Raw genomic sequence first — 144,179 nt, 5'->3', positions numbered from 1 at the left:
ACTCCATATAAGACGCCAGACAGGTCAAACACTTACATGTAGTTTAAATAGAGCAGACAGACAGTCCCAAATAATGATGTGAGGCAATTAGTCATTTATGTGATGATGTGTGTTTAGATTTAAAGAATCACAGATCATATTAGATTTAAATTTTGACTGTAGAGTAAATATATATATATGTGCGTGTGTGTCTGTGTGCGCTTGTGTGTTACATCCACAGAATTTCTCTGAAATTTGCCCCTAGGCTCTGTGCTTTCTCATAAATGAACCTCCGTTTTGAATTTCTGTGGATTCTCCTCTTCGCAGTCCACTTCAGGACAGTCTCTTTAATGTCAGACTGCAGAAAGTTAATACCTATGGTCCTCAGGGTAACATGGTTTCTGCTCTTTGTTGTAACTCAATGACACAGAGAATTGGCAGGGACACAGATTGAATTATTGATTCATCATTGACATGAAGGGCAGCCATGACGTGTGTCATGGCTGCTTTTGCTTATCTGTTGAAAAGCATGCATGCGTGTGCTGTTGTGTCGCTGCTACTGGTACCTCTAGCTCTTGCAGGATACTTTAATGTTGGATTTATCTTGATTATTAATTACATCACCATTTATTTTTTTATAGTTAATATTTCTAAGGTGCTGCTGTCTTCACATGTGTCTGTTAAATGGTTAAAAAGGGTTAGGGTTAGGGTTAGGGTTAGCAATAACAATTATATTTTGTAATTCAGGTTGTTGGTCTGTGTCTGTCTCCATCCAGAGTGAGCTGGGATTGGCTCCAGTTGAAGATGAATGAATGAATGAATGAATGTCAGCCCTGATATTAAATGGAAAGCGTCTTTTGTAATGTTACTGTCAAATGTATTTTTGTTGCAAGATAATTGTCACACATAAGAAAATAATATCTAGATCGATCAAGAGATTTGCATCAACATACTCTGCTGGTGATGTGACGTTCTGGAATGTTTTCTTTCTGTCATTATTGAAGACCACAGTCCATCAGAGTATTGTTGCTGACCATGTGCTCTGTATGGCAAAAATCTTCTGCATCTTCCACTCCATTAATTTATCACCAGGTCAAACAATACAAGGTGGGTTTTTTTTTTTTTCTATTTTCAAATCAAATCAAATGTACTTTTTACCTTACCTATTTGAATTAATTAAAATTGAACTAAATTAACATATTTTATTAAGTCTTAGATTGCCATTGAATTTGCCTTGAGAAATAGCTTTCACCAAATAGACATTCACGTCTGAAAGAAAAAGCAAAGGGGGATGCGGGCGCTGTATTCACCTTTGACTTCACCTGTGTGTGTTCCTATTACCACCCATTACCACCTTTTACAGTTCCAAGAAGAGGTCCCTGATGGCAGCATGTTCCCTGTGAGCGCAGCAAGGCACTGCTCCTCTCCATCCGGCCCTCGTTTCATTCATCCATCATGAGTAGGCTGCTAAATGGAGCAGAGCGCCTCGCCTCTGACCCCTTTCAATGAACCATCGGGTCTTCGAGGGGCGCAACACTCCCGCGGTTCCGGGGGGAGTGATTTGGAGCGACCTGCTCGCATTGATAATGTCCCACAGCATTCAGGGTGCATTAAGCCTGTGGGGATTCATTCCATCTAGCCCGTTCTCTCTCTTTGCCTCAGCCTGTTCACAGCCTTTCTTTCTGCACCCATTCATTTCTCATTCCATTTGGTGTGATATGGTGGGACACGGTAAAAAAAACTAAATAAGTACAAATTAACCTGTGTTCTATGATAAAATAAAAATATTCAGTGGAATGGATTTGATCTTGAATTAATATCGCAAGACGAGTGAAAGGACATAACTTTTGCTTATTTAAATTTAAACAATTTACTTACATGATGATCAATGACCGGTCCTGCTGCAATAATAATCTAAATCAAGAACAGAAGCAAATTAAAGGTTTAAGATTTTGCATCCTATAAGCAACTGAGTGTCTATATGTTAAACTTAAATACCAAACACATATAAAAATATAAATCAATGACTATATGCATTTCCAGTGAAATTTCAGTGACTGACTCTACAGCCACCAAATGTATTTATTTAAGTATTTAAGTGGCAGTGGTGAGGTGACGTTTATAGATATGCAAGTAGAACACAACAGCCAACAGCTCCAGAAACTCAGCTGTGTAGTATACAAGCCCCAAACATATGAACCAGACTATAACACCTTTTCATGACACCAGTAGCAGTAAATCTCTCCCCCCAGGTACTGTCTAATGAGTTTTTGCTGGTTCACTTTCCTGTGCTGAAAATTTCTCTCCTCCATCTTGAGGAGCTGTGCCTGGACTTCTTCACCTTTCCAAAATGACATGTCAAATGTCTAATATAGTTTATATGGTAACAGTGACAATGCCCCACTGACAATGTAGCCCTATATTTTCCTGCATCAGTGTTCTTTGCTGGTTCATGATCAGGATTGTAATTAGAGAGTGCAGGGGTGACAACTTTGCTATAAATTTAGTGATAAAGTCTAAAGACCACACATGTCACATTAATACCATCACTGATAACATCTAGCTGCTCCGGTCACGTCTGTCTTATTCTCTCACTTTCTGCATTGATCACGAGTCTCCACTTTTTGCCACGTATGATATCTTCCTGTGTTCATCAGATGGATAGGAAAATCTCTGAACTTATTATTATTGTTCAATTAAGCCTGAATTACTTGTGCATCTCTGTCTAGCCCAGGTTCATTTATTTAACCTGTCTACTACCTGTCCATTATAACAATGTTGAATTACTCTTGCCAGCCATCCATCCACCTGTCTTGACCATCCATCAGCACATTTATACCTCTCTCCATGCTTTTAGTGCTTCTGCACTGCCCCATTCATTATTTCATCCCTCCTTCCCGAGTTCCCTCAGTCTATTCAACCCCGCCATCCATTTGTAAATCTTCCTTTCATCCCTCATTTCACCCATCTATGCTGTCTTGTTGTCAGTTTTTTCTTGGCTGGCTGAGATGTTATATCTGTCCAGATGTTGAAGTCCCCCGTTTTGGTGAGATGACCAACTCAATTTCCCACAAATCCTAGACTACCACTGGCAAATCATCATTTTTCAAAAAGTACTATGCATAATAATAATCATCATCACAGAAAATGACAGCTTTTAGAGAGATTTTTTTTTTTACTTTTGTTGAAATCACAAAGATCCCAATTCTTTAAGATGTTTTCTATTTATTAATCTATTTCAAACAGTATTAAAATGATTAATCAGTGAACTCTTGCAGAAACAGGCCCAATCCGATGTTAGTGTATTGTTTCTGAAAACAAGTGTACAGACCAATCCTCAAATAAAAATGCTTTATGTGTTTACTAGAAACGATTTCCATTGGAAAACAATCAAGCAAACACAATTATTTGATAAACACACAATCAAGCCATTTTAGATGCAGCACCTGGATTCTTTTCCAAATCCCTTGATGCATGGAGCTGTGAGAATGGATAAGAAGAGTGGTTGCCGTCAGTCTGCAATTGGATCCGCCATTGTAATCCCATAGTTTTTAATCAAGGCATATAATTAGTGCTTATAATACAACATTAGTACTCAGACCCTAAATTATGATTGCACAGAGAAATTGTGATTATTTCCTTTTCTTGGATTTAACCCTTTCTCCGCTGGGTTCATTATAGCTACTTATAGCTCTTAGCAGCAGCATGGCATCAGCCTTCAAGTCGGGCCATTTTGTACCTTGTTCTACAGGTGCCCAAGACAGTTCTTTAAAAATGTACCTCTGCAGCACCTCACAGAGTGAGAATAGTGCCGATGAATGTGGCAATCAGTGCTTGGTGGGAATGAAAGAGTCATAGAGGTTGATTGCACGGTGGGAGCCACAGAGCAATGCTCCTTAGACTCTCTCCATGCTAGGAATAACAAGCTCCATCGCCCACAGTGTGAAACAACAGACTGCTAATTGAAATCAGCACGCCTCTCCCCGAGCTTACTCTAATATCTGCCAGCTGCCTGGTTTGTGATATGGCTAAGGTATGGGGGTGTACTGGTGCAGCTGTTGTCCATGTATGATGTGGATCTCTTCAGCAGCGTATTTATATTGATGCACTGTACTGCAACGCCCTTCATTGGAGGTAACAAGGAGAACCAGTTGCACATGATGCATTTGACAGCATGCCTATATATCTGCATCACATACCTCTATATTATCCACTGCCATTCTTTAAGCAGCAGGTCCTTTACATGCACAGCTACAATAAGTCCCTTTTAACTGCTGATAATGTTGTCCAATAGGCACATGTCTAAACTGAGCTCACACGACTTCACCAAATTTTTACAGTACACTGAGATAGAGTGTGTTGTTCATAGTGGTTGTAAACTCGGTTCATTTTATTCATTCATTCATCTTCAACCGCTTTTATGGACTCTGAGTCACTTACTAAGTTCACTTGAGTCACTTGAGCCCCCCCAACACACACACACACGCACACACACACACACACACACACACACACACACACACACACACACACAGATAGATCTTAGTAGTCTAATATAGTTTGTTGTTTTGCTTACAATAAAATATGCTTCATTACGAGTCTATACAACTGCTACTGATAGTAATAATAATCATCATCATCATCATAGCATGTACATAAACTGTATCGACCACAAAACAAACAAAAGTGTGTTCAATCACTTGCTTATCCCAAACGCATTGTCTCGCCTTGTGTGCTTAAAGCAGCCTACCAGGCAGCTCATGGGATCTGGGTTAATGGAGACCTCGGACTCATGATTCATGATTCATTACGAAGATTCGAATCAAGAACCAACCAGCTCTAGTTGCCCACCAATCACACTGTGGTGGTCGAAGTTACAGTCCAGTGTATACATGTAAATGTATGTAGTTGATTGTTAAGGTTTAATTAAGTTGACCCAAAAGGGCAGATAAACAGGCCAGAGATGTTAAGCAGTTTAAAGGGATTAATTAATGTGTCACTAGAGTCCAACAATGGCGGATGGCAGACAGGGAACTGAGTAACAGGAGTGGGACCTGAGCAAAGGCAGATAGGGAACTGAGAAATCGAAGCAGAGATGAAAAAAATGCTTCAAAGAGATACAGCCTAGTTCTCTCACCACTGAGAGAAACGGACAATGGAGAGAAGAGCTACTAGATGTAATGCTGTAGGTGATGAGTGGATGGAAATCAGCTCTCCTGTCAGTCTCAGAGAGGAGGCAGCTGAGCAAGTAATCAACCTGGAGGTAAATGCACCCAAACACTGACAAACCAGGGACTAAGGGAGGTCGTTGCCTGTCCAGGAGATCATCCTTATCTGCCTGACAAAAATTTGATATTGAACACCTCTGACCGAGATTGTGTTCTACAAATTTTAAATGTTCAGTGCCAGTGTTTATGAAATGGTTTACCCCTGTACCTTCTGCACATGGTGATGGTATGGGTAGGTCTAAGGGATAGTTTATAGCTACGGTGAAGCTGTAATCAAGGTCTGACGTATAAACGCTGAGTTAGTATTCACTTCTCAAAAAAATAACTCAAACTGGAAAAATATTCCAAGTGAGTTTGTTGGCTACGGCCTCTTTAGCTGATTAATACACAATAGGTGCAGTAATAAATGACAATAAGAGAGAGGGCTATAAAATATTTACAGTGGGGGTACTCCACATGACCAGCCACTACCCTGTCCCGGCTCTCTAGCTCACTAAATAGTAAGTAGGTGTTGCGCCCTCTGCATTGGCTGTAGAAGCCGGCACTGAATGCTATATGAGAACTGTCCACCATGATTGTAATTCCTGGGGAAACTCGACTGACCTTCTACAGTAAAATTCAGTAATTGATTTTGGACTCAGAGTTAGCCCATTGGGGAAAGAAATTAATTCATCTTGATTGAGCATCACCCTCAGCACATTTTGATCAATATGTCTGCTGGTACTTCACTCCACCAGTCCACTGTTGCTTCATGAAGGAAAGCACACATTACACATTCTTCTTCTTACTCTTCTTCTAAGGGTTAGCATACAGTTAACATTTCATAGATTTGCTATTCAGAGCCTTGGCTGAGCTTCATTGGCATGATGAACATGGCAGCTTTGAGAATGCACTGTGTTTCTGCGCATCACAAAGACCAACACATTCTCTCTAAGTCCATCACACACATGCATACAACCCCTTATGTTCTTGTGATGGCATATGGCAGTAATGTAGAGTAGTGCATTACCCTGAACGCAATATACTGACTGATACGTAATTCAAAAATTGCATGCATTGCACTCACAGAGATCTTATTGTTGTGGAGATCGTCCTTCAAATGTAACGCTACGCACAGGAACACCACAGGCTCCAGGCATTCCATCTATGTTTTCCCAGCAGCCTAGTGCATATCTACACATCTGCACCTGTGTCGTCGTTATGACTGTGCCACCAATAACACTCAGCCACAAGATTCTTTTTCAATCACAAAACCACAACAGTCTTCTGTAGGTGGAGGCAAGCATGTAATGCAACACTGACTTGAGAAACAAAGGAATTAGGTGACCGTGTCGTTTGTGACACAGAATCTCATATCAAGAAAGAATTTTAATGACCGGCCAGCAGAGAGGCAAACATGAGATGCTGCATGTCCTCCTTAGATCACTGCCTTGCTGCTAGATGCAGTGAATGAGGATGATGAATTACCCGATTTGACAACAGTGGGTGTAACCACTATCATCCATATCTCAATAACTAACAAGGGTTATCATGTCCTGTTGTGGTGAGAATGATTGTAGGGGCGGGGTTGGTGCTGTATAGTGTGTGTCTGTTGTGTGATTTCCTATCTGCATTCATGAGTGTGTCTGTGCTGTTTGTTTTAGCTCCAAAATGTGTGAAATGTGTATTTGTATGTGTGTGTGAGAGTCACACTCCAGCTGCCAATGAAGAGGATCAACAGTGTGTGTGTGTGTGTGTGGAGAGGAGTGAGATAGTAGCTCCCACTAACAAGCCATTACAATCCTATTGATTTCTCATTAAAGCTCTAGTTAAAAATACAGCATGATGTTGCCATGGAGAGAAAAGCAGATAGTTATGTGTCATCCACCTGAGGAGTTACAATGTGAACTATGCACATGTTCAGACCAACAACTGCACAGCTGGAAATATAAATGCACACCACAAACTCGACACACATTCACACACATACACACATGGTCCAACCTTTGTATGATGTGTGGCTGAGCCAGCCGCCCCCCTTCCCCTCCCTCTCTTTTTTTTTTTTTTTTTTTTTAATTAAAGCATGCAGTAAGTGTGAAATTAACTCTCTCCTACACCAGGCCTGACAGCTCTGAGTGGGAGGAGGGAGAATCGAATGCCTTTGTCTCCACACATAATTAGAGATGGAGAGAAAGAGAGGGGTAGGTGAAGAAAGAAAGAAAGACCAGTCCACCACAATGAGAAACCAGCAGTGCGACCAACACGATAAAATAAAGACAGGGTAGAGAGTGAGAGAATGAGAGAGAGAGAGAGAGAGAGGGACCAGGAGAGGAGGACCTCATAGCCGATAAAGTGGAGGGAAAAAGATAAAGTAAGATGAAGAGTCAGATCAAGAAGAGATAGATTTAGTGAGAGGAATGGTTGAGGAGATAGAATGAAGGAATAAACGGAAGACAAAGGGACGGTAAAGAAAGAGAGAAGGAAATGTGGGGTATGTGGAGGGTGTTGTAGTCATTACCACCTGTAAAAAAGGCTCATCCTTTTGTGCCTGGGGATAATTTGATGGCCCACCACTGCACTGCCACATAAGAGAAACCACAGAGCAAGAGACGAACAGAAAGAAAAAAAAGGAGAGGGCAGCGAGACTAGTGGTGCCTTGATAGATGGTACAATTTGGAAAAGGAGAGAGGCAGGGAGTCTTATAAGTTTAAGAATTGATGAAGACAAAATAGGCCTGGGTAGCAGGGGTAATAACTTCTGAGGCTTCATGCTGCTCCTTATGGGCCGTGTCCCGGCTCAGCCTGTCTCTGATGGACGGTTTCCCAAACCTTTCTCTGTCCATCTGCGCCACCTTCTCTGCAGCCGAAATGAGTTTAAAGGGGAGAATTGGCTGGGTTTGGATGTTGTGAAAAGAAAACCAGCTACTGTGCTGTAAGCTGCCGCCATGACAGCTTTGTCATGGAATGCTGATCCTACTGAACTTAATTTGGCATCTCATGCTCCAAACACTGAAGCTGCTGTAGATGATGAGACGTATTCATTGACATTCATTGACAGCGGATCAGCATCCAAATGTCTCAGTTGAGGGGTAACTAAATTTGTAAGAAACTAAAATGTAAGAAAAGATCAACTCTACACGGTTTAAAAAATAAATTAGGATAATTTTCTCATTGACTTCAATACAATCTGACTTTTATTTTACAACCAGTGGAATCTCTCCCTGATGGTCATTAGACAGAATGCAGGTTTAAGGCTCTTCAGCAATGGCTCCACACAAACCTCGAGTCTATGTTAACTTACATAAAAAGTCTTCGGTGTGGTCTCAGCCATTAGTGCTGAGTCATCAGAACATGAGTATTGAACATGAGTAACTGGTGTGATCACGCTGTAAGATGGCCTCTAGTTCCTCTAACTTTCATTGGTGAACACCTTGACAGTGGGTGGGTGTAGTTACAGGTGAGGCTCCAAACCTGCATCCATACGTTGCGTTTCAGGTAATAAGTTCCCCTTTCCATGAACTTTTTGTACTTATTCATCTGTCTCTTGCAGCGCTTTGCGTGATTTCACGAGTGCAACATTTAACCAAGCCAGTGTGTGAACTCCGATGGCAATAAGTTTACATACTTAATATTATTATTATTATTTTTCCTGCAAATGAGTTCTGAAAACCTTGGCTTTCAACCAGACTTTCCAGATCCTGTTTTAACTTATATCGCACTCACACACATATAAATACAGTATTTTGCCAATCACTCTCAAGGTACCTTGTTAGTTGGGAGCATGAAGGATGAAAGCGGCAGGAATGGGTGTCACATGATGACAGGGAGAGAAAGGGGAGACATCAACAGCAATCCCAAGTGGATTTCTCACCCCTGAGTGCAGCCTGCTCGGCAGCTAGAGAGAGACAGAGAGAGACCCTAACACTGCTGCATGAATACAAGGACTATCCTAGTGAGACTATACATCACAACACAACTGTGTTCACCAATGCACAGATTTATAGATCAATGCACACACAACATCTATACACTGAATGGCAGGAAGACAGAGAAAAGCGTATTGCTTCGTATATTTAATGCATTTACTGAAAATACAAAAAAAAAAAAAAAAAAAGCAATTAACAAAAGAAAACGATCTCTCATTTCATCTCATCTGCGGTGGGAAGAAACCGGAGTACTCGGTGGAAATCCACACAAGCATGGCGAGAACAAACTCCGCACAGAAAGGCACCAGGCAATGAATCGAACCCACAACCTTCTTGCTGTGAGGCAACAGCACAAACCACTATTCGATCGTGCTGTCCCTCATTTTGACATTTAGTCATTAGTTATTCTTCATTCATCTCACTAATCAAGAGAATTTGATGAAAGCTTGAATGTAAATCGATCTTGTTGCAGAGTGAGAATGCATCAAAACAATAGTTGTGTAATTTTTTTTCATTTGTCCTCTTTATCTGTCACCAACTTTCTTTGTCGTGGCTTTACTTGATGCAGTTTTGATAGAAAGCACTGTGTGCGAAGCAGTTGTGCCAAGCATCTACAGAAAACTATCACACCATTCATAAACAATGGGTTTCATCGAACAGACCGAAACATGACAACTCATCTTCATTTTCAGTCATTTGAATGTATATAATTACAACCATTTGAGCAACAATTTGGACAGTGTTTGTGAAATATTTTGCTTATTTATTGCTCCATTTTTGGCCTTATTATTTCAGTAGCTGCCAATGTACTGCACTAATGGGACCACTGATAAACAAGAATAATAAGGTGTTTTATGAAGGAGACTGAGTAACTAAAGCCTTCACACAAAATTCAGCCCGGAGAAAAATCATACTGAGTCATTTGCCACACAGTGAATTTTGGTCAACTTGTCAATCCACTCAGCGATCAGCCACTTAAACTGTCGAAAGTGTGAAAGGAGGTCTGTCAGAGTGCTGAGAGGAAAATCAACTGGTGACTCGATGGCACGCTGCACTTTCACCGATCCTGGAGTCTCTGTCCAACCCCACACCGCTCTCTCCGTCATGTTTACAACATCCCAGCTCTTGGCATCAACAGTCGCTTGGCCTTGCCAATAGCGTCCTGTCCAAGTCGTCTATCAAAACGCCTGTCTGACTCCGCCCCCTTTCCCTTCCATTAGCTGCACACAAACCCCAGGCGACTCCACGGGACCAGACAGCCCGCCTCGGCCCCTGGCTCCGGCTATCGATTGGTTCTTACGGTAATGGGCGTCTGTCTCCCTATTGTCTAATTGGCTAAGTGATGGGATTGATCCTCAGATTGTTCACTAAGTTCATTTGCTGTGGCCAAAGTCAAGACCAGCAAGTGGACTGCATGATATGTTCAGAGCTGCTGGGAGCTGTGCAAGACATTCAGTGTAATGGCTCTGTAATTGATCAACTGGTGATGGTGGGTGGGGCTGGATGCATTAGTGCTGGAGGATGTTAAGAGAATGTTGATTAAGGTTCATTATGGCCATCATTATGTGATAATCGATCAAGGTGCACGTGTTGTATGTGGCCTGATGTGTTCTCTTTGGAACAAACCCTTTATGTGACGTCTTGTCTGGAAAATTGCTGTTCTCGAGACTGTTTTCTTTCTTTCTGTCAGGTTGGAATGAAAGATGCTGTCGAAGAGGCCTGGGTAAAGAGCCTGCGTCAGTTCTCTCATGCTGACGATGAAAAAAGTTCCATGTTTCTGGGCAAAAACATCAACCATCTTAACCGAATAAAGACAAATATAAATTATTGAATATCGTGCACCCAGACAGAGTCTTCTCCAGATTCAAATTTCCACTTCATCAAGCAAAAGCCTATTTATAGTCAAGCATACACAGGTATGTTCTCCGCCCAGTGACGAGCAGATCTTCAGTGCTCTCACTTAACTTTTTATCATCTATTTACACAAATATCTGAGCAATACAGCGCCGTCCACAGTGCATTTTATTTTATCTCAAGTCAAAATAGTGATAATAGTGAAATATGTGCTGCCAGCGGCCTGTAGCCTCCAAGTCCTGTCCCAATAGTAATAAGACATATTTAATTTCATATCTGAGTCTCACCTTGCTACTCCCACACTTTTCTTATTGTTCCTCTCTCCACTTACACAGAGTGGGCCGGGAAAGAGCAAAGTAGAGACACTGTGAGAGAAGGAGGGATAGAAACACATCAAACATGTCTGTGAATCCACACCACATCCAGTACCCTCAGCAGCACATGCAGTCACTGATTAAACACGGGATTAACACCTCCGAGCACACACGCACACGCACACACACACACGCACACAAATGCACACACACAAAATCAACACCTATCATCATGCATGCACACTTGCCAGCAGCTTGTATAGCCCTCCACTGCCACCACTATGTGTTATCTTCCTCCCATATGTGTACCTTAGGGCCCTACCCTGTCTCTGTAATAGACTGTTTCGCTCAGTACCACAGAGTCTCTGTGCTGTGCTGGAGGGAATACGCATGTGAATGTGTGCATGGAGGTGTGTGAAGAAGGTCGAGACTGCCTTTTTTTTTTTACACATGCCAGCCACTCTCCCGTAAAACAATTAAATCCAAAAATCCTACCCCACCCTAACCCTACTACAGTGACTTGTAGTGACACCAGCAGATTTGTGCATGTGTTTGAATATGCATAACATTGTATCCACTCTAGGCCAGCTATTGTGTGAATATGTGTGTTTGCATTTGCCTTCATCCTCCGCCATTAGTTTTCTCCACCATCAGCCTCATTATGAGTCATGAGTCATGACTCATCTAGACAATGTTAAACTGCTTCTGAATAAGCTTCATTCATATTCAGGTGAACGCTGCACGTCTACAGTGTGATCCCTCTCTGTCACATGCAGATTGCAGCCATATCAAAAAGAGTTCAGTATTCCCAGCCGCATTAATCCGCTCATATCCTGTGTAGATGACATTACTGGTCCCCTTAACCAGACAGGCAACACTGTGCATGGCTCACTGCTATCAGTCCCATCTGAAATGTTTAGCCTAGAGGATGGTGATTTCCACATGTGGGAGAAAAGGAAGGGCTAAGAACAGGGGAGAAGGGGGTGTGTGGTATGTTGGCAGTGAAAGGAAAGAGAGCTAGGAGAAGAGGTATAGAGGAAAAGAAAAGGGGATTTGTGAAAAGAGGGTGGAAGAAAGAGAGGACCAAGTCAAAAGAGGAAATGGTGATACAGAGATATGTTGTTACGGAGGAAAAAGGTTAATCCATTTAACATGCTGCATATGATCCCATAAGCTGTACAGCAATGACAGCATCTCCACGATCCTGCACACACCCTTCAGGCAACGTTGTTTATTCAACGCAAAATAACCCTTGTGGAGGCACAATACAGGTGCTGCTGAGGTCAGCACATTCAAGATATCATGAGATTGGCACAGTAAGAAAACTGAATTAAAAGCCCTGAAATGGCCATCATTCATGCAGCAATGAGTCCTGTGATGCTGCAGAGCACAAGGAGCCACAGCATAGATTAAAGGGAAAGCAATAGGCAGAGAGCATGGGATTAACCACGACAAGGAGGGATGATGAGCGTTGATGGTGACAGCGTGTGTTCTAGGTAGCCAGGACTCCAATTACAGGCAACAAGAGGAACAGTAGAATCCATAGGTCATTACTGTGATACGGAGCGTGGCTGGTTCCTATGTATTTAATGGACACCACAGTGTCCAGACCATTAGGCTGCTTCTTTGCAGCCATCTGGCCATCTGAAGAATCCCTTGTAACATCCGAACACAGCAATTTATTATGGTCTTGGCTGGTTGGAGAAGAAGTTTGTGTGTCTTAGGGAATGTGTGAAAGGTGGTGCTTTGAGAAAAGGTTAGCGCTTGGTTGGTGATAGGATCTTTGGATGGACACCACCTTTTGCAGCTAGAAGACAAGTCAGTTTAGCAAGCTAATGGAATTTTACAGCATGAGACTACAGCCTATAGAAGGAACGCAAAGGAGATCTCATCTCCTGCAGCAGGAACAGCCGCATCCTGCAATGAATTTTGATATTTCTATTTATTGCCTCATAGTGGAAGACAAAGCTCATTTCCAGTTGAGGTTAGCACAGATGGGACTGCAAGGACCTCAGGCCCAACCCACTGAAGGACTTAACTTAACATGTTCCTCACTAACTGGAAAAGGAAGGAAACGCCCAGCTCCCCAGGTATGGAGCACACTTTATTATTAAAGATAAATTGCAGCTCAGCACACACTTCAGCACGAATGCCAACCTCTCCAGCAGCTAATTTATGATCGCCTTTCACTTCCATGGCTGGCTTTTAATAGGCCAAGCTTGGAGTCGTAAATAACGATGAATTTTACTAAATCATTAGCCATTAGCTTCTATGCATGTGTGTTAACAAAATGTTTGCCAGGTAAGTTTTATGTGTGTTTATAGATGGTATGAATTTTGAAGGAGGTTTTGGGGAGTGCAGGCCTCTTGCGCAGGTAAAGAACAAGTTTCCAAAATGTTTCTGTTGCACTATTTGTTGAACACAATCAAATCCTGACGAGTGGTATCAAATGATCATTTGGGCAGTTTTCCAAAGCTACATAAATATTGGAAAACCAGAAAAATATCCAACTTCACAGCAGAAATAAATGCTTATACTTATACTGAAATATTATAACTGACTGCTTGGAGTGACAGGTTGGTGAGTGTACTCTTCACAAACACATGGATGACATCACAGAGACTTCAGCCATCTTAATTTACACTCTATGGTTTCCACACAGAAAGAAGTGTGTGACAGTCAGGTTAGAGACAAAATAAAAGCAATACTAGTAGTAGCACCTACTACCAAGCAGCGTTAATAAAGATATATGCTGTTTTATTCAATAAGACATGTGGTACAGGAACATAAGAAATGAATGGACAGTGTCCTTGTTCACTGCCTGATATAATTTGTCCGGTATTTCTAATTCTTTCATTCAAAGGGAGGAAAAACATCAGGAAATGAAATGAAAGGGATTTATTTGACTCAGAATTTCGTATCATCACTAACGAGATTGCACACTCTGTATCTTAATAAATGTTGAATCTCCTGTGAAGAAGCGATACACAGCTGTAATGGATGAAGAAAGCCAGGTATCTAAAGAGAATGAGATGATATTCATCCCTGTTCAGTGCTTCATAAGAGTGATGACACAATGCCAAATCCACCAAAGTCTGAAGTGACCAAATAGTGATCCCAGGCCTGGTTCCTGAGGCCAGGAACCACAAGTTTGTATGATCTTAGCAACAAGCACCTTTAAAGAGGCTTCTGAAGGGAGGAAACAGGATTTTAAGAAGCTGTGCATAAAAAGGGAATATTCAGCTGCGGCTAAAGAGGGAAAAAGAGATTTCCCCCTTTTCCTCTTCCCCCCTGAGCTGTGAGGAGATGGTGTTTGGAGCAGAAGGCATTTGCAATAAGCCATGAAAAACACGGCCATCACCATCCACTGCCTAATTGCTATGGTGCCAGCATGACAATGCGATTTGCATAGGAGAGGCGACAAAATGGCTAAATGAGATTTTATTCAAATCTGTTTCCTTTGTAGCTACATTTATCAGTGGCTAAATGGAAGATATGTATACACTACACAGTACATCTGACCTCTATTTTGTGTCCATTTGCATCTTGTTGACACATTGCTGTTAATAACAACACTTCCTGCTTGTCCCCAAAGAGTGTCGTAACATTTGTAGTGCAAACCTTTTTGGTGCTTTGCTCCTCCAATTTTCAGTATTAACCAGATATAGGTAATCTTTTTCTTTCTTTAAGGTGTCAGGTCCTTAAACCCCCCAGGCATGTTGGTAAGGTTTAGAGATTTCCAACCTGATTTCTATGTAAAAATACTGAAATCATAACACATGAATGAAGAGCTCTGTGGCTTGTAAACCTAAATCGAACTGAAACACATACATCATTACTACTCTTTCACAGTAACACTACTGGGAAATTCCCTGTACTCACAACATACAGCAGCCGTCAAAAACAATACTGATGCTGCGGCATATTTTTATTTGATCTTATTTTATTTATTTATTATTTATTTATAAATGTACATTATAAACACAACAATAGTGATTTGGATCCATACTAAAACACAAAAGAATTTACACCAGAAACTTTACACGTTGCACTTTTTCAAGACTTAGGGTCATAAACCCCTCAAATTTTACAACAGTTTGACATTAGACATTGACATTAGAGGAGCTTAACCCCTTAGCTGTGGTGGATATACCTCACATTTTCACTGGCAAATGTCTGTGTACAATGTACAAAATGTACAAATCACCTTGGGGAAATGTAACAATTGAAATAATGTCATACAAATAATTATACTATACAATAAATAAAAATATACAGTATAGTTAGAGTTACTCCTTCCTGACATTTCATAAGTCATGTCTGTTTTTTAATTTTAAAAGGTTTCTTAGTGTTTAGTCGGCCCTTGGCGTCAGCTCAGCTGGAGGGGTCTGTGGAAAAGGAAAGGTCGGGACAGTGTGTCTGTCCTTGAGCCATCTGAACGTCCTGGGAGAGGACAGAACCGTAATGTCCTGACTGAAGCTGCTGACCTGACTCTGCACACAAAGTGGTAACTTTGAAAATGGGATCACAGGATGCCGCTCTGGCTCAGCCAGTGGACAGTTAAGTCCTTTCCACAGCTTTCCAGGTTTGAGTGCAGGTCCAGGAGAAGCAGGAACTCTGGCCCTTTGATCGGGATAGTCACCAGCAGTGTTTATCTCCAGGTACATGTTATCGAGCCTGACTTTCTTCCTGTACATTTGGTGAAGAGTTCTACATTTAACATGTTTGCACAAACTGAAGAGTTGTGATTTTCTCACAGCACTCACACATTACAAGATAAGGTGAAATTTTTAACTGTGTGTTTATGGAAGCATTTCATCAAATTGTTGACTGTTGCTCAAAATGAAATTGTTTTTGCGGGCAGAATTGGGGATGGAGGATTCAAATTATAGGTCAGATAAAGAACAAAAGAAATCGTGATTATTGGAGTGCCAATAGCTAGAACTATTCTGGAATACAGAGGGCAAAGGGATGATTTTACTGTCTGCACATGTGCATGTGGAATAGATTGGCCACCTGTCCATACTTACCCAGTGTTAGCTGAATTGGCCCCAGCACCCCTGACCCTACATGCAGTATTACTAGTGAATGAATGTAGAAATTGAAGAATAGGCATTCTGTTCTGTCATTCTCTTTACATATATCATATTTGAAACAATGCATTACTTTGATCAGGTAATTTAAACTGTTATAATTCTTACATATTAACAGGGTAGGGTTAGTAATAAGCAATTTCCTCTGTGACAGAGGTAACCCTTCCAACACCGCTGAAATGTAACAGCTGTTATTACTCTATATGTTGTGAAACTTCAGAGTCCAGAAGTTGTGTGGGCTTGGGAGCGTGGCAAAACTTATCCCAGTCATCCATCATTGCTGGGGAGACTACCCACCTCTGGTGGCACAGCTGTTTGGGCAGTGACACCAGTGTGCCAACAGTGGCCCTTACATCTGCTGCTGGGTTGGTGTTGACAGGGTCATCTGTGGCTTTGTGGAACACAACAGCCAGCGCAGTGCTGCCTGCAGCAGATGGACTGAGAGACACAAAACACTGGGTCAGAGGGCTGGGTGTGATATTTTAGGTGGAAATGAGCTGAAGATTGGAGTTGATTTCATATCAGCCTGCAGTTTTAACTATCTGCAAAAGAAAAAAAAAAAAAAATATATATATATATATATGATAATAATAATGGCCATCTGCGAAAATGTAAAAGGTAAACCATCCCTGACTAGGCTGATTGGGTCCCAAAGTAAAACCTGAATGCACTTGTATGTTCAAGCTTTCAAGCTGAGTGAGTGAGCGAGGTTGACAGGTAAGATTCACAGTCAGCATCCCTGTAAATTAAAGAGAACTTACACCAATGACAGTGAAAAGAATCTGTGATTGCTTCAGGTTGATTATGAAGCAGCAGTCAAAATGGCCAAAGTACAGATGGGGATTTAATGTCAAAAATCCACTCAGTCATCCAGGTACAGTACCACTTAGAAACAATTTTACTTTTGGACAGCTGAGTGCCATTTCCTTTATATATATATATATATATATATATATATGTAATGTCACAATGGGTCCATACTTTATGGAGGACCAGGGTAGAAATCGAGAAGAAAAATTACAAGTTGGCAAAAACTTCTTCAGTTCACTCTTCAAAGGGCAGAGTAGAAAACAAAAGACAGGACATGCTTATTTGTACATCACATTATCATACGCAGAGGTCACTTCATCATGTTAAAAGAATGAAATGTGTGTAGCAGTGTAGCTGAAGCAACAACCTGGTGAAGGGGGAGGGGCAGGTGAGCAGAATCACGAGTGCGTGAACTGAGACATTCACAACATACCCTGTCTGACACACACACACACAAACAAACAAGATGATGGAAAAACAAAAATGGGAGAGAGAAACTGGAAACGTGATCATAACTGTGACAGCATGTATGGCTGCTTAACAACAACTAACTGATTTTTTTTTTTTTTTTTTTTTTTTCTGTTTTTGTAATGACATATTTTGGTTTGCTGATTTTCCACAGCTGTATATTAAGCTCTCTAACAAAAAGCCACCTTTTTCACTCTTCCTGATGTTTATTATACATCATGTATTTTTCAAATCAGCCCCAAAATGAGGCTGAAAAAGGAAACAAATAATAACGTTAATGTAGGAAGTTAATGCCTGCATGACGTTATAATGTCAAATGATTCAAATTGTTCCATTTTGCAATAGTTGAACTTATGTTTATGTTTATTTATTTACGAAACCTGTTGGATACATGGAAATATACAGTGTGCAGCAGATGCATCGCTGACCTGTTGCAGCTCACAGGTGTGTGTAAGCTGCTGTAAGACACAAACTCTATATAGAGAGTAGAGCTGGGAGGAGAGGTGTGACAGCAGACACACACTGGGCTCTGCATTTTATCTGCAAATTATCTGCATTCTCATATGCATGCATATTTCAGTCAGTTTAATCACAAAACAGGCTTGTCCATGAAGCAGTGCAGTAACAGAGGTGCACTATGTGGGACCCCCTCGAAAATGTTTGGAAGACAAATATTTGACAAAATGCCAACACATATTTAATGTTATACGCTCATTCTAAACAGAAAGACTGGTGTCATAGACAACAAACCTGTTTTGACTTTGCTGTTAAATTAAGTAGAAGTGATCTTTTGAAAGATGGATGGGTGTGAAATGTTTAGATTGAATTGTCCACACTTCCTGAATGTCAATAACACAGTGGCACGAAGAAGGAATTAGGTCATGCTGTACATTGTCAAAATCAGTATACAAATGCCAAAGCGGAATAACTTCCATTTCCATTCATCTCTTCTGAACCATCACATCTCACACATTCATATAAACACGGGCAAAAGAAACCTTGGCAATTTTTTTTTTGCGTGATACAAAAACTAGATGCTGACAATAAATAAAGGAAGAACCTGTAGTTAGCATGATAGGGCGGTGGGAAAAAGAAAAGGATGCTGTAAACACTACCAGGAGGAAGACAGATTAAGTCATCTTTGAGTTCAAACCAACAAACAAGCCTGAAAAGCTGATGGGAGGGAAGCTTGCTGCTGCTCTCCTCCTCAGTTGCTCCACCTCAGCAAGCTTCTCCTCTCACCTCTCCCCTGCTGAGAAGTCAGCTTTCATGTTTTTTTCAAAGTCTCAGGCAGTATTACCCAGGGCAACCTTGACAGAGCCCGGGGCAAAGGCAGCACTCAGCTCTGTACCTGAACAAGCACGTAGAGCGTGCGGCAGGTAGGCTCACTGCAACACATGCACATCATTATTCCACCACACACCACCAGCCTGACACTGTTCCTCTTTCCTACCACCCACACACACACACACACACACACACACACGCACCCTTTGATTGTCTCCACATCGTGGCTGTCATTAAGACTCATTAAGGGGGATGGTTTTATTGAAGGCGGTCGTGTTGAGGCATTCACTGAATTATTCATACACGCCTTCCACTGCACTCTCTCTCTCTCTCTCTCTCTCTCTCTCTCTCTCTCTCTCTCTCTCATGCTCAGACACACACACACACACACACACACACACACACACACATCGCTGAAATGCAGAAAGATGGTGCAGACAAGAGCAAGAGCAAGAGAGAGGGAGAGAAAGAGAGATGCTATATAGGTCACTTCCTCCTCCACTGGCATCGTTCAGAAAGTGGAACTGGAAGGCGGGAGGGAGACAAAGAGCAAGGCTTATTATAGCAGACTCACAGACACACACACACACACACACACACACACACACACACATACACAAAGACCCCAGTAGATAAAGCAGCATACACCTCAGAGAGTAGATTGTCGCAGCTATGAAAGAGCCTCCAAGTGGTTTTTGCCTTAAGGTAATACTAATTCATTGTTGAGACAGCATTTTGTGGGGGTGGGGATGGGGGGTAAAGATGGAAGGAGGCACGAAGGCCATTATTGACAGATGTAAAGGATTTCATTAGATGCCTACATTTTATCATATAGTCTCCCTCTCTCTGCTGAACATATGGCATACAATATGCACAGAAATGGATACACATTTAGATTTAGTTTGATCATATATTCCATCAAATATTCATTACATGCAATCAGGGTTAAATATGCAGTCACGTGGCTTAAGTTAAGTGCTGTGAGTAAATGCACACTGGAGGCTCAAATAATTAGACAGTAATGTTTATTGGGTTTTATTACAAATGGAGACTTTTTTTTACTTGGGTCATTATTTCCATCAGTTATGCAACTCAAGTGTTGGTTAGATTTGGGAATGCAATAATGTGACTTCATCTTTTTGCAGTTGGTCAAGACCGCAGCACTTCCACTGACATCATAGACCACGAAAAAATATCACAAGACACAGCTTTGTGCACATAGTGGTCTGGAGCAGTGGTATGCTGGGGAGAAGAAGGCGATATGAAGACACACTGGACAGGAGCAGCTCAAAATAGAGTGATTTATAAAATTCTGTGAGGCAAGTAACAGAGTTTTGGCAAGTGTAATGACAGTTTGATTCCGTCAAGATGAACAAATAAATAAATACAAACATCTCCATGGCAAGGATGAGTCACCTCTGAAGGCGCACAGACATAAGACACACACAGAAATCCAACAATAATGGGAGCATCAAGGAGCCATTTCACCTACAAGGGATCAATTTTGGGCCATCATAAGAATGCATGATACAAAAGGGTAGAGATGGATAGAATTTAACTTGGGTTCAAAACAAGAGGCCAATGAATGCAATTAAAGAGATGTTACCATGCAGTGAGGGCTGGAGTTTGTGGAAGGCAAGACAAGAGATACAGATGTTAACATGCAGCAAAAGGTAGGCAGCCAGAGGAAAGAATATTCTTTCATTCATCCATTCATTTTCTATCGCATATCTGTTTCCGGGTCATGGGGGGTGCTGGAGCCAATCCCAGCTCACATTGGATGAGGGCGGGGTCACCCTGGACAGGTCACCAACCACTATGCTGCCATGCTGCCGTAGAGAGGTAGATGTAATAAATAAAGGTAATGTGAGACGACTGTGATTGAGTAAGCATGGCAAAGCTGGTGGTGGTTACTCCTTTCGTTCGGAGCACGAGTCATGAGACCTGAGAGGAAACTGAATGAAGAGACTGCTTGTTTGGGTCCAAATCTGGAACCTCAGGTCACCTCAGTATCAGTGAGTTTGATCTTTAAAAAAACACCTGCTTTGGTGAAACTGGGACTTCGACATAGGAAATCTATTAAATCCTAAAGCAGCAATAGCCAAGTATTTCTTTACTTTACCACCATGGAGTAAATGTTGAATGCACATTGAATTGGTTCCCCATTATTCTCCCTTTGACTATGGTCTTCTGTACTAGTGTATCTACTAGAATATTTTACAGGACAATGAAGGTTCTTTCTTTGTATCTACCATTGCAAAACCAAAACAGAAAGGTATAACATTTTTGGCAGCTGTTGTTATCTTCCTCCAGAGAGCATAAATGGTGGAAGTCACTGTGGAAACCTGATCCTGGACGAGTCCTAGAGGGGCCACGGTCGGACTGGGACAGAAATCCATCACAAACTTATCCACTATGACCAGAGAGAGGGCCATAAAGAGACCAACAGGCATGATAAGAAATGTTATGGATATTTTATGGTCCATTGGCCCACCAGGATCTGCCCCAATAGTCTGGATGGCTTGTACAAGAGAGTTGGCCTCATTCAAATCAGACCAAGAAAAAAAACCTACTCATTCATGCTATCAGGTGTCAAAGCAGTGGGATTGGGTTAGTTGCTAAAACTGTCTTTATTGTTTTATTCTTGCTTTCAGTAGAACACAGGCTGGTTGAAGCAGCCATCAAGTTAATGTTACCACTAGCAGCCAGAAAAAGAAAAAAAAAAAGAAAAGAAAAGAAGTTTTTACAACCATTGCAACAACTTAAAGACAACAGCCTTGAACGGTCTACAGCATACAGTCGGAAACACAGTACACTATTATTACTAGTATTTTGTATTTTTCCATCATGCAATAAAAACTAAAACTACAGTTGAAATGTCACAAAGCAGCATGCTGACAAACTTACAAAGAAAAAACATTTCCTACATACAATGTGACAAAGCCAAAACTGAGGTCAAGACATTTGATGGAAGGACAATAGAATAATTTTCTTAGAGTTCAGAAGGAGGCATAAATCACGCCTTCTTGATATCAGGTCTTAAATGTGTTTACCTACTGTTTTACACAATGCCTCGAATGGTGATGAGTACTTACTTTGAAGAGGAATGTGTTTTGTAAGCCCATTCTTATTGACAACATAGTAAAGCCAGACTTAACTGTTGGACCGCCAGGAGTCATTTTCAAGGATTTAGCTGGAACAAGAATCTTTTCATCTGAGAGAGGGAAACGTGGTGACAGAGTGGACTTCAGAGACCGAGCTGCCTAAGTCCCCATGAGCAGGATCTATGATCAGGAAATCTCTGCAGCAGGTGGAGTGGAAATTTGATGTGACAATAAATATGAATTTTAAATACCACTTAACGCCAAGCAGATGCCACAGAGATGTGCAAATGGGCTGGCTGCCTTTTTTTGTTGTTGTTGTTGTGTATTTATTTTGTTACATGGCTGATCTTACATCAAAGGAAAAGTGAGTGATATAACAATGACTAATGGATACATAGATGAATAAGTACAGCAAAGGGCTTCACCTGGCAAAGAGGAGAAATCTTGACATGCAGTCTTGCCTCAGTCCTTCAAGAGTGACTACAGGAGGGGAGATCTGGGCATTTTATAATATATAAATACATAGATTGCCAGAATCAGAAAGTGAGGGGTAGAGCACATGAATGCAGCAGTAGGTGACTGAGGGAGTGGTGATTTTTACTGAACTTTTATTGGTTTCATTGACCATACAACGCACTCTACAACACACTTCAGTGTCTGTCTGTCACCATCTTTCATGTCGTGTTCACTACACAAACGAAGGCCCTAAAGATTGTAGCCCCATAGGAGCTACATTCATTTACAAGTGTATTAAACAATGAGCGGCTAACTTTTAAATACGATCGTGTCAAAAACAAGTGAGAATCGGTCCCGTGTAGATCATATTATAATGAGAAGGTTCAGACCGTCTCGGTAACTTCTGTTGTGAATTGGCACCAGGCAAATAAAACTGACTTACCTGGAAATTATAGTGGAAATCTACTGTGTAACCACTGTAAACAAATAACATCATTTGTTTACAATGATGCACTCAGGCTATGGTCGGCTGTTTGCTTCTCTCTTTGCTCACATACACAGTATCTTAGTAAAGTCGCATTCACAATGAAGCTGCTCTCATTTACAAGTTCTTTCTTTCTGTTGATTCAGTTCAAGATAGTGACTGATTAAGACTAAATGTCAACGATCTACCATCTCCATTGCACTGACCTGCTGCCACAGTCCTCACTTCATAATCACCACATCATCTGACTAACATTGTTATGAGTGTTATAACACAGCGGAAACAGAGTAGATGTGAGAGGTGGCACAAATGGAAACTGTTTTCAAAGTAGCAAAGGCTTGTCCAAACAGTAGTTTATATACATCATCAACACAGAGGCATGAAAAGTACCAGAGAATTTTAGTAAAATTAGTCAGCTTTTTGTTGTTGTTGTTGTTGTTGTTTTTTTTAAACTATCCAACATAAATCATTCATCATTCAAGCATTCTTTGTTTCAAACCAAATTTTTTCCTCCTGTCCCCCATTTTTCAAACCACTGCGTCAGTCAAAATGCACTTTTTCAGGTCTTTAAGGTCACTTCCTGTTTATTTCTCACCCTGAAGCATCATGATGACAATTCTTGATGTTCATGCTTTCATGATGGTGGGTCCCATTTTATTTGGTTTTCTGCAGATACCAATCACAAATATAGCACTCTTTCGAGTTGAGCTTTATAAAGGTGAGCCATTGTCTTCAGTGAGCCCTTCACTGGCTGTCCTGCTTGCTTGATGACAAGAGTGTGTGCGTGTGTGTGTTTGGGATCACCAGGACAATATCACAGCAAAGGTTCACTGCTTCTCCTTGTCACCTGGGTTCTTCTGTCCTCACCTGATGTCTTGTCAGTGACCCAAATGTCAAGTGCATCTGTGCCTCTGAGTATGTCTGCGTGTGTGGTCAACTGGGCAGAGAAGAAGACAGATCTGGGGCAGGCCGTTCCCATGAGTGTGTCCAAGCCCTCCATGGTGGATGACATGTCTGATGTGAGTAAGGAGGAGAGGGAGAACGCACAAGCGAAAGTGAGCGTGCAGTCAGACAATGGAACAGCCAGGGGTCAGAGGAGGACAGAGGCATCACATGATCACACACACACACACACACCCTGGTAGCTAATTCACATGCATCGGTGCATTGGTGCTATGACATTCACGCAAGTGGGTTAAATATGTAGTGAAGATGTATCAACAGACCGTAACATACAAGGCGTCTGCACATACAGTATGCAGCCTCAGATCTTTTTTTAGTCAATCTCATAAGTAAACACCAAAAGAAGAAAGGGCGGTTCTAGAAGCTAAGTGTTGCAGTAGCCATTTGTGCATTGTGTGTTGGTTAGGAATCTTGTTTCTGGTGAAATGAAGACAGAGAGGAAAATTTGAGCACAGCGCAATGTGCTGCCATGTTGTGTCATGGTGCTCTCTCAGGACTACATGCCAATGTATTTAATACACCTGATTAAAAAGTAATCCATGCACAACCAGTTGTGCTACATTTCCCACAGGTCTAATTCAAATTGGTTCCAAAATTCAGGAAGTCCACTTTTTTCACATCAGGTTGGTTGAAAAACATCTTTGAATGGTGCCTCATGGAGAGCCTTTTTCAAAACATAATAATGAATGACACACCAGGTCCGAGACATAATACTCAGAAATGTACTCAAACCACCAAAGTTTTGAAAATCCATCATTAATTCACCATAGGCTGCACATTCATGGAGCTCTGAGCTGTGTAGCTGGGGCTAAATTGGTTTTAATGGATTTCATGGGGTGCCGTTTGTGAGCTGTTTTGATTGACAAAGAGGTTTGAGAGTTGCCACAGCCCCCTGCTCTCTCTCTGTCCTCGAGCTATGCACCACTGATCAAACACATACAAACTGTCACTCTGTATTGCCAGGGCACCAGTGACAGACTTACCGGTCACTTCAATCATTAGTCAATCAGCCTCCCATCCAAAGGCTGGAGTGAAAAGCTGAAACAAGAGGATAATGCTGAATGCATTCAAACATTCATTTGGTTGAAGGTGAAATTGAAAAAGTCCTTGGATATCATTTTTGCTCTTCAACTAAAAAGATGGTTTTGGTAAATGAGATACTTAAAGAAAAGGCAGTGTTATAATTAAATTTGCAAAGTGACAAGAGGATATAAATAATATTAGTCTTTAACTACCTTTCACACTTTTTAACATGCACCATAAACTGCCTTTATTGACAGACATGTGCAATCAGCTCCATCCAAATTCCACTGTTCAATGCACATGTCCAAACACCCACTACAATCCAATGAGTGACCTATGACCTGTGATGTCCCTCGATGGGAAATTGCTCTCAATCTCCATGGAGACGCAACCGGGGCATGGGAGTGGATGTCTGTGCGAGACATGAGAAATGAGTGCAATTACAGCTTTTGAGAGGTAATTATACGTGCGTTGTGATGGCAAGGACCCATAAATAATGCCGGAACCACCCCGCGTGCTTGTTCGGTAATTGAAGAACAATAAGCTGGGAGAAGAGAGTTGTGTGTATGGTGCATTGTGATCTGCACCTTGTCCATTGTGGCCCCTCTCACCCCAGAAGAAAGGAAGGTCAGTCAGCCAGACAAAGCTAAATGATATCAAGCAGCCTGGCAACAACGCCGCAAATGAGCATCTCTAATAGCATAGTGGAGAGTAAAAAAGGGGGAGAAATAGGTGGAAAGTGCTTGAAAGGCTTTTAGTGCGCCTATTTATAAAGACACTGATATGTTGTAGGAATCTGTTCTAATACACATCCTGCAAAGATTTAAAGCACTGGCACCCATAGTATGTGGAAGCAGCATATGGAAACAGTTTAAAAGGAAAAAAAATCCATTATCATAAAGGTTTCTTTAAAAACACAGACTAAATATAGACCTCCTGTAATTTCCACGATGGCTTAATACTGTTCACCCCCAAAGCACTTTATCTTCTCCAGTGATAGGATGGTAAATAAGTAGCTTACGGCACACAGGAGCTTTTCCCCGACTACAGGGTTGTTGTCAGTGTTAAGTAGCTATCCCGGCACGCTCCGAGCTAACATCAAAAGTGATGGGTCCATGTTTCATCAGGGCTTCTACCGCTTCTGAGCTCAGATCCCCAGAAATTCAATAACAGACACACTGTAGCTCGGGTGCAAGTAGGTTAACATTTAACCGATTTTTTTGTCAGGCCTATTCCCTGGTACAGTAAATCCTCACCCGTTTCAAGTGGTTTGTTTATTTTTAGTCCGCCGTTGTGCTCTAAGTATTATTCATTGATACATATTTCAGTTGCATTTGATGGAATACCAGTCTTGTGGACAATGTTGGCAGCTGCAATGATAACAAAAGGATTCTTTCCAGGAGAGAGCAGGTTAGAAGTTTAGTAGTCGTGGCCACTACGGTCCCCAAAATTTCCCCTGAGGAGGAGGCTGCTCCTCCATCAGCGTACGATTGTGTGTGTGTACAGTAGGATCCCTCTAAGTGTATGAAGAGTGTATGTGAACACGGCTTATATTGTAAAATGCTTTGGGTGGTCGATAAGACGAGAAAAATGCTGTATGAGTGCAATCCATTTGCTATTTGTAGCTGTGTAGTGTGGGTACTTTTACAGATAGACAAACAGATTGTATGATTCGTTTCGAGTTGTTGCTGTAGTAGGAGCTTTGCTGCACACTGTTCAAAGGGCACACACATTCAAACCAACACTGCGAACCGGTCAGCTGATTGTCTCCTGCCGTCACCAGACTCACAGCGCTCTGTCTCTTCTTCAGTGAGTTCCACCTGAACTCTACTCTACTCTACTTGTGTTGCAATATTCTGTCTCCAACTTCTCAAACTTACGCTGAGATGATAGATGAGTATAATTTGCCTATTTCCATGCTACTGCTGTCTCTTATTACAGGTGTATGTCTGCAGGTGTTAATATCAACAGCTGGCCCCGCAGCATTGATGGGTCAGAAAGCTATTCTGAGCTAAGATGTAAGGAGAGGTATTGATTTATTCCCAGTATTGCTCCAACTGAGGTCTATCTTAGTTGTAACTGTGTTCGGTGCCTGCCATGCTTGCCCTGATGACGGGCCATGATCTGCAGCAACCTCGCAGGCATGAAGCTGGCCTGTGATGTCATTAGATATCGGTATGTAGGTCGTGGTGTCAGGTATTCACCGTCAGAACAAAGTCCGCACCCAACAATAATTTGACATAGAAACATTCAAACCAGAGCTGACTTTCATATATTATTTGCTTTAAGTTGGTTTGATAAGTAACCACTTCCAAAGGTTAGGTTGATATTGCGGTTGTGAGGAAAATCCACCATCAGTGAAGCATCTTAATGTCAGTGATTGAACATTTGAGTAAAGTTTTATTTAAGTTTTGACCTATCAAAAGTCAACAACTATTTGATGTTAAACTGTAGCCTTTTGCCAGGAGGGGAAAAAAAGGAAACTCTTAAACTCACACTCTTGGCCAGACTTTTTCCTTCCACCACACATATAAACACACCCACACAGAACATACCTCACTTGGTCAAGCTGTTCTCTTCAATCCCATGGATAACGTCTATGGATCTCTGGAGTCCCAGTCCCTCCTTCTTTTCTTTGTCTTTCTTTTTCCTTTTCATGCTGAGCAAACTTGTTTGTGCATAATTTTCATTTCAGGAGGTCATATAAATTCTCCTCCATGCAAATGAGTCAAACTCTCCAAGGTAATAATCACCTGAAGCCCCCACTCACACACACAAATCCACAAACACCCCAGGTGGCTCTATATTGCATCGCTGACATGAATAAATAATTAAATGAAATCTAATTTTTTTTATTTCATTTCCATAGCAGCTGAATCCAATTCCGCCTCCATCCTTTACAGATGACACCCGGGTGACCCTGAAGTACGACCACTGCCAGGGCCATTACACAAACACTGTTTTGGAAATTTCTTGTGTAACAGTATGTCTGATGTTTGGTGATGGGGTAAATATTCAGTCATGTCATTCGCAGAGAGCCACAATGGAAAGAATGAATAAATACAGACAGCCGTGCCAATTGAACAATCCTACTTCCATCCGCATAAATATTTCAGTTGTTTTCTCTGCATTTCATGCCAGTGCCTTCCCAGGCTACAGCAGTGACTCACATTGTGCTGCTAGCAGCCACAACAATGCTGTCATCTCTTATTCCAGGTCAAGAGGTTTATGACCTGAGGAAGCATGGTCGACATGTACCCCCCCAGTTTCTGATGACGCATAAGAAACTCTGAGGAGAACCAAGGAGAGGTCTTGTTAGCGGCTGCTGATGCCTGATGGTAATCCCTATCTGCAAAAGCTCAAGCCATCCAGCCAATTCTCATGGACGCAACATCTCAGTGGCTGCACCTTTCCTCAGATTTGGTGCAAATGTTCTCTCAAACTCAAGAACGGGCTGATTATAGTTTGCTGGTCAAAGACCAGTGTGATCTCACAGTGTGAAGCTTAGTTGTGTAATGGGAAGAAGTGTTTGTGAGTATTTGCCATTTATAAAATCACCTACAGGTTTATTGAACGTTAGCAATAAAGCTGTACGATGGCTCCAATGTATCATTGCTGTCTCTTATTAAAAACTATAGCAAGGGAGTTAAATTCTCTTTATAAACATCACAGTAACGATTCATACATCTAATGTTTCTATGGGCTGCTTAGGTTTCAAATTCCCTTTGAAGGTATTTTGCTATGCATTTAACCATTGTACATTTACAGTGTAAAACTAAAGCTTCAACTGCCACCATCTTGTCCATTTCAATGGAGTTAACTTTGCTTTGAAACTGTTATTTGCTAGTTGGCCTCCCTCAGGCCAGGGCCTTTTTATATTTTTCAGGTAATTCGCTTTCATGTCATATAGTGAATTAACACATATTTTGTTTAGTTTTTAATGATTTCATTGACTCAGTGACGAAGCAAGTGCAGATACATTATAAACATCAATTCAGGGGAAAAGTTTAAGCAGAGACAGATCGAGTAAAACTAAGAGTTAACTATAACTAGCGTTCATCTCCAGCTGCACCGTGGAAGTGGACTTTGGAACGTATGTTTTTGGGGTTGCTGAGTTCTTTGAAAGAAAATGGGACATTCCCGACACAATCTCCAATTTGCAGACTTAGCGTCACAAACCTGAGCAGGATGACTTCCAAAAATAGCCAGGGGTCCCCTCCTCCCCTGCCACAGCAGTGACTGGGGATGGACATTGGCAGGCTTCCTCATGGACCATCTGGTAACCTGGTTAAGGAAGCGCAACTTGGAGCTGAGCGCTCTTTACACACTGGAAATGGTAGCAGGCTTTAGAGAAAGCCAAGCCCTGACCACTGCCATCACCCTCTGTGACACAGCTCCTTTATCACAAAAGGTTGCAGAAGAAGAGGTTCAGGCTGAAGCCCAGCTGTCATTAAGTCCAAATTCTCCTCCTCCATCATCTCCTGCAGTGTATCATGCTCCGTGCTGATAGGGGTCTTGGGTGCAGTCTACTTTCCATTCAGGACATCTTGTCAGCTCTGAGATGAGCAGGAAAGATTGAGGCAAACCTCTGCCATCACATTAGAAAAACATGAATGAATGTGGCCTCAGGAACAAGGGGCCATAGGATCTTCTAAAACAGTGTCAAGGTTCATAGTGGACCTCAAATTCAAATACACAACCATTTGGCAAATTGGCTTGGCCTTCAAGAATAACTGACAATGTCTTTAGCACAGCAAAAGATGTATAAATTGGGAAAGCTGCCGAACAGATTTACATAGATTTTGGTATATTCAAGTTGCAAATAATTAAAGGCAATAAAATTCAAGTGCAATCAATTCAGTCACAAGAAGCATCTTCAACAATCAAGCCTGTAATAATATAAAATAACTTAACGAATAGATCATAGTGCTGCTGTAATCTTCAGTTAAATGTTAGAATTTGGTCAGCTAATTAAATGGTCTTTTCTTAAGATCATGCCTACATAACTCCCAGGGTGCTCAGTGACCTGATTGTTCCTCTCAGTGTTTGCTGCTCAATAAGTCAGGGAGCATCTATGGTTAATTATTAGGTGACCTTTTGTAAATCCTCATTTGAACAGACGGCTTGGCTTTTCAGTTCATGGTGTGAAGAAGTCTTTGCCCAGATAAATGAAGCGATGATGGCTGGAATTATGTAATTTTTATACCTGCATTACCTGCATACCTCCAATTTCAAGTGTGTTTTCATAATGTATTTCCTGACCAAAAGGATTAATATAAATAGAGTGTATTTATTTATTATTGCTTATTAAAGATACAATAAGGGCTCATTATTCGCATTATTACTGTGTAATTGAATGCATCGTGTATAGAGGTGTTTTACTTGCTGCCATTTGTTTGGATGTCTGTGTATGAATGAAATCCCACTGAAAGCTGCTAAGTGCAGTCCAGAGGCACTGCTTGATACTGGTGGGTAATGTGTCTATATCTCTGCACTGACCATCAACGCATCGTATCAGGAACTCGTGTTTATACTGTGCTGTTACTGGCAGGCGGATGAACTGGATGGTCACTACGTTGTGTTAATACTGACTGCTGCGTGTTTCGTGTTACTTTTCTACTATGCTTTATTTCAACTGTCCTTTACAAAAACATGGCACAGCTCTTGATACATTCATGCCCAGAGGATGGTACAGATGTGAGAGGGAGGGGTGTGTGTGTCTGCAACAAGCATCCCATGTTTCCAGATGGGTCTGATAACCTGCTCAGCACTCACCATCCCTTTGTATCTTCACACTGATCCTACTCAATAACTGACTGAAGGGTTACAAGGGCTCTATGTGTGGAAGGCTCTTTGTGTGTGCAAGCTGCTTGCCTGATTAGATAGCTGAATATACTCTGTATTCAGCCACAGCACCGCCTGCCCCAATTTGCATTGCTTATGAAGTGCCTGTGCCCCTCCCTTGGCACTAGCTTGCATGTGTGTGTTTGAGCGTGTGATCCATAAAGTCAGGCTGCAATTAAAAGGCCTGTCAATGGTGTCTGCCATAACAGAGGCTTGGACTGTCACTGTCAGCCAGCTTCAGCACACACTACATGGAGCGAGGAGAGGAGGGAAGGATGGACAAGAGGAAGCACACCAGTGAAGGATGAAGGGAAAGGAATAGGAAACAAAAGAGATAGCGGGTGTGGAAGGAGACAAAAATCCACAGGAAGTATCCATCTGGTCAGAATAAATCTAGAGTCCTAATAAAGGATTATTGCATATTGGATCAAAGAGGATTTAAAAACAAGTGTTGCTCTGTTCTCTGTGTGGGCTGAATGGCAACACATGCAGCCAAAACCCCAATAATGTTTTCAACTTCATTAGCACACAATTTCAGCTCTTCTCATCAAAGGAAATGGTTATGGATGTAGAACTATTTGTCAGTGGGTTTCATCCCACTGTTGCATCATTCACTACATTGTTGGAAGTCCTGAGTCTGGCATTTGACGTCATTCAGGGTTTTTGGAACCAGAAATGGCCTTATTGTGATTTAGGGTAGTCTGTTAATTGTCCCTCTGGGTAGATTTGGCGATATGCTAACTGTAAGGTCTGAAGCCAAAGTGGTCCCAGACATAGCGGGACATCAGGTCACCATGATGCTAACAGTGCCTGCAGGTTGTCAATATTGTAAATGAATGTTAACAAAGGTAAGGCAGACAAAGGTGCAATTATATTTAGCATAATGGAACAATAATTTATTTACAGTTAATTTTTGGCATCTTAACCATAGGTTCAAGAGCAACAGGTTTGTGAGCTGTGAGGGCAGGGACCCGTTTGCATGGCGTTATGATCAGGAACGATTGGAACTGCAAACAAGGGACGACTAATGCGAACATAAAAGCAGGTGCATGTAGGGGAGGCCTACTGGCAGCAGTGTAGCGGCAGCTGATATAGGAAACTTGTGGAGGAAATATGATTTGCCTGGGGAGCAGCCACAGAGACAAAGTCATCAAGTATCTTGTCCTCTTTTCAACTCCAAGTGGGAGATGTCATCCATTAAATGTGACTAAGTATGCAGGGAAAATAGCTAGTTTCAGTTTTAGTCCAACTCCTAAAACGATACAAAAAATTATTAAAGCTAGAGCAGTAGTGATGAAAAGTAATGTAAAGTAATGCTAAACAGGCTGAACAAAACACAAAGAGGAGTCCTTCACTGAGAATAAAAAAAAAAAAAAGAAAAAAAAAAAGAAAGAGTGGATTTCAGGTAAACGCTCAGACAAAACAGATCCTGCTTGGTGGAATTGTGGGAGCGGTGTGTCACGTTCAGGTTACAACCAGCTTCATTGGGATATCATAAAATCAAAATAGTCCCGACAGCTCTTGTACTTTATAGCCCCCAGACCTGCACTATTGTCAAATATGGAGATCTCCTTTTCTACATGATGGAACCTTAAAGTTACATTAACGTGAATGCAGTACAGTTCAACATTAGTGAATGTGTGTGTTCATATTAGCAGTCACTGGCTAACTGTTTATTGGGCTTACTTGCAGGTCATGTTCACAGGACAGGATGTTCACAGGCTCTCGACAGATGCCAATACATCTGTTGGAGAGAAATTCTCATGCAGTCTCACAATGCACCACTGAGGTGAAAATGAGCTATTTAAGCTCAAACTGTAGACGTTAGGTATATTAAGTAAGTGAAAAAGATTTCAGATCATGAGGTTGATAGACTCTAATTAGAGTTCTATTTTTTCAGCTGTTTTTCTCTGCTGCCTACACAACTTTCCCATTTGTCATCCAGACCAATGCTGGAGGAACAACCTCACTGCTGCAATCAAGAAAGACATGCCCAACCTCCGCCTGCAGTATCTACAAATGAAGACCATGCAGGCCGAGGGCTGCTGCCAGTCTGGAGGAAGATTGACAAGACTCTCAGATTTGTGAACAGTGTTATGACCTCAAATTGTTATCGTTTAGTTGGCTGCTTTTCATATCAATCACACGTAAAGGTTTGCCATTCCTCTGCGATTTTTGCACGATGGAAAAATATTTTTTTAATTTTTCTACAGGGAGGAATTGTATATATTGTTTGTAACTTTGACTTTGCTGATCCCATTAGACTTCAGCCACAGAGACATTTTGATGAGTTAGTTTTCTGTTTGAGCTCTGAGTTTTAATTGATTTAATTTTTTCCACAAATATAGCCCACAGTTTCATGCCTTGTGTAATGAGTGGCTTAAAAAAAAAAAAACAAACTACTTCTTCATCAGCTCCATTCACTCACTTGGTTTAATTTTGAATGAACAAATTCATAGTTCTGTAGAACATCTTGTTTTCAGATTGTTAAATGATCGGAATCGGAATCCTATACATCCAATACATCATGCATGCTGTGAATTGGCTCTGTGTATGACATGCCTGGAAAGCTAACTACTGTTTGGAAAATCAAATGCTAAATAACATGAAATTCATGGAAGCCTGAGCTTTACTCAAATACCTAGTATGGTAGATTATTGTTTTTGGACTATATGCAGACACTTTGAATGAGTTCACTTGAAGATCATAAATAGTTTTCAGCGAGTGAATGACCGATCTCCTGGCTGTCCAGAAACCAAATTAAATATAACACTTTCAAATAAATCCGGTAATGCGATCATTTTACTGAGTCAGAAGTGGCAGGTTTCTGTGCTGTTGGCAGATGTATTTAGTATTTGGTTATGTTCATCAGAAATATGTGGAGACATAATTTGACAGTGACTTGTGGAATCAAAGGAAGAGCTATCAGTTCAGGAAAGGCAGTGGCATCTTCACAACAGCCAAAATTAGATACCTAAAATTCAACACTACATGGTTTTAATTTCACATTTCTAATAGCCATAATTACATGAATGCAGGCTCAGGTACTGTTAGCAAAGTGTAAATGCTTAATATTTAGCCATAGCTAGCTCAGCATGGTGCATTCATTTAGAAAGTCATTTAACTGTGGTATTACTTGGGAATTAACTGGATTAAAACAAAATGTATTTACCTAAAAAACTGAACAGCTGACTCAACCAAATACCGAACAACACATTTTTAGGTGAAGACAGCGTTACACTGAAAACACACGATGAAAGCTGAAAAAAGTGTCCATCCTCTGTCCTGACTGGAAAGATGCTGTTTGTCATAGCAACTTGTCAGTCACAAGGTAGCCGTGCTTAAAACACATTTTTTAGTTTCATTCTAATTGTATAGAATGACAATCATTCTGCAGCTAGAAGATTTCAGACGAGCGAGTGCGGTGCAGAATTATTCAGAGAGCGTCCATCACTTGAACTGGTGTAATAGCATTAGAAACAGTCACAGCACCAGGTACACTTCTCAAAAGGCTTGGACCGCATACTCTTCATCAATCACGAGTCTTGTCGGTGTGACATGCAATGAGCCAATCAGAGTACCAGACGTGCTCTGAGCCTTCTGTGGATTACTGTTACAATGGCTCAGTGTTTCACACAGAATCAGAGAACACCTGTATTGAGTCGATTACATACTTTCACTGGCCAGCGAGTCTGGTCCCGACACCTCTGTGCGTCTGGGGAGAAATACAGGCTTATGCATCAATGAGCCGTACACAACTCTCCAAAGAATTAAAAGCAAATCAAATCTAATTATTTTTATGTGACATTATCTGTGGTGGGAAAAACCTGATGAACAGATGATGAACAGAAAACAACGTGGCACAACTCGTGCTGTACAACTGACTGAAGACTAACTTTGCAATTACTCTCTGCCGCCTCAATACAGCAATGCACCAATTTGTGTGACCTAACCTCAATTTAAAACCAACAGGTTTATGGTAGACTGGATGTAGACAAGTGTATTTGCCTTTTACACAACATAGGCGCTAGACCAGAAAATGACAACTGCATAGGTTTGGAAAATGGGAAAGGCACGCGTGCTGCATTGTGCAGTACTTTGCTAATGAAGTCCATACCTATTTGGTTGGACCACAAAAACTGTTAAAAGACAACACCTTGAAATCTTTTAATTTGGACATTGACATTTTCCTGTATTTATCTATTTTCACAATTTTCTGACATTTTGTTTAAACTTAATTTTATTTATCCTTACAATAGCAACGCATAAAAAACTAAACTAAATAATAAACAGTAATTAATAATCCATACACAATAATCCTTAAGTACTTGCTGAAGGATAATTAAAAATAAGCGTATAAAAGCAAAGTCACGTTACTGGGATTACTAAAATGAAAATATCCCTGTGTGTTTTGGCGATCGGGTTAAGTCAAATGTTAAGAAGCACACAATGTCAATGATTTTTACGTCTTTTATTCGTCTTTACTTTCACTGGGATATTATTATTTCACTGCATATTTACATCACAGTCACTATTTTTCACTGCTGCCTCACTGTGCCGTTTGTAGAGCTGTAGACAGCACCCCCTACCAATTTATCATGGAATGTCAGTGTGCAAAGATGTGCTGTACTCTCATCTTTTGCACTCTTGCTGTACACAGTCACACAAACCTGTTCAGATCACCTGTGCCTCAGAGCAGAATGCGGTATTTGAGGGCCCGGGGGACCCTGTTGATCACGAGGCGTCCGTCGTAGCTGAGTGAGGCAAAGAGCCAGGGGTCAGCTGATGACCACTCTGCTGCATACACACTGTCTTCATGCTCCTCGTAGGTGGAGACCACGCTGTCCTTCAGGGGCTCCTTACCCCTGGATCATACATACACACAAGTAACAACACAATTAGGTTGGCTATAAAACATAGAAAAAGACTGCATTGCATATTGCACAAGAGTTTGTTTAAATATACAAATGTAGCTAGCTATTTTAAACAGGTACTGTAGGGACCATCACATTCTCTCTCTGACTCTGTTGTGTTGTGGACTGCCCAAACACAGCATTGCCTGCTGAGGAAGGGAGAATATTTGCTTGTTTATTCAGTCTTTCTCTCTGTATTCAGGCTGTGAACAGCAGCCTCCCCAGTGCTGAGACACTTGTACCACTGCCACAACACTGTGACAATTTTTAGAATTATGATCTATTATTATTGCCTCCGCAAATTTCCCCCAAACCCTTAGCTGTAAGTAGTCCTGAGGGGAAACAGTGACATAAATATTTGGATTTATTTTACACATAAACTATTTCACATAGATAGTAGCTCTTCCACTGAGCTGCAGCCAAAGATAACAGCACTCTATGTGCTCTGCTCATATAGATTCATCTTTTAAGTAAAGACAGTGAAAAAGGGTCCTAAAGGATCGCATCATGTCAAAGGACAGCAGTCAGAGATACTTTTGATCAACACAGAAGGAAGGAGTGGTTATGTTAGTGACTATCGCTCTTTGGACAGTTCAAGGCAGTCTCTCAAGCAGCTGATCCATGTGGCAGTGCACTGGACACTGGACTTTGCCCCTGTGATCTAGATGGCATGTCCAACTGTGAGGAGACCACAGAGATTTTCAAGGTGTGAAGATGGAGGCAGAGTTTGCTTGTGTTTCTGTTTGACAGGTGGGTGACATTAGCATTGCCAACACGCCTGCATTGTTATTTCTTTGTGACAGCTGGTTTGTCAGCGAACAGGTAATGCTGTTTAATTAGTGTGATCAGTGCTGCGCTATGGCAGGTAACATTACCTTTCTGTGCCTCTGCCACTCAGACTAGTTTCAGATCAAACATTTTTCCAATTTCCATGTGTCCAATTGGAACTTATGACAAAAAAAGTAAAAAAAAAATAATAATAATAATTGCAGAGGCAAAACACCTAAAATGTCATTAATGCCAAGCATGTCTTAACAACGCTCTGCACCAAGTGTGTTTCTCAGAGTGTGGCCACTTCATCCACTTCTAGTTGAAAATTTCTGAACTTTTCAAAAGGACATCGGTATGCCAATCAAATAGGGCAGAATGTATCACCCTTATGACCAACAAAATAGAGTACAAGCTTGTTCTGATACTTTCTGATGTAAAACTGAAAAAAACAAAAAACAAACAAACTGGTTGGACTTCCGAGCTTTTATCACTGTAATGTCACCAATGGCAAAGTTTGACACTGAACATCTGCACAGCTGTTAATACTAATGCTGACTAGGATGACACTAATGATTATTATTATAATATTATATATATACCGTGACCTGACCTGATGAAGATGGATGGACAATATATATATAATATAAAATATTGTATGCGAGAGCACAAAGAAGAGGAGACGAGAGAACAGATAAAGGCCTGAAATCAGTTGATACAAGGCTTAGTGTAAGTAGAACATGATGATCATCATGATGATAATCATTCATTCTATTGCTGTCTCCAAAAAAAAAAAAAAAAAAGTTTACAAACATTACAAAATGTTTCTGTTGACCAATCAGATGACTAAAATCTGAATAAAATGTTCAGTTTCCATGTTGGTTAATACTTTTTTGACAGAAAAAATTTATGAAATTAGTTGAGTTTGAAAATAAGTCATGGACCATAACCACAACAACAAATATGTTTCAAAAGCATCTTCTTATTAGAGTCTTTGTACAGAAGAAGTGAAGTAGTTGATGCCTGTGTGAAGAGTAAAACCTAAAAAAAACAAACAAACAAACAAACAAAAAAAAAAAAACACTTCGTGTTTTTTGTTTGACTTCTCCCTTTAACCACAAGGCCACACTGACAAACCAGAAGAACAGACACACAAAATCCTTTTTAGAAAGGAGAAGAAAAAGAAGAAGAAAACCCTAAGCATGCTAAAGAATAATTCTCATCCTCAAATTGAACAGAATCGTTGAATTTTGAAAGCAAGTCCAAGCAGTGGAGGATGTCTGTGCATAGTGCTCAGGTACTGTGGAGTGGACATGCACTGTACATACAAGAGGGGTCAATAACTATAGTGGCAGGGTTAAAATCGAAGCTGAGTGTTGGTGATTAGGAAGAAGGGGTGGTAATTGTGGATAAGAGTCAGTCATTGAGTGTAGGAGCTGGCGGTTACGGTGAGAAGGGGAATGGGAGCATGGTGGATGGAGGACAGTGGCAAATTTGGAAAGCACTAAACAGTAAGCATTACTGATGATATCCCTGCAATTTTAAAATCAACTCTAAATGCTATAGAGAAAAACTCTTCAAGTATTTTGATAGCAACCTAAGTTACATTCTTTTTTACCTTTCCACTTCAGACAGCCACTATCATTCAGAGTGTCAGAGCATGTGAATGTGAATCTTCAGAGTGACTCATATCAAATGACCTGACGAAAATATGCAAAATATTTTTCCAAACACTTTAGGATCTCAGGATTTGTTTCATTTGGCTCCTTGCAGCAGTTCAGACATATACAAAAGGAGTATCTGTAGTGATGCGAGGCCATATCTGGGTTTTAACTAAAAGAAACCTCTGCACAAAGACACGAAAAGAAAATTCATACATTAAGATATGGTTAGAATTAATAGTGGAGCTGTAACACTCAGTTGGGAGTGCATTTGTTACATCTAGCTAATACTACATAATTTAAATGAAGACGGACAGAGGGCCAAGAGACAGACGGTGTAACAGTAAATGCTGGCTTTAAGTACACAAGACTGAGAAAAAAAGCTTGCTACCAGTTTCTCCTGCTTTCAAGTCAGTCCTGAAAATGGGATTATTATCATTAAAATGAAAAGTACGCTGAGAATGTTTTATTTGACCTCCATATTGTTGTCGCATTTGGGCAACCAACATTTTCAAATTGGCCATGAGTTGGAAAAAGGTGGGAAACACTGACTTAATGCAACAGTGGTGAAATAAATCCCATATTCATGAAGGATGCACTGCTTAACTTTGCTGAACATGCATTAAAGAGCTGTCATTTCAGCTGTATAAGTTTTTGGAGGCTGCAATGTGGTTTGTTGAACTGTGTTGTGTTGGCTAAATAGTCTGCCCTCATTCATTTGAATAGATGCACAGAAAAGAAGTGGCACCTCAACAGGATGCCATACAAATGAAAGGCACAAGGGACAAAATAACTACTGGAAATAATATATTCATGATACTATGACCCTTTCCCCCGTCTCCATTGTGAAAAATAAACATTAAACTGGTTAAATTATAGGAAAGTTAAGCCATTAGTGCAATGTTTTTCTCATCTGACACTCTAATTACAGCAAATAGTTTTGCTAAGTCACAGGATGGAGTTGCATGAGATCAGTAACCTTTTTTTCAACACTGAAAGTTTTGGAACTGTAAGGATATGCTGTCATGCTGGTATTTTGATATTGAAATGAAATTAAGTCCCCTCTTCATTTTCTAATTCCAAGTTAGTTGCATGACTTGAAGAGTATTATTTTAATAGTTATAACTGTAACGGAAAGGAGGAAGACCAAAGGGAGACCAGTGAAAGCAAGATTGGGATCAATTCCTTACCTTGAAGAAAAGCTACAGTAAATAACATCCATAGCTTTCAATTTTTGGCTGCGGATGCAATAAGTGACAAAACAGCTATATTAAAAATACAAAAATAAATTCCGACACGTTAGAAACGTGAAACATGACTAGGTCAAAATGGTATTGTATGCTATTTACATTTAGAGTAGTATCATCTGGTTTCAGCCATTTATCTGTTTGTTATCTGTTTGCCTATCCCCTTCTTTGTGCTCACATGTACAGTATTTTATTAAAGCTTATTCACAATGGAGTTGTTTTAATTTCCATAATTTTCTCTTTCTGTTGTCAGACAATAGTACAAACTAGAAACTAAAATGGCGCTCATTAAGACGCCATGTCAAGCAGAAGTTACAGCTCAAAGCTGCTAAAATCCTGATTCATAATTACAATGTCCTCTGACAAATTCAGCATATACGTGAGTTAAATATCTCTGCTATATTTGATCACAAAGTCCACTTTCTGCTGCTCAGAAAACCCACTAAGCCTTGCTTTCTTGCTTTTGTAACCAATGGAAAAGACTATAATCAACAATGACACAGACACAACACCCGAGTGAACCCACTAATTTCTGCTCAGAGAGGAAGTTAGAGTGTCATTCACTCATACAGAGGTGTGTCTGCTGAGAGAAAGCCCGATGGCATCCCTAATGGAAAATATGCACATTTTTCATCTACAAAATGTGAATGACTTGGGTCTGAAAAAGCTGCAAAATTATTCCTTTGATGCTCCTTCAAAAAAAAAAAAAAAAAAAAAAAAACTCCATAGAAGGTTCCAAAATGTTGAGAGACATAATACGAAAAGGCAATAAGCAAAAGTGTTCAATCTAAACCATTTCATTAGAGCACTGACCAGCTCAGCTGCGTGACAGTCAGCTTGCCAGCGGTGTGACAGCCATCAGTCAGGCAGGTATAAAAGCATTTCCTTTTCAAACAAGTGACTTACTTGTCATCTTGGTGGTTATCCTCCCCCTCACTTAGCTCCTCATCGTCCACCAAGTGTCCGAATGGCTCTGAGGAGATGGACACCATATTGGAGAGAATGAGGCGGCTGTCACTGCTGGCTGTCAACACCAGCTGGTCATGGCTGTGGTTGTAGCGGACACTCCACACCCTGAGACAATAAAACAGCTTATCAGACGTACTCATCAGAATGATGAGAATGTGGATGAAGTGTGGTCATTTTACATTTAGGCATGAAGTCCACTGCTGTGTATCTGTCTTTCATTGTCCAAAAGGGTGTATAGCCATTTAAACAAACAGTACACATTGACTCCTTTATACAGGCAGACCACACATGCTGACACACACACACACACACGTTGAGAATCTGCTTGTGTGTCTCTTTCGCACACTTGTGCCCACACAAATCATGCAGAAAAAGCTGCGTTCTCACAGCGGGATTCACAACAAAATATGCCCATTGCGGTGTCTATTCAGATTCCAATAATGGGGATTTGGTACCTTGCAGTCTATATTTGGGCTTAGTGCTCATGTGTTGATGATCATTATCATAAACTCCCTGATCCAGGTTTTATTTGTTGCTCAGTTTCACTTACTTCAAATCCAGCTGCTTCTCACCTTTCTCCATTCTGTCCCTGTCTTTCTATTTCTCTGATTGTCAACACCGTCTCCATTGCTTGCTCTTTTTCATCTTTTCTCTCATTCTCTCTCTCTTTATGTTGTCTATGTCCCTCTCTCTCTCCCTCCCTCTCTGTGAGCCCCGGGCACAGCTCAGAGTGCGGTCCCAGTTCCCTCACAGGGAGGGATTGAGGGATAACCAAGGCTGTTGACAGAAAATCAGCCTTGGCCACGCCGTTCCCTGCGCTCCTCTAATCCGCTTCCCTGCTAAAAAATAGTCCCTAATACCCCCAGCAGCCCTGAGGCCATATCCTGGCTCTGCTCCGAAAAATGAGCATGCACAATAGACACACACACACATACAAAATCAGTCAGGGAAACACCTAAACACACACATCACACCAAATATGTGTGTACACACCAGACAAAAACTAAAACACACAAACCTTTTTAGAACACTTATGCATAATAAAAATGCTTGAATACTCACAATTACACATAAACACACACACACACACACACACACACAGATAAAGAGACTATAAAAAGCTATGTAGACATACACATACACACACACACCTCTATCTGAAATGTACAGCTATCTACAGTTATGGATATGTTTGCCAAGTCTATCTTTCTTTTGGAGATAACACCCACTCTTTTGTGTCTGTGTCTCTGTTTGTGCGTGTGTGTGTGTGTGAATGAGTGTGTGCCTCTCCGTCTGCCTTTATCAGGTGAAGATTGGTGTGCTGCAGCAGTAGCCCACTTTGGCTAGCAGACACACTGATCATCTATTCAGCTCACACAGGAGAGAGTGTGTGTCTTCCATGCATCCGCACTTCTGCAGTACACCAGGTTCAGGTCTCAACACTGCCTGGAGCTTCACAGCAGACAGTCTGGGACAGACTGGGTTGCATTTGACCCAGAGTGATTTAATACTTACTGACAAAACAAGGAGCTGCCTATTTAATTAGTAATTAGTGTATTACTACTTTTTATTGCACCAGCAGTAGTAAGTGCATTTCATTAGTTAGGAGATAAAGACATTAATAAGACTAGAAACCAATCAACAGTGAAGTCGACAGAGTCATCATGTTTATCATTAGTGTTAGTGTGTTTTCCTGAATGTGGCTGAATTATCCTCCAATGCTAAATAAGAGGCAGTTTGTCCATTTTGCAGATTGTTTGTTTTTCTTCTTTTTTTTTTTGCATTTTATGACTCAAATTTAATGAAGTGATAAATGCTTTGGAAATTTTGCTTGTGAACTTCAATTGATTGAAATGTTTAAGATAAAAATAATATATTATTTATTAAAAGTTGAAACTTTCCTCAGGATCAACAGTGGTTCTTATACCTAAAAAAAACCCAAACAATTTGATCTGTGAAAGACTCTATGATATCTGTATAACATCTAATATATTGTCGCTTATATCTCGCTGAATTTGCTCATTAGTTATGATTCTCTGGCTTTTGGCCACACCTTGTAGAAATACAATCTGTATTTATCAGCAGGCTCACTGTGCTTAAAAACATTCATATGAGTTAAATAATCTTATCTAATTTTGGTGGAAAAATACCCGCAACTCTTTTCAACAAAAAGTCATTGAAGATTGTATGAAAAGCTGTTAAATTTGATATTTGGTGCTAATTTGAAAATAAATAAATAAATAAAATAAAATAAAAGGTTCATAACATGGAGAAATCTTGTGACAAAGAAGATAAGTTTGCAAAACTGTGTTCATTCTAAACCATTTTGAAAGTGCAGTGACCAATAATTGTCATACAGATATGTGACACTCAGCTGGCCAAAGGGTTTAGAATGGCTTTGCATTACCAGAGTTCACAGCAGTTTAAAATTACACTTTAACATTTAACGAGCACATTTCCAGGATCAGCGACTTCATTACCCTGGACATTCCACAAAACATGCTGAACTGTTTTCACGTGGATCATTGCATAGTAAGAGCATTTTCAATGAGGGCTGGGGATAACTTTCAGGAAATTGTTTCTCGCAAATGACAGTTCATGAGAGTGCGCCTTCCCTAATCCATACATACAAAGTTTGAATACAAACTTAGATAAGCCATAAGCTTTGTGGTGACACACATCACGACTACAACCATGTGACATTACAGCAGTGTTAAACAACACTGTTAAAATTAATAAAATTTGCCTTTGTCTGATATCAGGTGAACCAAGGCAGATAAACATAACTTGACAACAGTGACAATCCTGAACACAACGTTGCACACTTGCGGTTTTGTACCAGTTCATTTGTACCAATGGGGGATTTTAGAAGCCCTCCCTTGTGTGATTTCTTGGTGGTTTCATCTATTACTGACTGGTGCCTCACCTAGCTAATCTGACATTCTGTCTGACTGCTGTCTCTCCTCTTTCTTGTCAGCGGCCACTTCATATCTTACTCCGATTGCTTCACATTTGGTTCTTTTTGATAAGAAATCCGGGCAGCATGACAGCATAGTGGTTAGTGCCGTTTCCTCACAGCTATGAGGTTATGGGCTTGATTCTCTGGGCTGGGGTCTTTCTGTGTGGAATTTGCATGCTTTCTGCGTGCGTGGGTACTCCGGTTTCCTCCCACAATCCAAAGATGCGTACGGTTACTTGGTGAGTGAATTGTCTTTAAGTCTGACTGTGTCTGATTGGTCGTTGGTTTCGGTCTGTCTGTCTGCACCTGCCCAGGGTGTACCCTGCAATCGCCTGGAATGTTGGCCGTGACCCTTATGGATAAGCGGTAAAAAATTAGCGAGTGAAAATTCAACATGATAATCAAAGTCATCTCAAGCCCAAAGTGGGGTCAGGAGCAAAGTGACTTCTCCTGACTGAACCTGAGGACATGTAAGATTTCTATGCATCCAACATTTAGAAGAAATCTTATAAAATGCAAGTGTATCATACTTTATTACCCATGTGCTGAAACTGGGTGACAAAAGGTCGCATTCAGTGTGACACAGTGGTGACGATTCGGAGGGATGGACACTTGCATGAGACATGAGCCTTGGTTCAGGGATGCTCCACCTAGGCCTCTCAGCCCCCACCACCACCATTGCAATTCACCAACCAGTGCGAGTGCTCCTCCAGGCTCTTGACAGGCTCCTGTATGTTGCGGACGTCCCAGAATTTGACCTTGCAGTCGTCTCCGCAGCTGGCCAGGTAGTACTGTCGGTTGGGGTTGAAGTCCAGGTCACGTACCAGCTGGCCATGGGCGTTCTCTATACAGTAGATCTGACTGGAGAGAGACAGGGAGAAGGAGAAAAGAGAAATGATGAGAGAGAGCAGACAAACAAACAAATGATATGAGAGAGGTATGGAGAGAGTGTAGCGAGAGAGAGAGAGAGAAAAGGACAGAACAACAAAGGAATATGGGAGAGAGGGAGAGAGCAAGAATGATTCATGGGGTCAAAACAAGCAGGAACATTCCCAGGCTGAATCAAAGCCTCCTCTGTGTTTGTGTCTGTCAGCGAAGGCCAGGCTCAATAAAGACACCAACATTGACAGGAGTAAATTATAAAGGCAGGCCTCATAACTGCACAGCCTTGAGTTCTGTCTCGAGTGAAGTTAACAGAATGCGTGGAACAGGAAAAGAGACTCTCTGTGCATTGTGTCGCCATCTTTCAGGCCACCTCCTCCCCCTTTCATCTCTGCTTTATCTACACATTCAACTGATCATCTCTCTTTGAATTCTCAGACATAGATGAACCCATATATAAGAAAATTTAGACCCAGCTCACCCGAATTTCCCACAGCTTTTCTTTCAGCGTTTTTCAGTGTTTTGTTTTTCTGTACACAGCTGGCAGATATTTTCAGCCAAGAGGTCTGATTAACCTGCTGTCTGCTTCCTGCCCTGCACCACTATAAAAGACAGACAGAACTACAGACTGGTAGATTTGATTTTCAGATTTGATTGCTTTATGGGCATACATAATCATTTGTCAAAAATGCTTGTTTTTTGTGTGTTGCTCAGCTATTAGTGTGAGGATAGGGTTGAAGTGAATGTATTTTCAGTGACCATGCAAAAAGCATGATCACTTGGAAAAATTATAATCAGAGATCACCCCTAATGACCTGTAGCCTGTGTGTGTACATTATTGTCTGACCTGAATAATGTGGATAGAAATCTACAAGTGTGCTGCCTGCATTAGTAGGTGGCTCACGATTCTAAAAAAATTTAGTAACAGTGAGTGAAAATCAGGGCAGCACAGCATTCATAGTGGTTAGCGTGGCAGCATCACAGCAAGTGAACTCGATTCCTGGGGTCTTTGTGTGGAGTTTGCATGTTCTCCCGGTGCCTGCGTAGGTTTCCTCTGTGTACTCCGGGTCATGAGAATGGCATGACTATGCATTTGTAGATTTATTAGTGACTCTAAATTGCCCGTAGAAATGAGTGTGAATGTTTGTGCGTCTTTGTGTGTTATGCTGTTGTGTGTTATGGTTAATGTTTTCGTGTTATGGCAAAGTTGTGTTTTAGGGTTACAGTTGGTCCATTGCTGTCATGGTACTCAATGGTACTGTCACTGTATTCAAAAATAAGAACTTAATGGAGAAAGGTGAATGTAAGATTTATTTACTGAAGTAGAGGCTAATGAATTATACCTACATGGCGATTCCCACCCTTAATCAATTCATGGCTCACCAAATATCAAAAGATTTTCCAGCCCCCGTCTGACCCTGTAACAGTATGGAAGCAAAATGATGCATTCTGCTAGCCCATTTTATTTTAATGATGTCATTTGCTTGATTGAGCTGTTTGGGCCTAGAGAATTTAGTTGTTAAAAGCTTTTGAGTGCTTTCGATTATAACCTTTATAGACTAAAGACACATTTGATGAAGAAAATTTTAGAAATGTAACAAACAGAACAGGAGATCCTCCTCACAGTTCCAAGGAGACACTGTTTAGAAAATAAAACCCTTTTACATTAAATCAATTTTCCCAGTGAGACAAGAACATCAAACTTTCTATACATGGTAAAATATCTTTAGATGTGTATCATTCATAACCTGCCGTTTGAAAACCTATTTCAGTTTAAGCAGCCCTTCTACACTATGCCTAGCTAACAATGTTGTTAAGAAAGTATTAATTTTGTTGTTAATATTTGCTAACTGTATTTGAAGCCAACTGGTGCTGTTTTACCAAAAGAAATCAGCTGGTGTACAGGGAATGAAAACTAATTTGAATAAACCAGTAACTGATTGGATCTAGAGCTCTGACTTCACCATAAAAGCAACAATGTGTAAAAGTGTAAAATAACTACTTGCTTTCTTCAACACCATTTCCTCTCCAGACTAGCCGCGCAAAGCTTAGTTTGGCACAGATTTGTTCAGCAGAGTGGAAAGCCACTGCACTATTGCCCAGCTGGATGCCAACAGCAGCTAGCCAGCTAGCTAGTCACCCTGCTGATCATGTTAGGCAATTAACATGCTAATTAAAAATCTCATTAAAATAAGGGAGGAAGAAGAGAAATGACCTGGGGCAGACTGCTGGGCTTCAATTAGGTCAAGACAACTCAGGGACTGTGTGACTCTGTGAGCATGTGTATGTGTGTGTGCTTGTGTGTGTTGTTTTTAGCACTAGACTGTTGCATAGGTGTTGGCATATGGAGCTTGACAGAAAGTTTCAAATAACAAGTGAGAAAGCATCGAGCAAAGACTCTAAAATAAGTTCACACAAAATGATATCTGTTTCGCACATATTACCATGTATGTAGACAGACACCAGTGTCAGGCTTGTTACCAGGATTTACTTCAACATGTTATGAGCATATTTAAAGATTTCCAGGCAATTCAAAAACAATGACACTGTTTCTATCATGTTGAACATTCATCATACATACTCTCTGGAGAAAAGGCAGCATAGTATTCAGTCATTTTATAAGTCATCATCAAAGGAAAGAAACAAAAGTGTAAATTTTGTTTTATTTTTTCACAATGACAGCATTGGTTAAAAGTTAATATTTAACTGATGTCTGATCATTTGATCTATCAAGGCTTTGGTATGGAAATCTATTGCTGTGTGGTTTCCTCACTGGTTGGAAGATATGACAGCGCAACAATATAAAGTTGTAAAAGATTTACTGTTTATACCATAATAGCAATTAAACAAAAATAAAAATGCTGGTTTTTGATAGATGATTCTGTTATGGGCTCAGTATTATATCAGATGTTGAAAATTTATGTTAATGCTGTAATTAATTCCAGCAAGTGTCTGTGATCGGCCAACAATCATTTATGAATTGTGACACTTTAACATCACTTGATGAAAACAAGTGGCCAACTGGCCAATGGAGTGATTACTAAAATGATCTTGCTGTGAGAGTTTATTTGTAGAAGCCAGAATTACTCAAGAAAACATCCCTGCATATAATAGCAATCATTTATCAATAGGTTCTAAAAACAGCTCTCTGTGATCTTTACTTTTGTTGCAAAAGTTGAAACTTGAGCAAACACAGATTACATAAGGTGTTTGAAAATAAACTAATGTGAGGAGTGGATGATTTAATAATGGATGCAGATTCTGCTTTGTATGATTTTTAACTGTTTTGAAAGCCACAATATGATTACAGTTTTCTCAAAATCTCAACCCTACATGTATTCACGTCAATGAATATTAAACAAAGCCACTGTGCAGAACAAATAGGATTGTTCATATGGCTCAGGATGGGATGATATGAGTTTATTCTTTAATTTATGTTTTATCACGTTTTATGTTTCATTAAGAAAAATTACAGAGAGATCTTTTGTTTTGTTATCTTCTTTGTTATCTTTTTTTTTTTTATCTAATTGGCAGGCTACTCTCCAGATGTACATACTGAGTGGGGAAACACACAAAAATGTGATTGTACTGTGGGGGAATGGGGGTAGGAGTTAAATAAGTTTTACACCTACTTCTTTTCAGACATGTGATTTAATATCAGCATTATGGCTATTATTATTATATTATATTGGTATATACAATTATGACAAGTGATGACTTTTCTTTGTTTTTGTCTCTTCATTTTTCTTTGTTTGATGCATGTCTTTTCATTTTGTTAAATAACAATTTCTCTTTTTTATTGGACATATTTGAAATAAATAAGTAAAAAATAACAAGTCTTCCTGAAAAAAAAACAAAAAAAAACAAACCTCATTCAAAGTAAAGTTTATCCTGGTGAGTTTCTATCATTAGGAATCATCATTAAAAAGAGTTTAGGTAGACTCTGTGCCAGTTAATCTCTATTTTTGCTAAAGGATCATTTTTGACGGTAAAAAAATACAGGAAACATAGTTTATTTTTCATTTATTTTCCTACAAGGGGATCTGATCCTGTGATCACCTTATTTAACATTGTTTGATTTTCATGCTCAAAAAAATAAATCTGTGATGCAATTTTTTTTTTCCCTACCAAAATGTAAGGTAACGAAATGATTTCTGCTCTTTTCAGGCCATTTTAGATTTCCGATTACCGCATTAACATTGTTAATTACAATTATTTTGGCTCAGGATAATCCTGACTTCAAGTGTCTCATCCCTACATGGTTGCATTGGATTCACAGGATTTTCATATACATTTTAATAGATGAATACATTCAATTGTCAGTTTTTCAGATCATTAATGTTGCAGCCTAAATGAGTTTTATGTGATGAAAGATGGAAAGAATGTTGCATTTTCCCATTGACACTTTACTGAATATTTATCCATTTATGAAAATCATGTTCATGACATTTTAAGCGATGTCACTTATAACTGATGAGAATAAAAATATACTGTATCTATATGTGAAACAATGCCATATTAACCTGCAGAATTCTATGATGAGTCGATGCAGAACTTCTGCTGGACTTTCCCTCAAAATAGCAAATCAGCAATTTCATGTGTGAGATTGAGTTGGGGCACATGATTTATTTACAGTGCACCCTCCCTCTCTTGGGTGTGACTGTGAGGTAAAAGGCGTGACCCTGGGCTGTAGAGTGGCTGAGGTTCAACCCGGGCCACCGTAGAATGGGACGCGTGCACCGCGTCAAAAGGAAATGGAGCAGGAAATTGGGTTAGTTTTGCTCATTCCCTCTTCAATGTCTCTGTGCAATCCCCTTCTTAAACACACACACACACACACACACACACACACACACACACACACACACACACACACACACACACAAACTCCCTCAGCTCAGTGGAAAGACCTGGGAATTTTTTTATGAGTGCTAGTGTGTGTTTGTGTTTGTATAAGTGTGGAGGATTAGAGTTGCGGCCAGCCTAAGCCACCAAACAAACTCAATCTAAAGTCATCCAGCCAGCTATTAATGTGAGTGTGTATGATGGGGGGTTGATGAGGGGACAGGGGACCTATTACACACACTCTTAGGCTCGCAATGATAAAACTGGAAAACACATTCCCAAAATACTGTTATAAGTGTAAATACACAAGATGATAAAGGGACGCTCCAAAGGTTGACAGACAAGGACGCACGTACACACACCAGCGCGCACACACACACACACACACACACACACACACACACACACACACACACACACACACACACACCTCCTTGGCTAAGTCTGGGTGATATATCTAACTCTACTGAGGGGATCGATGGGAACACAGTCACCCATCTCCCTCCCTCTCTCCCTCTCTAAAACACACACACACACACACACACACACACACACACACACACACACAAATGTCTCTGTTTCTATGACAACTGCTGTGGGGAGAGAGGGGGGAGAAAAGAAAAATCGAAAGAGGAGAGCAATCATTTCATCGCTGATCAAAATTAAAGCCTGGCTTTGAGATGGAGTTGGCAGGGAAAGAAAGATGCAAGGGAGAGGACCGGGGAGGCATATAGAGGGGAAGGAGAGAGGGAGGGAGCAAGGAAGGAAGAGAGGTGGAGGGATACCCAGGGATAAAAGTAAGGGATCATCATATCAAAAAACTTAAATGATTGGGGAGTTGACGAGAGACTGCTAAAATCCCAAATGACAAATTTAAACTTCACAAATACAATGTTACCTCCCCTCCTACATTTTATTCCGTGAAGGATTCAGTCTGAATTCAGTTAGTAATACTGCAGCAATTCCAAGTAATATTAATATACAATTCCAAGAGTTTGATGGGTGTTTTTTTGCTAAATTGTAAAAAAGGGATTAGCTTTATCTGTTAGCACACCATTCACTCGTTACATTAGCTTTGGGATTATAAACTACATTGAGAAAAAAAAAAAAAAAAAAAATCACAACTCAATCACAGCTAACAACTTCACTGTGTGGAAGCCATTGCATGTAATGATTTTAATGCTTGTTAATGTCTGTGTTGCTGTGGACTGGATTGGGACACCTCCATTCCAGCAACCTCAGCCAATGTGACATGTTAGAGTTTTAAAAACATGCCAGTTAGTCATAAAAAAGTCCAACTAGCTAATAAGGTGCAATTCCATGGTGCAATAAGGATGCATTTAGGATTTGAACACAGACAAAGTTCAGTAAGTGGTCTATGCAGTGAATGAAAAAGTCTTTAGGTCCACACTGAGGGACTGTCTGCTGACATCCTCTGCTACTTAAAAAAAAAAAACAAAAACAAAAAACATTTGGCAAATCTTTGTCGTGCATTACTTTGGCAAAAACAATGCATGCATATTTACTTGCATATAGAGATTTCGGAGGTGAGACTGGACCAAAAATTATTACATATGTGGAGATCAACAACTGGTGAGTATGTCGCTTTAGTCCATATTATGTTTATAGCCACCAAATGCATATTTAAGACTCTTTAAGTGGGCTCTTGATTTAAAATGAAAGTTGATCAAATCTATTGTATTTCAGCCATTACATTGACTGTCAATTCCACCATATGGGTCGAGGACCGTAAAGGACCCACTTATTGAAATTACTACAAAAATAGCTAAATCTACCACCATTATCGCTGTAAACCATGTATGTGCTGTACGACAGAGGAGAGCTTGACAAATGCAGTAATAGTAAGTAATAGGGATGGTGGTTTCCTGTCATCAATCTACTGGTATTCCTCATCTGTATTCTTAAATTTCCGTGCCTGCATAATGCTGCAAATACATCATTATGGGTTACAGTATGATGTCTGATTCATGTCTTCTGAGGGAGAGGTGAGAGCCGACACACATGAAAAGGTTACCGAAGATTGATTTGACAGTAGCAGGGTTCAAAAGGTCACCCTCAAATCAACAGTACGATGTGGACTACCACTATTTCAAAAACAGCTGACATCTGCATAAGGACGATACTCCATAATAGGCAGCACTTTTTGCATAATGGTGCTATATTTGAATATGTGAATAAAATAGGATGGAAAATGCTTTGGAATAATAGTTTAGCCTGAGCACCCTATCATTACAGTGTACCAAAGCACTTCAAAATCCGTTGAATATGTGGAATGAAAAGGCTGTTTGTGGTTAGATGGTGTACAGTGAGAGCAGCAGTTTATGTTGTCTGCCTGGATGAGGAGTTTTGATGCTGTCTACTTCATGCTTTGTACCAACAGACAGCTTGCTTTTAACCTGGACTATGAAGGAGGAAACAGCACCACTATCAATCATTTTGCCTTCTTTCACACACACACACACACACACACACACTTTCAATTTGCACTCATTGTGCTCATTCTGTTAGGCTCTCTCTCTCACCCTCACATGCACAAATACACACCACAGGGGAGGTGTAAAGAGTCCATGCTTCACTGCAGCACTGCACCGCTTTTCAGTATGCACCCTGCAGTGCTTGGTATGGCTGCAGGCCTGGCAGCTATTACACAGCTGTGTGTGGTGTGTGGTGTGTGTGTGTGTATGTGCGCGTGCATGTCTTACACTTTACTGGACTGTTTGTCCAAAAGGGAATTCAGGGGAGATGCAGTGTAAGAACATCCCCAGTGACAGGCATGCCTCCCTCCTTCTCTCTATCTTACAAACACACAGAAAGAGAGAGCGCGTGAGAGAGATGTTTGACTGTGAGCTAGCCTAACATTATTAAAAAGGCTTAAAGCACCCGGTTGTGCCAGAAATGACACTTAGTCAGTTTTCCCCAAACTAATAAATATGTTAATGATAATATTAATATTTCCCCTTCATCTCCATACAAAGACATTTTGAAGTTATTAGACAGGGTTGTTGGAATAGCACCAATATACATTGATGTATATTTGGCTCTACAACTTATTTCACTGACTGATTCAGACCCTTATCCAGTCATTAATGGCACAAATTTTCTTTATGAAGCGAAGGTGAATTGAGTGTGAGACAGTTTCTTCAATTATTTCAATAAAGCTTTGCGTCATGAAGAAGATGGGCTGTGCATTTAGAGCCTTTCTGAAACCTGAACCTGTACCAGTGGACAGTGAGGTTCGCATGCTCTTTGTCAACAGACAGACTGCGACTACTTAGACTCATTTAGCCTATAGTCATAAAATTGGCAGAGACTGCACCTGTGGCAGACAAAACCTTTGCAGGTTTCTAATCATGTAATAATTCAAATACTTCAGGCCAGCAATACAGCACCTATGTACTTTTGTCAACCTAATGTGACATTTTTTAAAAAATCCTAAAATAAATAAAATACTTCCACTTGTTGTCATGCATGACAATCCCAGTGGAATTCACAGTCAAAATGTAATTAACATGTAAGCAAATGAATCACTATTAGGGCCAAACTTCACGCACAAAAGCATGGAATGACTATATTGACAGACAATTTTTCTCATTTTCAATCATAAAATTCTAGAAATGCCAATGATGTAGATGTTTGCAGGCTTAGTGTCACAGTAGCTGGGCAATATGCTTTAAATGTTTGTGACACAGGCAGTATAATAATATAATATCTAATTTATTAATTGCATTATTTGGTCACAGCGAACCCTAATATTGGTTAGAGGGAAGGAGAGAGGGAGGGAGCAAGGAAGGAAGAGAGGTGGAGGGATACCCAGGGATAAAAGTAAGGGATCATCATATCAAAAAATTTAAATGATTGGGGAGTTGATGAGAGACTGCTAAAATCCCAAATGACAAATTTAAACTTCACAAATACAATGTCACCTCCCCTCCTGCATTTTATTCCATGAAGGATTCAGTCTGAATTCAGTTAGTAATACTGCAGCAATTCCAAATAATATTAATATACAATTCCAAGAGTTTGATGGGTGGTTTTTTGCTAAATTGTAAAAAAGGGATTAGCTTTATCTGTTAGCACACCATTCACTCGTTACATTAGCTTTGGGATTATAAACTACATTGAGAAAAAAAAAAAAAAAATCACAACTCAATCACAGCTAACAACCTCACTGTGTGGAAGCCATTGCATGTAATGATTTTAATGCTTGTTAATGTCTGTGTTGCTGTGGACTGGATTGGGACACCTCCATTCCAGCAACCTCAGCCAATGTGACATGTTAGAGTTTTAAAAACATGCCAATTAGTCATAAAAAAGTCCAACTAGCTTTTTTCACTTTTAAGGTAAAAGTAGAAACATACTTTTTCATATTTTTATTTTGAAAATATATGAATAAGGAGCAAAACAGTGATATGTTTTATGTTACCATACTCTGAATACAAAAGACAAATAGCTCTATGTTGCTTATATGAACAACGCTGTATGTTTCTTCCATGGTGCAATCAGGATACATTTAGGATTTGAACACAGACAAAGTTCAGTAAGTGGTCTATGCAGTTAATGAAAAAGTCTTTAGGTCCATACTGAGGGACTGTCTGCTGACATCCTCTGGTGCTTAAAAAAAAAATAAATTAAAAAAAAATTATTTGGCAAATCTTCGTCGTGCATTACTTTGGCAACTTAATTAAGATTAAGATGATTGATTCACATTGAGGTGATGCTTTTGACATTAATTACAAAAACAGGTAACAAAACAATATTACACCTCACCCACCCACACACACACACTCAAAATCATCTTCTATCACTTATCTGTTTCCTGGTCGCAAGGGGGGCTGGGGCCAACACTGGGTGAGGGCAGGGTACACCCTAGACAGGTCACCAGTCCATCACAGGGCCAACACACGGAGACAAACAACCACTCACACTCAGAAAGAGAAAAAGAAATAGAAAAAAAATTTGCCAATCTTGAGCACCACCTATGTTCTATCTGTACATCCCACATGGAACAAGCCATAATATATTGAGCATATTTGATATATATCGCCCAGTGGGGCAACAGGTGAGACCATAAGTGAGTTTAGGGGTTATAGTTCAATCAGTCATGTGCAGTACAGGCCAAAAGTTTGGACACACTTTCCTATTCATTTGAATGAGAAGGTGTGTCCAAACTTTTGGCCTGTACTGTACGCAGCAGGACAGATAGGATAGGAATTTACAGACAGCGATGATAACAAGCAGAACAGAGACAAAAAGATACAATACTAAGGGGAGAATTAATGAGTTTCTGGATATGGAGTCACACTTTTCATGGGAACAGTGGGCTTTTTCTTTGCTCACAAAGTACAATAATTGTTGTTAAATGTTCTTGTGCAGCTTTGAATGACAAAAAAAAGAGGCTACCCCAAAAGCAACATCATGGGTTCAGCTCTCCAGCATTGACCAAAATTGTGTGATAAAGTCATATTTGTTACTGCCACCATTTACTTTATAAAAAATTAACACTATTTGCGCATATTGTTCATAAATGGGACTCTTAAAAATGTTGCCAAGCTCTTTCTAATGACCTATGGTGAAACTGAAATACCACCTTTCAAAAATATTAATGAAAAAAACCTTGCCTAAAAATCACAACAGAAGCTCTGTACTACAGAGATTAGTTTCTGAATATTGCAAAAGCCAAGGTACACTGAAAAAGACAGGCTGGGGAAAAATGAAAATGTGTAAAGATTCTCTATTAAACCATGCTTTCTGTCCCCAATATCGGAGCAGAGCATTCCATAATTTACATAATGCTGCATATTACATCAGTACAAACTAGAACAGGATCCATATATGTTTTATAAGTAGTGTTATTTTTATATCTTTTCAAAGCATGTGTGTCTCAGCGACAGGGCTCTGTGGATATCATGCTCTTCTCCACGGTGTTAGATAACTAACTAGATGTGGGTGCTGCTGCTGGGCTATTCTCCAGAGAGGTGAGGTGAGGGGAAGGGAGGAGAGGGTAGGAGAGCAGAAGAGACGAGAGGAGAGGAGAGGAGTTTGCTTTGTGTGTACTTTCATGTGTGCTTTTGTGTGCGGGCGTGAGGGGACACCTCAGAGGTTGTCTGAGGAGGTAGTGGAGCGTGCTGAAAGGCTGCCATCACACAGCTGCCACACCAACTGGACCCACACACACACACACACACAGGCTGCATTTATGTATGGGCATGAGTGGACACCACCAAGTGCACACGAAAGTAGTAAGCTACAGAGAGCAAGGAGCAAACAGGCAAGCTCACTTGTCACATGCAAGTCACTAACTCAAACAGACACACACACACACACACACACACACAGACAGACAGACAAATGTGACTCACTACTAATTCACACTTGCAAGCTTTCCACTTGCAACCACTTCACACTTGTCCATAGATGTGCACACATGAACACACACAAACACACACTGTACCCTTGACTGCTGTGTGCTCCTGTCTCAAGCCTTGGATTGAACAAGGCTAAAGAAGACGACTCAGTTTCATTCAGATAATGGCACCAATGAACAAATGAAATGCCATAAAAAACATGAAAACCAAACACCAAATGGTCACAATACAAACATCATGTGGGCTCACTTTTTACATTTCAGTACTTTAATATCATATCCTTAGTATAAAATAGAAGACAGCTCATTCCATCATGGTCAGTCAAAGATAAAAAGTATAACTCCTTAATATTAGTGTATCTTTGTATTCATGTTTACAATAATAATGTGGTTAACGCAGACTTGGGTAATGGAAACGGCATATACTTTACATGGATGGGTCCATGTATAAATTATGTTTCCTGCACTTCTCTCTTTGCTCCTGTCAAACTAAAACCACAAGGTGCCTAGCAATAAATCCGAAACATGGGTCATCATAACCTGCTGCACAGATGATATATGGACTTTTTTTTTTTTTTTTTCAAATGGATGTCGCATGTGTCAAATTTGAAACATATGGTGGTCCAGACTGAATTCAGTTTTTACATTCATTGTAATTAGCATCATTATTATTTGTCCTGCAGGAAACAAGCCACGGCTAACCTTGACAACTAGACTCACTCTTCTGCTGTGTCTCCATTTGTGTATCTCCTTATACACATTTGCAATTTTGAGTGCATATCATTAGCAGTGAGATGTATAGCAACATTTAGCAAGGGCAAAGGATTGCACATAGATGGTAGGCACATGTCCCCGCCAATACTTTGCGAGGACAGTCTTGCATTACATACATTTCACTTGTTAAGACTGCTTCCAGTGAAGTCATAATAAATTTCCAATGTGCCATCATAGCTTCATATCATGTATATAAATTAAAAAATGCAAGTTCTGCAGCGGTCTGAAAATAAACACTACACAGTGTAAGATGAACTAACTGGAAAATTAGCCATCAGCTTTGGTCTATATGTTAAGTAATAAAGGGGGGGGAAGCATAGCCATCCAAGTTAAGACAATTTTGATATATTTCTTAAAGACCAGAGCACGGTGCTCCCTCTACTGGAAGCAGCTGTCTCTCCAGACAATAATGGTGTATTTTCACTGCGCTCTGATGAGACTGTGTCTCTGCTAACAAGCCCCATGCTGCCACCCCCCCCTTCACTTTGTGCCCGTGGCCAAATCAGTGCTGTTGCATGTTTCAAAATAACAGAGCAGGAGGAGAATGGCCAAAACGAAGCGTGTAGGAACTCTTTAATTTATTATGTGGCTGATGGGGAGTGATATCAGTGATTCAACTATCTTATCTAAGACTGTGATGTGCATCTTGTAAATATATTCTCTCAGTCCCCATATCTCTCCTTCACCGGGCACCGCGTCAAATCTCCTTAGCACTTTGCTGTTATCATGAAGATCAATAGTGAGGTGATTATTATTCCTCTAGCAGAGCCCACACGTAGACACATGTTGACCTCACTCGTCACGTACCTCAGAAACACAGGGAACACGAACAAAGCACACATATGCAGCGCACGTACATGTGCACACACAAACACACAAACAGGTTGTAAGGTGCATTGCTGATAACCTGCAGTTACAAGGTTAGTGTGTGATACTACAATGCTCTGTGTCAACCAGTAACATTAGCGTCTCACTGCCTCACACTTCATCATGTTTTGAGGAGGGGCATACAATTCATTAGATTCATGAGCAACCGCAGGACTGCAAACAGAAGGTGTCATAACAAGACAAGAAAATTCTCTGAGTCTCCCTCTGGCAGTATGAATATAAGAGAATTAGAATACCCCACGCAAAATTCTGAAACTTGCAGGTTTCTTGCCCTTAACCTGAAATATCCTTCCCTCAATATTTCCAAAATAAATGATTGTTTGTATTGATATAGCTGTGTGTGTGTATATATACTGTATATATATATATATATATATATATATATATATATATATATATGTGAGCTTTAGTGTCTCACACTGAGCACAACAGTCTTAATTTACCAGAATTATCTGTGATCGGATTCCATTCTCTCATAATCACTGGTAGAGCTGTGCCAGTGAGTTGGTTTTAGAATGAAACTGAATCTCCACACACCTTCATTAGCTACAAGGTGGTACAACTGTGATGTCATCCATTGGTTTGTGAAGATCCATTTTAAAGCCTCCAGTCAGGGAGGTCGCTATGACTTCAATACTGCATAGACTCCAAAGACATGCATTTGCTTCACTTTTACTTATTTAATGAGGATATCCACCTGCCTAATAATCATGCATTTTACATCAAAAGCCCTGTTGCTGTGCAAAGTAGTATAAAGTACAAGGTGTACAGAGACCAGAGACTGGTGCTTTAAAACAGCTGCAATGATTTTTTTAGTCAGTGCATCTTACAGTGCTCTTAAAATGAGTGTCGGCTGTTCATTTTTCCACGATAAACCTGCTTTTGTGCTTGGCGTTTGTTGTAAATACAATGTAGCTGCATTTTGTTGGTGGACAGTTGGTTTTGATATAATTCAAAGTTATCATGGTGGAAAAAAATACTCTCACAGTTGAGCAATGGTAGTATTTTGTGAAATAATATTGTTTGCCATGCTTTTTTTTTGGCACAATACGACAAACTGCAAATTGTGCATAGGACATACAATGCAACGGATGTATTACCCACTCATAACATTTATCTATTTTTAATTCATTCAATGTAGGCCCGTACCAACTATTTAAATTCAATATCCATCCCCAGTAATGATAGAACAAGATTATTCAATCAGATATCATTGAATACATATGCTTCAGAGTGACTGGATATGAACACGTCAGCCCTAATCCACATCAGAGTGGAAAAGTTGTGTCAAAGCTCATCTGTGATGCTTTCATGAAAAGCATATTTCTGTGTACTGCAGAGAAATGTCTTGTAATGACATGTAAACACGAACTGAAATTTAAGCTCTTAAACTTGCATGACTCTTACATGACTTACTTCTGTCAGATTTAAATGCTGGCTGTGGAAACATCTGACTAGTTTTAAGTAAGGTATATGTGGAAAGTTGCCATGTGAAAAAAGTGATCTAATACTGAGTGGCAAAGCTCGTGGATAAAGTGCCTCATGTTGCACTTTTACTTTGAAATCTCTATCCTGGCACTGACTTAACGGTAGCTTGAGCAGATGTGGGAACAATTGTACTTCAGATTTCAAGAAGTTATTTATAAAGCGAAACAGGAGACAATCGAAAACAAAAACTAACAAACAAACATGTATAATTAGCTGTACATTTTTCATCTGGCATACCACAAGTGCAGCTTTGCAGTTATTCTTATTCGTCTCATACTTGTACCTGTTTTTCCAGTTTTTACAATTGAAAATATCAGCTCAAGGCCCACCTCCCTCACTTGAAGATGAGCTACAAGACTGAGGATAGAGAAACATTGTACCCACTTGTTGAATCACACAAGACACAGGTTCTGTTCTGACCTGGCATTAATAAAAGTCTAAAATTCGCCTGCACGTGTATTGAGCAACCATTGAAATCTGATCTCAATTTCTTGTATCGTTGTTTTTAGCCGATAAAATGTGAACAGCTATGATGGTACCATGCTGTAGCTGGATTAGGGTTAGTAGGTGGTGCTTGAATTTGAGCCAGACACAGGGCATAGATTCTGGGTCTGTAAATTAAAGTCAATGATGTTTGAAGTCTATGAGAAAATATACCTACCTCTCTTAGCTCAGTAAATATTTTCCTGACGCGTTTATGGTCTCACTCTCTAATTTCAAGTCATCAATACAACATGATGTTAATAAAAATATGCCATTAAGCAGGGAAATGAATAGCAGGCGTGCCTACAGTGTGAGTGACAGACTGCACTATTCAATTAGGGTAGAGTACAAAGCAGCTAAGATCCTCCCTCAACTTTGTCTTCTCCAAATGTTGTACTGTTTTCAAAGAAAACCAAGGTGCTTTCGGTCGAAATTACTTCAAACAACAAGATCCTGTTGGTGATGTAATGGTAGACTGACAGTTGGTTTGGAGTGGATGACTATATGAAAGAAATTTGTGAAGAGCTGACATCAGAATTAATCGGGATATATGCCAGCTCACCTCATAGTGCGCAGATCCCAGCCTCGTATGGCTGTGTCATTTGCTGTAGCAAGCTGACTACAGTTGTGGTGGGGGCTCCATTTGCCCGAGGTGAACTTCAGCTGACCTTTGCCCTCCAGTGTGGCAGTGTTGGAGACCTGCAGAGAAACAGCAACACCTTCATTAACATCTCTGAGTAGGGACACAAATATAATCCACATGTCTTTGACTGGTTCGGCTGGTGCTGCACATTCAATCTGCATAATTAGCCATTATTAGGAGTCATTTTCTCTGCGGGCCACAATCAAGACTACATTCATTCAGTATAACGTTACAGTAATATTTAGGGCCTTATTGCCAGATTTCCATTATGCTGAAACATGGGCGCACTTACAAATAACATCTGCACACTTTGTTATTAATGTATAGCTCAAAATGGGATTTGGTCCAGAAAAGCTTTAAATTTGCACCTATCAATATTTTTTATATTAAAAATGGATCTAATGGCTGTGGAACGTGAATGGACTCATTGAGACTAATACAGCACACTTTTCTCAGTGTACGAACTCCCTCCAAAATTGCTGTCCAAGGTTGTCCAAAAATAAGACAGAACAGAAAAAATAACTCATGATAAAACTCTAAATAAAGGTTCTTGGAAATTAAAACCCCTTCTATGTAATAATAATCTAATAATTATGATATCGAGATATAAATCCAAATTAGATGATATAAAAATTAAATGTTACAATCTTTGCTACATGCTACACAGATATTTGAACTTCTTGTATTTGTTATCATTATGAAGAACATTGTATATCATATATTTGCCATTACCGTGTTATTATTATCATCTGTCATTGATTCTAATCAAAAGATCCTACTATGCACACTCACAAGATATCCTACCAGGATAATAATCTTCCCCCAGAGCTTATTGTATATCCACAAAGTAGGTTGCAACTGTCTTATATTTTGTGTTTTCTAAATCACCATATTTATGTCACTCCTTGTTGTTGTTTTATTCACTGCCTACTTCTCTGCATAGCTTTTTAGCCGCTTTCAGCTCATTGATACTTTTTCAGCAGCACGCAGCTTTCAGCTAAAAGGTCTGGTAAACAAACTGTACCTAACCTGTACAACACTAAACGGCAGACAGACAACAACAACAACTAAATAATCCAGATTTACCTGACAGTCAGGGTAAATTGCCCGAAACTAATTCTGCACGCAAGCAATTCTGACAAATGTGTCACTACACGCTGACACTCATGAAAACTGATGAGGAGAAGAGGTGAAAAAGAGAAAAGCAAAAGGAAAATATAATGTGCAAAACACAGAATAAGAGTTCAGTGTCTTTGTAATGTTTCAAAGGGGAAACAGTTAAATGTGGGTGACACTGAATGCCCCTGTACTTCTCTTCAACAAGTCATCTTGCAATCTGGACAATTTGCAGGTTGCAGACTCACCATGGATGCAGTCCGTAATATTTGGGTGACTGACAAAAATATTCGAGTTGCAAATATCGTACATTAATGGACATGGGCAAGGGCAATGTAGCTAGCTTGCAATGTAGACAAGCAGCATTCTCACTTATTCAGGATGCATGGTAGGGTCAATATTTCTTATGTTCGAGTGCAGGATCATATTTTTGCTAGAGGGAAACCAGTATCGTGTCATGTCCTGGAAACTTAGCTCTTTTTTCTCTTTTCTTATCATTTTCAGTTTAATTGTGACATTGTAACCTTTTCCTGTCATCTCATATTTACACTTCCTGCCACTTTTTGTGTTTCCTGCACCTGTGATGGTCGACCGTGCCCCTACTGTGTTGCACCTGTGTCTAATTGGTGTATTTAGTCTGCTACCTGTCTACTGTGCCAGGTCGTCTTCATCTTTGTCTTCAATAGTGAATGGTCCAGTAATCTCTTTGTGTTCTGTCTTGTGTTTTGACCAGTTTCATATGTGACCTTGAGTTACACCTCACCCCTGAGATGTGTTTGTCTGACCTGCCTGTCTACATGTGTATTAAAGATAGTGCCTCTGATCTCCCTGTGTGGGTCATGTATTATGAATCATCATCCAGTTGCTGTGGTAGTGGGTGTGTGATTCATTGTATTCACTGTATTCATCAAGTGAAAGGTAGCATGCTAATGCTGCATTGGATAAATGTGTGAAAAGGCAAATGCATAATGTCATGTTGTTTTTAGCGGCATAATATCCGTTCTTGCAGGTTTGAGATGACAAAAAAATAAAGAAAAATGAAATTCCACGTTAGAATCAAATACATTTTCCTCTAAAATGTAACGACACTACCATTAATGTTCAATATTCACATTTTTCAGAATATTCAAGTAGGCTGTAGCTTTAAATACAAACTGAATGCTTGAATGGATCCCTGTTCCTCTGCAGGCAGTGTTTTTTTTTGGTCTGTATTTGTCCTCATAGTTTAACACCACAAGGTGTGTATTTATGAGATTGATGCAGTTATAGTCTTGCAGCTAAATATTTTATTTTTTCAGTGTGTGTATGTGACCATCACCAGCTCTCCCTGGAAGCTAGTCTGATCTTTATTGAGTGTAATGACCTTGCAGATGCAGAAAGATGGACAGGGGAAGGAAGCAGGTGGTGCTAGTAGGAACTAGTGGAGTGGAGGATGCTGTGCTTTTCCGGACACCTCACTCAGGATTAAGAGAGTCCAGATAGGAGAAGGTGTCCAAACAGAGGAGCAGAGTCAAAGATAGGGTAGACAGTGATAGATTTACAGAACAGCTCAGCCCATTTATGGCAGGGTTCATTAATTCTTCATGATGTGACCCAACACGAGCTGGCAAATGAATCCATACATACATGTGGGCATTCCATAAACATGACTGAGACCATAACCAGGGCCCAGAGTCGACTCAGAGGTCCCAGCTCCCCAGACCTACCACAGGCATCAAACCCAGAGAGGGACTCCAGCCTCCAGAGATCCAGAGGGGTAACTGCCAGCACCACTGAACAATCCATGCCAAAGCAATGCCATTACAGAGGCCTGTAACTTCTGACTGCAGTCTGCTCTAGTCTATGGATCAGTATGTTTAGTTCCATGTTTAGTTGTCTTAGTGCCTCAGAGCATGTACATTTTTACAGGACATGCAAGAACACTGGGAGGAATGGAACAGCATGCCCCTGTCTCCTCTGTAATCAGCTTCACAGTCAGCAGATCTTATGGACCCCTGGCTCTCCTTGGTCCCTTGGTAGAAATCTATACAGTTAGATTTGGTATGGAAATGTGTATAGATCTGTACACTTAATGGCTCAGAGTTACAAATGGCTCAACTGTGGAGTCAAAGTAAAGCCTTCAGGGCATTTTACTAATGAGTGTTGGCAGCCGAATCAAATCAGACTGCTGAGGCTGGTTGAACCTCAATTAAATCTACGGTAATGTCAACAGAAAAACATTTTACTGACAAAAGTAAAATCCCCATGTACCAAAATTAAAGCAGTTTTTGTTCAAAGGCAGTATGGTTAATTGCAACATTTAAGGCTTTTCAAACAAGATGATGTGCTTGTTATTGGATATTTACCAAACCTGCTACATATATTTCACAGGGCAACAATAAGGGTGAAATCTATCAAGGTCAAAACACTTCAAGGACTTTGAATTATAAAGCATATCACTTAATCAAGCTACTTTAAATTGTAACCCAATTAATTCAACCTGGTCCTTCATGCAATGCATCTACCAATTCTAAAAGCAACATCACACCGCTCCATTTTTCCTGGTCTGACTATCTTTCGGTATTTTTTAATCCAGAGCTCTTTCCATTTCTCTCACTCTCTCCCTCTCTCTCCTTTCTCTGACTGCTGGAGCATGGCTCATCGATCGCCCCGTCATTGCACAGCTCCCTGGTACACACTCATTATTTTAGCTAGAGAAGACAGAGGGAGAGCAAGCGAGAGAGACAGGCCAGCAGAGCAGAAAGGAGGGCGGGAGGTTGGGGAAGAATAACTGAGGATAAAAAGAAGGGGAGAGCAAAGGAAGAAGGTGAAGAGGGGGAAAAAAAGCATAGAAATCAAAAAATGGGTCTGCGAGGAGGTGGAAGAGGATAGGCCCTTTATAGCCTTGATGTAAAATTACATGACTTTTCCATGAATGTGAGTAACTAAATAAAACTGCCTCTCTGAAGTAAATGTATTGTTTTGTTTAATGTTGGGTCAAGGTTAGTAAGCATACCAATCTACAGCATGTAGAGCATCTCAAGAACACTGATATATGACTTTTGTCATATATGATAGGCAATGTACTGTCCACGGTTATATTTATCCTTCCTGGGTCATGGCGGAGCCAGAGCAGGGCACACCAGGACAAGCCACCTGAACTGGGGTCTGAACCCAGAACCTTTTTCTGCCTCCAGACAGTGCTAACACCGACTCCACCCACCAGCTTGCATAATAGCCACCAATGCGGATGTTGTTTTTTCAGGAGCATTGGCAGTTAAATGTGAGGCACACTGTTTTTTGCCAAACATCCAGCACATAAGTGATGGGAGTAGTGTTTCATACAGTGTAAGATTCCATTTAAATCTTCTACAACCAGCTAAATTTGAAATGTTTTCTACTGTGATCCCTGGGTGAAGTTGAGTGCAATTCCTAATGACAGCTGTGTAGAAGAATCACTTTTGATTGGATATATTCCTGCAGGTACTCTTAAGAGAACAGAAAGAGTGGCCACTAAGTGAGGGGCATACGCACTGGTTTTTAAGATGGAGTCAAGTCATATGGAATTTTTGTAATTAGTTGTTCAGCAGTGTTGAAGTAAACTTCAATGGAGCTGTTTTTGGCATTGCCTACTCCACAAAACTCTGCCATTAGTTTGCCATTTGAAAGGGAAAGTGGATTCTGCAGAATTCCAGAGACAAGATTGTGGAGCTCCTCAACTGACTCAGCGAACAGGGTTGCAAATAACTTGAGGTGTTTGATAATTTAAACTGTGTCTCACTTGATATTCCACATGAACAACTCACCATGCTATTGATTTTTTTATTTTTTTATTTTTAATTTTTTTGGTTAAAAGTTGGTAGAACCATTAGTCTTGGTCTCTTGAGTCAAACACTGACCCAAGAGAGAGCAAAACAATGAACACAGGGACCCAGGACAAGAAAATGCTTTTTGTATTTACTTAAAATTTTGAGTTTTATTTTGCTGGGCTGCAACTTCCCTTACTTTCTCTAAAGAGAAATAAAACTCAGCAAACTCTGTGATCAGTGGGAGCCGTAGTGCAGGACTCTTGCTCTCTGCAGCAACTCTAAAGGTCTAACACAGAAGCCTGAGTGCCGTGCATCCCATGTTCCCAGCTTTATTAGTGCACTAACCAAATTAGGGGCCCTAACAAGGCAGCACACACCACACTTGGGGACACATTCATTTAAGATGCAAGCGGCACTAATGCAAAACTATCTGTCAAATCGCCATGCATTTATGCTTTCTCTCGATTCTGGAAGGGAGGGCCTGCGTGTGTGTGTGTGTAAAAGTCTGTACGAGTGTGTACGGGTGTGTGTGTGTGTGTGTGTGTGAGAGATAGAGATAGAGAGTGAGAGTGAGAGAGAGAGAGAGAGAGAGAGAGAGCGAGAGAGAGAGAGACCAGATGTGCAGGATAGGGTGTGTGGGTGTTCTGTGAGCCAGCAGAGATGTTCCACCAGTGATTCTAATTGATGAGCCATGCATATGGAGACAAACAAACACACACACACAAATCTTACTTCAAACAATGCACGCTGGTATGTTTATGCACATGATCCTCTCTTATATATGCAAACACAAACTCATAGAAACACCCACATGGAACACACAAACACAAATCTAGGCCAGGCCCTTGAGAGAAAGACACATCCCCACTGCAGCTGGACACAGCCTGAGATGAACACATCATCTCTGACAGATCGAGGGATTGGAGGAGAGGAGAGTGGGATGAAAGGAAGGGGAATGGAGGGAGGGAGATTAGCATTCTCATCAACACTGGAGGAATTTGTCTTGGCTGCCAAATCCTTTCCCCTCTTTTTCATTCCCTTTCTCCTCATCAAGCCCACTCGCTTTCCTTCCCCATATCTTCCCCTTCTCTGTCTTAATCTGAATCTTTCCAATCAGCATGACCCTTTGTTGCTCTCTCAGTCTCTGCCCTCCCTCCATCTTCCCTCTGTCATTATACTCCTTTCCGCCTCTCTCCTTCTCCGTCAATATAGGATTTATGTGTTGTCTGTGTCAGAGGATAGGATCAACAACCCACTTGTATCCCTAGTCCCATCTGCCTCACACCAGGTTCAGTGTACAGGACACACTCATCTATATATATATATATATATATATATATATACATACACACACACACACACACACACACACACACAAGCACAACAAACACATGTAAAGTAGTTGAAAGCACAGAGACAGAATTGCTCCCACAAGTACAAGTAGGCCCTGTTCAGACCTGCATTCAGACTCAGCAGAGAACCTCAGCAGAGTAGGCAGTCCTTCAGTGTGGCTCAAAAATTTATTTGTTTTTATGCAATTACTGTTCAGAATACATGACCCCATGTGGTCCACACCTGTTTATAATGTGGTCACTGCGTCTAAAGTCCCAGCTTAGAGTTGCCTGTCACCTCAGACAGATTTTATTACCAGGTCAGAACAAGGCCTAAAGCTTGAGTACTTGTCTTTTACACTGACGGTATTGTGTTACAGCAGACAAATTCAAATTTAACATTGTTCGACCTCTTTAATTTTTTTACATCAAACTTTACGGATGCAATATGCAAGATCATGAAGGATTTGATGATAAATTTAGTTTGACATGTTTAAAAACAAATTGACACTATCAGTTCAAAATGATAAACATTGATAAATTAGTGACTCATTGATTACATTGTCACACGTTTTGTTTCAGTGTCTTACTTAAATTCCATTGAACTCACTTCTTTTATTAAACGTCATTCATTGCATAAATGTTTTCTGGGTGAATTTGTCTTGAACAATGCTAGAAAATGTGGATGGGGGAGTAAAAACTTGAAAAGGGAATTAATCAATAATTATCCTGTCTGACAGACAGACTGATAGCAAGCAAGCCAGCAAGTATATTCATGTTTTTATCCAAACAGCAGACATTCAAATTACCGAGTTCAAATGGACACAAGTCTACACCCAAATACAGGCAAACATAGTTGAATCTGTTAGGAATGTGGCCTGGCTGCCTTTTGCATGAATCTCTCAACGAGCACATGAATAACTAATGACCCATCTATATTCTTCACTGCTCATGGCTTCTAATGGAACAACACACACACACACACACCGATAAAGCCATAGGCTGACACACCACTCCATTACATCTTCTTTACACACGTGCTCACCTGACACACACACACCATTATCTGGAGTCTTTGAATACATAATGTGCATTTTAATTGCAACGCTGGTGGGTTGGAGCCAGGGAATTCACAGTGAAGAGCCTCTTCACCTTGCATTAGGAAGGACACAGCTACAAGTGAAGTGACCAAAAGTACTTACTGTAAGTCAGTCATATTTATTTTTTGTCCTCTAAAAGCAATGACTGTGTATGTCTGCAGGAGTGAAAACATCTGTTCTTTTCCTGGTTCAACCATAGTTACATATTTTTATATTTTATGCTAACATAAAAATGGATATCAAATCTTTATTCTATCTGATGATCATCAGGGGCATAACCACTGGTTATAAAATGAAGTCAGATTGTATTGAAATCTATGTGAAAATGTTCGTATTTCCTACTTCAAAGGGTGTACCCCATCCTCGCCCAATGTGAGCTGGGTGTGGCTCCAGCACCCTGCGACCCAGAAATGAAAAAGTGGTAGAAGATGGATGGATGGATGAATAAACCATAAAGCAGGAGCCTGTGGAGCTGTGATTGACAGACTGTACTACCCAATCAGGACAGAGTGAAATGCAAGTCGGACCCAGCCTTCACTCCTCCTCAGCTCATCTTTTCCTCTAAATATGATTTCTACAAGTAACGAAAAATCAATATGGTGGTAGTCAAATTCCAAACCTCTGGTTTGTAGTGTGGAAGTTTGTAATTTGGATCAAAAAAGCACCTCACAAATCAATAAATTATGTCAAAGAGAATTGATTCAACATTACGATTACTGTGGGCACAAAGTCAGCACGGAAGTTTCTCTCCAGAGCTGCAGGATAAGGCCTTTAAAGGTCCACTGGGTTGGCAGTGTCAAAGCTTGCCACTGCACCACTTGTGGTTTAAAACGTATGATTGTGAATTTGTGTATTTTATGGGAATCAGGCTGGGCACGTGCTTTTGTTTTTGGATATTGACTAGACTGGTCCCTTTCCTCCATTTCATTTTTACTTAAGAAAGTGAGTCTTGGCCTATATTCTGTTTTTGATTTAGCAGCATAGCAGTTTGCCATCTTTTCATTATTGATCATCTCATCTGCACATTTATTTAGCTTATTTACTTCTTAAAATAAAATAAATTTGCATTTCCACCAGCAACTGGTTTATGTTGCTTCTCTTTTTCCCCAAACAGTGGAGTGGTTTGAAACAAAATCTTTTCCAGGCAAGCAGCCCAAGAGCTATGTCAATCCAGAGATTGAGACCCTTTTGACCCTTTTGTGAATTTTTATGGCACCTTTGCATTTGAAGACCAGTTAATTAGAGTTTTAAAACGGAAATTGAAACAGTAACCAGTGTTGATAAAATAAAGCATGATGAGATAAAAGTTGGATTTTTTTCCCTTTACTCACTCACTCCCTCTTTTTCTGCCTTTTGCACTTACACTTTTCAAGCTAATTGGGAAGCCACCAACAAAAAGGCATACATGTTCCTCAAATCATTCCTGACACTGTTTAGCCCTTCAAATTCCACCATGATAGTCCCTGAACCATCAGCAGGAACTTTCTTTTGGTTTTCATACAGGAACAAAACAATATGCAGGTAAAGCTCCCTTATTCCTGACAAGGTTTGCAGTTCCCTTGGAAGGCTCCTTGTTTAAAATAACTAATAGCAGCATGTTAAAGGTTTTATAATGAGATGTTCATCTAAAATATTTGGCCTTCCAGGGATGTCTCACATCGATAAATCAGTGTTTGACTCTACAGTGAAAACAGGTACAACAAATGACTCTTTCTTTACTTATCAAACAAGGCTATTAGTATCACAGTGGGAGAAACCTGACCATACAGTGTGTATGTGTGTGCATATGTGAGAGACAGAGTGAATAGTGGACATTGCTGTTGTATCAGAGAAATGAAGTTTGTGTCTGATCAGGAAGATATGATGGTTATCAAATAATGAGTTAGCTATTGTGTGATATGTTGTGGCTAACCATATATGTACTGAGGTTTATAGTGTGTGTGTGTGTATGTGTCTTACCACAGCTTGTGTGGAGCTCTCCTGGAGGTCCCAGAGTAGTGCATGGTTATCAGCCAATGAAATCACACGCTTTCCATCGCCCATGGGCTCCCACAACACACTGTAAACACACACACACAGACTCAGTCAGAATCCAGAAGTTGGTCAGGCATGCATACAGGCTGGTCCCAACATGATCCAGATATAAAGGGGTGAAGTTTGATAATATTTCTCTTTACAGATTTCAAACGTGTTTCCACCTCCTGTCAGCGATCGGGAACACTTGAGGATGTGTGAAAGATGCAAATTAAAACAAAGGTTTTATGTTTCACAGGTTAAAAGTGCTCAAAGAGTTCAAACAGGACTTAAGAGTTTATTTCCAACAGCATGACATGTATATGTTGTATATATTCAAAAATAAATGGACTATATTGTCTCTTCATAGTAATGGAGGATCATGAAACCCAGTACAAAAGCAGAGTAAACAAAAGCAATTGAACTCTATGTTGCAGAAGGATAACATGTCCAGCATTGGGCAATTGTAAATAAGGTGCATTAATTGTTGGCTTTTGTTGGGTTTCAACTGCATGCTAACGTCAGCATGCTCACAATGGCAATATGAATGAGCTGATGTTAATTATGCATAATGTTTTAATAGCTAAGCATATTAGTAATTAACACAAAATACAGCTGAGCATAACCCAAATATCTTTTTTTTTTTTTTTTTTTTTGATTGGCTTTGTCCTAAGTATTAAATAAGGCTGTCAACACATCTGAGGCAAACTTTCAGCTCTGCATAAACATGTGTCTTATTATTTTAATCCATACGTAAACATTTTTTATTCATTCATTCATCTTCAACCGCTTAGCCATTTTCCGAGTTACGGAGGGCGTTGGAGCCAATCCCAGGTCACACTGGGTGCACCCTGGACAGGTCACCAGTCCATCACAGGGTCAACATACAGAGACAGAAACCAACAACCACTCACATTCACACTCAGACCTACGGACAATTTAGAGTCACCAATTAACCCAACCATGATGTCTTTGGATGGCCGGAGGAAACCAGAGTACCCACGCAGGCACGGGGAGAACAGAAAGGCCCCAGGTCAGGAACCGAACCCAAAAACCTCTTATTGTAGGGCAACAGGGTTAACCACTGTGCTGCCCATACATAAACAGAAATATAAAAATGATCATTTTTAGATTCTCAGAGAGTTCTGTCCTGAGGTATTTCTTATGGAACATACTGTGTACTATAACTGTACACAACTTTTTTTCTGTGTGAGACGCTTGACTTGACGACTTGATATCATCCAACTTGTATAACAACCAAAAACCAAAACCTATGCCCACTGACTGTATCTACATATTTGAGCTATACCCAGATTTGCAGTACTACCTAAACATCAAAATGCTTTACTAAAGCCATAAGATGACTTGCGCCACGTTTTTCTATAGTCAGAAATTCCCCCTTGTCTTTTTGACATTTGGTGTGTTTATGTAACCTGAACGTAGGAGTCTGTGCCATCACCAGTGAGAGGAGGTTGTTTAACTGTGTATGCAGTTAGTCATGTCACCTGATTTCAGCAAAATCAGTGTAAAATTGCATAGAGCAGACTTGATTTTCACAAAATAGGCTGCAGTATCATCTCTCTGCCAAGAACATGTCGATAGCATAAAACTGAGCCTTCACTGGCAGATCTAGCAGCCCAATTCTGTCAATCTAGCATCCAAATACAGCAGTTGGATCCAAGGTTTCCACACTGGTGTTTAAGAAGTGGAAGCTGTATCTACATACTTAGCTTTGATTGCACACTGCATGCTACTTTCTGAAGAGTATTGATTCTATGCTGCATGCCCCTTGTAAAGTTGTAAATCTGCACTTTACGCAGCGTAAGATGTATTCTGTTGCATACCGAAGGGGTTGTACCATACCGCAAATGCTGGAGCCTAAACTCTTCCTTTATGAGCCCATTAGTGTTGATTGGATAACCTGTGCGTCTTTATTGTTAATTATTAGTTTGTTTAGGCTCAGCAATGAAATGCAAGAACTTAAACAACTAAATGGTACACAACCCAGGTGAGAAAGTAGCATTTTAACTTGGGTTCTGTTGACTTTTAAAACCCGCCATTAAGATAAGCATAACCTTGGTCTGGAAAAGCTGCTATATGCTTTTGAATGTTTTGATTCAGGCAGACTTTTCTTACTATCTGGGAAAAAATCTGTGTCTAATATAGGTCAAAGAATGTATGATGTCAAAGGGGTGCTGGCCTGGCTGAAGTATGGGTTGCCTCAGCCTGTCACACTTCTAAAGTTGCTGTCATTAGAGGGTTTCGAAATGATCCTTTTTATTTAAGGAGTTTATCAATTAAACAACGCCATTTCCACGGACTTCACTCCACACTTTGTCAATCTGAAAGTGCAGCAACAATGCCATTGTTGAGAGGGTGTGTTATACACAGTGAGAGTGCTCACAAGAGATAAAGGAATGACAGAAGAAAGAAAGTGAAACCAAATTGAGATTGGCTTTTGGATTTAGTCCAAATTTCAAATATATGTAGTTCCATTAGTAAAGGTGGAATGTGGAGACGGATGGAAAGAGGGAGGGAGAGAGGAAGGCAGCCAAAGGAGGGGGAGAGGTGCTGTGTTAATAAGGGCTGTAAATTCTTTGCTGCTGGGGGACTTTTACGGTTCTGCAAAAGGATGGGAAGTCATGGGCATAGAATGTACAGATAAACACACACCAGAGAAATTGTTTTTGTCATTTTGTTGCATCCACTTACATTTACTGCCAATTAAGCACAAAGACAGGTTTGGACTTTATCCAAATGTATCATACCACAATACAAGACAGGTTAAAGGGTTAGTTGCTACTGTACTCACTCTGTCTGTTCATAATGCAGTGAGGTATTCCATGTGCAGTTCACTTGTCAATGTGTACCCTCCTTTTTGAGAAAGTTAAATCTAGGTCAACTGTACTTGGTTGTAGAATAAACAATTTCCAGTTGGCGGTCAGTAGGTTGTATCTGTCTGTCTTGATAGCTGTATGTGCATATATATGTATGTGTATGTATACATATATTTAAAGGGACTGTTTTTTAAGTTTCCTCTGCTGCTGAATGTGGTGCTGGCGTTGGTGATTGCAGCTTTATGAGTGCTTCAGCCATCATTGTCTTTATTATACAAGTAGTTTTTAAAAGGCCCTCTGAACATGGCTACATCTTGAGGGTAGATTGGAAGCTACAGTGAGATGTTATGATAAAGTGTCAAGAGGGGCTGAACTATTGCTTTCCTATCATTTTTAATTAATTCCTGCTATGAAGACAGTGAGGTGTACAGTATCTTAAATTGCCTTCCTCTGTCATTGAGAACATAAGTTATGTGCATTTGACCTTGAGCTCTGCAACAATCTGGCACACTGGTACTGAGAGGGTATGGTATATTTTCAGGGAGAGTTATGGAGGTTTTACAGCCACATATATAAAAGTCTGATGCTCTTCTCAGGCATGTTCTCTGTCTCACACAGTTGGACCAAAAAAGACAACAATAATACAACAATAATAATAAAAAAACATTATAAAAGATAGAAATGGCTGATTCAAAACTTGTCATTATCAAATGTGGGCATATATACAATTTTACACAAACAATTCTACTTACACTTCAGAAGAGTTCCATAAAAGGATCAATGCATTTATTTGAGAGCAATTTTCAAGTCAGTAAAATACCCAGGTATATTCACCAACAAGTTGCCTATTGAATGTTTCATTGATGTTCCCTCTTCAGTAAATTTCTCTTTGACACTACAGGCTTTGGCAAACAAAAAGAGAATACACTGTATTCAAATGTGATATCACAGTAAACAAACACGTTGGGCTAAGTTAAACCATCCAAAGTCAACGAAGTTACTTCATAAAGAAACTACTCAATAAATGATTAAGTAGAATTGACTTTGGCAATTGCTGCTCAATCTGCTGCTTTGAGTGAAACTTTTGAAATTCTTCATTCTTCCCCAAACAACTCACTTAAAGATCTGACAACGGATTAGATGGGAATTGAATTCAATAAGCAGACAGGGAGCATCTGTGTGGTGGCTCTTATTTATAAGACATTTTTTTTATTGTGTAATTTTCAGGAGGATTTCCCAGTTCATACTAAAGCTGTGTGGAAAGTAAGAATGCTGCCATTTTTATTAAATATTTAACATTAATGTATGTGATTCTAGGTTGCAGCTACAGGTTTTGAACAGTAATCAGGCTGCAAACTAAAACTGTCCCTGTTCTCTCTAAAACATCAGTTTTTGATGAATTATGAAAATCTTTTCTCATCTTTGTTAAAATTTGATTTTCAGATAACTTGGTGGGGGTTTAACTGGGTTATTTATCTATTTATCTGTCAGAATTAAAAACCTACAAAGTGATAAATTCATCTGAACTTTTCAAAAATACCACATTTAGCGATACATGGTTTTCATTTGGCATCAACAGTGGGTGTTTAGAGATCTTTTTACTAAGCTATAACTTCAGTTAATTGGAAAATGTTTTAAAAGATGAAAATAATTAGATTAGGTAAGAGATTCAAAAGTTTTGAGATTTGAGAAGTAGATTCAGAACAAGGTTGGGATTCCGATGCTGTCAAACTGCAACACAAATTGAACTGTAAAACATAGAAATGATTGAGAAAACTATGAAAATCATTTCTAGGTTTAATTTTTAATGTATCTACTACTTACCTGAACTTCAAGAAGATTATTTTTGACCAGTGTCTGCTGGACTTTGAGGAAAAACCATCAGACCTAGAAACTCTAGTGCAACGCCTGCACCATGGTGTTTAATCTAGGATGTGGGTGAAAAGGCTTGAACACAGAGGTTGTATAATCCACTGATGGCCCCCATCACCATCACAGACACACACGCACACACACATGCACGCAAATATAGTGTACATGAGAGCCCTATACTGGGGTTCATTTAATTGGGATTGGGGGATTACCAAGCACACACATGGACAAAAAGCAGAGATGCTATCACACTACAGGATACAGGAACACACACACACACACACATGCAGCCTGACTAACACTGGAGAGCGTGAAAGCCTTTCACTTGCAGTGATCACACATAACACATGATTGCATTCACATGTCTGCACAAACAAGCACAATCACACCCACAAACACCCCCTTCCCCCTCTTATCACACCAAACTTTAGAAAATCAACCTTGCTGCCTTTTATGCTTAACCATTCCCTCCTAGGGCCCTGATTGGCGAAAATGGCTCTATGGGAATCGATTTGTTCAACTGGCATGGCTCCCAATCGAAACCAAGTGCAAGAAGCATAAGTAGAAAGAAAAAAAACTTGATTTTCCCTTGCTCTATTTAGCCCCATTTTGTTGGGTGCAATCTGCCGATATTTCCATTCAGTGCACGGTCACAACAGGACAGAGTCTGAAATGTTTGCCCACCCAAACAATGAAGGGATTTGGGTTAAGGAGAAAGTCTTATTGTTGGTGGGAGTAGAGGGAGACTAGCAACTGGAAAACACACCCATACTACCCTACTCATGGGCATGCTACAGTGGACACAAATACTGTACAGACAAGCAGGTGGACACACAAAATATAGAAAAAAGCCTCATAAGAATACAAGCTACATTCTCTTTACGATTGTTAACACACACACACACGCATATGGAGTGTGTGTGTGTGTGTGTGTGTGTTTCATGGAGAGATGGAGGAGGTGGGCAGCAGACCAAAGCCATTCATCTAGGGAAGCGAATAGTGCACAGCGTAGGCTACAGGCTTCACAGCGCCCACTGCACACTCCCACCAAACACACACACACACACACACGCATGCAAACTGTGATGCCCTTGTGAGGGTTACAGCTCTCAGGGTGTTAAGATGGCGGAGCACAGAGCCATCAATCTTTACCCAGCAGCCTTGCTTGACCTACCCTCTGACTCTGACACACACACACACACACACACACACACGGACTGACCCCAAACATACTAACCCCTCCAGTTTTTACACAAAAGAACAATAACACACACCAAATTACACAAATTCACACACAAGCACTCACACTGCTTTGTGAGCTGTCTCTATCATCCTCACTCTCTCTCCATCTTTATCTCTGCCTCGCAGACACTTGCTACAGTATGCATCCTGTTAACTGATTGGCACCTCTAAAAGTGATAACAATCATGAGGCAGCTGATGAACGGTGGACTAAAGAGGAGAATGGCCATTGATTTTCACTCTCATAGGCACTGAGTTGTAGTGAGGTATTGTGCAGTGGAGCTCTGAGTATAAGACAAAAGAATCATGCCTGCAATCTGAGATGTTGCCCAGTCAATAGACTCAGCCCAAAAAATGTAAACATTCATATGGAGAAGATCCATGAGGAGAGAGAGAGGTAATGTTAACATGAGGCTAACATAAGACTATCTCAGTAAACCAATGATCTTTCTTTTTCTTTTAAGCCCAAAAGCAAATTACACAAGAAACAAATAACATATGAGATAAGTGGAAACTTCCAGAATTAAGCCTAAAAGCAGCTAATCTTTCACCAAAGCTTAATTATTTGACCACAATGAGCTAACATGATTCTCTTGAGTCACTTGACTCAAGTTGAAAGACTTTAGTATTCCAATACATTAGTATATTTATCATATCTGTTGGCTTTGAAATTGCTAAATGTTAGTGATATAAATGTCAGTTATGATGGATAAGATGTATTTACATCTTCTTCATCACCAGGATTGTGAGACCGGGTGGATGTCAAGAAGGCCTTTTGAACTGATTTTTTTTTTTTTTTTTGATGCTAGTGTTAGAAATGACTCTGGTACCATGTAAAATATTCCATTTGGTATCAAACAGTATGCAAGTCCATGGATTGACCCAGTATTTTGTCACCTGTTCATAAATACAGGATAAAAGAAGGTTTTGACAGCTGCTCCTTTAGAGCTGTGATGAACTGATTTTATGTAAATAGTGTAACTTTGGGTGTCAGCAGTAATCCCACCCTTTTTTTACAAAATAACCAGGTATACCCGGGTTTTCTTTCAAAGGCTAAACCTGTTAATAAAAACTGATTGACCTTTTTTTCCCACTGGAGACGAGTCTATCTTTTCAGACTGAGGACGCACGGGGATACGACTGCTTGGAGCAATGTCATCAGAGCACAAGCACAGATGCAGGGAGAGTGAGCGATGAGCTACTGCACAGCAGGGGAAGGTTCTCAAAATTTGTGGGTTCACCTTGGTGTTGTGTTCACATCAAACGTGTTTGGAGCCGGAGCAGATAAATACACATGCCTACTGCAGACTCGTGATCTATAACTAAATGATGGTTGTGGCCTTTTCCATTGTCAACAGAAGTGTCATGTTTGTGAGTCTTTGTGGTTTTTTGACCAGAAGAAAAGGGGCTTACTGTGGCAATATGTTTCACAAATGTCCACCCAGTTAAAAATTATCATGTACAGTATACAACTACAGTTTAGAGAAGTAGTGAAGGACTTGTCATTTATCAGCACCACAATAATTAGAACAAATGTATTATACCCTTTCAGTAGCATAAAACTAAAAGAAAATAGTAAATGTGTTACACAAGGTGAAAACGGCAGCAGGGATGAAAAAGAAAAGTCTAAGGGCCCTGCAGGCACTGTACTTCATAAGGACCATAAGTTATTAGATGTTGTGTGCAAAAATTAACAGTTCCCTTCCTTCAAATACACTATGAGCAACATCACTACACAATATTGTGTCACAAAATAAGAACTGCACTTGCATCACATACTTGGTAACTTTTATAGCAGCAAGTTGAAACACTATTGTTTATCAGTAACACCTACCAGGCAGCATTGCCATGGGCACTGTCATTTAGGTGACAAAGCAGTTCCAGGGTTTGGGGGTTGTGGGCGGTGTCGTCCGGTGACTCATGGCTACCTGTCTCCCAGTCGGAGGGCATCCGCCATACTGCTGCACAGGAAACCACCCTACTGTCACAAGCTGGAGGGAAATAGCACATATATTCACATGTAAACACACACAGTCACATGTTGAGCACATGAGTACTGTGTGAGTATGTGTGGTGAGGTGGGTGTGGAAAAGGGAGGATGTGGGGTGAAGAGGTGCTAACACAGTGACATGTACACTCCTTGAAACACACATCACAAATTAGTTACTTTGGCACATCCACAGCAGAGCCAGAGCTGCTAATTAGAACCAGTAGAGTAAATGTAGGACTGATAAAATAATTGGAATAAAAGTTTGAGGCTGGGGGGCATAACCTATCCCAATGAGAGAGAGAAAGCAGAGAGAGGGAGAGGAAACAGTGAGAGCAAAAGAGCGTAATTTCTTTTTGGTGTAGCTATTGACAGCATGTGGGCAGGCGTTGGGCTATGAAACTCTGGCATTAGGCCTATTTGTCAAATTAAAAAGCAACTTGGTGCGAGTCCACAGGCTCTTGAGTGGTTTCAGACAACCTTGCACTTGCAGTAAGTGGGCAAGCAATCATCTTGAACAAAAGCCTTTTCTTGCCCATATGTTGAGTACCAGTGGGAGCCAGTGCAGAAATGCTATAGAAATGCACTTGTGTACATGTGTCTATTTGTAAATACTGTGTGTATATATATATATATATATATATAAAAAATATATATACACGTGTGTGTGTGTGTGTGTGTAGTGTGTTCAGCAGTGCATGGTGGGCTGTCTGAGATTCAGCATGGGCTAGAGTGGCTGTCATCTTATGAACTCAAGCATGCAGAAATCACCTGACAGAGAGTGAGAGACAGTGGGAGAGAAAAGAAGGAGGTTGGAAAGAAGCTAGTGGTGGTGTGTGCATTTGTGTGTGTATGTGTGTGTGCACGTGTGTGTGTGTGTGTATGCATGTATGTGCATAGTTGGTTGGAGGGGGCTATTTGCTATTTCTCAGATCCAATTCATTACTTATATACCTGCTAAACCAGCAGTGTTTTTGTGTCTTTGCTAGTCAGCCATTATTATTACAAAACTACTTTTCAGTAAAAAAAAGGGTTAGGGTTATGCATACTACTGACACTTATGATCAGCTGCGGAGTGCACTGCAGCCCTGGCACTGTTGAAATACAAGGATGATGCCAGAATTCAGGAAAGTTTGACTTTTGACTTTCCCTGATATGAAGTGACATATTCCTCTGTGCACATATCACCAAGTACAAATTTTGTTTTAGAATAATTTGTGTAAAATCGCTCCAGTGAACTTGACTGTCAATTGGAGTCATCATCATGGCTGTCACATACTTTCTGACTTTAGCACTAACACAACATCAGCGCAATCTCCCCAGCAAACATAATTAAGTATTAAGAAATATCTACCTGTTGGTTTTAATATGAGCAGAATTGTATATTATATTACCGTATTACAAAGTAATTATTATGTTTTTCCAATTTTTGTGATTTAATAAGCAATGTACTTGTCTAGAGCAAATGTTAACTTAGTATGAGGTAATCCATGGCTTTCTTTTTTGAAATGAGTAGACACCGCATTTGGAGGAGAAGTTGGACCTGACGAGGAGCTGGATCTGACCTGCTCTGTGTTCTATCCTGAGTGTGTGGTACACTCTTTTGATCAAACAGTAGCCCCCCCTCCAATTCATCCTCTGCCTTACAATCTATTTTCCTCTAAATGTGACCAACTCATTAGGAAAATTGTCATTAGAGAGAATACAGCTCTAAGACTCTTCAGTATTGGCTCCACCTTTCAGACCCAGAGTGTATGTCCACTTCTCGACACAGTTTTTTATTTAAAGCCAATAAATGCAGAAAAAAAATAGCAAGAAGTGAGCTTCATTGTCTCAATGCCAGCTCAGACTCTGGTGGTGCAATAAAGCATTCAAGATATTCACATGCATGTCAAACCATATAGTTTCATTTTGAAAATGATAATTTTTGCTGCATCAACATCTTCTTGAGTCATCTGCCCTCAGACTTTGTCTTAATTGTAACAGAGTTCTCAATTTGCACCTGTTCCAAAATGCAAAGAACTAGGTACTCATTAATAAAAAGAAGCAACAACTGAATATTGGTTCTGCTGTTGATTGTTCTAAGTTTCTTACCTATTAAAAAGATTCCATTAGAAAAACTTTGACTTTCAAATATCGCAGTTACATGGATCATCATGTCTATACATTATAAATAATTCTATCAGTCTGATAACAACTTCTAACATAGTATATACTGTCAGAAATGCAAAGACAGGTCATCAGTTGAATACTGATTACATGTTACAGGTCTCCACAGGACATTCACTGAAAGAAAGACATAGGAAATGCAAAGGATGATTAAGTATATGCAAAATAGAAGCAAATAATCAAGAGAAAAATGGTGCACAAAGAAGCAGAAAATAGAGCCAGAGACAGAAGGAAACAGTGGGACTCACTTTTGTTATAGCAGGTGGTAAGCACAGCCTTATCTGCAGGACTGGCGCCAATGTGCCATATCTCCCCAGCTTGGTGCAGAAGGACATTCTTATTAATGATGTTATTCTCATCATCAAAGTCAATGATGTGGATCTGGAAGTAAAGCAGAGACAGAGAGATGTATTGAGGGTGAAGCTCAAACACTGCATGCATCTCCCTTCACACACCAACTGTAGTTCAAAGCTCCACTCCATTCCTCTGATTCCCCCAAAGAGAAAAAGGTTGCTATTTTAGTATAACAGTATATGTAATTTCAAGGCAGGCATCACTTTGGTACTCTTTCTCTCCTTTTATTTTTTTTTTATCCCGATCAACTTCATACAAGGAAAGACTCTTCATCTTGACTTGGCCTTTAAAGCGACAATTTAAACACTTTGAAGTCATGCTGGATTCATGGAAGTTCATTAAATCGTATGTTGGGGGAGCCAGATGAAAATGGAAAAAAGGAATGGAAAATCAATAAAAGCTCATTCTATCTTTTTTGTTGTTGTTGTTAGGAGAAATTGGCCATTAAAGGGTCTTAGAATAAGCTGCATGAGCTGCACTGCACCAGTGTGGTCAGGGAAGCTGTCCAGCTGAAGAAGGAGTCCCTTAGGTCCATGTTGTCCCTGGGGACTCCTGAGGCAGTTGTACGGTACCAACAGGCCTAAAGGGCAGCTGTGGCAGAGGCAGTGGCAAAACAGTGGGTTTTGGAGGAGTTTGGTGGGGCCATGGAGAAAGACTTACAAATACATTTCTGGAAGACTGTCCATCAGGGGACCATCTGAACTGTGTGCAGCAAGCATGAAAACTGTTGAACTCAGATGAGGATGCGATAGGACAGTGGAAAGAGCACTTTGGGGAACTTCTGAACCCCACTAATCAACCCTCTGTAATGGAGACAGGGTTGAAAGTTTATGGGGATTTATTGTCAATTTCCCTGGGTGAAGTCTCTATGGTAAATCTTTGCCGCTCCTGGGATTGATTAGATACCCCTGAAATACTGAAGGCTCTGGGTGTTGAGGGGCTGTCTTGGTTACACACCTTTGTAGCATTTTGTGGAAGTCAGGGAGTCAGTGCCGAAGGAGTGGCAGACCAGGGTGGTGGTTCCTCTCTTCAAGAAGGGGGACCAGAGGGTGTGAGGCAACCCTGAAACGGCTGCTTGTATCTGCAATCTTGTTCTTTCAACATGAACCATTGCCCATGGCTATAGGTGAGGGTAGGAACAAAGATTGCACGGCATACCAAGAGCTTTGCCTACTGGCTCAGCTCCCTTTTTGTGACAACGGTGCGGTACAGCAAATGCAGCACCTCACCAGCTAACCAGATTTTCTGATCAATCTTATGCTCCAGAGTTCCTTCACTCATTAACAAGACCCTGAGATACTTGAACCCCTTCGTTTGGGGCAAGGACTCATTCCCCAGCTGGGGTTGGTAACCCATTGTTTCATGTTGAGAAGTTTAGAGGTGCTGATCCTTATCCTTGCTGCTTCACATTCAGCTGCAAACTGATCCAGTGAGTGCTGTAGATCTAAGGCTGAGATTGCCAAAAGGACCACATCATCCGCTAAAAGCAACAATGCAATCCTTCCGACTACCGACCTGCAACCCCTCCTCACCATGGTTGCAGCTCAAATCCTGTCCATGAATATCACAAACACAATCGGAGAAAAGGCACAGCCTCGGCAGAGGCCAACACCCACTGGAAACGATTCTGACTTCCTGCTGAATATCTGCAAACAGCTCTCGCATTGAGATAGGGTGAGAAGCTCAGACATCTGGGAGAGACACTGAGCACAGCTGCTGATTCTTTGCATGGAGAGGAGCCAGTTGAGGTGGTTCAGACATCTGATAAATTTGCCACCAGGGTGTCTCCCTACGAAGGTGCTCCTGGCAAATCCAAATAGGAGGAGACCGCAGGGCAGACCCAGATGGAGAGAGTATATCTCCTCACTGGTCAGGAAGCACCTTGGGATTCCTCAGTCAGAGTTAGCTGAGGTTGCTGGGAATAAGGAAGTCTGGGGCTCCTTTCTAAAGCTGTTACCCCTGCGGCCCGACTTCAGATAAGCAGTTGAAGATGGATGGATAGTTCTGAGAAGCTTTAATTGTGAATTAATTAATTAATTGCAAGCAACCTTTAACAGCGGATGATGTTTAGTTGTAGCTGAACACGCTCTAAAAACCTTTGTGATCTGTAAGGTGTGTAACTTACCAGTTGATTACAGTACAGTAACTGTAAATGGAACTGCAACAGTATAGAAAACATTCCCTACCATGAAAACATATCTATAGCAGATTTCTGTGCATTAAGTTGTATGGGTCAGCTGGGGATACTAAGCTTTCCTTAGCATGAAGACTGTAGTCAAAAGGGAAATGTAGACCTAGCTCTGACTAAAGGAACTTCAGAAAAGAAAAGGAAAAAAAATAAAATAAATAAATGTCAAAGGCAATTACATGTTTCCCAAAATGTTGACCCATTTTTTGAGCATACATTTTAAAATAATTTTTTCCTTTAACGAAGCAATTTTCAAATTCTGTTGACGTTGAAGTCTGATGCAATTTTGTGTCTGAAGTTACCATCCTTTGAATGTGAAGCTGTAGGCACATCTTATGGGGGTGTAAAGTACTGAATTTACATGATCTCGTTTAATTCCATTGCAAATGCACTAATAGCACAGAAAAATCCAAATACAAGTTCATATTATTTGTACGTTTATTTATTGGAACCAATCAAAACTTTCAAAAAAATTGGCATGCCATGCTTGTTGAAATTCTTTGCTCATACAATCTCTTTTAAAACAATATTTACAATAAGATCGATGAAGCAACACTTGTTTTACGCCCATATTGTTACATCAAGTTTGGGATTTAAATTTGAAAATAAATAATTATTAATATACTTGATTTAACAAATATAGTGTGTAATACTTCAACCAGAGCATTCTACTGCACTGAAGCAGTATAATGTCCCTCAATGTAAATCTCTTCAAATAAAAGTGTTTGACAGATGAGTGTACAGTATGTGCTGGAATGTAAATCTTGAATCTTAAATCTTCTTGTGAGGACCTTGTCAAAAGTAGGACAATGGCAAAGATATTATTGTGTTGAAAACATAAAAACTGTATAATTATAATTATACTTGTTAAACTGTAATTCTGGAAAACCTATCAATTAGTTTGGCATTATCTTACATTTCAACCATTTAGTATAGAACAAAAAAAGGAATGGTAACAATATTTACTTCGCATTAGAATTATTCATACCAAGGTCATATTAAGAGAGCTTCCTTTTTTAAATTTTAAATCAAACTGAAATGCCAAACAATGAAAACACTTAACTTGAAAACTGTTATAAGGCTTATTGTCAGACTGATGCCAGACCAACCAACATCAGTAGTTTATTATGCTTTTTAAAGATTCTTAATATTTTAAGTAATATATAATTTAATGTGTACTGATCAGGCACAACATTCAAACCACCTGCCCAATATTGTGTAGCTCCCCCTCATCCCACTGTAGCAAGTCTGACCCACCATGCATGGCCTCATGTTGTGCATGTATGCTGGGGGTGGAGACAATGTGGACTTATTCCATCACTTCCCCCAACACCCTGTTACTGGTTTTGGGTTGGTTTCCTCCTTGAACTATTTGCAGTTTCAAAATTGCCCCAGCTCAGTGATTTGCCTGTAGCAATTTGACCCTCAACAGGTCTCTGATGTGTCTCCTGAATCCAACACAGTCACTATGACAAGCAGCACCTTTCCTTCTTTTTTACACAATTTATGCCTTATTAATAGGTGAAGCAGAAAGAGACAGGAAATGGGGTGAGAGTGTAGGATTGACATGTAATAAATGGTCTACCTTGTTGGGAGTTAAACCGGGACCTTCCTGCTCAGTATTCCCATATGGTACACAAAATAAGCAAATGATGTAGCCAGTATTTTTCATACAAATCTAAAACAATAAGGAAAAAGAAATAAAATATACTTTACACCTGAGTTTTAATACTTGTGTTGATGGCTCTAGATTACTTAAAATAAATAAATAAAAAATGAAAAATAAAATAATTTTAAAATTGAATAAAATTTTAAGATTAAAAAAAAAAAAAAGTCTATATTAAGAATGCAGAAGATCAACTAAAATATCTTCTTACAACGTAAATCCCCAGGGTAAAATTGCCAGGGTGTAGCTCCTCCTCGTGGTGTAATACTGAGTCCTTGGCTGCACTTGCAAACACAATCAACAGCTGTGTAGATTTTACAGCACTGGAGTTGAACAAACAGGCTAAACTTTTATCCATAATAAGTTAATAGAACCTCCTCCTCACTGAGCTCTTTTCATTAGATGGAAATCTATTCTATGAGGGCCCTCGATTGAATGCAGTTCAGGGCCCACAATGCCGTAAAACAGTAAGGGTCTCAAGATTTGATCAGAAAATATACGGCAGTTTCTCCCATAAGAGAGACACTTACAGCACCTTGGGGGACTGTTAATGGGGTCGCCCTGGACAATAACTCCTGCTAGGCACTTCCACTCTCCTTTCCTGTACTACTTTTACAGGCCGAACAAGAGGATGAATGGAGGGAGTGCAAGGAGGAGGAAGAGAAGAGCATTGGACCGGCAGCATCCTTCAGCCTTTTCAAAGTCAGCTAGGCGGCTATTAACCTTGGGTTGGACTGCATCGAGCAAAAAATTATTACGCAAAGTTATAATTTTATGGTGGTGGGGGAGCGGTACAAATAAATTCAGGCTGGTGGGACAGGTTAATTGGAAGGCCTAGTAATAGGGTCCCCCCAAATGAACTCAGGTGTGAGGGGAGAGAGAAGTTCTAGCCCTCCTCCCCCAGGTGATTTATCTGTCATTCTTTCAGGCCTGGGGAGTGACTCATAGCCTTCAGCCACTTGGGCACCCAGCCCAGTGCTGTTAATTATGTACCAATGGAGGGAGGGATTGAGGCAGGAAGGAGGAGAGAAGGGAATCTAGGTAGAGGGGGTAAGGGAGGGATAAAATGAAGCTGGCTCGTGGCCCTCATTTCAGGGGCCTCTCTATAAAGCTCTTGAGCTGTGCATGTGACAATGAGCAGGGCGGAGGAGTAGCAAATGGGTGAGAGGTGCCAAGCTTGGGTGCTTTATCTCGTTAGCAGTCTTAAATGCCATGCTGACGCTCCCTCCGATCTGTCATTCCAGCTATTGGTCTCTGAGGGATTTGAGAGGTTCTTGGTGAGTTAAGAGAGGCATTTCCAACCTGCATTATGCTTAATGGGAGGTGGAGAGGCCAGCAGGCTTATGGATACAGCAGAACCTATCAGGACTGAAATGCCAATTGAAAAAACATTTTTCATATTGCAAGTTCAAACTCCATGAGCTTCATGAATAAAACAGACTGCACCGACTGAACCCAAGATTTAAATGTAAGGTCATCTCAAAGAAAAAGACCTAGAAGATGAATAATGATCCTGTTAGGTTTTACAGCATCGGATGCTCTTTGACACTAACATCAGAAAACAAAGCAAAGTAATGTGGCTTTGAATTCTTCTTGTGTTCTAAAAACTCAAACAACTTGTGAACTTATTCAGAACTAAATGCATTTTTACATCAGCCTGCAGTGTCTGACTTCCTCCTGGATCTGTGTCTTTGGCATTTCTGGAATTTTGTGGCGATGGGGAGACCTTGCCAGTTTTCATGTGAACTGGGCAGGATTATCTGTTTCAGAAAGGAGTTTCAGCAAGGAGGGGGAGGGTATCCTGGTAGACATGCATGCCTATCTGGTGGTGGACTAGCTTTTTTAATGATGCACCACAACATTTTGTGTTTCCATGGAAACCATAAAGTGAAACAATACAAGAGCCGATTTTACTCCATGACTTACTATGGAGCTCTTCACCAGCAGAAAACAGACAGATGATTCACAGTAAGGCTGTAACAAGTCTCCAAATCTCCAGACTGTGATTTCTTATTTTACTTTTTTGTTTGTTACAATGCTGGTCATCTGTTGATGCTAGTATCAACTATTTGGTGGGTGATTTCAGAATCATTGTACCTGTACCTGTAGCTCAACTTTTGTTTATGAAGCGCAATAATCGAAGCCTATAGTGGCCCGAAGGCAATTATTCGTTTAACTTCGATAAAAGACATCCATGAACTTAGATAAAATAGCTGTTCGTATTTCATTACTACATTAATACTACAATAATAATAATTTTCCTCCTTTGTTTTCTTGTGCTTCAGCTCATAGTGTTGGGAAGAGTATGCAAGCTACAGTATACTGACTGCCTGTAATAAGAAATAACAGAGTGACTGGACTGTATTGTTGCTATTCCCAAAAAGCTCTGCAATAGACCAGCTCCAAGAAACTTGGACTGAAGTGTGTCTAAAATCAGGGCCAGGCTGTTTCCACACTGAAATCTACCAGAAAAATAAGTTAATTTTTATCAAAGCACAAATCTTCCCCCTCTCTCTCTAATCCCTCTCTTCCTTGCTCTCAGAGAGCTAATTATTTCTCTCCCCATTTAGAGCCAACTGTTTCTGTCATCTGTCTCTGTAATGACCTCTGCATGCATGCATGCGCGCACATACCGTCACTCTTTCCCCTCATAGACACAGATACGGAACACAAAAATGTAACACACACACACACCTACTTTTTTAACCACACATGCACACACAAAGTGGATGCAAATGCAACATATCAGTCTATTAATTGGCACGGCGTGAGAATTGCTATTACGTAGTCATTTATGTTGAAACAACTGGTTGATAAAAATCAATATTATCAATATTATATTATATTATTATCAATTGGCATATAATTAATGAACATCAATTTTGATAACTGCCTCACTATCTACAACTGCATAAACAAGTCTGTTAATAAATTAGTCAAATGATAGAAGACTAATCGGCAATTGCAGGAGTTTGACAGACAATTTATTAATTTCAAGCAATCATAAAAAAAACATTAAGGACTAACTTTATGTATGTTTATTATGTTATGTGAAATTATTGATACTAAACTGGATAAATATCATGGATATTTCAGGTTATAAATCGAATATCTCTTGGTTTTGGAAGCAATATCCTAGCTTGAGCTGTGTGAAATTGCTATGATATTCTGCACTTTATGGTATGCACAGTTTATTGAATTAAAAGTTAATTTAGGACTGCATCTAACTTTTCTTTTCATTAGTAATTATTTGGTTGATTTACTGTTTTAATGGGCGTCTTGGGGGATGAAATATATATTTAGAAATAATAATAATAGTTATTCCCAAATCCAAAGGTGAAATCTTTTTATCTTGCTCCTTTTGTGAGATATTGAACTATCACAGAAATTAATAAGTAAAATGCAGAAAATCCTAGTCTTAGTGATTAACTAATTATGAAATGCTTTGGTGAATTGTTTTCTTCAAATCTGATTGTTTAGTACATTTGTGAATAGAACGTGTATTTGTGAGTTTAATCTAAGGTGAAAATATTCCTTAATTGTAGCTCGATTCTGATGTCATGTATACAGTGCCCACACACATTCCAAAATACTTATACTTCTACTTGATAGAATGGTAAAAATCATTCATGAGTAACAGAGCAATACAAATTAACACATTAGTTATATAAGGTTATATAGTTATATACACTTTAGTTATTAATTTTAGTAGTATTGCAGACATTCTAAATAAAATTGTTTCATTGTTGAACATTCGCCTTTCATTGCTCAGTACAAAAAATATTGAGACTTCACCATTTTAGGCAGTTAGGCAGAGTTAACCTCAATATTACAACATATGTCTAAGCACGGCAGTATTATGTCGGAATCAGCTGTACTGGGTGGGAATGATGAGAACAACATGGCACATCTTGAAGACAAGTACAAAATATCATGTGCTTTAATGAAGATCTTGAAGTGTTGGCCTTGAGATTGCAACGAAATAACAGTAACAATGAAATTTAATTATTTATTTTATTATATCTACATGCAACACAAAAGTTGGTTTACAGCTATATATTCTTGTTCTTTAAATGTAATCTGAAACTATCAGGATAAGTGTGTTTTTAGAAAGAAAATGAGGATGTGTAAGGTGAACAGTGTTTTTCTGTTATAATGCTCTTGAGAAAAAATGTATCAAAAAATTATTTTGAGAAATATGTTCTATGCTTCTAAATTTTTGTATGCATACACCTTCAACATATTTAAATATTAAGAACATTCAGTACTTAGGAGTTTCTGGATCATGTCTTTATTGATTATACTGTATTACTCCTCTCTCATTCTGAATGGGTCCATTTTGTAATGCATTCACTTAGGCAACATAAAATAGATGTACAACATATAAAGTGGGCATTAAGGTAACTTTGAGGGAGTAAGACATGGACTACAGGCCTGTCTTGGTCTACTTAAAACAGTTGTGACTATATTTCAAAGTTTACAGGAGAAATTAGCCATCTATATGTCTATCTATTTATCTATCTATCTATCTCTCCTAACTTGTCATTGTGTCTTCCAAGCATATTAGAATCATCTTGGACTTGTATTTCATTCATTCATTCATTCATTCATTCATCTTCTACTGCTTATCTGTTTCCAGGGAGAGCTGGAGCCAATCCCAGCCCACACTGGGTGAAGGCCGAGTACATCCTGGACAGGTCACCAGTTATCACAACACACATCGCCAACACACAGACTAAGACCAACAGCCAATCATACTCATACCTACAGACAATTTTGAGTCAACATTTAACCTAAACCATGTTTTCAAAACCAAGGTACATACCGAACCGTGACTTTGATGTATCTTTACACCACTAACTGATTCTATTCTCTGCAGCGTTAGCAAGAAATAAGAACCCCAATTTAAACCATGTGTAGCTTTATGTATATCCTCTAATAACATCCAGCTGAGTAAAAAGCGAGTATATTTTATGACATGTCACTTTACTTTAAAAATTTACTGGAATTGTGTAGTTTTATAAGCAGCAAAGGTAATGATGCAGCATACAGCATGACATTTACACAACAGTTTGCACATATTATTATCACAAGAGCCAAATTAAAAAAAATGCACAGGCATACACTCTATTAGTGTGAATGAGCAGAATGAGAGCTGTTAGAAGACCTTCCTTCCAGTGTCCTCTGTCTTACCTGATTGTCAAATTTCAGTGACTGCGTGCCGACGAGGAAACGGATGGCATCAGTTTCAGCTGTCTGGGCGCTCAGAGCCCGGGCCTGTGGAGCACGCACAGAGCATGGCTGTCGATCACAACATCACTGATTTAATGTACACAGTGGAATAAACAAATAGGACGGGGGAGACATTAGCTGTCTACGAAACTGCACATTGCGGTGTGAAAGTGTGACATTAATATGTACCTGAAACTCGAGACCATAAATGACAGGAGCGTCGTCCTCCATTTGTTAATAACGGCGACGCTTCCTTCTTGAAAACGACGTCTTAAATTTAACTGCTTAAAACGAGTGTGCTACAGACTGTTCAAAAACACAAATGTCCCTACTTCCGCGAATGAAAAACTGAAGAAAAGGTACCGTCTGACAATTAGGCGTAATGACTGTCTTGCGACGTTGTGGAAACTATTAAAACTACGTAGAAGGAATCGGGAATACCAAAAAGCACGGTGGCATGAATTTTGTCCTCTGTGGAGCACCGTACGTGCAGCTTTACTGAAGAGCCCTGTGGTGAAGTTCTCTAGCTGTGAGTCTGCATTAAGGTAAGACACGTAACCGCGTTTGTCTGTCAGCATTTTATTTGTCCTCTGTTGCGTAGTCGGGTGTTTATCAGGATGGTTTATGTTCCTTACTTTTTAACGCGCGGTTGGGTATTAGTGAAATATGTGTTTAACAGTTTCTACTAGCTACTCAGCTAAGTTAGCGTACTACAGCTCGCCGGCTAATATAGCATCAGCAAGATAGCTCCATCTAACAGACTCATTCCCCCCAGAGCAGGTGAACGGCTCATTCGCGACCAGACTTTAGGTACGCTGCCTCGTTCACTGTAGCCGCAGCTCGGTGCTGACTTTAAGAGCTTTCAAAAATTGGCGTTTGCTTACATAGACAGGAAGTCGTCGAGATAGATGCTTTACTGCCCTTGTCACTTGAATTTCCATTGCAAAGTAGTAACTTTGATTTCTATGTTTTCATTGTGAGGAGAGGAGATATGGACAGTGAGGAGGCTTCTGCTCAGCGGCCAGTTACATTAGACATCACAGTGGAGGATGTAAACAAGGTTGCTCCAGCTCCCCTGGAGACATCAAGCCAGACACCTTCCAGAGACAACGATCTGCCCCAGGAAGACAGCATCGACCTGGGTGGGGAGTTTGGCACACCCCAGGAGGACAGCAATGCCACACCATCAGAGAGCCTGATGGACAAGCTCAATGACCAGATGATGGAAAGTGTCATGATTTCTGACTCACCCAGTAACAGTGAAGAGAATGACATGGCACCCATTGACTCTTTTCTGGATGGAGTAGTGGAGGAAGACACCTCAGGAGAGAAGGAGGGACAGTGTGACACTGGGCAGAATGCAACTACCATTAAAGTGTTAGTGGGAGGGCAGCAGGAAGGTGGTTCTGAGGATAATGTTGAAGAAGACACAATCAAGCAGGCAGACACACAAGGACATTTCATGGAAAACATATCACCTAGCAGCGACTCACAATGTCCGTCTGATCTGAAAAATGAGGAACCAGCATCGCAGGGCACCAGAGGGACTAGTCCAAAAGATGAGCCAGTGCCAGTGTGCACCATATTCAGCCACGGCAGCCAGCCAAAGTCTTTGGTGCCTGATGGGTTCCAGCCTACTCTCATCAAGTCCCCTAGCTTTAGCATGGGAGGTAGTGGGGTTAATGATGACCCAGTGACTCCAAGCAAGCTGACAACACCCCTTGTGTGTCAACCCAGCCCCAGTCTCAGCAAGTTCTTCACTGACAATGGGCAAGCCAATCCCGCATCTGATTTTTTTGATTCATTTACTGCCCCCTCTTCCTTCATCTCCATTTCAAACCCAAATGCAGAGATTGCTTCTGTTGCCAGCTCAGTACCCATAGCCCCAACCCCTGAGCGCCAGCACTCTTCATCTTCCTCATCCATCTCAACCACTGGAGGGCCTTTAGACTCTGACCCTCTTACCCAAACCATAGTGTTTGGCCCTTCCCCAACTGAAGCAACCACCAATCCCCAACCTCTGCCATCCCAAATAGTCTCCACTCCAAATCAGACTCCTACCACGGATCCAGCCACTCAGCCGCAGCCCTTCCACGAGCTCCAAGCTGTATTCTCAGGCAATGACGATCCATTTGCAAAAGCATTGAGCCTCAGTGAGGTAGACAGACGCCACGATGCCTGGCTGCCCTCAGAGGAGACCAGGAAGGTGTTGATTTCTGTGGCCACCCTGAGTTACAGCCCAGCCTACACAGAAACAAACAGACTCACAATGCCTGGACTCAAGTTTGACAACCTACAGGTAGGCAAGCAGTAAAATGCATATATACAAAATGTGACTACAGAAAGCCCTGGGAGAAAGTTCTTCTTTTACTTAATGCCAGTATAGGTGTTAAAGATCACCCTGTGTGAAGTTAATAACTTCCTGCTATTAAATCACTGTAGTAATCTTTAATCTAAATCTGGACGTGTGTGTGCGCACACACTGTATAAATGTATTTATATGTGTGTGTGTGTGTGTGTGTGTGTAATATAAAATGTAAAACTCTGTTGTGTCTCATTAGATTTGAATATGTTTGATGCAGGGTGATGCTGTGAAAGACCTAATGGTGCGTTTCCTGGGAGAGCAGGCGGCCATGAAGCGCCAGGTTCTCACAGCTATCTCTGTGGAGCAGTCCTTCACAGGTCTCAAGCAGCTTATTGTAAGTTATTCTCTCCACCTTCTGCATTTTTGTAATTTACAAATGTTCCACTTTGAGGTCCAATTTAAAATCAACACCTGACAAAAAACAAAAACAAAAAACAAACGTTAATCAATATGTTATCTTTAGTGCTTATTTTTGCCCTTGTGTGTTTGCAAGATTTGCACACACAAAAAAAAAAACTGTCTTTGACAGTGCTCATATTCCCTTAGGAGGACCTAACTTTAACCTCATGTTGCTCTGCAGGTGCACTGGACTGTGTCATTGAGCAGAGGCCACAGAAAATGTGCTATATTCTCATAAGTCTACTAAAGGTTATGATGATAAACTGATAGCGGAAAATCTTGCAGTTTTAAAAGGTGTAGAATTTTTTTATACATTAGAATAGCAGACACTCTAAGCACATTACTGAGTGAAATAATATTCAAGGTAACCTGAAACTTGATTCAATTTGGAAGAGTTACAATCCAGCTTCAAGCCCCTCGTGGCTACAAACATAAATTGTCAGCTTTTGAGCCTATCTTTATAAAGGAGGTTAGACTAGGGGCATTTTTAAATCTTGTGTCATGCTACTCAACAATTTTAGCATCTAAAAAGCATAACTTGTGCATGTGCAGCTGGAGCTTTCTAAGAACACTAATCGTCATGGTGAGGTAAATGACAGCATCCCTGGTAGATTACCAGAGCCTAGCATCAGGTGGTGTCAACAGCTTGTCTGACCTTTTAATGCTCTATGATTCCAGTGAAAGGTGCTCAGGCCTGAATGAAAACAGTGAATCATTTGTCTAATTTCTCTCCATATTATATTTTTTCTTATTACAACCTTCTTCACTACAACCTGTCTTTGTGGCCATATCTCCTTTCATTCCCGTTCTCACTACTATTTATCTCCCCAGCTCTGGTGTGTTCCCCCCATCATAATTTCTGACCCACAAATGACCCTGAGAAACAGTTGTTATTTAAAACAATACACAGCAGTAGCAGGCAGTGTGATGGAGAGAGGGGAAAGAGGATAGGAGGGGTAGAGTGTAGAGGTGGTGATCCACTGTTCTCACAAGTTCTTTTCTCCTGCTGTGCTCATGTATTATGCATGGGATTGCTGTGCATATTTCAAGGGCCTTCTGGACTTGACGTGTATATAAACATACACACACACACACACACTCACAGACAGGAGATGGTACTTTCAGGTTGCAGCCTACTGCACTATATTATGTGTGCGTCTGTGTGTGCTTGTGTAAGAGGATCACACACTGTCTGCCAATTGGTGTGGGTGGCTCCCTCAAGCAAGAGGCAAGAGAAAAGAAAAAGGCAGCGAGGAGAGGAGGAGAGATGTCACAGGTTGACAGGCAAGAAAAAGAAAGGGAATGCCAATGTGTGAGTGACCGATATGGAGACAGAGGAGCGCCTGGTCCTAAGCACACACACAGACATACTGCTGACTGTATGTATGTGGAGGACTCCCATGTGTGGGAACTTGGCAACTCGTGATAAGATATCTTGATTATTGGAGTGAGCTATTTTTGGTCCGTTATCAAAAAATGTATGAATCATAATCCTAACTACCAAAGTTTTGCATTCGCTCATGGGTCCTCTACTTAGCAGCTGCTGTTTCTCTTCCAGCTACAGGTGGAATTGGTAATGCTTTTCTTGCTTGTGTGTGGGATACACTTGTTTGTCACAGCTTGGTCGATTTTTATCATCACCTTTTACAGCTGAGAAATAAAGTTGTCATTGCTCTTTGACAACATTATACCTTTGGCATTCATCCCGACAGGTTTTTTGGCTACTTACTGGTAGACATAAACTGATCCAATATATATCTGTAGGTTAATATCAGCAGATACATCAAATTGAATTATTGGTGTATCCCTTTTTTTTTATTTGGTTTGAAACCTGAGGGTGCAGGTTACATTCTTTATTTTTCTTATTCCAAAATACTGATTAAACTTTTGTTCTTTCTCTACCTTTTTATGTCTCATTAGTTGACAACAAACCAACTCTGGGAGCAACTGCATACTGCAACTTACACACCACTCCCAGAGTACTTGAAACATGTTTCAAGCGTTCTGTTTTCTTACTGCTTCAGCTATTAGGAATGGACTGGAAGACACTCCAGATATAATGCCATTTATTGTCATGCTGCACAGCCCATTTTGGCAAGCTTTTGGTTGGTCCTATGTAGCCACAGGAACATAACATCTTTGTCCTTCTCTGGGGCTATCCGCGCTATCTGCAAGAAAGCTTTGGTCATGTCTGCATTCAAGGATGTTTGAGTCTGTGAATCTAACACATTTAACAGATTTTGATTAAGGTTCAGCCCCATCAGTAAAGTGTAATAAGGGATCCACCCTCATCATGTGAAGATGTATGAAATACCACTCTTAGTTTGGTTGTTGAAGTATCTTCTTGAGTAGCTTTGCAATGTGTTATGTAATATCTCCCAGTCTTGCTCATTCCCTGAAGTTTCCTCTGGTACATCGTCATATCAGCATGAATGCAGGTTACTTTATGACAAGGCTGTATAAATTTTTGTCTCCTCATGAGGGCCTTGAAAGATTTGCAAACCCTGAAGTTGTTTGAGAGCTTGTGTCTGCTCAGTCACCATGGTAATTCAACTTCGTTGTGGCAATCTTTGCCTGTTTCCTTTGGGCTCTGGGGTTTCTCACTCATGATAAAGAGTGGCTCCACATCCCAAAAAGTCATGTAGCTGTTTAGAGACCTGGGCATCTTCATCTGAACTGATGGCATTTTCTTCATCCTGGATGTTGTAACTGGCCTTTGTATTGCCCACCCAAGGCTGCTTTCTATGACCCCAGTGATTCATTATTTTCTGGACCTTGCCAGGGCTTACCATCAACAACCTGCCCTTCTCAACACAGAGTTGTGGATCATCAGTGTCTACTAGTGGAATATCTATGGGACATTTTTGCTTCAGTTTACCTTGAATGGGTTTACCAGGGACTTATATCACAGCAGTGCATAGCGAAGGGGTATCCACTTCTTCAATCTCAATTCTCTGGTGTGTTTTCTACATGTCTTCCAATAAATCTAATTGTTATGCTGTACAGTCTTAGCAGTGCTCTATTCTGGTTATAAGCTTTTATTTTCACCACACTGGAAACACTTGGCATCTGTACTGCCAAGGTCAACATCTGGCTTAGCTTCACTTTGAAATACTGGTTGGCAATGTCTTCAAATTCTATGTCAAACACTTTTAACTGCAGAGTTTTGCAATGTGTTTCTGCCCTAGGAAAATGTAGCACTTTCCTACTTTCCTCACTTTGTCCTTGTGTGGAGCCAAAGAATTGTCTGGAAGATGTTTGAGTTTGGGCTGGCTGACAGACCAAAGAATTGGGGGAGGTCCCTTTGAGTGATACAGGCTCAGGTACAGTAAGCTGAACTGCTTGGTCTCTCTGGACCTCATTTTGCAGAAACTGGCTGAGCACAAGAAAGTTTCCTGGTTCGTGCCGTTGGAATTTTCTGGAATTTGCCACTGTTATCTGACTTGTATCTTCTGATATGAGTTGTATTTATACAAGACATAGCAGGCAGCCAAATGTGTTTCTGTAAATCGCTTAAGATTCTCAACTGTGAATCTAAAGTTTGCATTCATCTGCTATGTCTGGGGTTTTTTTTTTTTTTTCCACAGCGATGAAATTCAATAATGTCTGCCGCTTACAATGCTGTTTCATCCTAGACAGTGAGGCAATTCAACTGCTGATCATCAATCATAATGAGTCCCCTACAGCTGATGCCGGTGCTGTCGTCAGCTAGGATCTCAGATAGGTTTATCTGATTTATCTCACCTTCTTGTTATGAATAGTTGTTTGATATTGAGACCAGAACATGTACTACTGTCTAATTTCACTGTAATGTTGTTTTACCAGTGTCTTGGGCATGCTTAACAGTCTTTCTATGATTTAACTGAAACTGAAATTGCATCACTCCACAACATACTTGCATCTCATGCCCTCTTGGTGAGTCCATTGGCAGAAGCTTTCCATATGAGATACTGATACTGGTATTCCTCAGCCCTGCTTCCAGATCATCTATCCATGTTGCATCCTCATCCATTAAACCTTCTTTGCCTGTCACCAATACAAACAGCATTTCACAGTTTATTCCAGTCTGGGAGTGGATTTGATCACCTCTTCCTCAATACGAGTTCTTGAAACATAGATTGTAACCTGTTCTTTGACATTCTTTCAAAGCTCTCATCTATCTCTACAGCCAAGGTTAGAGTCCAACGTCTATGTTTAAAGCCTTATCCAAAGAAAATTGAGTCGAGTGCAACTGGATTTGGTTCTAAATCTTGAAGACATCCTCTCATCCAAGAGGCTTCATCAGTTCATGCCTTTATAACTAGGTTGACTTGCTGGTGATGAAACTCGTCACACTGACTCAGTTTTCTTTGGAAAACTATGACCTGGATGAATTAAACCTTACAGACACATTTAAAGTCTTACAAATTTCAAAACAAGTGCCTGTCAAACAGCATTTAATACTTGTCAATATTCTGTAGTGCAAACCAATAAGTAGTGATTTTCATAATTGCGTGCATTAAGCACATAGCAGAAAACACACAATGAATTACAAAAAGGATGTAGTTATGTACCAACCTAATGTAGTCACACAGCGTTTTTTAAGGTAGTGGCAATTTCATGGTTAGTGTGGGTTTAGTTGTCATGATGATGATAAGAAAGACATACAGTAGGAACTATATATGCACACTATGCACTATTATTTTATTATTAAATTATTTTTTCATTCATCGCAAGTCATATGTTATTGCAATCCTCAGATTGTCCTCATATTGTGTAGGCCTAGTAAGTTGCAGTTGTACCCAGCAAACAAAATGGGCTCATCCAATTTCTCAACTTCTTGACATCATTGAGGGGAAAGACATTTCTCACTGATTTAAAAAAAAAAAAAAAGTTGAGTATCTTTTCTGTTTCTAATTCTAGAGTAATTCAAACCATAACCAAGACCAAACCAAAACTGCTTCCAATGATCCATGAGGTTGTACCCAGCCATGGAAATGGCTTTGAGAGGAAATGGTAACTCAGACTGAACTGACAGTCTTAATGTTGGAAAAAAACAAGTGTCATGGTCATCGCTCCACTCTGAGAAGATTACCCTTTATACATGCTTTGAAGTGTATGTGCCTGTCCTTGGGCTTTCTGAGCACAATGCTGTACATGTATTAGCACCAGGAGAAATGGCTGCCGTCTAGCTGTCAAACTGAGTTGAGTGAGTGGGTGTATATCAAGACCTTGGGCCAAAAAATGTACATCCTCGCTGTCCTCATGCCATTCAATATTTAGAAATGTTTCAGCATCACCAACCAGCTCCAGATGGCAGTTGTAGTTCATTTGTTGATATGATGTAGACAATACAGATATAAAATAGTTTTCTCGTCAAATAACATCATTGAATTATGCTTTTTTAGTGATTGTGGGTGAATCTTTTACCAGTGTGGTGAAGTGGCTTAATATACCCCGAATGAATGCAGGCTTCATAGACAATATACACCATACTTATAATAATAATAATAATAATAATTAATAAGGTTTAAAGACCTCCTAACTCAAAAATTTTAAATGTGTAAAAATGCTCTGCTATGACTATTTCTTGATTGAAATTTCTTTCCGACAAAAAAATTGTTTAAAAAAGCTCTCAAAGAGGCTAAAAACACATCCACTATTTCTCCCTCATTGAAAAATCCAGCTTTAATGAATATTCATGAGTATGCAAATGCATCAGACTGCCCGCCCACCGCCGCTGCCCGATCTGGGTTGCTCGGTAACAGCGGTGGGCTGTCCAACCCCAGGAAAAACGCTCGGAAAAGCATCATGTTTCGTGGTGAAACCCATCTGTTTTTGCGCCAGGTTCAAGAAGCAGCTGTCCTCAAAATGCTTGCTGCAGACCTGTGTTTTAGCTGGAATGTTTTCAGGGACATTATCATTCCAAATAAATTGCAACCATTTCTCCCACGTGGTATGATCCTTTGGTAAAAGATGAAGGCTGGTATCACGTTTAGCTTCTCCACACCCAAACACAGAGCAAGTGTTCGCCATCGCTGTCTGTTTTACGTTGCTCCTGCATTCCAGTCTTTGCATATTTTATGTAAATGAACCGGATTGGTTGTTAGCATTTGTGACGTATGAAATCCAACTGAGGAGCTGAAAAAGTGAATCCAACTTTTTCAGATCTGGTTTTGAAACTGCATTTTCAAATGTAAAATGCTCAGTTACGGTGCGCACTAGAGACTTCGCAGCTGAAATGTCTTGTAGCAGAACCCAAACACTGCATAGACATGTTAATAATTTGAAAAACTCAATATTTGGGTTAGGGGGTCTTTAATATTTAGGGTTACCACGGCAAGTCAGCTCTGCAACTTGCATGATTGATTTGGCTACACTTTTTACCCTTCCTTTATTAATTTATATATGAATTTATCCAGGCTTGGGACCAGTACAAGCTTGCGTTGTGGCTGAGGTTCAAACCTGCGGCCTCTGCATGCAAAGCATGCATTCTACCACTGCGTTACATCCTTCGGTATATACATAATACATAGTATAAATTCCCTTAATCAGCAGGTGTCATTTCAGTGCCAAAAAAATGCATCAATACACCAGCAAAAGGTACGGACTGCAGTGTTAGCACACAGGGATGCAAACACGTTTGCAAATGTTTTGGGAAAAAAAAGGGGGTTTTGTGAGGAACACATCATCAAGGAGGGAATGTTGATAGTTTTAGGCTGTAGGTATTGAAAATGTTCTGCAAAAAGAAACCACGAAACAAACCAAAACTTTACCTTAATATCATTGAAATCAGTCGAAAATGTAGCAAAAGAGCTTTTTTAAAATTAATACAAAGTGGTGTGGCTGTAGCCTCTAAGCCTTTTTATGATACTCCAAAATGTCACAAAACCTTCAGTCAGGCAGATGCCAACAGAGACTTGATTCCAGAGCAGAGACTTAATTCAAGGGAGGCCCTCATCAATGTTTGCATGGCCCAACCAAACTTGCTCTCTAATGAGGTAATAACCTCTGTATCACTGATACTGGTGAATGAATCAGACACTAGGTTCCATCTCCATAAACAACCATCTGCTTGCATTCACACTTCTTACTTAGAAATAAATTACAGAATTTCCAAACTTGAAGGATCAAGCAAACTTGTAGTTCATAATTGATATAGATGATGTCGCTCACTGAGCTAGGAGTGTAGTTTCAAATTTAGTTAAAAAGAGGATGGGATGTGGACAAGCAAAAAAACACACACAAACACACGACTGGCAGAATGAGTCATGCTGCAGAGCAAGAATGTGACTTCACCCGCTGCCACCACACTACCCCCTTGTGTGCTTACTGACACACACATCCACAGTGAATGAGAGTGCCAGTGTTTGGAAGGTTGCGAAATAGGTCACAGATTAATAATTTTCGGTTAAAATATTCAAAGTTGATCTGACTTGATTTGTCTGCAGGTATGTCAGATGGCTGCCATTAACAGCTGCAGAACAACACAACGCAATAGCTTTTCACTAACATTTTGTAATCTATTCTGGATTTGTTTTTCAATTGCTGAAACCAATTAGTTACATTTATTTTCTAATTTTGTTATGTGATCCTATTACATGTAGCTTCTTAGTGATGCTGGACAAGATGCTGTGAATATCCTCACAATACACAAGGGCTGTGGGCAGAGATATATCAATGTCGGCTCAGGCTTTCCTTGCTCTAATGGGACATACAGTGTAGCACTGCAACATATGGCTGAGAACCATATTCAGAAATATCCTTAATATACACGACTTCAATTAGAAAGTGTGTCAAACTTTTGAATGCATTTTGAGTATTTAGTGTTGAGGCCATTTCATTGAATATAGACAAAAGTACTTGTATTACAGTTTTGACCATTATTTCTGCAAAAAAAATTCTCTTCTTCCACTTCTTCCTGACGTTTGGCAACATTTGGCCGTATTGCCACAGGCTAATCTTTCATTAAAAGAAAAAACGAAGCTGAACAGAAAGACAGAACAGAAACAGAAAACTTACTATGCATGCTGTAATTTACGACGTGAATAGAAATCATAGACTGAAACTTAACTTCTCTTGAATTAAGTTTTCAGTTAAACTCTCAAAGGGAAAGGACAATGGGACATGCTGTTGTTATTGTTTGCCACCGTGTCCCAGATTATATTTAGGATGATGAGAATGAGAATAAATGATATTGAACAAGACAGTCAAAATAGTGTGTGCATATGTTTTCATCTATAATGATGAATAAACCAATCATTTTATCATCTTGAAATTGGATTTTTGTTTTCTCTGTCCGTGCCTCCTCTCTACATCTCCTTTTGTCTTCCCAATGACCTCACCTGTCCTTAATGTGGTGTGGTCAGCAGTTGGCTAATCTCTGGCTCAGCATTACCCGGGGTTGGCCTCATCTGTCTCTCTCATTAGCAATCACCTCCCACCCTTCCCTGTCTTCCTACCCCCTTCCCTTTTTCTCCTTCATCTCATGTTCCCTCTTCGTTCCCTCTGTACTAGCCACCGGAGACTCTGTCTTTCTTCCCACAGCATGAAGCTGTCTGGGCCTGGGGCCAGCATGTGCGTGTGTATATCGGTCTGTGTATGTGTGCATTTGAAAGAGTGAGAGAGAGAGAGACCCACCTTGGCTGGGTCAGACAGACACACCCCCATAATCACTGCAATGACCCAGCTGCTGCATTGCACTTTGATATCATTGCTGTAACCTTTACTTGTCATTATCATAACCTTTTTACATAGCTGCCATTTCTGCCACCAGTTACACTTGCAAGCTGAGGTTTAGTTAATGCACCATCAACTTTTGTAGTACTTAAGGGCACATTTAAACATTAGCAGCATTTGTTCTCACCTTGCTGTGTTTTTGTTGGCTGCTGTCATGTGATCAAATCTAATGTGGATCTGCAGGAGGTCTTTAGCCTGTTTGGTTTGGTAGCATAAAGAATAATTGAAGATCACAAAGTGACTGACGCTCTTGTTGAAGTGACATATAATGATTATTAGTCATGGTTTTACTGGTTGCAGGCATCTGGCAGTTACTAATATATGGGAAAGACAGCCTTCATACTTAACACCACTCTAGTTTGATAGCTGACCTCTAGGAGGCTAAGCAGTTATTACATGCCACACCAGCAGGTATTTATTTGTTGTAAACAAAGTGTTTAAAAAAAAATCTGGCATGATGAAGTTATAACAAATACTCCCACATCAGCATCATCTGATGCTGACGTGGGAACTAAATTTCCTGATGGCAAAAGTTGTTGCATGTTGGTGTCGCGTGGTGCAACCATTCTTATTTTTTCAGCTTTCGTGAAGTTGACTTTTTTTTTTTTAAGATTTTTTTATCTTCAAACAAATTCTGTCACTTTTAATTTTATATAACATTATGTCTTCAAAGAGAGTCTCCAAAGGTGTGCGTTGTTCCCATTTGAAAAATCACCACCTCCTGGATATCCAGCATGTCTCCCCCACTTTCACCGATGGTTGTTCTGATCAAGTGTAAATGCCTCTTTGTTCAGATATATCATCTCACATTTCATTGTGCTCCCAGATCTCACCAACTACTTTTGTAAGAACACTGTTATTGTCATTTCTTAAACATGTCTTTTGGTTTAGGGAAAACTTAGAGCGTCTGCTGTTCTTAAAGGATGTGGTTGTGATTCAGGTCTGAAACCAAAGTTCAGTTACTATCTCAGAGGGAAAGGAAAATGGAACATGCTGTTATTGACGACAACAACACCATCAAAAGCCCTCCAGTAGCCCACCAGTCAATCAGTGGCTGGTATTACCCAGTGGAGCATCACTTAGAACTTGGAAGCTGGATTGAACCATCTCAGGGAGTGATATGTAGAGTTCTCTTACAAGCCAAGAGCTAGTATTGTTTCTTCAGATAGTATATTATGCCACTTTGTATCTCAACATCTCTCAGTGATACTGTTTGAAGAGTCCAGCGATTGCCTGTGGGAGACAAAATGACTGTTGTGTTAAGTTCATATCAGTACAGTAGCCAAGCAGGCTGTCCTCCAGCTTGAGGGCAATGTTCTGTCCCACTGTTTATAAAGTAACTACAGAGCCATCAAAGTGAAGTTAGTCACCATTACAATGACCAGTATGCAATTTATGCATATATGTATTTTTTTTCCCACATCCTCTGTGTAATCCAAAATGCTGGGGCTTAATTGAAGCAGTTCCTACAGTTCCCTGTGTTAACTAAAGCTGGTGTGTGGAAGCCTTTTAAAGTCTGATTCAGCCGGAGGCTTCGTGTCTTGAGAGAGAACAAGTGGGCGTTCGTTTGTTCATCCAGCTTTGTTATGCAGGGATTTTTTTTTTTTTTTTTAAAGTCACCATAGGAAAGGTGCACCGAACTTCCGATCTTCAACTCAATTAGGAAGTCTCACCCCTTTTAATTTTCTGAGGAAACTAATTATGTATATGTGTTTTGTGTTTGAGAGAGAGATAGAGAATAATAATTTGTGCACATTTTCCTTGTACACATTAGTCTGGCTTGGTGCTGGTGCTGGCATGTAGGAGTGTGTGTGAAGCATTGTAATAAGACTAAAGTTGGACTTGTTAATTACAATCAATGACGTTAATTTGTATTGTGGAACATATGTATGGCTGAATATGCATGATACATGATTGTGTCTTACTTGTCCAATTGCCCACATCTCACTCATTTGTCAAATGCCTACAGTAAATTTCAAGCCATCTCAGAAGCCATCAGGTTTGAGTGCCCACCTTTGAAACTGCTTTCTCATTCCATTGGGTCACATTAGATTTCTTCTGCATTCTTTATCTTCTTTCTTGTTTTGTGTGGTGTTTTGTTCCGTTAGGAACAAAGCAAGCATCAACAAACAAACAAAATGGCCCTCCCCATTGTTGTGCTAGAGACATGTCTACACAATAACGACACTCACTTCTTTCACCAAGCCTCAGGAGTCAGTTCCTCATTTAATATGAGTAAAATCACCACAGTTAATTCCTCCTCATTTTATTTTGGAGGGATTTCATTGTGTCTTATTACAGAGTTGTTGTAGCTGAGCTCAATTATTTATCCCCAACAGCCTATTGTTTTTTGTATTTCTTATCCCCCTCTTGCCCCTTTGGTTTGATATGAAATCATTCAAACTTTGGAAGTGATGTTTTGATGTGTTTGCATGATGACGTTTTTGGCCAGTTATGAGGAACTTGCGCTTCTTTAAATGGAGCATGAGTTCACCTGAACCCTCTAGCCACTTCCATCTTAGAACTGTAAGACAGTTTACCATGAAGTGTAGTGCAGACCATATGTACATTTCTAATCAGAAAATAATAGCAATTGCAATTTGGCCAAGTGGATGATCCAAACTGCAGGAGAAAAAAGACATCCCAGCCCACAAATCATATTCATACATAACAGAATTTATGTTGTCATAATTTTTTTCCCTCACTGAACATGGCGCAGACAAGTGATGATTCTAAATGAAATCTTATCACAATCGCAATCTCTGGAAAAATAATTACAATATAGGTATTTTTGTATCTCATGCAGCTCTAGTAGATGCATGAATGGTCCGCTCTGGGGAAAAGTCAGCAGACTATCTCCATCAGTAGAAATGAATAGCAGCAGTGTCTGCTTTTAGTGAAATGTCTTCATTAGCTGTTGGATGCATTGTGTTATGAGGATGAACCCTTATGACTTTAGAGATCCCCTGTCTTTGCCTTGAACCAGTTGCATGTTGAAGTTTTATACAGGCATTTTTATTCAGACTCGATCTATATGTTTTTTCAGTTTCAATTATTAGCAATCAAGCAGACTGATTACAGATATTTTGAGTTGCCAGCACATAACAACAGTTATGCAAGGACTCTGGCCAAGGTGCTGCTATTAGTTTGTCCAACACAACACCTCCATATGATGTAGCGAAACGGCCCTGCCACCACACTCTCCATAATGATCTTTCAGTTTAATGAGCAACCATCTAATAAAAACCAAACATGAAAGATTAATCGGAGGGCTGAGCCTCACACTTTCCCTGACTAACCAGATCCTTTCTAGTCTGGGCCGGTCTGTGTATAAAGGAGTCTTCGGTGCTGATAGGATATTGCTTGTGATGAATAACCAATCAGATTTGGTTCTCTGGGCAAGACATTGTTCCACGTTGCAGTGTTTACTCTCAACGGGGAGAGGCTCCTGCATCAACTCCATTTTTATTTTTTTTTAATTAATGCACTTCATCAGTTTAGATTTAAAAAGTAACAATTCTGATAATCGGTCTGAATATAGTATCTGATAATCTGCCAGACCAATACTCTGTTAATCTCTAATCATAATGGCTTTTTGTCCACTCTGGGAAGGCATCTCCAGCCACAGCCTGAATTTGTACTAATTTCTCATTCCCAGTCTCATTCCCCTCCTTGGTTACAGCCCAATCATGACTATAATAAATCAACAACAATAAGTACCAATTTATTGTTTAGATATGTTGGGTTGCCAAGTCAAAGGTCATACAGTCACTTCAGAAAACGATGCTATGAGGCCCCCTGGTGTCTGTGGAGCCCTGAGCAGCTGCCGGGGGGGGGGGGGGGGGGGGGGTCAGCTCTGCAGGAACACAGTGGCCTTCTGTGTGGCTCCAGTAGAAATGTGTGTGATCACAGATCATAGGACATGGAGCTATGCTGCACCTGTGGAAAAAAAATGATGATGAACTGAAAAGGCAGAACATTAATGTCAGCCTGTCACTGCTCGCTGAGAGCTGGAGACAGGCCCCCATGCATTGTATATGTTATATTAGCATCTTGAACACAGTCCAATTCGTTCTCTGTTTCATCCATGGGGTGGTTGGTAGTTTGCTATTAAAAAAACAGGTACAAATGTCCGTCATCTTCCCATTCACACACTGTCTTAAATTGAGGCTGACCTACTGACTTCCTGGTCACTCAGGGTCACCACTTGAACCACGCAGCCTGTCTGCTGCATTTGGTTTGATATTATAGGCTGCTGTTTGATAATATAGCTGACAAAGCAGAGATGCTGGATTGTTCCTGAAGTTAATGTTTCAGACTTTTTCACTTTCATCATCATCTCCTGATGCCTCACTAGTGCTCCCTTCGCACTCAGCTTGCTTCTCTTCTACTCCTGCTCTCCACTCTGCTGTTACCCTTTGCTCCTTTTTCTCCTTCCAACTCTTTTGGCCCAGAGCTCCTGCCTTTTTTTTTATTTATTTATTTATTTTTTTATGTTTTTTTTATTTATTTATTTATTTTAAATCTCTCCACTATGACCAAGCTTGACTTCTGAGTTCTTTCCCTACATGTGGGCCAGATCTCTTCCATCCATATGTTGCTCTGTTGAAATTCTTAATCCGTGTGTGTGTGTGTGTGTGTGTGTGTGTGTGTGTGTGTGTGTGTGTGTGTGTGTGTGTGTGTGTGTGTGTGTGTGTGTGTGTGTGTGTGTGTGTGTGTGTGTGTGTGTGTGTGTGTGTGTGTGTGTGTGTGTGTGTGTGTAAAAGCAGTTACTGCATGTCACCACTGGCTGTTCTCATTTCCCTACTCATCCTGTATCCCAGCCTCACACAGACACGTAGAAACACACACTACCACACCTGTCTTCTTATGCCCTGTAGCAGGGCAGCAGTGTACTGTAGCGTACTGCAGGATATGTGTGTTTCAGTGACTGCAGCTGCTTTTGGCCATCCAGGCTGCCTCCTCGTTTTCAGCTTCATTTCCCCCCGTAATGAAGATTCAGAAGCAGCACAGCTACTGGCACAGGGCAGGGGAGGAGAGGAGAAGAGCAGAGAGGAAAGGAGAGGAGGGAGGGATGAGGAAGGCGCAATAGAGGAGGAAGCAATGACAGCAGAAAAGGGTGAGAGTCAAAGGGAGAGAATAGAGAGAGTGACAGAGGAGGGAGCATCTTGATGGAAGGAGAAACAAGTACCAAAGAATCCTGAGGAGAGGAGAAAGACGGGAAGGAGAGAGGATGAGCGTGGAATGGAGAACAGCAACAGAAGAGGAAAGGAATAAAGTGTGATGAGTTTGGTGCTAAAGATGCTTAGAAAAAAATAGCTCACGCTCTCTCCTAATTACCTCCCTGGCTGTGATGAATGGCACAGCTCTTCAGACCCAATTGGTGAGCCGACCTTGTCATGTGTGTTGATGGGGTGGGGTGACTCCACAACCCACTCCCACCTCTGCCCCCCTTACCTATTGTACCCCCTCCTGTGGAAGCAGATGCTGCTAATACGTGCGTGTGTGTGTGTCTGTGTTTATGTGCATGCATAGCAGGGGTACACATGAGCACTTTCAGTTGGGCACTGCCTCACTTCATATGTACCGTGAATTGTCCTGTATTAATTGTTGCATTAAATGTCTAATTAAAGTTAATGGCTTCGCACTGACGCTGACTTTTAGGATGATTAGTGAGGTGAAACTTCCTTTATTTTGCTTATAAGTTTAAAAACGTTTTCCACTCCATTATGGGATTGTATGGGGTCTTTATGTAGTACACAAGTGTCAACCCATTTTGAAGTCACCCATTGGTTTGTGAGCTGCCGTTCTGCAGTCCCCAGTCGGTAATTTTTTCTGCCACCATCATATTTTTTTTAAATTAGTGGAAACCATATTTGGAGGAGAAGGTTGAGGTGTGGTTGAGTGAGGGCTGGTTCTGGCCTAGTCTAGTCTCTACCCTGATTGTGTTGTATAGATTTCAGTCACACAGAAGGTATGCCCCCCTAATTAACCTTCTTTTATTTTTTTTATTTTTTTTTTTTATCGAAATCAATGTTTTATTTTTCCTTGCTTCCATAAGCCAGCCATGGTCTCTGCCCAGATATTCTGTCTCTCTTCTCTCCTGCAGACCAGTAAGAACTGGCGGGCAGCGGTTGATCTGACAGGCCGGCTGTTGACAGCTCATGGTCAGGGATATGGAAAGGCGGGCCAGCCAACGTCCCACACCACTGACTCACTGCAGGTAAGATGCGAGTGTCGGTTTCTTTTCATGTATCCAATCTTGTACCTGTGTCTGTGGTTCTGTTAGTCGAGGCAAAACCTCCTCCAAGACAAGATTTACTACATAATAATGTAGCATTTCCCCTAATTAAATAAATTATGCAATTACCTGTCTTTAAAATGGACATAATAATGCACTTGCTGAATAATATATTGTGTACTCTGCAGTATTTCACTATCACGGGAGATTTGAACAGTTTCTGATTTAAAAAAAAAAAAAGCAATAGAAGATAAATGGATGGATGGATTAAATTGATCTTTCAATTAACCAGAATAGGAGACATTGGCTTTGGTGTGCTAGCTGCGGAAGAGGCCCTGATGCCTGAGTACTTCGAGGGTGGAGAGGCTGTGGCTGGTGGCCTCTGTTGTCCGATAAAACACTTTCATGAACACATTATGTATCATGAAATACAAAACCAAACGAGACTTGGATTTCAAACATTGTGTCTCCTTGTGTTTACATTACACCAGAAGATTATCTAAACACTTGAAACAGGTTACAATATAAAACATTTTATTGATAATACCTTTGGTTCTCACTTTCTAACAAACACATAGCATGAGACTGTCTGCTGTCAAATCTAAAACCTGTCTCCCTGGGAGATTAATGGTCTTCCTCACTTGCACATTGAAGTGGAAACAGAAATTGTTTATTCTCTAGTGGGCCTTTACAATCTGTGATGATATGACCACATTCCATGAGTACTGTGTTTCCTTATTCTTAGTAAAGTGGCGTTTGATTCTCTGTGCATGAATTCTGTTTTGCTTATCTGATGCCTTTTAACAGGTTGAGGGCCACCTTAATCTTAATGCAGTGTTTCAGATTGAACTGCCATTGTTAGCCATGGCATCTAGTTTGCCCTTGAGATGATGGTTTTAGTGACCGTGACATCATCAATTACATTCCTCCAGATCAATACATTCCCCACAGGGAGCTGCTCTTTTTGAACGTGCTCTAATCAGTGCTTTCAATGCAAGGACAGCTCCCTCTGGCCAGAAGCTGGTTCTGGATCTGGCTGCAGTTTAATAAGTAGATGACACATGCATGACAGAGATGTGATCAGACCATTTCTTCCTTAGGTTCTGGCCATTCGATAAGACCTTAGTACCATGCTGAAACTTGGATGCTTTGAGGCTGTACAGCTTCTACCATGTAGCCTTTACCAATATAGACCTTTTCCCATCAGTAAATAACTTACTAAGACATTGCAATGCAAAGGGCTACAGTCTGCCTTAAGACACTGGTATTTACAGTATTACACTGATTGGTGTTTATAGAAACTAATTCTTTCCCATTTTCAAGCTTATGACACCTTCCAGAGACACTGTGAACACATGTTTCACCTGACCAGCATGCTGCACTTAAAGCTTCACTTCACTTAGGTCTAGGATGACATGTTGATCTGAGGACCCGAAATGTGTTAAAAATTCACACAATTGCCAACCAAAATTCAAACAATTGCCAAGTATCCTGGAGCAAATGCCCAATCTCCCCAAAAGACTCTACTGCCTTCATGGCTTGTACGCTAATTTTCTGTGGACAATCACATAATAGCATGCAACTGATTGGTCTGAGCTGTTGTCAGGCATTGATCTGATCCTCTGATGATAAACTGTGGCAAAGCAGCAGTTAAAAGTTAAAGAGAAGTCACCAAGGTGCCCATGAACCCTGAAGACCTGCAGTTAAACCTGAGACAAATGAATGTCTGCAGTGGAATGGAAGTTAAAGGAATAAGAAAATACTGCAATAGCTCAATGCTTACCAAAATCACAATGACACAACTTAACACAAGCAAGTATTTCATCATGGTCAGCTGATGCAGATCATGACGTTATTCAGTTGAGTTCAGCATCATTTCATTGCATCCAAAAAATCCCTCAAAACTTCTTCGCCTTTACCAAAATTATTGTTGCCTATGGCAATATTTTTGTTCTCAAGATATTAATTTAATGTTGTCTACAATTTACTAATAGAGTGAGGTGTGTTTGTATCCGTCCAGCTCTGGTTTGTGCGGCTGGCCCTTCTCACCAAACTGAACCTCTTCCAAAACGCTGAGATGGAGTTTGAACCCTTTGGCAACTTGGATCATCCAGACCTCTACTATGAGTACTACCCCACTGTTTACCCCGGGAGGAGAGGTATACAAAGCACAGTCATACACAAACACCACATGCACACGACTATACCATCTCTTCTTTTGCTACATTATTATTGAACTTTGTGTAAGAGGATCACTTTTAGTATTAATTAAAGCAACTTGTATATTCATGTTTAGCCTTGTAAATCCCGCATTGTTTCATTTCTCTTTTCATATTGCAGTTGTCCCAAAGCTGCTCTATACATTTCTATAGGGACTCAACTTAAGGTGGAGTAGTGCTATTCATAATAATGCTAAAAAAGTTGCTTCAAAAGTCTTATCTGTGAATATTGAATGTGTTACTAGCCTTCTCTCCAAAAGGGTTTGTGTTTTACCCACATTTTTTAGGATACACAAGCATTGCACCACTTTCCTATTAAATATTCAAAGGAAAGTTTCTGCCAGGAGCTTGATATAAGACTGTATCGTCAAGAAGCTCCAGCAACTCAACTTGTCTACAGCAGTTCTTTGGTTTTGTTTTTCCTCTTTTTACACTGCATGAATTGCTCTCTAATGTATTCCCATTACTTTGGATCTGCTTCACCCCTTGGGCAGTTGTAGAGACGCAGCTGCACACACACACTTAAACAAAAGAGAAAAAAACACACTTTAAGCTACACTGCACAGTCCTCTAAAGAGAGCACAAATTGACTTTCCATTGCTCAATTTTAAATGCTTTGTACAATGCTAGGTGCTCACAGATAGACTGGCACGATTTGTGTAGCCTGGCATCAGAAGTCCAACATTTCTCCATCCCAATATTTGACCGCCTTAATAGACAGCAGCCTGTGTATCACTTTCTTCATAACTAAGCACTCAAGAAAGAAACTTTGTTTTTCAGATGTTATCATGTCTAACCAGTAAAACATTGATTGCAGTGGATGAAAAAATACTATGTAGCATTAATTCCCATCGTTTTAAAAGCTATTTTGTATCCTCGTGTTCTGCTTCTAGTTGTGAAACATCAGTTTTCTGATACCTTCCATAAAAAGCATGCTCACTGTCAAGCTTCTTTTTACAGATGTTTTCAGCAGCTAGTTGGAACAATGTTTAATGTCCAAACCAAATAAAATCAATGTATACAAGACTGGACAAAATTATTACCATTTATTACCAGGAAGTATGATTGGAAGAGTCCTGAGAGTATTTACATTTTTCACATCAAATCAAAACCTCTGAAGGATTTACCAGTCCACAAAATCCCCAGTTTCCCCTCTTGTGAACAAATACAGTTCAGTTCACATTCACCTGTGCTCACCCAAGTACGACTTTATCTTCTTCTGTTCTGTAACTTTTTTGTCCTAACAAATGTGCAGAAAGACTTTATAAAGCACCCATATGCCACCGACTGTTGTTGAGTGGAACATCAAAAGTGCCCAGTGAGAGAGACCAAAGTGCACATTTTCAAGTCTCTGTTAAGTACCCCTAATTTTAACTTTTTTTACTACTTTCCTTCCTTGTTTTGCCATAAGAAACCATCACTGAATTTTTTTAGAGAGAGAGAGATAGAGAGATAGAAGAGATTCTCACACATTGTCCTGATAGCAACATTTTCCAGCTGACAGGGAACATGCTGGTTTACTGAGAACATGCTGGCTAACTGGGAACATGCTAGCTTGAAACTAGTTACCTTGTTAACTTGCTGGACAATAATTTAACAAAGTTGAATAAAGAAATACATTTTTTCCATCAACTCACTACCTACCTATGCAGTCTGCCAAAGCAAGCAAATCTGCAGATGTCGGCAGTTCCATTCCAATCAGCCATTAGTTACAAATTACCCTGGGAAAAAATGCTGGTCTAACCCGGTCCTGGAAGTGCTCGTGGATCTAATAACCCAAGTGCTCTTGTGCATACATGGGCATCCTCTTGCATACGGAACAACAGCAAAAGGTATAAACAGAAAGGCCACCCACTCATCACATCAAGGCTTTATAGCTCCACTCCTAGTCAAAAACTCCTCAGGGTACCTTTTAAATGTATTTTTTTATGTCTGTGCAAGATTGTAGTTTCATGGGTTGTTTTCCCTCTCAGTTATGAAGCTGCACTAACATTTAATTCTAACAGATACTCTATAGGTATGAAAAATCCGAATTTTAAGCTGATGAAACTTGCTTATATCCAAGAGAGACTTAAATAAGTCAGGATGAAGATAAAGCAATGTAACAGAGGGCAGTAATGTAGACACCTGGTATGTGTGTGTGAGGGGTTGGGGGGGGTGGGGTCCTATATTGTTGATGGGTAAGACAAAAACCGCAGACAGACAGGCAAGAGAGATAGAAAGAGAGATATATAAACTGGCAGACGCAGCAGCCACAGATGGACTAGCTAGCTGAGTTTCAGATCTGATGACGGTATCAAAGAGACCCTGATCAAAGCCTGGGGACTCACCTGAATATAGGCTCTTCCTAAGGGATATGTGTGTGTCTGTGTGTTGTGTGAGAGAGAGGCAGCGTGAATGATGTAGAGGCAGAGGGAGATACAGGGATGAGGCAGAGAGATGAGTGATGGAGCTGTGCAGCACACCCAGAGAGAGATGAGAGGGTTTAATAAGCAACCATACGTAGCTCAATGCCATCTGTAGGTTCCTGCCTCCAGGGCTGTGTGCAGTCTGTGTGTGGGTGGATGGGTTTATATTCTCATCTCGTGCTCAGTGTCTTTCTGTCTGTCTCGCTGCCTTCCTTCTCTTTTTTTCCCCTCTTTCTCCCACTATGTCCTCATCCCACCCTGTTTCTGATTCTACCCTATTCTCTTCCCTCCTGTTTTTCTCCTGTCCTCTCTTCCACCCTCTCTCCTCGCTCCTTCCTTCCCTCCTGTCCAGGCTCCATGGTGCCATTCTCGATGCGTCTGCTGCATGCCGAGCTTCCCCAGTACCTGGCCAAGCCCCATGAGGCTGTGGACCGCCTGCACAACCTCAAAATCGTCTGCCTCACTGTGAGTAGGCACACATACACTAACATAGCCTCTGGATGAACATAAAAATATGAATTCACACAAAAAAACTACACACCCACAGAAAAACACATTAGCCATACTAATCTTCAAACCCACCTGCATAAACAGCCAAATTGTTGGATTTTAGAGGTGCTGAATATGTAGATTGTAATACACAGACACAAAAAGCTCTTAGCATTGTAACGATGGTAGTGAAGCAGTTTCCTCCTCTGACTCTTGAACCTCCCTCTCTATGGTTGACAGATTCTGGAGAACTTAGAGAAGGGCTTGGCTGAGGATGGCAGCATGATCACCCTAACACAGGAGAACAGGCAAGGTAAGCAGACACACACACACACGCATGCACAGGCATTTGGTTACAGACCTGGCCTCAATCCCAGACTGCATCACACTGTAAGAAGAAAGTGAGTTCATGGGGCCCAGTAGGCAAAAACACACATACACTGACAAACACACACAAGCACTGAGGCAGAGGTGCACCTGGTGCAGGACTGCAGCATGGCTTGGCCACACATGCATGTATTCTGTCACATAAAGACACCAATGCAGTGTTCTAAAAGAGTTTAGCACCTCACTGCTTTGGTGCTGGTGCTGAATATCAAACTGTCCCCAAAGTCCTTCTCATCAAGCAGATCAATAGAGATTCATCCTATCCAATCCACTCAAATCTGCACAAGTATGCTGGGGAAACAGGCACCTGCATTTAAAATTGTTCAAGTCTACGTATAGATGCAGTCGATTTGCTTGATAAAAAGGACTTCATCTTCTTTTTCTTCTTTCCTGTTTTCTTCTCTTCTCACAACTACATCTTAATACAGATTTTTCAGTCCTTGTGTTTGTCCTGTGACTGCAAATTAAGCAACTTTTCCAAATGTTGTGTTCTTTAAGAGCGACTAGTGGCTGTCCAGGAAGATAATTCACTGCAATGAACAGCAACAAGCCACTTGCTGGAGTCGAGCTAAATGAAAGATGCTTACCTATAATTGGCAAAATTGGCCAGGTGACATGTGGACAAATACGTGTGTGTGTGTGTGTGTGTGTGTGTGTGTGTGTGTGTGTGTGTGTGTGTGTGTGTGTGTGTGTGTGTGTGTGTGTGTGTGTGTGTGTGTGTGTGTGTGTGGACTTCTGCCTGTTTCCCCTCCTTCTAAAAGCAGAGTAATAGCTGTGCCCTCTGTCTCTCCTCTCCCTGCCCACGCAGACAGTCAAGTCAATAGCACAGGGCCTTGCCTTCACACATCAGACCCCCACTGAGTGATTAGCTCTTCTCCCCAACACACACACACATACAAGTGCGGTGATGAATACTAATAGGACTGCACACAAGCTCTTCCACACAGTGCACTGTAGAGAAGTGGAGGAGAAGAGGAAAGCAGAGAGTGCCGCAGTGTTGTCTTCCTCACCACCTTGCCTTAAAATAAACCCTGGTGTGGGGGGCAAGGGGGGTGGGGTAGGGTTGTGTAGCCAGAAATGGAAGGGTAAGGTATATGGGTGGAGGAAAACAGGTAGTCACCCTGTCTCTATCTGTGTTCTTCTCTTCTCCCTGTTATAGCATCTTTTAAACTGTGGCAGTCTCGCCTCAGCCGGGTCATGTACTCTATGGCCAACTGTCTTCTACTGATGAAGGTAGGTACTGATAGTAGTGGTGGATGGGGCGGTGGGGAAGGGTTGCAGCTACGTGTGTATTTGCTTATGTTTGTGTGACATGGTGATTGTATTAAATGCGTGTGTGTTTCTGAATTTGTCTGGTTGTGTGCCTATGTCAGGGTGTGTTTGTGTTTGTATGTGTGCATGCATGCGTGCGTGTGTGAATGAGTGAGTCTCAGAGATCTTTGATGCCAGGCTGGTGGAGGATTCACAGTGAAATCCCCCTAGACTGACCACTAATTGGATTCGTGGTCAGTGAGAGAGGGAGGAGGGAGAGGGGGGGGGGGGGCTAGAGTGTGGATTGGATCTTGCGCAACAGAGAACCACAGTGCCATCTACTTGTGAATGACAGTATTTTTCAATTTCTTTGCTTCAAATTCACTTTCAATATTCAGAGCTCCCCTTCCACACCAGTGACTTTCTATGTTCTACCATATTTTCCACACTTAACTTTAAATTATCATTGCCTGTTAATATGACAAAATATGATAATACAAATAATATAATAAATAAGTATAAGCAAATAATAATATCTTTACATTTGTGATAGGTAATTCCTCCCATGTTAAAGCTACTTTATGAGAAAACGAAATATCAGATGTTTTAAAGTACCTAATAACAATCTAAGGTCTTTTCTTAAAAGTTATAAGGTTGATCTAAGCATGTGCTAATCACAACAGAAATTAAAATTAATTCAGAATAACTTCCTATTCATGCATAAAACAAAAAAAAAAAATGAAACATGTTCCTAAAACAGCTGGATATCACATTTTGGCCAGCGTTACTTGTGCAGACAGAACTGTGTATGAATTCGTATGGTGGTCTGGTACTTGAAGCAGCAGGATGGTGTAACAGGGCTGCATGTAAATAAATGAATGTGTGTGCGCTCACAATGAAAAGGAACGTGTCACCCAGTGTGGATCACTGATGTGTTTTCATAATTATTGAATAACAATGGCACTCTATGGCACAAATGAATAATTATTCAATACTTGAGACGCCATGATAAATTTTCATTAATACAGTATAGATAGCAATTAATTAAATGTAAGATGGTTTAATTTGAAAGCTTTTTTGAATTGAGATGGTTTGAAATGGTTTTGGAGGAAGTGTAAAATACTACTGTGTATGATATACACATACATGCTCATGTACCTGAACAAAATGCACATTCTCTCAAGTTTGTCCCATCCTATTCCACACTTTATCTTTATACACACGCACACACCTCCTAACCTCTTTCTGTCGCCCGGCTCAGCAGTCCAGTCGCCATGTGAGTGATGTGTAGCACTGCTGTGTGGAGGTGGGAGAAGGGTCAAGTCACCCCGCAAATACTCCATATGTTTGATTTATCACCCCCAACCCCATCCTCTCTAGCTATCTTTCTCTCTCCCTATCTGGCTCCCTCTGTTCCCTACTAACTTCAACTCATTCATTAATTTATCTTTTCTTCCCTTACTCTCCATTCTATATGATACTCTCCCTTCCTCCCTCCTTCTCATACTCTCACGCCCCCACCCTCGCAGGACTACGTTTTGGCAGTGGAAACCTATCACTCAATCATCCAGTATGAACCTCAGCAGAGAGTGCAGCTGCTCAGTGGAATAGGACGGATCTTTTTGCAGGTTTGCAGAGTAACACACACATAGATATACGCACATAGGATAGATTATTTGAAGTATATCTTAGGGTTAAATATTATGGGAGCTACAGAAAAGTTGTCCAAGGGAGAATTCTAGTTTGGTCAACAGTGCTACTCAGAAATAACAGTTCAAAGCTTTTCTTTTTTTCTTTTTTTTTTTTATGACAAAATTGACATCTACTCTTAAGTGATTATAAGACACCTGTTGCCCCATATTTAACTTCTTGAAACAGTTAATTTAGCAAGATTATGCCAAAGTCTGGCACATGTCAGGGCCACTTATTGTCAAACCCAGATTTTTATGACCGCAACATGGTCTGCCAAATTTACTACAATGCATATGTTAAGATGAGCTCATTTAGAGACAAAGTTAGAGGAGACGGACTATCTTGTTATTTTTTCAGGGTTTACAGTCGAAAATGACTGAGGGAGAAACAATCTGATGCTGCTGCAGCAGCAAGGTCTAAACCCCAATGGCATGTGCTACGAGAAGAGCTACTGGACAGCCTTAATTTGTCTCTGACACAGAGCACAGCCTTCTGAATATACTACAGTTAAGTGTTGATTTGCTTCAACCTCCAGAAGGTAACAGACAAAAAGAGCAGCTTCTAATAAAATGTCTAACTCCCTAGTTTAATAACTGGAGTTGGTGCCCATAAAGCCATGTTACCAATCACCTCTCTACCTTTGGTTCTAGTCCTAAGACCACAGTGAGCATCCATACACCGTCCAATTTGGAGAAAATTTGCTGCAATTTGGAGGAGAAAAAAAAACAAAAAACAAAACTCAGTACTGTCCGGTGTTTATTTCAGTTTTTCTTTTCCAGTCGTTTTGTGGCTAAAATCCTATTATCTTTTTGTCATTCCGGGTGAGTGACTGTTTCGCAAGCTGGGTTACTTATGTTTGTCCCATTTTATATTATACGCACATGATAATGTGCTACTGCTGCTTTCTTCTTGGCTAGATCGGAGACATTAAAACAGCAGAGACATACTTCCAAGATGTGGAGAAGGCCTGCCAGATGAAAGGGAGTCAGTCCACTCACACTACATGCATGCTGATGAACAGGTATCATGTATTTACGAACTGTGTACTGCATGTGTGCATACATGTACATACAAGTACGTCCTTCAGAGTACCTATTCATTTTGCAAGTTTGTGCCTCAACCCTACATGTCTCACACATGTCACCTCAGATGAATGAACGTACCTCACCAACACTGTGTGTGTTAGTGCTTATTTCTCAAAGGCATTTATGCTCCAAGTTGCTTATACTTATTTTTATATTATTTATGCACTTCCAGGGCATTTGTCTACCTCAGTCAGAACAACTATGCTGAAGCACACGCATCCTTCACTGAAGTCTTGAAACTTGACCCAAAAAACCCTGTTGTAAGTGATTCATACAACATCTACTCCACTGTAACATCGATGTTTTTCACTTTGGGACTGCATGATATTAAGTCTACAACAAAATCAAGTCTGCCAGCAGCAAATGCATAACAATACTTTCTGAAGCCATTGTGATTACATAGTAGCACATCTCTGTTTTCCAAATATTGTTATTTGTTTAAAACTTTAACAGTAAAATTAATCTTAAAAAGAATTGTAGATGGTATCATAGAAGTCTTCAAGAAGCAGTTCAAACATAGTCTGAAATGTTACTAAATGATCCAGATAACTGTCACATAATTGATAAACTGACACTAAAACTGATCTGTCCTCCCAGGCTAACAACAATGCTGCAGTGTGTCTGCTGTACCTGGGCCGTTTGAAGGAGTCCCTTGGCCAGCTGGAGGGTCTGGTGCAGCAGGACCCTGCACTCTACCTCCATGAGAGCGTCCTCTTCAATCTGACCACCATGTATGAGCTGGAGTCATCTCGCAGCACTCAAAAGAAGCAGGCTCTGCTCGAGGCTGTGGCCTGTCGGGAAGGGGACAGCTTCAACACACAGTGTCTGAAACTGGTCTAAGAGCAAGGAGGTTGGACTGTAAGAGGAAACACACTACTGCATTCTCCAGTGTAATGGGGAGTAAACCCTCCAGCAGGTAGACTCAACCTACCAGCATATTAAATGATCACTAATTCACAAATTTTGAATGAGCTTCAAATTAGTGAGTTCAGTCTCTACTAAAGCAGACATTGCAGTTTTATATTGTGATATCTATTAGACCATTTCTAGAACAGGTCCAGTGATTTCCAGGCTACAAGCAGAGACTCTCTGAAGTCATTTGACCACCAGACAAGAAATAGAAGTCTGGGAAGCCGCTATGACCTGCAAGGTGACAGTCTTGTGGCCAACAGCTGCTGCTGTTAAGAAGGTCAACAAGGTCATTGCTGCCTAATCTACAGCTATGTGTAGTAGACTGAGTCATTGTCATAATGTTATCTTTTAGACCATGCAGGCTGTGGGTTTAACAATGTTTTATGTATTTTAATGTGACAGTTATGTTACATGACTTTGAGACTTTACATTTAAGAATTACATTTCTTGCATTTCTATCTGTTTTTCTAGACAAAACCTAACTACACACAAAAGAATTAGAGACACATGTGTATGATTCTATAACACTGAGAAGCTTTTTAAATCATATTAACCTGACATTATGGTGCCATGATTATTCTTGAAGGGCATACATTTTGGCACAGGTTTGTCTTACTGCAGGTCTCAGGTTCACTTCTCTAAGATCTGCTTCATGAATTAAAGAATTGTGGTAGGTTCATAGACAGACATCACCACACTTCTGCCTCCACCTTTTCAAATATTTTTTTTTTAGTAGTGCTTCTTCACTGATTGACTTTCTCTAATCTTGTCAGCAAGGCCTCTTCAACAGTGGAGTGGCTCTCCCTTGCAGGTCATGGCCAGTCCCTGAAGTAATGATCCAGCAGGCGACACGGGCATTATCTTGAGCTTCAGTGTGCTTTAAGACTAATACATCTGAGAGGTCCTGTTTAATGCTCCCTGGTTGCAGACACCTTTAATACTGGATTAACAATCAAAAACCACTCAGTTTTAGCTTTCAGCATGTTTTTGCATAAATAGGTAAATCTGCCAGACTGCATTTAATCCTTGTAAAATATTGAAAATCCAAAATTGTATGCAGATAGATTTTTGTTTAAATTATTCTAGAAAATCATTATCTTCTTAAATCTTTTTATTGATTTGTCTTGATTAATGTTTAAATTTCACTGTTTACATATTGTGTTGCTCATATTTGTGTATATTAAAAAGGCATCTGGAATAAAAAGAGAGGCCTGAACTATGGAAGGAAACTGTTCCTGCAAATTATTTAGCATAGGAAGTAGTGTGTATGGGTGTGGAGGTAGAGAGAGAGGTTGTCTGGGTGGTCAACATTCAAGGTGCACTCGACCAGCATCACCACCATATCACTGATGATGGCTTGCCTCTGCAATTATCCAATTTAACCCTCTGGACTAACTATAGCTGATATCCATTAAGGTTATAATAATGAGTAATCTCAACTAATAACACAAGTTGTCGTAGTGTAATTGTTCATTTTGAATTCAAACATTCACAGTGTAGGTTGGGAAAGTAAGGAAAATTAACTAGTGATTCAACAAACGCTAAGTGGTGTCAGGAGTTCAATCATTGTAACCACTTTGAAGGTTAGAACTACTTTAAATGATTAAAAAAAAAAAAAAAACTCCAGCATTTTCAGTTTGCTATAGTTCTGCTTTGAAGTGTTTGGCCTCACTTTTGCCTCTTGAAGTGACAGGGATTTTTTTTTGTGCTGCTTTGCGCCTGCTGAAACAGCCTTCATTTAAATGTACATCCTTTCCTTCTCTCATTCCTTGCTTTCCATATTAAGCAAACTATTAGTGATCAGGTCTCCTTTCTTCACGGCAATTCTGATCCATCTTTCCACCTTGTCCCTGACTTCAAATTAGGCCTGGCCGTCCAGGATCTAGCTGATGTCATCATCCAAGTGCAGGTGCTCCTCAAAGAATATCTTCAGGTGAGGGACCATCGGACAAAAAAAGGGGCCTGACCGACAGTGTATTAAATGAGTTAAAACTGCAGGGAAGCTTTAGTGTGTCTTGCACGCCCACACATCTCCAGTTTCAGCAGGCCAGTTAAACCATCCACAGCCTCTACTGACCATTCATCAGCAGACAACATGAAGACTACTGAATATTACATTTGTGTTTGCATCCTTAATATTTTCCACGTACACATTATGTTCCTGTGGATCACATGTAGGCTGAACAAGGAAAATGCCATGCATTTCAAGTTATCACTCAAAACCTCAAAATATGCAGCACAAACAAAAGTTGTGAGTCACACCATTCAGGACACCCACAAATTTCACAGTGAGGCATCAAAACAGTGTTAAGTATTTTCTGATTAAGGGCAAGGGAGACAATTTATAATGGATATCCCAAAACTTCCTCTCTTGAAATTTGCCACCATGAGCAGGCTGTTTAAAAAAAAAAAAAACTCAGACTCACAATTTTCACAGTGAAACATCATAAAGGTGTTCAGTATCATTATACTAGTTTTGGGACACATTAGACAAAGTGTAACAGTTACATGACCTTCCTTGTCTATAATTTCCTGAGCTCCAAGTGCCATTTGAATGATAAGTAACCTGATTGTTGAATAATCATGTGCAGGTGTGAGGTGGATACTGCCTGTTTGGAAAAGCACACCAATGAGTAAAATATGGTGTTTTGTGTGGCCATCAGCTGTATGAATGGACATGTCGTCATCTTCAGTCCGGGACAGTTAAGCAGATACATTTTGGGCCTAGTTGGACAAGCTCATCTGTTTGAAAACTTTTTTTTTTTTTTCCCCTTAAGACAAATTGGTATACTTTTCCAAAGATCTCATCAGTTAGCTCCTGCTGTATATCTAAGGTGCTAAAACTTTTGTATTTGTGTATTTTTTTTTTAATCACTACCAACTCAACGTTTAAAAATACAGCAAAATGGATATATTTTCACATAAGGTTGGTTTTTAAATTGTTGATGGCCAATAAATAAAGTTAAAATGTGCGTTGGAAAGATGGAAGGATGATACTTTATTAATCCAGAGCAAATTTCAGATGTCCATTAGCTTTCACAACACACATGAAACTCATTACTCCCCACATAATAGAATTATAAATGAGACAGGAGACTATAATAGGAAACAAAAACACAACATAAGAAGGTAAAGTAAGAAAACCAAATCCAAATGGGCATAAATTATTCAATAGGCAAAAAGTTTACTGCACTTTGTGAATGAATAAATTGCATCTACTTATCGGCTTTTGCTATGTGTAGTATAAATTTCAGTTTCCATTGTTAATTTAGCAGTCTGCAATAAAAGCTAGAGGCAGCAGCTGGAGGATGGAATGTTACCGTCCAGAAAAGTATTCCGAGCTTCTTTAATTGGTCCAGGGACACCAGCTGGATTGGACTGAGCCTGTGAGGCAGTCTCTGGTCTTCATCAGATCCGTCCTGTCCTGTCCACTGGATGTTCTAACAGCTGGGGTTTAGTGAGGGAGAATCTGGGCTGTCTGGTCCAGGGGAGCTAAGATGATGATGAGCTCACCACTGTAATATTCTCTGCCCATATACCTGTTATATGAGCAGGTGTCAGTTTCTTGCCCTCCTGTTTTGGTTTCAGTACCCACTCAGCTGAAGATTCATTCTAAATAAGTTTACAGTGGGAGAACAATTAATCCTCTTTTATTTAAATGAGTCATCCCTGAAAGATTAGAGACATCTATCTCTTACATTTAAATATTACACATGGATGCTTGATCCTCTGCTTAGATGAAATATATTCTCTGTTCATCTTTCAAACTGTTTGCCAGTCAGTTCCTCTGCACTGAATCATTTACAATGTGTCCATCACTGTAAATAGAGTGATCTATGTGAAGCTTTAGATGCAGATTCTGATCGAAGAAAAATCTTTTCTGTTGTTCCGACTGGTCACAGTATTGGCTCGGTCCTATTACAGCACTCATATTGTAGATGACATATCTCTGAGATGTGTGTTGAGAATACTGAACGGTTTAAATCTACCCATTTGAATATTCTCAGTCAAACTGATTTAACAGCAGTTCACTTTCTGCTCTAGGCTTATATACATGTTGAAATATAAGCTAGTCATCAAAGGTTATCTGAATGTATTTAGAGGTTAGGTAAATTATCTTATATATTTTATATTTATATTGATATATAGTGGAGCAATATGTCCTGAGAACAGAATTCATACCGCGTATGTCTGTCTTCAGTTCTCCTAGCCAGGCCTAAAATGTGGGATTTTCCTGAGTTAAAAAGGCACATACTGTGCTCCTACCCTGACCTTTGCTCTCCCCATGTTGGAATACACAGGCAGTGCAGGAGGCCAGTGGATGCCTGATGAAGCATTTGGTTTGAGGTGTTGATGGTCTAGTACTACATCTAGTGGCAGTGAACTGGAGTATAGAGAATAAAAACATGAATTTAGCTGCTCATTTCCCCTGTTCAGACTACTTCCACTGTTTTTAAATGATATGATAGATGATAGGTGTGCATCAATGTCACAGATGAATCTTTTTGGCTCAATTGTATTGAAATGGAAGCTCTCATCTTTATCTGTAACCCGCTCTGAATAATTGAATCTATGTTTCGTTGTTAATTGTTTTTTGTGGTCATCGTGCCCACGCATAGTTAGTGAAGTCTCTGTGAATCTAATCCATCCCGTGCTGTTTGTCAATCGAATGGCCATATGAGGACATAATTTTATTAGTTAGCCCCTCTATATATTCTTACAGCTGGATTCTATGTAGCAGTTTGGTTAATATTCCAAAACACTGCACACCTCTGCTGTATAATGCTTCTAGGTATAGTCTGAGCTGATGGGCAGCCACCTAAGAGAGGCAGGATGTGGATATTGGAAGTGTGGGTGTAACAAGATGCTCACTGGGAGACTACCCAGGTCCAGCAGAGCCCAAATACACTGTTCTAACTATGGCTACTACGAAGAACTACTGTATCAGCAGTCTGGTGACAGTAGAAGTGGACTCTCTCTCGTCTCAAAGGTCTGGAATCACAGACGTCACAGAGGGAGTTCTGACTTCATTGCAGAATAGGAAAGCAAAACAATGCAGTGGAGTTGGGGTGAACTCTGAGGAAAAGGTCCAGCGATTGGTGTGAGTAATGGTCAGTTTGCAAGGTGAGGCAGGGCACCTTGCCAGTACAGGTCTGCATTCTCCATCAATGTAACAGGGAGTCCACCCTCTAGTGGTCGAATGCACATCCTCAAATAAGTTAGTTCGGTCTGTACTAAGGCAAACGTGAGTTTTACAGTGAGGCAATGAGCAGACTCAGTGAAGTCATTTGACCAGGTTTTTTTTTTTTGAACAGGTCAGCACTGGCTGGAAATCGACTTCCTCATATCATCCACAGAGTCCCAGTTTAAACTCCTATTTGAATAGAAGGAATACAACTCAAGGAAATGTGTTTTACAAAGGAGTTCAGTAGATCAGTGCTTCCAAAGTCCACTGAATTTCACTGCTAACACATTGCTAAACAGAGCTGAGTATTAAATATTACTATTTCACTTTCTGAAACCTCAAAGACTATATTCTATATTTCTATGTTTGAGTTAAAATATTAGACATTCGGTTGTGTGTTTTTGTATATGTACATGAAAAACATACTCACAATTTCAGGAGCAGCACAGCAGCATACCGCACTATTGCCTTACAGCAAGAAAGTCAGGAGTTCGATCCCCAGGCCTGAAACCTTTCTGTGTGGCGTTTGCATATTCTCCCTGTGCCAGCGTTGGTTTACTCCGGGACCATAGACATGCATGTCTAGGTCAACTGGTGACTTTAAATTGCCCGTAGGCGTGAGTGAGTGGTTGTTCATCTACGTCTGTCTCTATGCGATGGACTGGCAACCTGTCCAGGCTGTACCTCGCCCTCGCCTGGAGCATTGGCTGGGATTGACTCCAGCAGCCCCTGCGACCCAAAAATGGATAGGTGGTAGAAAATGAGTGAGTGAGTCATTGATTGAGGTTTATTTTCAGTTAAGTAAAAGGTCAGGATGTTCAATCACATTCAGTTCCAACATCAGTAGCTGCTGATTTAGAAACATTTCAAGATGATAATGGAAAATGCTGCTTTTCAGTTACATAACTCAGTGAAGCCACAGTACAAATCACCATAACTAACCAATGAAATAAACATTTACGAGCTGAGGTTGACCCAGCGGTGAGAAAAGGGTTCAGAGCCTTACATAAAACGCAGCTGTAATTAACAGTTTATAATTTCACATGGATAAAAGTTATTCTTAACAGCTATTTTACAAATCTATCAAAAACACAAGTACTCATACAAAATGGCCCTGTGTTATCTGAAATAATTTCATTGTATTATATGCTATTATATCGTTTTGACAGTTGTGTCAAAAGCAGCATTTCACCGCAGCTGGTAGAGGTGCGCCTTGGTTTAAGTACCTCTCGCTGGGTAAGTTTTCATCTTTTGTAGTTACTATAAAATGAGAAGTTCATCCTTCCCTATAAGCAGACTAACTGATTATTTCGATTTCCACTGGCATTGTCTACATGTAGGCTACATCATTTCATTCTCCACTTAAAACCTTAGCACAGGACATGATGATCTCACACTCCTTTGCATCAAAATGTCTCAACATACCAACAGACCAGCTGATCTACTGGTTGACGAAACCACATTAGAGACTGTTGTAGACTGAGTTTGTAGATGATGTGTTCAGCATCTCTCTCTCTCCATTTTAGGATTCCTCCAGAGAAGCTAAGTACTTTTGACGAATGTCAAAGTCATCCGCTGGACGGTTGTAAGCTTTCCACACAGGCTCCCCCACAAACAGCCTCATAGCTTTGGTGTAGTTCTGCAAAGACAAAGTGCTTCGATCAGTCTCAAAGGCTGCATAGAGGGCTACCAACACGATCTGCTTCATTAAAAAAAAAAAAAAAAAGTAATCATTTAGTGCTACCTATGATAAAAATAAAACTTCACGGTGGCCCTGTGGGCCCATCGTAATTGCAACTTAAGAAAACACATGCAAGCTGCAAAACACAATGAAAGTGTTCCCCACAAAACAAAAAAAAAAGTGAAGAGAGGGGCGAGTCTGACTACGGCCCCAGCTCCTTCAGTCTGTGTGTGAGGACAGTGATCTCTGAGTGCTGTTTAAGGAGTCTTACGAAGGACCTCTTCTCTTCAGACATGTTGGGTTGGTCGGTCTGATCACGAAAAGGGTTAGGCTTAGCTGAATTAATAAGATACACTTGTGTCGTGTTGAGCTACATCCACACAAACCTGGAGCTCAGTTACTTTTAACCAATTTGGAATCTTGTTATCACGCCAGCGTGATCAGATCCCATGACGTCTTCAAAGCGCTGTCAAGAAAAAAACATCCAGACACCTAGAGCACTGCTGAAACTTCACCCAAAAGTGCAGCTTTCGTAAAACCAGAAATATGATCATTTTAATTTTATAGTACAAAAATATTAATCTGAGCATAAAAGTGGGATGCCATGAGAGGAGCAGGCGTTGCATTTTTTTCAAAATATTCACATTTTTTGTAATTTCACTCTGCTGATTATAAATAAATAGTATATTTTTTCTATCAAATTTGATGATCTCTGTGCATTTTGGGGCCCCTTGTGTTGATATAGTAGATTAAAGTGAAAAATAATTATCAGCTCATATAGATTATGTTGTGCTGAAAAAAAAAAAAAAAAAAAGATACCCAGCATATGTTTGCTCAACATTTTTTATGTGGTGCACAAAAGAGTATTCAAATATTCAATAGTATAAAGTATTCAAATACAGCTAGAGAGGCTCAGACCTCTAAAAGTTTATGAACCCTCCTTAAGTCAAAGCAAAATGTCTGTTGTAAACAAGCTCTGTTCTTTTAATCAACTGTGAGTGTATGAATGATGCTGTTGCAAAATAGTTTGTGTATGAAAACAGTTTGAGCTGCAGGATAAAACAAAGTGAGGAATTTAAGCACTGTCTGTTGTAGAGGAACAGCAGTTCAGTTAAAATGTCACACTAAATTCGCTGAAAGTACAAAAGGGCACAAAACAAACAAACAGCAGCAAAAGTGTTGACAACAGTAGCATATCCCCCAGCCGCAACATTTCTAAACACAGTTGAACAGTTTTGTGTGACAGCACACCAGTCACTTTGTGCTCTCAATATTTGCTTGTTCAAATATTGTTCTTTTCTTCAGCAACAGACCAATTCCCCCTCAGGCATCATTTGCCCTTCACTTTTCCCTGATCCAGAGGACTGAGCCACATTGTCAAAACTGTCAGTGTTGAACATCTCTATGTGGAGCGCTGATTATGTTTCTTTTATTGGTTAGTTACATTCGTTTGTTTTGTTCTTACTTTTTAGGAAAAAATATGCTACGTCTCTAGGCTGGAGGAAAATATATGCCGGTATTAAACAACAATAATAATAATACATTTTATTTGTGAGGTTGCCTTTCAAGGCACTCAAAGCATTTTAGGCATTTTACTATGAAAAACCTGAAAGGAAAAAAAAAAAAAAAGATTTGATTTTGGCGAGAAAGTCATGGATTGATTAACCGGCCTGTGACCTCTCTGTGTGGAATTTGAATGTTTGGGTTAACTGGTGACTCTAAATTGTCTGTAGGTGAGTGTGAGTGGTTGTTGGTCTCTGTGTATTCACCTGGTGACCTGTCCAGGGTGTACCTTGCTCTGGGATTGACTTCAGCACCTGTGACCCGGAAACACATAAGCGGCAGTGTTTCCGGGTCGAGTGAGAGAGTGTTTCTGGCTCCTTGGAGAGCAGCATCATTTTTGCTGTGCCTGTCCACTTTGAACAAGTTTTAAACCAGCTCAGTAAGAGATTACTCTGCTTGGCACAATAGGTGCAGAAGACTTTGCATGTTGTATATGTTGTATATGTATATGTATATGTATATCAGCGAGGCAGATAGAAAGGAAACACAAGTTACCTGCCCTCTTCAAGTTCTGAGCTACCTGAGGACTGAATAAATACAGTTGGTGGGAATCGTTACTCCCAGAGGTTAAAAGTCGTGTGTCTGTAGTTCAGTGGTTTTCCTTCCTTGGGACACTTTTAGTAGGTAGTGACCTGAATTAGGCTGCCCCCAGTGTAAGTGAGGGAGAACATGCAATATGGCTGCCTAAGACAGTCAAAACATTCCATTCAACCCACATGCCTGAAAAATTGGCTCACCTCGATCCTTCAGTGAGGGAACATTTCAGAGAAGAAATCTAGGCTGACACATCCTTTAGGAAAGAAAAGGCACTGACCACAAATGAGAAGGATTCTTCAGGATAGATTTCAAACAGGCAACACACCACCTAATTTAGCATTTAATGAATGCTCTGACGTACCGTCTCATCCAGGGTGAAGCGGTGGTAGATGCCTGCTGGAAGGGTGATCAGGTCTCCTTTCTTCATGGCAATTCTGATCCATCTGTCCTCCTTGTCCCTGACGTCAAAATAGGCCTGGCCGTCCAGGATGTAGCGGATCTCATCATCCAGGTGCAGGTGCTCCTCAAAGAACATCTTCAGCTGAGGGACAGTCGGACAAAGGAAGACAGAGGCCTGAGCAATGATTTCTTCATTGGTGTATAAAACTATACATCCAGTTCAGTTGTATAAATTAAGATATATGAAGCACAGACATAGCAGCAAGCTAATTCTCTACAGGTGAGAAAATCTTCTAATACGGTTAATACATTTCTGCTGCAACTTCAATGTATTCCTACTGCATCTAAGGCATCTTTACCTTTTCCTCATAGTTGGGTAATGTGTCCTTGTGAATGGAGATGATGTCCATGTAGGAGTAGCCTTGGTCTTTGCGGATCTGCTCCAGCTGGGGGTCCAATTCATAGATATCAGCATTCAGCTGCAAAAAAAGGAAACTCATGTAGGAAAAATATGTTTTGTTATTTGTAGACTATTTAAGCCTGAATGCTTTTTCTTTAAATTGCTGTTAGCTCAAAAATTGCAGAAAATACAATATATATTTCCAATGAAAGTAGTCTTAAATTGTTAAAAGTCACAGCGGTTTGTGTGACTCCTATCATTGCAGAGACATTTCCATAGATTTGATCTTTCCAGTTTAATAACTTGTGTGATAAGTTGTTATTACAAAAATGCTGCCGAATGTGTTGAGTTTAGACAGCTATCTGTAACTTCATTTACACCAAAACAAACTTTCCTATTCAGCTGGAAAACATCAGTTTAAAGAAAAGAGAGACTACGAAAATATTATCACATCTCCAGCTGCTTATGACGCACTCGCACTCATCTGTTTCTGGACCAAGGGAGATGCTGGAGCCAATCTCATCTCACACTGGGTGAGGGTGAGTCACCCTGTAAAGGTCACCGGTCCATCACACAGAGACAGACAGAGACCAACAACCACTCACACTCTTTGGACTACTTAGAGTCACCAGTTAACCCAAACATGATGTCTTTGGACAGTGGAAGGAAACCCACACAGGTATGGGGAGAGCATGCAAACAGAAAGGCCCCAGGCCCGGGGATCGAACCCACAACCTTCTTATTGTGGTGCAACAGCGCTAACCACCATGCTGCTCTGTTTCCCTTTGACAAACACACTTGTATTAATGTATTTTTCCTCAATGACTTCCCTCTTATACAGCGAAGTGTGTAATATCTTGGTTGTTATATTATAGCACTCAGCATGGACTGATGAGGCTATTTAAATTTAAATACACAATAGTGTTGCAGAGTCTGTGTGACTATCACTATTTAACCTGGGACTACAATCTGAGCTACAGACAAATAACGTGATGCCCACTCCTCGCTGTTGGTTGATTTATTGTGTGACACACAGTTAAATGTGACTGCGTGTGTCCTGATACTGACTTTGTCGTGTATCGACATTTAGTGGAGATGTTGACGGTCATTTAACTTCTCAGTGCACTAAACAAATACCAACAGACAGAGCACGGAGATCGGTGGCAGTGCTGCTTCACTGGGTGTAGCTGTTGAGACAGTTACCTTCCAGTGAAAAACCCCGAGTTTCTGTAGCTGGTCCAGGGACACCGGCTGGTTCGGACTGAATCTGTGCGGCTGTCTCTGGTCTTCATCGGAGTTGTCCATGTACCAGGCTTCTACGCCCATCCTGTCCACTGGGCCTCACTGCTACACACGGCACGACACAGCGCAGGACACAGTGGGAAATGTGCGTTACGGCGTCGCGTCACGTGACTGCGGCCAGCGCCACGTGACGCGAGGCCGTGAAGCCAAAAGGGTGTCCCGTTCAAACCAGGTCGACAAGGCAGGCTGAAAAGGAAGGAAGATGTGAAGGGGAGCTCAAGAGGAAAGGACTGATTAGTGAAAATATGGACGTGTCAACGCTATTCTCTGTTTTCATTTAAATGCATTCCACAATAGGTGGGGATCTGGTGAAATGACATTTAACCCTAGATGTAGTATAGATGTAGTATGTTCAACAGAAATCTGGACGGATTTAAAGGGATTTAGACGAACGGGGTTGGTACTTGGCACATCATACAATGATCGCGTCACAAACATTAGACGGGTACCCTGTTTGTATACGTGTGTCCCAAGCAGCTAAAATGATCAGCTCCAGCTCTGGCCCAGCTCCTGACCAGAGGAGGAAACCACTGTGATGATCTGGCCCAGATCTGTACTGGATCAGAAGCAAGATCGAGTTTTATTCAGCACTGCAGTATTCTGTGCTGTGTCCGAATGACAAGAAATGAAATATGCCAGTATCAGAGTATAATTTAAACTGAAGTCTTGTTCAGTTCTTTGTTTTTACTTTTTACTTTTTATAATTCATTATAATGTTAAACTGCATGCGCATTCTCTTGGTATTCTCTTTTACATTTCACTTTTGTTTATTTTTGTGGTCGAGAAAAGAAGTGTTTATTTGGTAATAAATGGATACATGGAGCAAGATTAATGAGCTTTTCTATAGATGTCAGGATTGATGCACTTATGCGAAGAAGGAAACTTTGACCAACAGGGCTTACATTTTTATTTTGATGTTTCCACCGGAAATGTGCTGTGTAATGGAGAGGCTGTTGTTTCGTGAGCAGTTTTAATGGCGTGCTTTCCGCCCTCACACAGATCAGCAGTAAAAACTGGGTTGTGTTCTTAGGCCTGGGCAGCTTTGTGTTCTTTAGCCATGTCACGTACCTCCACGCTGACGTCACTTCAGCCACAGTGTGAACCCTGCAGCGCTCACGACGGGAAAACAGCAGCACTCCGACGAGGATGGGATTCGAACCCACGCGTGCAGAGCACAATGGATTAGCAGTCCATCGCCTTAACCACTCGGCCACCTCGTCTGTGTGGAGGTCCCGCCCCCACTATGATGTTTTAATTACACACAGTTCATTCGAACAGCTTACTGATCAGCTATACTGTAGTGCTTCACTCACACTGAACTGACCAAAAGACGGAAATACTGTAAATGTGGTGGAATGTATATGTGTATGGTGATGGATTATGTGTGTATTGGTGTACTGTTTGTGGTACTGATGTGTCTGGAAAGTACATTTTAATTTTATTCGTATTTTTTTTATTATTATTGTGGCTGTACAGAAGATGGAAACAATTATCCTGAAAAGGACAGTAAAATCTATCTATCTATCTGCAGCCAACAGCTGTGTCTGACTGGGAGCGCTGTATGCATGTGCACTTATCTATCATGCACCTTTTTGTGTCTAGTGGACTCATAGCATGCAACAATGTATTGTGTAAAGCAGTGCACAACAGTCCCTATCAAATAATCAGTTTACTCCAGAGTAGGTTTTTCACTGTGCAACATATTTGTTTAGGCGAATTTTGACTGCAGAAAGAAACAGTGATGCTATTATAAAGTGAAGAAAATAGCATTCAGGTGAAATGAAATATTTCTGCTCTGTGGGTGTGGATGTTGGTGGTGCTAAAGGCAGAGGGCGTGTCAGGCCTGGCTGAGTCAAACTGTAGGTGAGAAAAAAAACTTTTCCTGTGGTTGTGATGCTCTTCCTGCAACAAGAAAATGATGCACTGCAGTCTGCTTCTCTCATTCTGCACTAACATGCATCACACCGGATGTCAGCACAAAGAAAAGTATCATACCATCTGAAAGCTCTTTCTTCTACATAGGTGATGAGTAAGGATGGTGATTCCAGACACGGCCGATGAATTCTATCGGCCAGCCCGCCAGGAATTCACAACCAACATTAAAAAGAGACAGTTAAACCACCAGAGGGCGCCACTCCTCAAGAGACTCCTCTCCTGGTCAGACCTGGAGTGTTTGATCAAGCAGGCTGCTCTGACAGCTGTAAACACGGGGATTGTACTTTGTCATGATAAGGTTGACTTCCAAAAAAGCACAAAGCATTAAATATCCTTTAATATCAGGTGCAAGATGATTCCCCAGCTCCTCTTCATTTCAAGGTGAACCCAACACCTTGGCATCGACAGGAAGCGCAGACGTCATGTGGATGTGTCATATCAGCTGGCATTACATGCTGGTTTACAGACATAAACAGATCTGTGCGTGGAAAGTGAATGCAAACCGAAGCATGACTCACAGAGCCGGGGCTGATTCATGATGAAACAAATGATGAATTTTGTGAGATATTTTTCCAATGATCATTTATACCTTACATTAGAAACAAACAGCACCAGTCAAATTATGGATATCCAAACTGGTACTTTCTTACTTCTGTTCTTAATACGGACAGAGCAATTAATTCAAGCGTTCTTCCCCTTTCATTCGCCATGATTTATTTCAGCTCATTACACTAAAATCTAAATAGTCCGAAAAGACAGTGGAACATTTGACCCAGGAAGAAGCACACACGGTCCAGACCACAGGTTAATTGAGTCCTAGACCCCAGTCTGTTACCTGTAAGCTATTGAGAAGAGAGCAGGTTTCCAAATGGCAAAGCACACTTCCTCCTCCGTGTCAAGCCAATCCAGAATTTCTCAGCCTCTCTACCTGCCGCTCTTGTGTAGTTCAAGATATAACAAAGTCATGTTTCACAGTAATTGTTTTATATTTTCTTTATATTAGACATTTAAGGTAGTCAGTACGTGTGAGTGATACGATATAACTTTTGCAACTTAAATACATATGCACATAAGTATTTTCAGACAAAGTTGCTGAAGGCATCGCTTAATGATACTGATGTTGTTAATAATACATTTTACTAAAATTGCATTTTTCTCAACAATGTGCAGAATCCAAGGATCAAAGCTAGCCTAAGAAGATATGATGAGAATTAGGACACCATACAGATTAATGATGGGAATAATTGGTCTCTTCCTATTTCATCAAGACAGATTAAGGAAAATCCGTTTTTATTTTGGGATATCTTACTAATACAAGTGGGAGTTTTGTTCCAGGGCTACGCCTTACAGGATTCCCTGCTCAGTAACCACAGTAACTGATGCTGCTGAACTGGCCTGCTGCGCGGCTGGCTTACAGTCAAGCTTAATGTAGCTGTGCTTCATAGACTGTCCAATGGCCAGAAACAGAATTCAAAAACACAGTTCTGCTAACTGTTGTTTTGAACCTTTGATCATGCCCATGTTCAGAAACCACAGTTGCACTTCAGTGTCGAAAAGGTTTTCCTTATTGGACTTGCATGCCACTGACACCCGGTGGTGGGCCTAAATGGTGGGAACGTGATGCTGCATTTCAAGCAAGTCAACCATTCATTTGATTCAATAAAATCATGAAACTTAAGATATAATTTCATTAAAGATCACGCAGCTGCGTCATCATGTGCGTACCAAAGATTTGTATTTAATAATAAAAATAAAATTAAAGGAGAGAGAGAGCAAAAGACATGGAACTGATGTGCAAGGGATTGATTGGGCACACAATGTTTTAGCTATCTCTTTGATGGGTTAGGGATGGCTTGCTTCACGGATCGTGACAATTCTAAAAAAGCAAATCTACATTGTTTTATTTCAAATGCATTGTGGTGCTGCAAAGAGCCAAAATACTGAAAACTGTGTCAATGCCCAAATATGGGCCTGACCGTACATGCAGAAGGTGTGAGATCTATGGCTCGATGAGGTACAACATGAATGGATGTCAGGTCGGGGGGAGACATGCTGCCCCCACACTCTGAGATTGCACATCAAGCCTCAATAAAAAGCCTTTACACACTTACCATAGCAACATTAATCCTTGACACGCCTGGCCACAAGATGATCACTATTAATCATGAAGAGCAGCATCTTCCATGGAGAAGATCAGGCCAAGATCAAGGCAACACATAAAAAAGCTATCAGAATTACACCAAGAAAGAAGGGGATACCTACGAAATACAACAGTCTGTCCATACCCAAGGGTTCTTCAGACTGCCAAACATTAACTCATAGCCCTGGCTACACAGCCGAAGAACCAGAAAGCTAAAGTCAGGAGAATAAACAGGATGTTTCCGCCAAGCCGTCCAAGTAATCCACCCATCCATCCACCCAGAAGGCTGAACGATGCGGGCCATCATATGGGAGAAGGACGTCTCACACATATAATTTTCAGTGGCCAAACCTGGAGTAGACCATAGAAACCTGCCTGAACAGGGTCCAGAGACCATCACAATAGCACACATCCCAAGGACCTGACATGATCCTAAGCCTTAGGAAGCTATGTGCACTCCTTACACACCTGGTAACACAAATTATCCCGCTGCTAACAGATATGATCCACCCTGAGGCAGGACTGTCTTGATCCTGAGCCATCTGCAGAAGGAAGCAACTCCATAAAAACTATGGGAAGATAACCTGCCTCTGCAGGATGAGTAGGCGCAAGGCTCAGTACATGAGCGGCCGCAGAAAGGAATACCAGAGGGGAAAAACACTTGGACAGACAGACCTGGATTGAGTACAGCAAAGCCTACAATTTCATCCTCCACACACAGATCCTGGAATGCTTGGAAGCGTTCAACACCAACAGGAAACCACGAGATCATCAGGGACTCAGTGGAGCAGTGGAAAACAACTCTAACCTCAAGCCAATAGCCAATGTAAAATGTCTTTCAGTCCCGTCTGCTATCTGGCTGGTTTTTGCAGGGTGTGTGTGTGTGTGGGGGGGGTGGGGGCATACTCTTTACACACAGAAGCACAGTTTGCTGTGGCCAACATATCAGCCCACACTGCTTCTTTCTCTGAGCTCTCGCCGAGGTTTAAAATAGCTCTGCTCCCTCTCAGGTCTTTACCATGATATCTATGATGGTTTTATGTAATCTGCACCTCCTGATCTTGTCTTCCTCTTCATCCTGGAGCTTGCGTCCCATTCTGCCTGCCTCTATCTGTTTTGCTCCCACTCTCTCTTCAGTAGTTTTGACAGGGGAGACATGAAAAAAAAAAAAGAAAAGAAATCACAGAAATATTCATGGCAAAAGTAGCCGGTCTGCTGCTGTCCAGACAGACAGGCAAACGTTAGAATGCTCCTGTTTTCCGCAGTTGTTGCTGCTTTCAATGCGTGACAATTGATAATGCTTGAAACATTTAGGATGTAGCTGCTGCAACAACAAAGAGCCTGTTCATTCTGTGATGACTTCATCTACTGTCAGCTCCTTTTCAGTAGCCTGCACACTGTGGAGCTGTCGTCACAATAATAATCTGAAGATAACTACCACTACTCCTCGTCAATACTGAGATGGACTCAGGGTACCACCTACTGGACACAGGAAGTCAGGCACAAAGAAACAAAGGCAGAGAAATGACTTTAAAAAAGCAAAACGACAATGTTAGAATGGCCATCTACCAGCAGGTTTGAGTCAGACGTTAGGTGCAGAAGCAACCAGGTGTTGATTTGACCACACTCAAGACATGAACATGACAGCCACAACACATAGTGGCTAGCAGGCAGCATCTGCCCCTGAAAGCAAACCTCATAGATGGGGACGGGCAGCATTACATACAGGATCGTTGCCACCGACCACAGCCTGCACCACATTATAGAGACCTCTGACTCATATTCAGACTTCCAAACATGAAGTATTCAGACCACACAAAACATGATAAAGAAAATATATGTACACTAAAATTGCAGCATGGCAGCATAGTGGTTAGTGTTGTTGCCTCACCAGAAGAAGGTCACAGGTTCACTTCGCGGCCTTTCTGTGCGCAGTTTATATGTTCTTCCCGTGCTTGCATAGGTCTCCCCACCATCTAAAGACAACATGTTTGGATGTAGTGATGAGGTCACAACCAATAAAAGTGTTCCAGGATGGATAGTAGAAGAGGGCCAAAGTCATTTACAGGCTGGCTCCCTCCATCAAGGGGTAATTAATCACTTGGTTCTCCCTCGATTGAGAGAAACACAACTTTTCAGATTATTTCATATTATTTAACGCTCTCTGTCAGCTGTGTGTTGTGTATGTGAATATCATTGGTTTAAAACTATATCCAGTCAGTTTGCTGTCAACACTTTGGGGTTTCCTCTCCTTTCACTACAGCAGAGGACAGAACCGTGGATACAGCCTACCTCTTCTCCAGCCAGCTTGTAAATGACTTTGGTGCTCTTCTTCTACTATCCATCCTGGAACGCTCTCATTGGTTGTGGCCACATTGCTTGATGGTGTGGGGACGCTTCTCATTGGTCATGATACTAGGGGGAGTGGTTTAGGGGCAGGGAACACTCTCATTGGTCGGCTAGGGTTAGGGTCAAAGGTTAACCAAGATCAAAGGACCTGTCAAGTTTGACAAGAAGGGTTGCATATTACTCTCTAATGTATACTAAAACTAACATTCATTATACCTGTTTTTCATCTTTGGTACAAACTGCAGCTTCCCCAGAAGGCCTATACAGCAGGTTCATGAGCCTAACACCTCATCACTAATTATCCACCTGGTACCTCCTGGAAACTTCAAATAGGTGCTCAGAAGGCCTGAGATGCTTTTAGTGGGAACAACCTGGAGAGGAAACAGAGCGCAGCTGAGTAATTTAAACAGACGACACTGTCCAACAACATTTAGCCTGGTTTAAGTCCACAATGAGCACCTGTTTTTTAGTGTATGATTGTCTTTACTGGGCCAGTCTTCAGCACTACTTAGTCCAACACACGAGACAGGCAATCATTTCAATCAAAAAATTTAGATTGTCCAGTTTGTGCCTTATTTCTCTTATTAATGATAAGTATTTCCATATCTCCACAAATATGTGCACACAATTTAAAAAATATCTCAGTCTGAATGTTCAAGCAGAAAACAGCAGCAGACAGTTTTTCTGAGCCACTTAAAAAAGACATGGATTCTACCCTGAGTCTTAGTTCTGGCCTGATCCTGTTTGATGCACGGCTACACATAGGGACTTTTCATTAACATTTTTATAATTCTAACAGGATAGAACTAACTCTTGCTTTGCATTGTGTTGATAGTGATGATATTACTATTTACTATTTAACATTTATCAGAATTTTGTGCATCAAAATGCCTTTTTTCCTTACTTTTGTGTTTGTCATACTACAGCGCATTCTGTCACACCACTGGGCAATGAAAGAAAAAGACAACGTAAAAAAGATGACACAGAGAGCCAGCTAATGTGGCCTTGTCCCTTGCCCTACATCTTTCTTTTTTTTAAGTCCTCCTTTTCTCTCAGTTCCTTTTTTTCTGCTGTTGACATATTCATCAAACTGATAGTAACAACTTGTCCATGTGCTTTTTTCTCCTGAAACCTGCAAAAAAATGTAATAATTAATATTTATATCACCGGAGTACAATAATACTAAGGGGTCAGGGTGATGGGCAGTACTACAGAGAGACTGTGCAATTGAGCAAATGTGCAACGGGGCACTCTGTATTTATCAAATCAAATCAAATCAGATTTATTTGTATAGCGCCAAATCATAACAAAGTTACATCAAGGCACTTTACATATAGAGCAGGTCTAGACCAAACTCTTTATACATTTATTTAAAGAGACCCAACAGATCCCCCGATGAGCAAGCACTTGGCAACAGTGGCAAGGAAAAACTTCCTTTAAGAGGCAGAAACCTCGAGCAGAACCAGGCTCAGGGGGGGCGGCCATCTGCCTCGACCGGTTGGGTTGAGAGAGAGAGAGAGAGAGAGAGAGAGAGAGAGAGAGAGAGAGAGAGAGACAGGCAGGCAGGCATTGGAGGGGGGGGTGTAGGCAGGAACATGTTGTTGCATGAAGTTCATGGAGTTGAGCTGTAATACAGAATTCATGCTATATGGGACCAGCAGGTGTTGCAGGAACATGGGATGGCGATGAGTCACCACCTGCAGGATGAGGACAGGGAGAGAGAGGAGAGGAACTGGGAGAGACGGAGACTTTGGAAGAACATGGTTAGTAAATGCAGTATAAATGCTTAGAACTGGGTGAAACTGTTTTTTTTTTTTTTTTAAGAAGGATGGTTTTTATCACGCATGCAAGGAGGGAGTTAGAGAGAAAGAGGGAGAGAGGGTGACATGGAGAGACAGAGAGAGAGAGAGAGAGAGAGAGAGAGAGAGAGAGAAGCTCAGACCTTCTAGTCAATGCATGGACTAGTTTTTCTGCATCATCCTGAGAAAGGATGTTTCTGATTTTCCTAATGTTTCTCAGGTGGAAGAAAGCTGCCTGACTAACTTGTTTTATGTGAGGGACAAAGGACATGTCCTGGTCAAAAATTACTCCAAGGTTTCTTACAGTGGAGCTGGAGGCCAAAGTAATGCCGTCCAAACTGATGAGATGATTAGATAGTATTTTTCTGAGGTGCTAAGGACCGAGTACAATAACTTCTGTTTTGTCAGAGTTGAGAAGTAAAAAATTTCCAGTCATCCAGACTTTTATGTCTTCAAGACATGCCTGCAGTCTGACTATCTGACTGACTTCATTTGGCTTCATTGATAGGTACAGCTGAGTATCGTCTGCGTAGCAGTGGAAATTGATGCTGTGTTTCCTGATAATGTTGCCTAGAGGAAGCAGATAAAGCGTAGAGGATTGGTCCAAGTACCGAACCCTGCGGGACTCCATGACTGACTACAGTACATGAGGAGGAGCTGTTGTTTACATGAACAAACTGATGTCTATCTGATAAGTAGGATTTGAACCACTTTAGTGCAGTTCCTTTAATTCCAATTTCATGTTCCAGTCTCTGTAGTAAAATATTATGATCGATGGTGTCGAATGCAGCACTAAGATCTAGAAGGAGAAGTATGGAGGCTGATCCATTGCCTGAGGCCATTAGAATGTCATTGGAGACTTTAACCAGCGCTGTTTCTGTGCTATGATGGGCTCTAAATCCTGACTGAAACTCTTCAAACAAACTGTTCCCATCCAGGTGCTCGTGTAGTTGTTTTGCTACAGCTTTCTCAATGATTTTAGAAATAAATGGAAGGTTCGATATGGGTCTATAGTTTGCCAAAACATCTGGATCAAGATTAGGCTTTTTAAGCTGGGGTTTGATGACCGCAGTCTTAAGTGCCTGAGGTACATAACCCAGAAATAAAGTCAGATTAACCAAATCTAGAATGAACGGCTCAATTACATAAAAGATCTCTTTAAAGAGGCTAGTTGGTACTGGGTCTAATAGACAGGTTGACGGTCTGGATGATGAAACTATAGAAGCTAGCTCTGAGAGATTTAGAGGTGAGAATGATTCCAGATGTAAATGAGGCGCCGCAGCTGATTCAGCAGTTGCCGTCTTCAGAAGGGGATTTTTATCTAACGTAGGCAAGAGCTGATAAATTCTGTCTCTGATCGTGAGAATTTTGTCTGAAAAAAAAATAATAAAATCATTACTGCTTAGAGCTAAGGGGATCACTGGTTCAACTGAGCTATGGCTCTCTGTCAGCCTGGCTACAGTGCTGAAGAGAAACCTGGAGTTGTTCTTGTTTTCTTCTATGAGTGCTGAGTAATATGAACTTCTAGCACTGCGGAGAGCTTTCTTATATGTTTTTAGGGTATCTTTCCAGGCTCTGTGAGACTCTTTTGACTTACTGGAACGTCAGTTTCTTTCTAATTTCCTTGATGTCTGCTTCAAGGCACGGATTTGGTAACTATACCAGGGAGCCATCCTCCTCAGATTGAATACTTTCTTTTTGAGAGGGGCGGCATTATCAAGATTCGAACGCAGTGTGGCCATTGTGCTAGTCACAAGGTCATCAACCTGCGTATGGGAGAAATCCTCATTTAAATTTAGATATGGCATTGTTGGGAATGATGACCAAATGTTCTCTTTAAATTTAGCCACAGCAGCTTCAGATAAACATCTTCTATAGCTGAATTTATTCCTCAATGCTGTGGAGCCCATTAAAGTAAACTCAAATGTAATGAGGTAATGGTCAGACAGGAGAGAATTTTGGGGAAGAATTGTTAGCTTGTCAATTTCAATGCCATAAGTTAGAACAAGATCAAGGATATGATTGTAAAAGTGAGTGGGTTCATTCACATGCTGGGAAAAAAGCCAATTGAGTCTAGTAGGGAAAGAAACCCAGAACTAAGGCTGTCGCTTTCTACATCAACATGTATATTGAAATCTCCCAGAATAATGATTTTATCTGTACTAAGTACTAACTCTGATATAAACTCAGAAAACTCTGATAGGAATTCTGAGTACGGACCAGGTGGACAGTATACTGTAACTAACAGAACTGGTTTTTCACCTTTCCAGTCTTCCAGTCTATATTTATATACTAGGACTTTGTGCAATATACACATTTCTGTCTTGGGACTCTGCAATATACATGTTAAATCATAATTTTTGTATTGGGACTTGCAACACACATCAATATTCATTTTATTTGGATTTCATGGAGTATTCATAATCAGTACTGAGCATGTGTGTGAAATTTACCTTCTGTGTCTCTCTCTGAAGACATCCTCTCGCCCAAGGATGTTTATTCTGTCTCTCCTTGTACTTTCTCACCCTGTCCCTGCTTGACATCACCTGTGTCTCCCTTCTGCCTTAATTGTAATGTTTTACTGCAGTGAACTGGTAAAAAAAGAATGAGTGCAACAGAAAAATCCAAAAACCACACCAGTGGACATTTACATCATATAATTAATCTTATATTTTTTAAAATAAAGTAGTTAACTAGGCCTTGTCCACAGGTGTGATGCTGATTTCATGTCACACTGTTGGACAGTCGTTTGACACCAGTGGACATTTTCAGTCAGTGTCAGTTGTTGCATCAGCGCTGCATCATAGATTCTTGAATTCAACATCACAATATCATTCATTTTAAAACCTCAAATAATATTAAATGGCTAAACATTTTAATTTAAACACTTCGATGTGGGCACACCGGAGGACTCCGTATTTGAACCCATTTCTCAAAGTCCACAAAAATTGTAGTATTTTGATAAATATCGAAGCCAAAACTGCCCAAGAGATGTACGCTCTACTTTCTTGATGAAAAAGGAACCTTCTCTATCATATGATCCCCAAATTAATGCCCGTTTTTTATTTACAGAAAGGTGTATTGACATAGTTGCTGAGAGTGAGAGCATGAAGACTTAAAACATATAATTTCATAAACACTCACTTTCAAACAAAATATTAACCGACTTGAGTTATGACAAGGAACTGGAAATAGTGTGGAAGTTCAAATTTTAGTGCCTCTTAGTATCATATATGGTGAGACTGTCTATTTTATGTCTATTTGATACTCTCCCCTGTGATCTATGAGCTAGCAGTTTATGTTGACACTGTATAATGTACCTTGGGGCTAACCCTTGGCCAAGAGTTTCCAGCTTAAACTAATTGCTTATGTAAACATAATGTGCAAAGGTTATCTTAAATAATCTAATTGTGATTTTTTTTCCTCCAATATTGCAATAGCAATTTAATATTATTATTATTATCTTTGCCTTTGCCTCTATGTATTTAACTTGCAAAAAAAAGGTACGCTACTGTTTTGTAGCATGCACTTTTTAAATAGGCTTGGTCAATGTGTTGAGAGGCGCCACATCTAAACTAATGAACTTAGTTCTTGCCCGAGTGATTTCCCCGTGCCGTTTATAACTACACTCATATGGTGTGACACTTTCAAACATGCTGGGCAAAAATGCCTGTGTTGGGTGTAGTGCGTGTGGCACACTGGTGCGTAAATGGCTTTGTGGTGTTTTTTTAAATGCTAGAAGAGTTTTGTAGTTTTGCCCTGTGAAGTAGTGTTACACTGTAAAGAATGATACTTTGACCAATCCTTTGACCAATCCTGTGCAGCATTTTAAATTTTATTCCTGTGGGAAAAGCAACAAAGCACACAAATATCAGCCGTCAGCATCTGTGCTTGCCCGAAGTACTCGTACTGTCTAATATCTTACTCTGCCAGTCACTGACATATCTTAAAATATGTATTACAATTCAAACAAGTCAAAAACATTCAAATTACAGTCATGTAATCATGTAATGAACACCTTTTGAACTAAATGTATTTATATTCAATGAACTCCGTTTTAATCTCTATTTATTCTCAAATTAACTGTTTCAACTTTTTAACTTAACTTATTACCATTTTTAAACCATCAGTATTTATTATAGCCCTTGTTTTACTCAATATTCACCAGAAATAATGATTAACTCCACCCTTGAAACAATGTCTTTCACATCAACTGTTATTTTTAGGTGTAACAGGAATTACCGATGGTAAATATATTTTAAGTGCTCTTATTCTTATCACAATGAACGCGGGCTTAATTGTTGCCTTTGTGTCATTAGCCTTCACTTACAAATAAAGCTTTTTAAAACACTTTAAACCAGTACAGTACAGGAGGACAGTACAGGAGGAAAGGCTATATTTTAACTACCATCACGGCCAATGGATTTGTTTACTGTTAAACATTTCACACTTTATAAGACAATTTCCTCACTTGTTTTCAATATCATTAGCGCCGTCGGCCATATTGGATTGCGATAGCGACGTCCGCCATATTGGATTACTACGAGCACACTCGTCTCCATTCAAAGTCACGTTCAGAATCATTACACATCACAATCACAGTCTATGGCTTTTACACATTGTATTGCTTTCATAATTAATTCCGGCTATGACTTCTGTGCATCCTACCTGTAGGAAGAGCAACAAAACACGCGAATATCAGCCCTTAGCATCTGTGCTTGTACGTCTTACTCTGCTCGTGAGCGACGTCAGCTATTGACACCATATACTCACAGCGCCCTCTGCTGACCAGGTGTTCCCACCTGCACCACGCCTGACGCTGCAGCAGCTTCCTCTTTAAAACCAAAATAATTCCACACCGCTGATGTGCTGTTCCTCTTCGAAACTAAAGTCCCAGTTGAGTCAGTCTCTGACTGTTCCTTTGAGTGAGAGGCCATTGCACAACAGCTTAAGGTGCAGCATGCACAGTTGATGCAGAGGGGTCAGATCTATCTCTTTAGCGTGGCCACATTGTAATGCGCACACTGCGTATCACATCGTGATGTTATTGCAAATCCAATTAATCGTTCAGCCCTCGTCTCCAGAATTAACTTTCAGGAGTCACATCCCAACACTTTTCTCTTTTATGCTCTTGCTCCAGGTTCTGTGAATCCAGCTGAGCATGGATTTCACTTGCTGAAAACAAAACTGAAAGAAAAAAACTCCAAGAGCAAGCTTCAACTGAAGACAGTCTCATTGGAGGCCTGGCACAGCATCACCAAGATGAAAAACAGTGTCTGGTGATGTCTAGGGGCTCCAGACTTCAGGCTGTCATTGACTGCAAGGAATTTACTACCAGGTTTTAAAAATAGCAATTTGAAAATTATGATTATATTAGTTTTCCAATTACTTTTGGACTCTTAAATGATGGAGGGCACATGTAAAATGGGTCATAAGTACTCCAATCCTCACCTGATTTGGATGTAAATTCTCTCAAATTAAAGCCAAAAACTTGCACTTAAAATACCTTTATTGTTTCATTTCAAATCCATTGTGGTGTGTACAGAGGAAAATGCTGAAAACTGTGTCAGTTTCCAAATAGATATGGACCTAACTGTATATGAGATGAACAGGCTGCGTTCGCCTCATTGTATGCTACAATCTGCCTTATTACTGGCTGGTGTTCTTTGGCGCCACATAATGGACGCTCAGGAAACATCGCATGCACACTACCTCGGAAAAAAAACAAAAAACGTTTTAAGATATAACTTGATTGGTTGCAGTTGAATCTGGGGAGGCTCTGAGTTACACAGGGCTAGCAGGGCTCATTCATCACTGTTTGCAGTTTTAGTTACTCTTATGATTCAGATCATTTTTATTACATAGGATGGAGACTAGGAGTGTTTCTGTTGATGGCAATAAGAAGTACAAAGCAGTTTAGAGTATGTAAGACTCGACTGTACAGAACAACCTTGAATCTCAATGTCTTCTACTTTATATTCTCACATTTGTGTGTGTGTGTGTGTGTGTGTGTGTCCCTTAGATTCTGCTGAGATTCAGCAGCTCATTTTGTCCTCCTCTCCTCACACATGCAGTGAATACAAAAAAAGCTAACACCCACAGAGAACAGAGCACACACAGACAATAAAAAAGCCAGCAGGCACCCACACACACACACACCGAGACACACCCACACACAGTGAAACACACAAAAAAAGATAAGGAGAAAAAAAACCTAATTGATGAAAAGGAGTGTTAATCTGTGCTCCATCCATTCATATGTCTAAATATGGGCACTGTGTTTATGGTAACTGCCAAAAATATCCAATCTTAAATTACCTGGTGACTCTAACTTAGTGTAGGTGTGCATAAACATCTTTATATGTTAGTTGTGTGATGGACCCAGCTCTCCCCAGTGTCAACTCCCAATAACAGAAACTAATGAATTACCCATTTATCACGTGGTTCTATTTGATTCTTATTAGGAAATCTAAAACCAAAATAACTGTGGTCTTACTCTTACTCTTTAGATACAGAATCATGGCATGCCAGTCCTTGCTACAGCTCAGCATCTTACTCTTCACAGACAGAGATCTGACTTTAATTATAAAATGAACCATACAATTATTCTGTAACCTTGGTGATATGTCTGCATCAGGTCAATAACTTTAATCCTGCAGAGCTGGAGAACATTGATTTAAAGGTACTCTTTCCTGTGACCACACTGTCAGCATCTTCCACACAAGCACAAACACCACAGACATTCACAGTCTTTATTATTATAATTAAAGGACTTCTGTGTAATGAACATTTATTTGCTATAACCTTAGCAAACATTGCCTGTTGGTCATAAGGTTTTGATGAATGTAGCACTTGTGGGACTAATGTGAAACCCATCACTGTATTGTTCCCCCCTATCATTTGTAGTTCATATGTTGTTCCATAATTATGATGGCCAGGGTGGATGGATGTCTTTAGGATAAATTCCAAATCAAACAATTCAAATGAAAGTTACTGCTCCTCTACTGAAACAAAAGGAGAATGTTATTGAGGTCTGTAGAATGTGAATAAAACTCCTGTGACCTATACTTTTTTTCTGCCACAATACACTTAAGATGCACTGTTATTTTTATAAACCAAGTAAAAACCAGGTGAATCATGGAGCAGAGTAATTGTGTGACTTTCAATTATTATCACGATGAAATGTTTCTATCTTTTTTATAGCGCTAGAGTCACCTGGCCAATGCCAGTCTCCTCTAAACTTAGGCCTTCTGAGGAGCCCGCAAGGAAATCAAGAGTGGCCCAGAAAGAGTCTGCTGCAAGACATCATCTAAGCTGAAACCAGAGAGAGACAAGGTGTTACCACGATGACCACAACCATCACCTTGGTAAAAGACAACACCTCAGGCTGGGGGGGTGGGGGTCAACTCAGAGCTGAGTCAAAACATTGCTTTGGGCAGACTCTCACATTTAAGCTGTAGTTGGTGGTAATAAAATGTCTGTATGAAATCTCAGTCACTCTCCTGTTGTGTTCCTTTGAAGAAGAGATGGGGATCTATTTAACTGTTTGTGACTGATCCCTTTGGCTTGAAGTTAAAGTCTGCTGACTCTGTGATCCACTGCAATGAAAACCCTCGGTAACAGATCCCTGAAGTTTGTAGTAATAGTGATTTAGGGTTAACACCAGAGTTTTACTCAGAAACCTACCTGTGCACACATATTCACACAGGTGGAACAGGGTTCACGTCACCAGTCCAGTGCACCCCTCTGAGTTTGTGTCTTCCTACGCTCAAGGGAGTTATTGACGAAATGGCAACTGTAAATTTTCAATTTTTTTCTTTCTCTTGCTTCCTGGATTCTTGGGCAGGTGTCCACAAATGGCTCCAGTTGTGTAATTGGGACTTTGTGACATTGCAACAGCAGCAATCATTTTGCGTTGACACCTCTTAGAGGACACAGAAGAAAGACTGTAGTTCCCATTACACAGAGTTTCGGATGAAGATATAAGAATTCTGACACAAATGGGTCAACATCTGTTGAAGCAAAATGTAACATTTTGAGTAGATAGACAGTCCTATTGCAGCAAAAATAAATATTACTCATGAGCACTTGTTTGGAGCATGGGGATTCAGCG

The 144,179-nt window shown here is 40.5% G+C and overlaps 3 protein-coding genes, 1 long non-coding RNA gene and 1 other non-coding gene across 9 annotated transcripts; 1 reads left to right on the top strand and 4 right to left on the bottom strand.

Annotated features, from left to right (window-relative positions):
- Positions 1–33,230: 33,230 nt before the first annotated feature.
- eipr1 (EARP complex and GARP complex interacting protein 1) lies at positions 33,231–88,941 on the bottom strand. Of its 3 annotated transcripts, none has more exons than XM_029494469.1 (9): positions 88,800–88,941; positions 88,572–88,655; positions 79,344–79,551; positions 76,849–77,005; positions 69,011–69,110; positions 59,636–59,772; positions 44,022–44,189; positions 40,307–40,474; positions 33,231–35,676 (listed from the first exon to the last, which is right to left on the bottom strand). In XM_029494469.1, exons 1-9 carry the CDS (start codon positions 88,839–88,841, stop codon positions 35,502–35,504), a joined length of 1,239 nt encoding a protein of 412 aa, XP_029350329.1. In that variant the 5' UTR covers positions 88,842–88,941; the 3' UTR covers positions 33,231–35,501. The 3 variants fall into 3 exon arrangements, with proteins under 3 accessions (XP_029350329.1, XP_029350330.1, XP_029350331.1); XM_029494470.1 differs by having other exon boundaries at positions 79,419–79,551; positions 88,572–88,679; positions 88,800–88,939; XM_029494471.1 differs by having other exon boundaries at positions 33,233–35,676; positions 79,419–79,551.
- A 158-nt stretch (positions 88,942–89,099) lies between these two features.
- On the top strand, positions 89,100–119,191 carry trappc12 (trafficking protein particle complex subunit 12). Of its 3 annotated transcripts, XR_003840345.1 has the most exons (13): positions 89,100–89,155; positions 89,592–90,909; positions 91,193–91,309; positions 106,202–106,315; positions 108,354–108,492; positions 111,313–111,425; positions 111,690–111,762; positions 112,996–113,069; positions 114,617–114,715; positions 115,697–115,800; positions 116,037–116,124; positions 116,462–117,446; positions 117,550–119,191. XR_003840345.1 is itself a non-coding variant. In XM_029493228.1 (12 exons), exons 2-12 carry the CDS (start codon positions 89,602–89,604, stop codon positions 116,702–116,704), a joined length of 2,472 nt encoding a protein of 823 aa, XP_029349088.1. In that variant the 5' UTR covers positions 89,100–89,155; positions 89,592–89,601; the 3' UTR covers positions 116,705–119,191. The 3 variants fall into 3 exon arrangements, 2 of the variants coding, with proteins under 2 accessions (XP_029349088.1, XP_029349089.1); XM_029493228.1 differs by having other exon boundaries at positions 116,462–119,191; XM_029493229.1 differs by having other exon boundaries at positions 89,120–89,155; positions 89,595–90,909; positions 116,462–119,191.
- LOC115035433 (uncharacterized) lies at positions 103,937–122,639 on the bottom strand. Its single transcript, XR_003840346.1, has 3 exons — positions 122,392–122,639; positions 116,495–116,655; positions 103,937–104,031 (listed from the first exon to the last, which is right to left on the bottom strand). It is a non-coding gene; the product is annotated as an uncharacterized LOC115035433 (long non-coding RNA).
- A 93-nt stretch (positions 122,640–122,732) lies between these two features.
- Positions 122,733–129,040, bottom strand: adi1 (acireductone dioxygenase 1). The gene is made up of 5 exons (XM_029493230.1): positions 128,912–129,040; positions 127,745–128,029; positions 126,501–126,620; positions 126,104–126,283; positions 122,733–123,600 (listed from the first exon to the last, which is right to left on the bottom strand). Exons 2-5 carry the CDS (start codon positions 127,865–127,867, stop codon positions 123,484–123,486), a joined length of 540 nt encoding a protein of 179 aa, XP_029349090.1. The 5' UTR covers positions 127,868–128,029; positions 128,912–129,040; the 3' UTR covers positions 122,733–123,483.
- On the bottom strand, positions 128,982–129,063 carry trnas-gcu (transfer RNA serine (anticodon GCU)). Its single transcript has one exon. It is a non-coding gene; the product is annotated as a tRNA-Ser (tRNA).
- Positions 129,064–144,179: the final 15,116 nt, after the last annotated feature.

This window comes from Echeneis naucrates, chromosome 22 (genome assembly GCF_900963305.1).
Source record: "Echeneis naucrates chromosome 22, fEcheNa1.1, whole genome shotgun sequence".
NCBI classification, from domain to species: Eukaryota; Metazoa; Chordata; class Actinopteri; order Carangiformes; family Echeneidae; genus Echeneis; species Echeneis naucrates.
Note: the sequence above shows the minus strand (reverse complement) of the source record. Positions and strands in the feature narration are given on the sequence as shown.

Excerpts from the sequence above, each read along its gene's own strand:
- eipr1 (XM_029494469.1), bottom strand. The coding sequence starts at position 88,841 with ATGGAGGACGACGCTCCTGTCATTTATGGTCTCGAGTTTCAG. Across the intron at positions 77,006-79,343 it reads CATTTTTCTCTTGATTATTT|CTTGTGACAGTAGGGTGGTT; the intron begins GCTTCTATTTTG and ends ATTTCCCTCCAG. Across the intron at positions 59,773-69,010 it reads AGAGCTCCACACAAGCTGTG|GTCTCCAACACTGCCACACT; the intron begins GTAAGACACATA and ends GTTTCTCTGCAG.
- trappc12 (XM_029493228.1), top strand. The coding sequence starts at position 89,602 with ATGGACAGTGAGGAGGCTTCTGCTCAGCGGCCAGTTACATTAGACATC. Across the intron at positions 90,910-91,192 it reads TCAAGTTTGACAACCTACAG|GGTGATGCTGTGAAAGACCT; the intron begins GTAGGCAAGCAG and ends TGTTTGATGCAG. Across the intron at positions 91,310-106,201 it reads CAGGTCTCAAGCAGCTTATT|ACCAGTAAGAACTGGCGGGC; the intron begins GTAAGTTATTCT and ends TCTCTCCTGCAG.
- adi1 (XM_029493230.1), bottom strand. The coding sequence starts at position 127,867 with ATGGGCGTAGAAGCCTGGTACATGGACAACTCCGATGAAGACCAGAGA. Across the intron at positions 126,621-127,744 it reads TCGGGGTTTTTCACTGGAAG|CTGAATGCTGATATCTATGA; the intron begins GTAACTGTCTCA and ends CTTTTTTTGCAG. Across the intron at positions 126,284-126,500 it reads TACCCAACTATGAGGAAAAG|CTGAAGATGTTCTTTGAGGA; the intron begins GTAAAGATGCCT and ends ACTGTCCCTCAG.